This window comes from Astyanax mexicanus, chromosome 10 (assembly GCF_023375975.1).
Source record: "Astyanax mexicanus isolate ESR-SI-001 chromosome 10, AstMex3_surface, whole genome shotgun sequence".
Classification (NCBI taxonomy): Eukaryota; Metazoa; Chordata; class Actinopteri; order Characiformes; family Acestrorhamphidae; genus Astyanax; species Astyanax mexicanus.
In genome coordinates, this window is record NC_064417.1 from 11,992,187 (window position 1) to 12,123,487 (window position 131,301).

Here is a 131,301-nt window from a genome sequence, read left to right on the forward strand (position 1 = left end):
GGGGCCAAGTGTCACAGTCTGTGGCCGGTTGGTGAGAAAGTCCTTAATCAAAGCAGTCCTGTATTTTTGAGAGTTCGTATTCATGCCATGTTGTAACAGTCTTAATGGTGGGCCTGGCACTGCTGTGAATGATAGTGGAGTGTAGGCTGAGGAGAGAAAGAGAAAGATGGTCTGACTGGCCGAGGTGGGGGAGGGGTATGGCTCTCTACGCGTGCTTAATGTGGGATTAAACATGTTGATAAAATTTAGGGAGTATCAAATCAAATTTATTTGTATAGCGCTTTTTACAATTGGTGTTGGCACAAAGCAGCTTTACAGAAACATGATACATGACAAAGAATCAGGCAAAACATTAAACATAGAATATACATAATACAGAACCCCCAGTGAGCGCGGAGGCAAGGAAAAACTCCCTCAGAGCTGCAGGAGGAGGAAGAAACCTTGGGAGGACCAAGACTCACATTAAAGGGGGGACCATCCTACCACTGGTCAAATGGCTTTTAAATTAATTTTAAAAAGTCTTTCATACATCCACATAGGTTTTATATATTCAGGTGTATAGCAGCTCCACTAATGGCTTATAGAGTAAGATGGATGATGAGCAGCTGATCTGTGGTGGTGGATGGAGAAGAGCTGACTTCAGAAACTTCCAGTCTGGCCAGACAGAGGACATGAGAGCCTGAGGGTCCAACATCCCTCGGTATCGGGTCAGACAGGTGGGCAGTCAGTAACTCGGAGGAAGGCAGAGAGATGGAATTAGTTTTGACTGGATTTATGTAAAACAGAGAATATAAAACATTATCAGAGTGTGGCAAATGACTCCGGCAGATCTAAATAAAACAGCCTAACTAAAGGCAGAGAGCCAGAAGGTAACATAGACACGGAGGCTCCCTGAAACACTGGCATCCACCCACTCCACCGTCCACAAACCTGAGTGACCGTGTGCAGTGGGAGAACAGCAGCACCAGCATCTCAGTTTACCACAATTTCCTCTGTCCATGAACCCCTGAATCTGCAGCCTTATCTAAAGGGAAAAACATTAATTACCAAAAGCTAAACTAAACAAGTAAGTTTTCAGTCTAGACTTAAAGATTGAGACTGTGTCTGAGTCCCGAACATATTCGGGGAGATTATTCCAGAGTTGAGGCGCTTTATAAGAGAAAGCGCTTCCTCCTGCAGAGCTCCTCTGAATTTTAGGAACTACTAATAAACCAGCACCCTGAGATCTAAGTAATCGCGGTGGTTCATAACAGGAGATGAGGTCTTGTAAATACTCAGGAGCGAGCCCGTGTAGGGCTTTATACGTTAACAGGAGAATTTTATAGTCTATGCGGAATTTGACTGGAAGCCAGTGCAGTGCTGATAGTACTGGACTAATATGGTCAAATTTTCTAGTTTTAGTAAGGACCCTGGCTGCAGCATTTTGAACTAGCTGAAGTTTATTTAAGTTACTGCCGGAACATCCAGACAGTAGCGCATTACAATAATCTAGCCTTGAGGTAATAAAGGCATGTACTAATTTTTCTGCGTCATGCAGTGATAGGGCATTTCTTAGCTTGGCAATATTACGGAGGTGTAGAAAAGCTGTTCTAGTAACATTAGATATGTGTTTATCGAATGCTAGATCTGAATCTATGATAACTCCAAGGTTTTTAGCTGCTGAACCAGGGGTGGCTGAGAAGTCAGCCAGATTTAGCATTAAGTCTGATAATTTATTTCTAGCAGCTTTGGGGCCTAAAAAGAGAACTTCTGTTTTATCACTATTTAATAGGAGGAAGTTGTGCGACATCCATGATTTTACATCTTCTACACAATCCTCGATTTTCTTTAATCTCACTCTGTCATCAGGTTTGGCTGATATGAAGAGCTGCGTGTCATCCGCATAACAATGAAAATTCACATCATGTTTTCTAATAACTTTGCCCAGTGGGAGCATATATAATGTAAATAATAACGGTCCTAATATAGAGCCTTGTGGAATTCCGTATCTTACCTTGGTATAACTGGAAGACGTATCATTTAACCTCACAAACTGATAGCGATCGGTTAAGTACGATTTAAACCATGCTAAGGCAGTTCCGGTTACACCGACCATGTTCTCTAGTCTTTCTAAAAGGATAGTATGATCTATTGTATCAAAGGCTGCGCTCAGATCGAGAAGTACGAGTAGGGAAACACAGCCTTGGTCGGCGGCTATAAGTAGATCGTTTGTTATTTTAACTAAAGCTGTCTCAGTGCTATGATGAGGCCTAAATCCAGATTGAAATTTTTCATAGATCTGGTTTCTTTGCAGGTAGGAGCAAAGTTGTTGGGCTACAGCTTTTTCTAAAATCTTAGAAATAAAGGGTAAGTTTGAAATAGGTCTATAGTTAGACAGTACACTAGGGTCAAGATTTGGTTTCTTGATCAGAGGTTTAATTACAGCTGTTTTAAAGGCTTTGGGTACATGGCCCAGGGTGAGCGATGAGTTTACTATCATTAACAGAGGTTTAATTATATCTGGCAGTACCTGTTTTAGTAATTTTGTGGGAACAGCATCAAGTGTGCAGGTTGTGCTGTTTGAAGAGGAGATAATTTTCTCTAGTTCTAGCTGTGGAAGTGGGTTAAAGACTTCCAACCTAACTTCAGTAACAGGGTTTTGTTCTAGATCAGCCAGACCAGATGACAGAGAGGATGTAACATTTATCTGTTTAATTTTATCCCGAATGTTTTCAATTTTACTATTGAAGAAGTCCATAAAATCGTTGCTGGTGTGAGTACAGTCTTTAGATTGGCCTTAAAGTCTAAATTAAAGTCTCCTGTTATTATGGAAAATCCGTCAGGGTGAACACATTGCTGGTTGTTAATGGTGTTCAGCAGGAGAGAGAACGCTTTGTTTACATTTGCGTCTGGTGGAATAAACACAGCCGTAATGATCGCTACTGTTAGCTCTCTTGGTAGAAAAAAAGGTTGTCATCTTAACGCAGGGATGGGCAACTTCCATGATGGAGAGGGCCACATTTTTTTCAGCATGACCCTTGGAGGGCCACATGACCTTGCACTTCAAATAATTGAATATGAAAAACGCTACAAATTATTTTCAATAAGAACAAATTTTATATGAATTTATATCTGTATGTTTACAGCACCAACATTTATCAACAACTATTTTCTGCATTTTAATGCATTTTAATATGCATTATAAATATAAAATTATAAACTGCTCCATTTTACTGATTAAATATTATAGTGATCTGAAGCAGTAATGGTATTTTCTTTCTCCAAAGGACTGGAAACTTTATAATAATAAAAACTACTCATTTTATACTTTATTCTGCAGTATGAAGGTGTCTGAACTCGGCCCCTGATTGGCTGACAGTCCTCATTTGCATATCGTCACGTGCAGTAGGCTTGTCACCACACGTGCGTTAACACGTGCAGCCTCGAATACAGCGCGTTTAATAAGGAGTTAAAGTTTTTATTAATTTCTTTCTGCCTGAAATGATTTCCAGCACTGATTAGATATAAATGGGGATTATAGGAGACTGGATTGATGGATTATCTTAAATTTGGACGCGTTTTGAAGGTAAGAGTTTGGGGGACGCGCTGGTGGGGGTTGGGGGGGTGTGTGGTGTGTCCTGAGGTAACCCCAGGACAAAACCCGAGCAGGTTTTAACTGTAAACACGCGCTCCGACGCGCGCGTTCAGCTCTAATTTAGGAACCGTACATCCTACAGTAAAACGGAGCACAGTTCCGGAATCAGGAGAGCCAGACGGTTTGAATGGTGTATAACATGACCGCCCAAATATGGACGTGCGATAAACGCAAATATTAAAACAGTATTTAATATCTTTATGAAACTAGGCATATTTCGCCCTAAATACTTCTTTTCTGAAAGGAAATACTGCTAAATAGGCTAGATAACTGAAAAGCAGAGTTTCTAAGCTTTAAAATATATAGTATATTGTATATAAAGTATATTGTTTGTCTATATTGAGCCTATAACTGTTCATAACTATTCATAAACATAGCCAGATATTATTTTTCATAAATTTCTGGCCCGCCGGCGGGCCAGGGCGTGTATATGACTCACCTGATGGATAATGCAGTGCAGTATAGGGCAGTTTACTCCGCTCTGCCTGAGTAGCCCCGCGAAACCTCTGTGTTTTCCCTGCATCGCAGGTGCGCCATCCGTAACAACAGTTGACAGCTTTTCAAAGCCACCATATTCACCCACAGCACTGGTAACGGCGTTGAATATATCGCTGCCGTTAGTGGTGTCGTGCAGAGATGCCAATTTCAGTAACTCCTCGTGCACATCAAATGCGTTTTCCCTTGAATTCGGTGAAAAGGTACTCTTCTTCCCATTTTGTCTGAAAATGCGATTTTCTCGGTCAAGTTTTCTCTTTATGCCACTGCTAGTGGCCATGGCTGTTGACTTTCTTCCTCACTGTGCGCCCGTGCCTGCTATTATTTGGCAGCGCCCTCTAGCGGTCAAAAGTAGAATTATTATATTATAGAATTTTCTTTTTTTTTTTTTATGAAATTATGAAATTATTTTGATCTATTCGCGGGCCGCACTGAGTGATGACGAGGGCCGTGTGCGGCCCCCGGGCCGCCAGTTGCCCATCCCTGTCTTAACGACATGTACTCAAGATCCGGGGAGCATTGTTTATATATGATTGTTCTCATGCACGTACATGCATAACCCCCTCCTGTGCTCTTACCGGAGTTTTCAGTCTTGTCCCAGTGGAGCAGTGTGCGGGCTGGTAACTGCATGCTGGCATCGGGTATCCTGGGGTGAAGCCAGGTTTCAGGGATAATTAAAACACAGCAATCTCGAACATAGTGATTTCCAGCGAGTTGTAGTTCCAGGTCGTCCATTTTATGCACCAGGGATCTGGCATTGGAGAGAAACAGGCTCGGTAGAGGTGGCTTGTGAGGTTGTTTTCTTAGTTTTAGCATGATGCCAGACCTGCGGCCCCGCTTTTGCTTCCTATTCCTCCTCCATCTCTGCCTCCTCCTAGACAACCCAGGGAGAGCCCGGCGGTCTCGCTACATTGTCTGGGATGCTATGTGTGTAATGAAAGTCGCTCGAAACAGAAAATTGGTGCTGGCAGGTGTAACAGATGCTCGCAGAACCAAAAGTACATGAACAAGCAAGAAAGGAGTAAAAAACAAGCACTGAAAGAGAGAGCTGTGAGCCGCTGCAACCATGCGCACCGCCATCTTGGTCTTCAGAGAGACCAGAGTTCTTTTTAGAATACAGGTTGTTTGCATATAGTTTGTTTGGTGAACAATCAACTGTTTTCTTTTTTGTATTCTCTCTTCATATTTGTATTCTCACTTATACCTATTTCTAGAATATTATATTCTTAGCCTATGTCTAGATACATAACAAAGTTGTTCTATCAGTATAATTCTAATTTAACCAGGGTGAGGTATTGAAATGAAAAGTTTGAAGACACATGAACAAGTTTTATTTTTTTACCTAATACATCAATTTAGTCAGTATCATTACTGGTTTAAAAAATATGACTATTAACATGCCCACCCATTATGTTCTACTGCCCCTCAAGCAAAGCAGTCGAGAACCGGGGATGGTCATCAAGATATTTAAAAATAAAAAATTGAGGAGCCCTAATGTTCTTTTTGCTCAGCAGTGTTTTTTGTCTTGGCACTCTGCCATGCAGGTAATTTTTGCCCAGTCTCTTTTTTTATGGTGGACTCATAAAACACCTTAACTAAGGCATATGGAAGGGCGCCGAGTGGTCCAGCGGTCTAATGTGCTGCCACTATGAGCGGGAGGTTGCAGGTTCGAACCCCGGCTCATGTTGTTTTGCCATCATCTGCCGGCATTCAGCGGCTGGTGGTGCTTAAAGGCGTCTGTGAGCGGATGTATCGGATGTAACCTAGCCGCTGTGCTTTCCTCCGAGCGCACTAGCTGCTCAGGCAATGATTCATCAGCAGCAGCTAGAAAAAAGGGGTGACTGACTTCACATGTGTCGGAAGTCGCAGGTGCCACTGGTGATAGGGACGCACAAAGGGGTGGGACAATTAGAAAGCCAAATTGGGTGAAAATGGGGAAAAATCAGAAATAAAATTATAAAAAAAACTGAGGCATTTGGATGTTGTTGTGTGTTTTTTGTGGGTTACTTTTGGCTGTCCTACTAATTAGTTAATTACTTGATAACTCTCAGGTGCTCCTCCCTGTATATAAGGTCCTATGTTCCTCTCAGTTGTTGCAGAATATTCATCCATTTCGATTGCTTTGATACAATGCATTTCTCCTGTGCTCTTGATCCTACCACACAGATAATTTAATACACTCTCTCCTATTACATCCTGGTTTCTATTACACACAGAAAACAGCATGTTGTGTGCACCTGTGGGTTTATGTGTGTGTATTTAAATGTGAACCAAAGTATAACAATATTTCACTCCTAGGAAAGGTCTACCACTTTTGTGGATAATGGCTCTCACTATAGTTCCGTGAGGAACACTGGAGCCAGAATATGAGGAGACACGTGCTGATGAAAAACCAAGGGTTTATTTACAGAGTACTATGTACTATAACAAACAAAGGCAGGCAGAATGGTAAATAACAGGGCAGCATAAACAAGAAACATACCCAGGACATAGTAAGGGCCAGGCAGAAGATCTGTAACAGAGGATCCAAAAAATAACAAAAGGATTAGGCAAAGAGAAGATCAGCAACAGAAGGCAATAGTATAAGGGCTGTGCAAAGAGAGTACAGTAGTCGAGAAACAGAAGGTAGGTCAGAAAACAAGGATCAAGAGCACAGGAGAAATGCATTGTATCAGAGCAATCGAAATGAATGAATATTCAGCAACAACTAAGAGGAACATAGGACCTTTATATACAGGGGAGAGCACCTGAGAGTTATCAAGTAATTAACTAATTAGTAGGACGGCGAGGCAGAGGGCTACAGCGTCGCATGCTTTGCATCATCACTGTAGTACAGGGGCTGAGTATGCTGGGAGTTAGACTCTTCGGTGGTAGCAGAGACTAGAGCAGGCAGACTGACAGTGACAGTCTCAAAACTTTAGTAATGGCTTTATAACCTTTTCCAGACTGATAGATCTTAGTTATTCTTTCTCATTTGTTTTTTGAATTTCTTTGGATATTGGCATGATGGCCAACTTCACTTTGTCAGGCAGGTCCTGTTTAAGTGATTTCTTGATTGAGAACAGGTGTGGCAATAATCAGGCCTGGGTGTGGCTAGAGAAATGCAGCTGATACAGTTAGGTTATGTTTTAACAAGGGAGCAAACACTTATTCACACAGGACCATGTAGGTTTGGATTTTTTTCTCCTTTAATAATATAAACCTTCATTAAAATGTAAAAAAAAATGCATTTTGTGTTTACTTGTGTTGTCTTTGATTAATATTTAAATTAGTTTGATGATGTGGCAAAAAGTGGCAACAGACAGTGTACTACTGTTTGTGCTTCTTAGTAATAGTAATAATCAGATGTTTCCTCTTGATCAAGAAATGTATATAGTGTTTCTTAATGAGTTCTCTAAAAACATTTCAGCAAAGAAAATGGGGTGCAGTGCAAAATAGTGTTCTCTTACATGTAAAAAAAAAACATGATGAAGTGCCCTTCTACAATGTAGACATCATGTCCTTTTTACAACCTCCACCCTTGCTTTAACCTGTGTCCCCATCACTTTGTGTGTTTATGTTTTAAATAATAATTGCTTGATTACTTTTGAAATATTAATAAAAATATATAATAATAAATAACTTATCTGTCCCCTGTGGGTGGTGTTTGTAGGAAGCACAGAAGGTTTGTATTATATTAGCTTTATATTAAAAATCACACATCTGATCTTCCCCCTCTGTTTCACATTGTAGACTCTTTAAGATGAACTCAAAAGTACTGTCAAATAAATATCACACCTTTCTAAAACTGTCCTTCCACACAGATAATCTAATACACTCTCTCCTATTACACCCTGCTCTCTATTACACACAAAACACCAGCATGTTGTCTGCACCTGTGGGTTTGTGTGTGTGTATGTGTGTGTATTCAAATGTGAACCAAGAAACCAACGATATTTACCGTGTGTTTGTGTGTGTGTGTGTGTGTGTGTATGTGTGTTTCAGGACCATCCTAGAGCAGAGTACGAGTTTAAACTGATGCAGAAATCTCTTAAAAAAGAACTGAATGCACATAAGAGGGTATGTATACACACACAGCTCCACTTCGTCATACTTACACGTTTCACCCCCATGCTTAATGGTTGGATTGGTGTTCTTTTCATTAAAATTCTGTGCCCTCTTTTCTCTAAACATATCATTGCTTATTGCAGTCAAAGAGCTATAACCTCAGTCCACCAAACTTGTTTCCAAAATAGATCAGGCTTGTTCAGATGTTTTTTTGCAAATTTCTGACTTCATTTTTTTTAGTAAGCATGCAGAGGAGGTGTTTTTCTAATGATTTTTCCATAACATCCATTTTAGAATAATAATCCACAAGTCACGAGTCGGCTAATCGTCCAGTATTTTGCATGCCTACAGTCATTTAACTGCCAGGGCCGTAAAACAGTAGCAAGAACACTTTCATGTTTTAAATGTATATCTGTTTTTGTGCACTGAACCTAATGGAACATTATAAATGCGCATAACTAAACTGATGAGCACGGAGAGAGTAAAGGATAAGCTGTAAAGTTCCCACAGGGAACACTAATTTGTAGGCTAGGCTCAAAGGCAGAGCAATCAGGATGCTCTGGGTCACCCTCTTGTTACACCTGTCCCTCACTCATCTACTCACACACTCTGGCTTTAACATTGTATTATTTAGGGAGGCATTAATATGCAAAAGAGTCCATAAGATGTGGAATGTCTGTGTAGTATCATCCATCCCCGACCGGGAAATCTTTTGGTTCTCCTGATGGCCATTCCGGGCCTGGCAGTGGTGTGTGTGTTAGTGTGTCGATCAGAATGAGCAGTGCTTCTAGAGGTTTATACACCACATTGTCACTGTGACCAGTGTCCTGTGGGCAGGGTCCTGTGGCCAGCTTCCCGTGGCTAGTGACTTGTGAGCACTGATGAAAAACTAGAAGGTGACCAGCATAAACTGTGTAACAACAGATTCAGAGCTTCTGTCTCTGACTTTATGTACAAGGTGAAGCAGCTATAGGTAGGTAGGAGTGTCAAATAGAGTAAAGGACAGTAAGTGAACACAGTGTTTAAAAACTCTAGCTGCACTGCTGTATCTGATCCACTCATACTACAACACACAGTAACTGCTGAAAAGCAATGAAACATTTAATTTATTACAGAAATTAAACAATTTACTAACAATGAAAGAGTATTGTTGAAGAGTTTCTTTCTTGTTCAGAGAAGAGAAGAGTCAGGAGAGCAGAGCCGAGAGGAGAAGCTTCTTTATTGTAGTGATCACGTTGAGACTCAAAACTCTGTCTAAACATTCAGATCTCAAACCACAGCTTATATACAATTTTGTCCACACCCCTTAGAAACAGATGTTCCACACCCCTTCCGCACAAGAGTGGTTTGTGAACCTATAATTACCTCCACCACCTGTCACCTCTTGACCTTAGACCTTGTCACTGGAGACTTACTCCGTGACGGTATGTGGAGGATCTATGTGAGTTGAGAATAGAATAAGGGATGTGGTAGGATTTGTGTGAGTTGAGAATGAAAAATGTAAATTTACATCAGTATCAAGGAAGATTCTTTTCTGTGATTACTAATTCAAATTACAGCCCAAATATATACAGCTCCAGAGACAAAAATTGAGAACACTTTTTTAGTATTGTGGCAGGTAGGGGGCGCTAGACCAATAAAAGTAGGAGTCAAGACCAAAAAAATCAAGCAAAAGCCCACTTCAGGGGCACTTTATTTAGAATATTTTTCAAAAGAAAGTACACAGCCACAGGCTGGAGCAGTAGGGCGTTATCAGAACGTAATTGACAAGAAATTACTTAAGTAAAAAAAAAAGAAAATTAGATAGCGCCCTTTAGATAACAACTTGAACAGGGGCAAGTAGAGAGCTTGCCTCCTGTTTAGAGATATAAGGGGAAATAACCAAATAGTAGAGCTGGGCGGAGTTTAACGGCTCAAACGAAAACAAAAGGAGAGAGAGAAAAAATAAAGAAATAAAGAAATAAAATAATAATAATAAATAATAAAAGAAAACAAACGAGGAGGAGCTGGAGGGAGGAAAAGGGAGCAAGGAGCAGGATTTGTAGCCTCGGAGCTGGGCTTCAGTAGAGGCTTGTGGCTTCTTAAGCAACCTGGCGTAGCTTCGGCTCCCGGATTAATCTGCTGTAGAAAGGGCAGAGAGAGAGAGAGAGAGAGAGAGAGAGCGCGAGAGAGAAAAAAAGGGGAAAAAACACAGGGTTTAGTCAACTGGTGGGGTAGAACCAACCATCCCGAGTTCAGTTCATTTCCTCCTTATATGTTGGCGTCCTCGTGGCTGTGGACTCTGTTCAGCTGTGCGCTTCAGTGTCTGCCAGCCGTGCGTGATCAGAGCGCCCCGCCCCTTGGCCACGCGTTCTTGTTGACAGTTCAAAACAAAGGTGCTGAACCAACAGGAACGTTCAGCACCCCGGACAGCGGCGATCACCGGGTAGGGCTTACTTGGCTTGTCCGGCGTAACAGCGATGAGGCGCTCTGCGTCACAGTCCCCCCCCCTTAGAGACCTACCCGGGAGCCCGAAAAGCCTGAGTCCGACAAGGGCCGTCTAGAGAGGGCATCAGCATTGCCATTCAGTCGGCCAGCTTTCGCCATCCAGGTTAAAGGGGCATGATCAGTAATGAGAGTGAAGGGCCTACCTGTCAGATAATAGCGGAGCTCCTCCACAGCCCACTTGATGGCCAAAGATTCTCGTTCCACCACGGCATACTTGCCTTCGGCCGGGCTGAGCTTCCTGCTGATATAGAGGACCGGGTGTTCTTCCTGATCTGTCTCTTGTGCCAAGATTGCCCCTAGTCCCGTATTCGAGGCGTCAGTTTGTAGAATGAAGGGTTTTGTGAAGTCAGGATTTCGGAGGACCGGTTCGGTTGTAAGGTGACTTTTGAGACTTTCAAAGGCCTCTTGGGCCTCGGGGGACCACTGAACACGATCCGGCTGATGTTTTTTTATGAGGTCGCTAAGGGGAGAGGCAATCGTGGAAAAGTGGGGCACGAACCTGCGATAGTAACCCGCCAGTCCGAGGAAGCCCCGGACTTCGGTCTTGGTTCGGGGTCGGGGCCAGTGTCTGATGGCATGGACCTTGGTTTCTTGGGGCCGGAGTAACCCTCTTCCTATCCGGTACCCCAAGTACTGCGCTTCGGTCAGCCCCAAATGACACTTGGCAGGGTTCGCAGTGAGTCCCGCCTCCCGGAGGCTAGTGAGGACTTTGTTATGGTGGACTAGGTGGTCGGCCCAGGTTTCTGAGTACAAGATGACTAGATAAGCAGCTGCGAACGCATTGTGGGGTCTTAAGACGATGTCCATCAGGCGTTGGAAAGTGGCGGAGGCTCCATGGAGGCCGAAAGGGAAGAACTGTATACTGCCTGTGGCCAGAGGGGTAGAAAAGGCTGTTTTTTTCCCTGTTCTCTGCAGAAAGAGCGACCTGCCAGTAGACTTTTGTAAGGTCTAGGGTGGATACGAACCTGGCTTTCCCCAGCCGGTCGATTAGTTCATCCACTCTGGGAAGGGGATACGAGTCGAAGAGGGCCACCTCGTTCAGTTTCCGGAAGTCGTTGCAAAAACGCCAACTGCCATCTGGTTTGGGCACTAACACAATAGGGCTTGACCAGGCACTATAGGAGGGCTCAATGACTCCCAGTGCCAGCATCCGTTGGATCTCTTCCTCCACCACCTTTCTCCGGGCCTCGGGCAGTCGATAAGGTCGTTGTCTGATGATGGTGTGTGGAGGGGTGTTGATGTGGTGCTGTACGATGTGAGTTTTAAAGGGTTGGTCTGAAAACACATTCTTGAACTTTGTCACACATTCAGTGAGGTCCTGGCGTTGGTGGGGGCTTAGCTCGGGTCCGAAGGGCACAGGCGTCGCTGTCTCTGTGGGTTTAGACTGGGTAAACGCGGAGAGAAGAGGAACAGGTTCAATCCATTTTTTTAGGAGGTTAACATGATAGATTTGTTCCTTTTTTTTTCTTACCCGGCTGCGTCACCCGGTAGGTCACTTCTCCTACCTTTTCTTTTACAGTGAAGGGGCCCTGCCAGGAAGCCAGGAACTTACAGGTAGTGGTGGGAATTAGGACCATGACTCTTTCCCCTGGCTGGAACTCCCGGACTTGCGCTGGCCGGTTGTAGACACACTGCTGGGCACGTTGGGCTTCCTCCATGTTTTCACGGACAATGGGCCATACCTGGTCAAGGCGCTGTTGCATGTGCTGCACATAGTCGATGACTGACCGGTATGGTGAGGGTTGAGTCTCCCAGGCTTCCTTGACAACATCCAGAAGTCCTTGGGGCCGGCGCGTGTAGAGCAGCTCAAAAGGAGAGAACCCTGTGGAGGCCTGGGGAATTTCCCGCACTGCAAACAGAACATGGGGTAGGAGCAGGTCCCAGTCTCCATCCTGCTCGACCGTGCGTTCGTTTTAGTGTTTGGTTAAAACGCTCTACTAGGCCATCAGTCTGTGGATGCCAGACAGATGTACGTAGTTGTTAGATCTGGAGCACCTTACATATGTCCGCCATTAACTTGGACATGAAGGGGGTGCCCTGATCCGTGACTATGTCATGGGGAATACCAACCCGACTGATGAGGAGGACTAGTTCGCGGGCGATGGCACGTGAGGTGGCTTTCCGTAGGGCCACAGCCTCAGGGAATTTCGTGGTATAGTCTACAATTGTGAGTATATATTTGTGGCCCCGGGCAGATTTGGGTAGTGGACCTATTATGTCCATCCCAATTCTTTCAAATGGGACACCAATAATAGGTAGAGGAATTAAAGGGGCCGGAGGAGGTTTCTTTGGAGTAGTAATTTGGCAGCGTGGACATCGCTGGCAAAAGTTTTTTACTTCAGCGTGAATACCGGGCCAATAGAAACGGGGCAGGATGCGTCTCAGGGTGTTTGCACATGCTAAATGTCCACTAAGAGGATGGCGGTGAGCGAGGTGCATGACTGTATCTACCCGGGACTGGGGAACTAACAACTGTTCTATGGGTTCGCTTTGCAGGAGGGTGGCTTGGTAGAGGAGATTGTTTCTGACAAAGAAATAAGTGGGAGGAAGGGGTTGTGACCCATGGACTGCTCCGTTGACTACTTTTACATTATCCCAGGCATACTTTAGTCTGTCATCCTCTCTCTGTTCCCGCTGGAACTCACCCTCGGCTATGACCTGGTAATACAGGGAAGAGAGGGGATTAGAGTAGGCTGCATTCTCACCTTCAGAGCTGGCCTCCTCACTCTCACTAATAGCAGGGACCAACAGAGCTTGTCTCCTCCGTTCTCTGGGCTCCTTTTGCCGGGGGCGTAAGCTCAGATCATGGGATCGGGATGTGGCCTGTTGCAGTTCTCTGTCGAAGCCTGTGAAATCCCAACCTACCAAGAGGGGCACAGGAAGGTCATTAAGAAGACCCAGAAGGAGGTGGTGTTGGGACTTGGCGGACATCTCCATGGACGCAGGCCACTTCGAGGGATTGTCCCTCGGGCTTGAGCCAGGGGACGGCGGAGCGGCGTACAAGGCTGATGGTACTGCCGGAGTCTAGGGTGGCTTGTAGAGGGTGGCCATCAACGCGGAATGGTCGGGTCCGTCCCATGTGGGGTGAGAGAATGTGGTAACTGCATCCGACTAACCAGGTTTTTGCTGGAGCCCGTGGTGATTCCCGCTCTGTGGGTATGGGTTCATCGCGGGGGCTGGGCAGAAGGTGGTTGCTCCGTTTGGACATTTTTCGATCGTCTCGGAAAACAAAGTCGCCTCCAGCATGTTCTTCCCTTCGCGGACGGCTGTACTCACGTCTGGGAGCAGGGTTTTCCTTTTTTTCGTTTTGACTAAGCGAGAGTATAAAGTCTGCAGCCTCTGTGGCCTCTACCATCTCTTGGGCAGTACTCGGGTCTTTCAGGCCAACCGCCTTCTGCAACTCACCAGGTACAGCCCGGAGAAAGTGATCCATGGCGACGCTTTCAGTCACGACCTCAGCAGCCAGGTGATCAGGTTGCAGCCAGTGGCGGGTGACCATCAGAAGCTGGGACATTTGCATTCGGGGGGAACTGGAGTGTCTGAACTTCCAGCGATGGAACTCAGCAGCTGCGGCTCCGGAGCCGAGATGATGGCGCTGCAGGATTTCAGCCTTGAGTTGGTTATAGTCATGTGTGGCGAAGGGTGGGAGGGAGTAATAGGCCAATTGGGTCTCGCCTGTCAGAAAAGGGGCCAGGATGTTGGCCCATTCTTCTTTGTCCCATACCTCTCTTTTTAGCAATCGACTCAAACATTTACAGATAAGCCTCGATATCGTCGTCAGCCGTAATTTGGTGAGATACTGCTGGGCCACTCTCCTGTTGTCGGGTAGAGGGGAAAGACTCGGGGTCCGCCTTTGCGCCACCAGCTCTTCTGTGACTTCCTTTAGACCCCGCGTTAACTCTTGGGTGACCTCTTGTTGTCGCAGGTTGCATTCGAGCAGTTGTTGCAACAGTTGATCCATGGTTCTGGCCTCCAGAGGAAGCGGGAAGGCAAGAAAGAGGGACAGAAGTGACAGACAAGGGGGAGAAAGAGGGGGAGAAAGAATAAGAGAGAGAGAAAAAAAAAATTGTGTGGTGGTTGGTTCTACTTATCTAGGTTTACTCCATAAAGTTCTAGCACAGGTTCCTGCATTCTCCACCACTGTGGCAGGTAGGGGGCGCTAGACCAATAAAAGTAGGAGTCAAGACCAAAAAAATCAAGCAAAAGCCCACTTCAGGGGCACTTTATTTAGAATATTTTTCAAAAGAAAGTACACAGCCACAGGCTGGAGCAGTAGGGCGTTATCAGAACGTAATTGACAAGAAATTACTTAAGTAAAAAAAAAAGAAAATTAGATAGCGCCCTTTAGATAACAACTTGAACAGGGGCAAGTAGAGAGCTTGCCTCCTGTTTAGAGATATAAGGGGAAATAACCAAATAGTAGAGGTGGGCGGAGTTTAACGGCTCAAAGGAAAACAAAAGGAGAGAGAGAAAAAATTAATAAATAAAGATATAAAATAATAATAATAAATAATAAAAGAAAACAAACGAGAAGAAGCTGGAGGGAGGAAAAGGGAGCAAGGCGCAGGATTTGTAGCCTCGGAGCTGGGCTTCAGTAGAGGCTTGTGGCTTCTTAAGCAACCTGGCGTAGCTTCGGCTCCCGGATTAATCTGCTGTAGAAAGGGCAGAGAGAGAGAGAGAGAAAAAAAGGGGAAAAAACACAGGGTTTAGTCAACTGGTGGGGTAGAACCAACCACCCCGAGTTCAGTTCATTTCCTCCTTATATGTTGGCGTCCTCGTGGCTGTGGACGCCGTTCAGCTGTGCGATTCAGTGTCTGCCAGCCGTGCGTGATCAGAGCGCCCCGCCCCTTGGCCACGCGGACTTGTTGACAGTTCAAAACACAGGTGCTGAACCAACAGGAAAGTTCAGCACCCTGGACAGCGGCGATCACCGGGTAGGGCTTACTTGGCTTGTCCGACGTAACGGCGATGAGGCGCTCTGCGTCACAGTATTTCTAGGTATATGTTTGAGTACAATTAATATCGTTGTTTAATTCTAAGTACTACTGACAACATTTCTCCCAAATTGATCAACATAATGAAAATACACCCTGGTTTGTGATTTACTTATGATAATCATGCCATTGAGTAAAGTAAGGTAAGTCACTCCTCTTTTAAACAATACTGTAATTCTTATAGCATGCTCTCCACCAGTCTTTCATATTGCTTTTGCATGACCATATGCCACTTCTGGCATAAGTCATCCTCTATAAGTCAAGAGGAACATAAATGGTCACAAGCCATCAAACAAAACTGAAGTGCTTGAATTTTAACCAAAATCAGTGTGAAAGATTGGTGAATCTGATCTCTAATTTTTTATTCTTAATAGTGTGAGATGTAAGATCAGACTTTCTCTCTCTTACAGCTGGAGAAAGAGAAACTGACATGTAGAGACAGATGTCCAGCTTATTTGACTAATATTGTTATGATGCTTTTGATGGTAAGTAAATACCTCTTACTACACTCACATTCTCTCTATCTTACCCTTTCTCTCTCCCTCTAACTCTCACTCACATACACAATTTCACATTTTATTCCAATTTACAATGGGCAACAGATGAGTGATATCTGAAGTTGATATGTGATGAAATATTAGTGATCAGACGTGATCATTTTTTTACAGATCACCAGAAAATCTGTCTCCACATATTGTTTGAGTGATATTGCAGTAAAATATCTGCATTTTATGAATTTTACTGCATTTAGAACCTCTACTAATAACTCAGCATTTATTACTTTCCACTGATCCATTTTTTCTGTATCATATGAATAGGTATTTTTTAAATACTTGTGAATTATGTCAAAGTATTTTTGGTTTTGACTATGAAAATAATATCTTAAAATTATGTATGCATATGTATTCAAGTGTTCAATTCATTTCTTATGGTTGCTACAAGTTGTAATGATACAATGCAAAAAGAATACAGTTAGATTTACAAATAGCCTCTAAACAAGTTTTCCTGATTTGACCCCCTTCTTTTAGCCCCGCTAGACATTTCTAAGGACAGAGTGCTTTAAGATCAGAGATGAAGTTATACAGTAAGTTTATACAAGATAAGTATATACTTAAGCAGTTGAAGTTTAGTGGAGCTTCTCGTTTCTCTACTAATACCAGCAAAAGGTGCTATTCTACAAACCTGATTGCACTGTAAAAAATGTTGCCCTAGACCTACTAGATCTAACTGATTAAAGCAGTACTATTAAGTTAATATTTGGTAGGCTTCATTTTGAATCAAAATTAATTCATTAGAAAACTTTCATAAATGTAATGTACAAACTATAAATAGAACTAACAAAAATAAGTTGAATATGCATCACATATTTAGCAATGTTTACTCAATAAAATAATTGTCCAATTTCAACTGCAATTTTGAGCTCAACATTCCTAACTAATTCGATTAAATGTAGATGATGCACTTATTAAAGTAGAGTACAAATAATAGGAGAGGATAGATATCAAATATTAATAAAGCAATAGAGATAAAGCATATGAGAAATTTGAGACACTGCAACAAATAAAAGTACCTCAAGAATATCTGCTTCTCATCTGATTGCCTTTTAAGCTAGTGTAGCCAGCTAGTTAATACCTCAAGTTCTCAGAGTGTGAAACACTCTTAAAGCTATTACAGGGCAATGTTTTGTAACTTGCTTGTAACTTACTTGTCCTCGGCAGCATGTATGTACATGAACCATATTACCGTAATTTCTGGGCTATAAGCCACTACTTTTTTCACACGCTCTTAACACTGCGGACTAGATAACAGTGAGGGTAATATATGTTTTTTTCTCATTTTTTACGGGCTTACAAGTTACATAAGTGCTTTACTCCCCCAAATAAACTGTTTTCAGGAAAGATAAGTGTGTAGATTAACCCAGGGTTGTCAGGACAACAATGTATTTGCAGCCACTTAAATTGAATCGTGTAATTGGCGCTCCGAGCTGAGTGGAAGGCTTGGATGAAAAGTGGCAAGAAATAATTTACCAAAACTGTCTGCTTGCAAAGAGCAACTTTTGCTTAAGTCTGACAAGGGATCCTGACAGCAGGGAGCAGTAAAAAAAATCCAGTGCACTCTAAAAATAAAAATAGTTCAATTTGAGAATAAAGTCGTAATAATACAAAATTAAATTTGTGATATTTAAAGATTAAAGTCTTAATATTACGAGAATAAAGTTGTAATATTAAATTGGAAAAGAAGGCTAATTACTTGGGCTGCCAGTTAAGAAGCTTGGAGGAAAAGTAGCATTTTTCGCTAATGATCTGTTAAAGGGCTGCTGGGTTACATTAATAACCTGCTGCTTAGTAATGCTCTAGTGTTACAGTTAGATAATTCAGTGTGCAGCTTTTGCCATGAGGGTGTCGCTACTAGTAGCCTAGCCTTTAGCTTTCACCCTTCGAGACGTCACCTGGGTCAGCAGAGTGCATGGTACTTCATGGAGGTTCCGCTGTTATCTGTTGAGCTTTAATTTTCTTTGTAACTGTTTTTTAAAAAATTACATTTCCTCATTTTTACAGTGTACAGTTGGAGTTAGGTCAATAAACACAATTCCATATCATGCTTCACAGTATATTTGATTTTGATATGGTTTATATAACACAGAGACAATCCTGCAATCGATGTTCTATTGATACATTACTTATGTTTAGTAGATGTTCTATTGATACATTATTTGTGTTTAGTAGATGTTTTGTTGATACTATATTTAAATGAAACAGATATACTATAATGTTCCTGTTACATGCTCAGTATAAACAAATGAATTAAGTAAATTATCAACAGACTTTATTTAAACACAAGTTTATATGTTGTCATATAAACAAAATCAAACTCACGTATCAAATTTCTTTGATTAAAATGACAAAATAATAAAGGGGGTGTATGGGTGACTAAGTGTAATCGTGTGTGTGTGTGTGTGTGTGTGTAGTGCACAACAGGAACTTCAGTTTTCTGTGAGAAAACGTTTTCTTTTTCTGCTTCTATTCACCAAGTGTCTCTTGAATGTTGAGCCACTGTGAATCCCTCTGTTCACATCCTAATTAACCCTTCTGTTATGTTCATTTCTCAGTTCAATTTGATGTTTAATTTTATGTATAATTATCCAAAGGATGTCTGACAGGTAATGGTTCAGTTAGGATAATTCATCCGTTTTTCATAAAAAAATATATATTCAAACTTTTTTTGTTTCACTACTTTATTACTTTTAAAAGACCAACATATTACACATAATAGTTTTACATAACATTAAACACAACATTGTAATTTTGTTTTAGTTTTTGTGTTTGCAGGGGGTGGTTGCAAATATTAACCTTTTTCTTATATTATGTGTTGATTAAACTAATTAAGGCAAGCAGAAGAAGTTTCATACTGAAACAAATACTTTTAACTATTTTTCCTAGATCTTCAAACTTTAAAACAGGTCAATTTGACCCAGAACATAACAGGAGGGTTAACTGATCAAAAGGTGGTCGAATTTATTTTTACACAGCTGACCAGTATTAAAATAGAACATACTGTGTACACTGTTGTTAAAAAATATTAAAAATACAGATGACCACCTGGATTATTTAAAAGCACTGTAGCTACCGCTATCTATCTATCTATCTATCTATCTATCTATCTATCTATCTATCTATCTATCTATCTATCTATCTAGCTATCTAGCTAGCTAGCTAACTAGGTTAAATAAGGTAACTTTAGTAGGTTAGCAGGCATAGATAACCAAATGTATGCTTACATCTAACTAAATGTCATTTTTTCAAGCAATAAATATATTATTAATAGAAAATAGTGAATAACATTATTTTAATTTTGCTAACAGTAAAATAGGCACATTAAACGAACTTAACAAGTTAACTGGGTTCCCCATTCTTAGCTAACTAGGTCAATGTCACAAAACAAACAGTTCAACATAACCAGGTTAGCCAGTTTATCTAACCATAATTAGCCTAGTTAGCCAATTCATACAAATTAATTTACTAACCTTCAGCTAGCTAATTTACAACTAGCAGAGTCTGCATACAAGTGAACAATTTCTGCAACACACAGAAGGAAAATCGTAGTTAGTAGGGGTGTGACGAGACACTAATATCACGAGAACGAGACGAGATTTAAAAATAAAATTTTAAAGAAAACGTCAAAAATTAAAAATGGCTTGAAAACTATTTATATATTTTTTAACTAGTTTTATTTGACAAAATCATATAACGCACACTTAACAGACTGGTTTCTCTCACACATTGATTCTATAAGAAAAAGAAATAAGAATAAAATATAAAAAAAAAAACTTTTCTAGGTCTTATATAGTGCAAACAATAAGTGCAAACCACAACCAGTCATATTAAGACTATGGTTTGTGTTTTTTTCTCCTAAATATCTTGTAATTTAACTATGCATAACCATAACCAGTCATATTAAGACTATGCTTGAAGTGCAAACAGAGACAGAACATGTTTTTTAATACAGTACAGAGCTAAGGGATTAGTACACCTGCCTATGAAACAGTCACGTGTAGGATTTACTTACAGTATTTGCATATGGTTTGTCTTGTTGGTCACTCTGTTACCTTTTTTTTCCACTGGAGCCAAAATGCAGCAAAACATACAACTTAAAAGTAGCAGAAGCATCTTCTACGCAAATGCCTGAATTTTCCTCTTCTGCTGAGAGCTGCTCTCACTGCTCAGCCACCACGTGCTATTGCTATCGCTACTGGGTTGCCAGATCCCTCTTAAAAAGTCCACACTTAACTGACGAGAAATATCATCATGTTTTAATCTTGCGAGATCTCGTGCCACCCCTAGTAGTTAGCCTACACATTTTGTGTTTTTCAGTCACAACTATGACCTGATCAGCTAGTTAACCTACTCCTGACACCTGACAACATTACTATTAAAAAGATATTGCTTTAATTTAATAAAAGTGTGCCAAATATGCACACTTACCTTTAGTGTTGTCTGTCTTCACATTAATAGCACTTGCAATGGTTAATTCTTCTTTTATTAGACTCCAGGCTGTGTTTAAAACGTTAACAGTCTCCATATGCCCGTGGCTGTGTGTGCTTACGCGCGCTTCTGCTTGGCTTGCACCCTGTCAATCACAGTGGCTGCTGTTTCTGATTGGACAATCTGAAGTGTTTGCCCACACCCACAGTTCGTCATTCCAGTCCGCGCCAAAATCAAATCCCAGCAGCTCGAGTCGTCAGTGTGAACAGATATGACTAATTTTTAAAATAAACTGATTCAGAAGATGTACGTTAAGGAAACAAAGAAGACGTCCCTAAAGCTTATACAATGAATGCAGGGGGAACGTCTTTTGAAAAAGAAAAAGAAATGCAGTAAATGCAAGAAAAAATGAAGATGGTTTCGCATAACTGCACAGATGGATACAGATGGATGGATGTGGTAAGTTAACTTTCACTGAGTAAGTATGTTCTACATTAATTACATATTTCTTTTAGTTTAAATCAGTATTTTTTGTATTATTATATACTTTATTAGACACACCTGGAATGTTGGTATGGTAATACAATTTTATTTATTATTATAGCTCCTTTGATTTTTCTCACTTTTCAATCTAATTAGCAAAAGGCAGGTGAGCAAATGACTATGCCTTATGAGCATCACTGATTGAAATGAGCCTGTTTTACACTAAATATCTGAGATCAGCTGAGATCTAAAATTTGCAGATGTGCATTAACAAATCATTTTTAATGGGATGCTCTGTGTTGATGTAGCCACATCAGTTGCGCAAGCAAAATGGAAAGGCATTAGTAAGTCAAGTCAGGTAGTTTTATTGTCAATACTGCATATGTACAGGACACACAGAGAATTGAAATGATGTTACCCTCCTTCCCAAATTTTACAGCAGGTACAGATAATATATATATAATAAAAGAGAATAGGAGACACTATGTGTATAATACAGCAGGGACACAAATAGACATACATGAGACAGAAAACAAAGTAGGGGGTGAAATAAGATATAATATAAAAAAATGGGAGATGCTATATGTACAATACAACAAGGACACAATAGACATACAGAAGATGGAAGACAATAGTGCACTCAGGATGCTGAGTGAGGTGTGTGCTGGAGGCAGGATTTGCATTGGGGGTAGAGCAGGGAGAGAGTTCAGCATCCTCACAGCCTGATGGATGGGGCTGTCATTCAGTCTGCTGGTCCTCGCCCCGAGACTCCCCAGTCTCCTCCCTGATGGCAGCAAGCTGAATGCGCTGGAGGGTCCTGCGGCAGGAAGCTGTGCAGGACCAGTACCACATGGTGAAACAGCTGGTCAGGATGCTCTCGATGGCCCCTCTGTAGAAGGTGGTCATGATGGGGGTGGGGGCTCCATCTCTTCTCAGCTTGCGGTGAAAGTAGATGCTGATTTGCCTTCCTGTCCAGTGATGCTGAGTTGGTGCTCCAGGAGAGGTCCTCTGTGATGTAACTTGGTGCTGCTCACCCTCTCCACAGCAGTTCTGTTGATGGACAGAGGAGTGTGCTGTGTGTGAGATCTCCTGAAGTCAGTGTGTGAGATCTCCTGAAGACAGGCATACAAATTTTAAGGCCTTGCTAATCACCTGCTATACCTTGTGTCCCACACTAATGCAGGGTTAGGTAGCAGTCATTATAGAGGAACATTAACTGAACATCACATTACAGCAGTTACTGTACTTAAAGGTCATTAACATTACAAACATCCCAGTAACCAAACATAGTTATTAATTATAACATTACAGGATTAACTTTTTTTAGTGTTTAGTGTAGCCAAATATAAAACACATCCAGACCTATGTTCGAGGTAGAAATGAAATTGTATAACAAAACCAACTCATGTGAAATTAACTATGGATAATAATATATAAGGAAATTAACAAAATGCTGGAGAAATTTGCTCAAGACTGTACAAAGTACTGCCGATTTTTTTCCTTTATGCTCCGATAATTATTATAAACTAAAATATTTTTACTTATTTGACAAAGAGATTAAACTTGTTTCTCCCATAAAGTAGTATTTAAGTGGTATTTAAGGACTATAGTATATTTTTTTACAGTTTAACTAATTGTTTACAGTGTACTGATATGACATGAAGTGTCTTTAATAAATTTACAATTATTTTCCCTTTTTTAATCTAGTATGCCAGAGGTCGTATTGGAAACACATGGAGGCAGAAAACATGGGTTTTTGGAATCTTGGAGATCCGTGATGATTCCAGAAGACCGGTTTTGCGACTTGTAAAAAGAAGAAAAAAGCAGACCCTTCTTCCCATCATTAAACGGCATGTAAATATTGAAAGGGCATGGAGGACTTCGAGGTAACTAAAATAAAAAAATGCCTGAAAAATCATCTAAAGTTCATTGAATGGACCTATTGGCTGGGAAGGAAACACAGAAAAGGAGTCATTTGTCTGCTTTTGAAGGATATTCGTGTAGCATAAATTTTCTCGCATGTATTTTCTCTGTGTTAAGGCATATGTTTTTTAAAGCTCTGAATGTTTTATGTACTGTTTATAAAAAACATGTGAACCTTAACTTGTGTTTAAATAAAGTCTGTTGATAATTTACTTAATTCATTTGTTTTTCATTTTATTTGGAGTGGTCAAGTTAACATCTGTATGTTTATCTGAGAAAATACTGAACATGTTACAGCAACATTATAGTATATCTGTTTCATTTAAATAGAGTATCAACACAACATCTACTAAACATAAGTAATGTATCAATAGAACATCTACTGAACATAAGTAATGTATCAATAGAACATCTACTAAACATAAGTAATGTATCAATATAACATCTACTAAACATAAGTAATGTATCAATAGAACATCTACTAAACATAAGTAATGTATCAATATAACATCTACTGAACATAAGTAATGTATCAATAGAACATCTACTGAACATAAGTAATGTATCAATAGAACATCTACTAAACATAAGTAATGTATCAATAGAACATCTACTGAACATAAGTAATGTATCAATAGAACATCTACTAAACATAAGTAATGTATCAATATAACATCTACTAAACATAAGTAATGTATAAAACCACATATTAAGCATGTAATGTATCAATATAACATCTACTGAACATAAGTAATGTATCAACAGAACATCTACTAAAAATAATGTATCAATAAAAATATAATTGTCAGTAATGTCAAAAAAAACATCTACTCATTTAAAGTAGTGCTTCAATAACCCATCAGGAAGGTTATGATGACAGTTCATTTTATAGAAAGGATTGCTGTCCATTTACAACATTTAAACAGATGAATGTTTAGGTATGTCACTACTGCAGGTGTACAGATATGTTGTTGATTTTGTTATTGATAGTCTGTTGACAGTTTATTAATCATCTACAAAGGACCACTCAAAATAAAGTCTTAGCAAAACATTTAATTAGTGGGTGCGGCTTACATTCAGTGCATTCAATAGCCCGGAAATTATGGTATGTTTTGTAATTGAAACATAGTTCTAATATTGGTGCTAGGCTATGTTGTTATTCTATGTAAAATTCTGTCCCAATAGATTTTCACAGAATCAGAGCTACAAGGAAATTGAGTGTTGTGTTTGCAATGATTTTAAGAGATTGTGATGTGATTATAGGGTCTGTCCCAAAACCTAGGGAGCTCTCTATGTAGGCACTGACTACGTAGACAGCTGTTTAACTAGACAGCGTTCTAACCGCCATCCAGCCTTATAAGACACATTATTGGGACTCTCTAGTTAGGCAGCGACTGCGTCACGACTTGGCCCCGCCCACAGCACGCGCCCACTGTTTACTTACCTCAGCCGCGGGAACCACCTCATCACCCTACCGGCATTATGGACGAACCTCTTGCCGTTTTTATTGCATTTTTAATAGTTTTTGCGCTGGAGGAAGAGCGACAGAGACGTGAGAGCCGACGTGCTGCAGCCAGACACCGACATTTAAGAAGAAGAGCGCTGATTTCTGCACTTGAACAGGTAAGATCTGCTCAGATTTTCTCTGAGGTAAAAACTTTTCTCTCATACACTGAGGTAAAAACTTTTCTCTCATACACTGAGGTAAAAACTTTTCTCTCATACACTGAGGTAAAAACTTTTCTCTCATACACTGAGGTAAAAACTTTTCTCTCATACACTGAGGTAAAAACTTTTCTCTCATACACTGAGGTAAAAACTTTTCTCTCATACACTGAGGTAAAAACTTTTCTCTCATACACTGAGGTAAAAACTTTTCTCTCATACACTGAGGTAAAAACTTTTCTCTCATACACTGAGGTAAAAATTCAACTATTAAAGCTTCCCCCACCCCCCAATTATTTAACTGTAAAAGCTATAGTATTTTATGAACAATTAGCTAACTAAGCCATCATTATTATTATTATTATTATTATTATTATTATTAATAATAATTATTATAACAATATGTACATAACACTAAGAAGCATACCTACATTGTTTATTTAATACAATTATATTGATTAGATATAGTTATATAATCAAGTATATAATCAAGTATATAATATATAATCAAGCTGATACAGCATTCAATTAATTGAAAATTGTGGGGGAAAAAAGTTGATATGCAGACAGACAAATGCTGTCTTTTAAGCATGAAAGGTATGTTTAAAGGATAGCATTAATCTGTTTTTGCAAATACACGTTTTATTTTATGCTAACTTCAAAGTGATACAACTATACACATGCAGACAATTAATTTATTAACAATAAATAAATAGAACCTGTGTGAACAGTTAATTTACAAAACAGATGTGTTATTCTTTAAACACACACACACACACACACACACACACACACACACACACACACACACACACAGGTAAATAAATAAATAAATAAATAAATACACAAACAGCATATATATAATCAATTTTTCATTTCTTGCAGGGAGAAAGACCTTCAAGATACTGTTCTCTGAATACAAGTGTACCACTTTTGAGAATATTTCTGGACGACACCCAAGACACCAAGCCTGACTTTCGCCTGAGCCGTGAATCCCTGAAAGTGCTTTTTCAACTTATCAAGCACGAAGGCACCCATGGTTGGGGGGGGACCATTGAGGTGTTAGTTTTTCTTTTTTGGTTGGCCTGTGGCACATCATACCGCGTTGTTTCCCGTGCTTTTGCTATGCCCCGTTCTACAGTGCACCGTGTAATTCACAGAATGGCCAGTGAAATGCGGCAAATCCTACCCAAAGTTATCCGGCACCCAAAACCCGAAGAACTGCAGAGCATCTCTGATGGCTTCGTGAGGCTGGGAAACCATACAGCTTTTCACTCTGTAGTGGGTGCCATAGATGGGTGCCATGTGCGTATCAAAGCCCCTGGAGAACCTGATGCACAGTGCTACAGAAACCGGAAGCTCTACCCCTCTGTGCAATTTCAGGCTGTCTGTGACCACCAGGCAAAGTTTCTGGATGTTTTTATTGGCTTTCCTGGCTCAGTACATGATGCACGGGTGCTCCGTCACAGCACTCTGTATCGGCAGGCCACTTTCCCACCCAGGGGCTACATGATACTTGGTGATGGTGGGTACCCATGCATCTCTCAGCCCATAGCCCTCATCACTCCATTCAAGAAGCCTGTCAGAGGAGAAGAGAGGGTGGCCTTCAATAGGCATCATGCAAGGGCACGTTCTATAATTGAACGTGCTTTTGGGATGCTGAAGACCAGATGGAGGTCAATTTTCCTGCATGCCCAAGAGGTAAATCCAAGGTTTGTGCCAGAGGTGATTGCTGCCTGTGTCACTCTGCACAACATCTGCATGGGAGCGGGAGATGTTGTTCAGCCTGAGGAGGAAGCAGATGAAGATGAGGAAGCTGATGTGCAGGAAGAAGACATCACAGCTGTCAGTGGCCACCAATTACGAGAGCAACTTTGTGCCAACATTGCTGGTGTCCAGTAATTTTATCAAACTGGAAACAAATAGATCAGTTCGGTTTTCATTAACTGTTACATTTGCACTGTAAATATTTTTTATGTAAATATTGTATAAGCCTCAATCATTTTTGTTTAATGTTCTAGTTTAAAATGTCTTATTCCATTGTCTTATTTGTGCTACTTTAAACCAGTTCACTTGTTCTACTCACTGTTAATATTAGTCTTGTTCTGTTAGTGTGTTTAGAATAAAAAATGCACTTCAAGAGTATGAATTTCAGCAAGTGTTAATCTACAACGAACAACCCATTAAGTAAATTTCAGTATAGAATACCTGCAAGGCATGCATTAGTTTACCATGACTGCTTTAAAAAAAAAACACACACACACACAAATGACAGTTCTTAAAACAGCAACTTTAATTTTTGAATATGCATGAATAAATTAGTTAATTTTATTAACAAGCTTTTCTAAGAGATTATACAAGCGGTCTGACCGCTCCTGCTCTGCTCTCTCTTGCCTCTCTTCTCTCTCCCTCTCTCTCTCCATGTCCTCTCGCAGGAGGTCAAGAAGAGTTCCCTGCCGCTTCCTTCCTCTCTGCTCAGACAACGGGGATGCCACAACAGAAGATGGCCCTGGTTCCTCCTCATTAGATGAGGCTATTAGCAAAGGTGGTGTGACCGATGGTCGATTGCCAAGAGCCTCATCCATGAGGCTGAACCAGGGCCAAGTAGCTGCAGTGGCTTCCCCATTGTCTGTCCCACTCCCTGAAGGTGGACACTTCAGCTCCTAAAATAAAATTAAACCTGTAATCTAACCTCAATCTGCTATCCTCTCTAACTGAATTATACTTTAACATTAACAATTATTAACATATGTAAACTACACTCAAATCAGTACATAAAAATCTATAAAATACATTGTTCATTATTCTACACAATTTCAGGTTAATCTTTGAACTTACTTTGTACTTTTTTTTGAGATTGTCCCATTTTTTTCTGGCTTGTTGGGGCGTAACTTTGTCCGCAAGCCCCAATTCCAGAAGAATAGTCCTGTCAAAGAAGAAACAAAAACAAATTATGGCATTAAGATGCTTTATAGTTCAGGAAAATATTTTGCAATATCTACCTACATTTTTTTATTAGTTTAGAAAGATACCTAAATGCATGAATGTATAACTTAAGCAATTCTTAGCTTAATATTAGCTTAGTTATGCTGTAACTGACAATGCATTAGTTACGTATTAACTATTTAGTTTTCTAAAGCAGGCTTTCTGTCAACTTATTTGCCACAAACCTATAGTTTTATTACTGTAATCATAAGCAGTTAGCTAGCTGGTTGGATTAATTTATCAAAGTGTAACAGCTGCATCATTTAAGATGCAATAGAATAATAATATATTATCGTTAAATAACTAACTAGTTTAGCTAAAATAAGCCCTTACTTCCAAGCTGAGAGAGCGGAGTTTTTCTCCCCAGTGAAGAGCCTCTCCTTCTCTATGCGAGCCTTTATAAAGGCTTCTATTGCTGATCTGGTCCCTAAAAGAGTGAAAGTAATTTGTATATCTGAACACTGGCTATCACGTTAAACAGCCCACATACAGATCGTATAAACCCGACAGGTCTAACTAACTATAAAGAAAGGGTTAACTGAGTTAACTAATAAAATTTTACGGCGACTGATAAAAAAGCGCTGAATATCGCCAGTGAGGCTACTTAGCTATTGAGCTAACAGGCTAGTTAGCATCAGCCCATCTAAAACAATGCACTGGCGCTTCAGAACCCGCTAGCATAAATGCTAACACCTCGATATATAAAAAACTGGAAAACGGCCACCAACTAACCAAAACTACAAATAAAACGCTAATTTATGTTATTTTATGCCAAGAAAACTCCTGAAACACCACACTTACGCTATAAAAACTTAAATAACTTACATTTGAAAATGACTTCGCCGCAGGCCGATCCACTTCCGTCCGCCATTATGGAAGAAGTTGAGCTACGCGGTGCTGCCCCGCGCTGCATCATGGGATTGCCTTACCGGCTGAGGAAGGGTCTAATGCTCTCTTATTACAGGGTCAGAATAAGGTATCTTAGTAGACAGCATTTTAAGGTATCTAAGAATTGGGACAGCCTACTTCTCGGGAACGCGCATCCAATGACGTAAGATGCTGTCTATGTAGAGAGCTCCCTAGGTTTTGGGACAGACCCATAGTTTCATTTGTATGTATACATGTCTTTTAAAAAAAATGGCTAAAGATTATTTAGAGTTCAGTGAAGTAAATTATGGTCCTAAGGTCAGTTCCGATCACTGTTTCAGATTGGTGTGACATTTGCTATTGTGTTTGGGGTCATCCTGTACCGAATCTCTACTAAAGCAGCACTGCACATGAGCTCCAACCCCACCACCCGCTCCAACGTGCGGCTCACTGTCAAAACTACTGCCGCCATCATCAACCTGGTGGTTATCCTAATCCTAGACGAAGTGTATGGCACAGTGGCCCGCTGGCTCACTGTTCTGGGTGAGTTATTTTTATTCTTTTTTTTTTTTTACTTATAGGTTATTTATAGATTAATTTTGAAGCAGGAGGAAAGATTACTTTCTAATGAAGAGGTCTATAGTGGGGTGGTTTATAGTGAGCTGGGTGTGTTACAGCAGAAAACACTAAAACAAGTAGCACAGTGTAACTCCAGAACAAGGCTTTAAATGCTGGAACACGATTTGCCATTGTATATGGGACGAGTGCTGTTAGCATGCTCCAGAACCAGGATTGAGAACCACTGAGGAGCTAATGCTCACTTCTCTTCTATCTGTCTTATCTGTCACACAATCTCATAATTCGGAGCATACGGTGTTGTTAAGGTGAAAAATGTAATTAAACATACAGGCTTCTGAACATATGTATTTACCACAGCATGTGAGAGAGGCAGGTTTTTGAAAATCCTATTCTGGGCCATATAATAATTCAGCTTAGACACAGAATCACAAAAAGGGATTCAAGGATTCCAGGAGATTTTATTGTCATTCGTATCACATGTGGTACATGAGGTGGAATGAAATTGTGATCTCACGATCCAGTTCACACCCAAAAGCAATTGTTAAAACAGATAAATATAGATAAAAAAATAATATAAGAACACAATAAAATAGAATAGAACAAATAAGACATCAAGATAAATACAGAAAAATAGGGAGAGTAGGCAGGTGGCCAAGTCCAGAGAGCAAGTTTGCTAGCAGCATGAATTAGGAGCATGAAGTGTCTCAGTGCGGTTTAAAGTGACCTTGTAAAGTGTCGGTGCAGTGTGTTTTTTAGAAATATGGCCATAAACAACATGGGGTCAACTACAAAATGATGACATGGCTTCGGTGGTCTGTTGATTTTTCTTGTTCTGCTGAAAGTACCTTTAATAGGTAAGATTACTTATTTTACCCTTTCTTAATAAGATTAAATGAAAGGGCATAACTAAAACATATGAGCATTGTGCTTTTTCTGATTCTTTCAGCAGAAGTCCCTCATGGGACACAAACATGGAAATTATTGGAGCCATCACCTTGGCGCATGATTTTTAATAGGATTTTCTTAGGTCTTGTTTATACTTTTACTTTTACTTAGGCATCATAAGTAGTTACAAATGATGCCTAATTTCCCCAAAACTGAATTTCTTCAGGCAGTCCGAACAAATTAAAAATGTCACTTGCAAAACTAAAATTGAATGAATGAGCTCAAGAATAACACAAAACTGATTTAGGATGAACAAAAAGCACACCACAAATATATGTAAAAACACAAGATCACAACAACAAATTTAAAAATGTTATGAAATCAGATGATTTTGCAGATAAAAAAGCTATATAGATAAATGTTAGGCAATCAGTGTAGGCAATCAAAGCCATAACAAAAGACAAAAAAAACATTTTTAGCTACCTGCTGCTGCAAAAAACTAATTTTATATTTCTCCCTAAAGCAGGGCTGGACTGGTAATCGGGCATACCGGGCATTTTTCCGGTGGGCCGTCAGTCCTCAGGGGCCGATGCTGTTTCTTCCCTTTTTTTCCTAAGAGACTGGCCCACAATATAGAGGGGCGATGCCCATTGGCCCATTTTCAATATAGACAGTGGACTGAACCAATCAGGATATAGGACGAAAGCGGCCCCACCCTCTCTCTGCGTGGTCCACTGAACTCCCACTATAAGTTCAGTGTTGAGCGCGCATATTAAAGAAGAGGCAGCGCGGAGAAACAGACGCCGCAGAAAGTAAGTGCGGAGAAGTTACGCGCAAAGAAACTGAAATTTCTCACTGTAGATGAAACAAAAATTGTAAAAATCACAGACATATCCGCTGCTGTAGCCTCCGCGTCCTCTGTGAAGACAGGAGCAGCAGACAGACAGGGAGAGCAGCAGCCAGCGATGCAGGCTTGTGACAGAAAAAAGAGTGACCGACAGAGCGGGAAAGTGTAGTACGTAAGCAGGTAACACTGGGACTTTGAGGTGATGGGGTAACGATAATAATGGCCATTGATTAGTATAAATATTAATTGGTATTTACATACCATTACATAGCAAGGCTGAGAAGTGCTGGATTAGCAGCAAGTGTCTATGTTAGGCTGCATCATAGCATTTTAGATATTTAGGTTAAAGGAATGTTGAAAGGCTGCAGTTTGAATTCGTAGCCTCTATGCTGTGGTTCAACATGTTTTAAAAAGCACTCAGACAAGTGAAATAACATATTTTAAAACTGATAAATGTAAAAGCTTTGCAATTTAAGCATGACTAAAGTAAGTGTAAAATATACATATATAAGTAATCTTAGCAAAAGGTATGCCCACAGTAAATAAGAGAAAAACAGTGTCAAATGCTTTTAAAGCAGCCCTGTTTGTAGCCTGATACAAATGCATGTTGTAGCTGTTTAAAGGAGGAAGCACCTTTAACCTGAAGAATTAGAATTGAGCTGTTATATCAGAGAAATAAAAAAAATGCATATTAGAGATGATTTTAATAAAAAGGATAAACAAATCAATTGAACTACAGAGCAGACAAAAATGGTGGAGTTAACAATAAACACTAAAATTCTTATATTTGGTAGGTTGATGATACATTATGCTTCTCTGTACTTAAATTACAAGTCAGTTGTGCCCCGCTAATTATGAGGGGCCGGTCAAAACCAAAAATGCCAGGGCCGATTTTTTTGTCCCAGTCCAGCCCTGTTAAAGCACTTAGTCTTTCATTTTAACTCATCAGGAGAAAAGGAAGCAAAACTAACTGCCACTCACTCCCTACTTTCCCCCAAAGATATTAGAAAACTGCAACAAAATTAAAAAGCAAACAAAGTGTGCAATGGTTGGTTTTCCTGGTCATCAAGGGGAGGACACAGCTGCATGAGACAAACAAAGAAATATTACAGGTTCATAACAGGACACTTCACCCAGGGGTAATACAGCAGACTGGGATTGTTATGCTGTTACATCATTGGACGTATCAGGAACCGCCAGAGGTGGAAAGTAACGAATTACACTTACCCACGTTACTGTAATTAAGTAGATTTTATGAGTAATTTGTCATTTTTTAACTAGTTTTTAAAATAGGTAATTTTACTTTTACTCAAGTACATTTTGACACAAGTTATTTACTTCTCTACATTGGAAAACTCTCCGTTACTGAGTAAAAAAAAATGTTGGGAAAAAAACTGTCTTAACTTAAACAAATTGGCATAAAAAAATGATTAAATAAAATTTAAATAGCCTCGTTACTCATATTTCATTCCGGCAACATAAAAACAAACAAACAGATAAATCACGCCATCCGGAAAGCTTGTGGTTGGATAACAAGTATAAACATATACCATTCAGACCCTCTATTGGTTTGTATTTGATGCGTGACCTGCACATCACGTCAAACTCCAGAAGTGCGCCAGTGAGAAAGTTGGTAAGAAGACCCCAGTTTCAGTCATATGAAATAGTTTGGGCACCCCTATTAATTATTTTTAGTTCTAAATATTTGGGTGTTTGCAACAGCCATTTCAGTTTGATATATCTAATAACTGATGGACACAGTAATATTTCAGGATTGAAATGATGTTGCACAGAAAATGTGCAATATGCATTAAACCAAAATTTGACCGGTGCAAAAGTATGGGCACCTTTATAATTGTATTGATTGGAATACTCCTAACTACTTTTTACTGACTTACTGAGGCACAAAATTGGTTTGGTAACCTCATTGAGCTTTGAACTTCATAGCCAGGTGTATCCAATCATGAGAAAAGGTATTTAAGGTGGCCAATTGGAAGTTGTTCTCCTATTTGAAACTCCTCTGAAGAGTGGCATCATGGGCTCATCAAAACAACTCTCAAATGATCTAAAAACAAAGATTGTTCAACATAGTTGTTCAGGGGAAGGATACAAAAAGTTTAACCTGTCAGTTTCCACTGTGAGGAACATAGTAAGGAAATGGAAGGCCACAGGGACAGTTCTTGTTAAGCCCAGAAGTGGCAGAAAAATATCAGAAAGGCAGAGAAGAAGAATGGTGAGAACAGTCAAGGACAATCCACAGACCACCTCCAAAGAGCTGCAGCATCATCTTGCTGCAGATGGTGTCACTGTGCATCGGTCAACAATACAGCGCACTTTGCACAAGGAGAAGCTGTATGGGAAAGTGATGCGAAAGAAGCCATTTCTGCAAGCACACCACAAACACCTGAGGTGTGCTTTTGCTTTTGCATACCTCAGGCGACTCTGTTTGTGGCGTGCTTGCAGAAATGGCAGAAAAAGGAGTGCCCAAACTTTTTCATATGACTGTATGCCTCCTCAGCTGCAGCAAGGGACTTTCGGAATATTGGATGCAAAAACTATTTTTTTCGGATGCGATGCAGCTCAGCATCTAATTTGAAAAAGCATATTAAGGTAAACTAACAGAGTAAGCTCTTCCTGTCGGCAGCACGAGCAGTCGCAGCGGCTACTCCGGAAGCAAAACACGGTGCTTTTGTTTGTTTTTTTGTGTCAATAATCCGATCTGAACTTGCAATCATGCAAAAGTTTGCTATGGGAACAACTTACGACCGACAGACCCTGGTAGACCTGCAAAATCAACAAAAAACTGAACGCGCGCTAGGCCTGCTAAGATCCGCGGCGTTTCCTGAGCCTGCTAGCCGGAAGAGGGCTCCCCGCAAGCGGTGCGCGAGGAGCCGGAAGCGGGGTAAGAGAGCCGGAGTCCGCGTTAAGCTAATGGCTAACTCCAGCCGGCCAGCGGTTCCATCGCTCCTCCTTTCCAACGTTTGCTCCCTGCCGAACAAGATCGACTATCTCCGGCTCCAGTGGACAACCCAGCACGAGTTGCTGTAGTCAGAGCCAGGCCATTCTACCTGCCCAGAGAGCTTAGCAGCGTGTACATAATAGCTGTGTATGTAGCACCCAGTGCTAATGCTAATGCTCTGCAAGAACTGTACACAGCTATCTCCAAACTCCAGAACTCACACCCCGACGGACTGCTGGTGATTTCAATCACAGTAACTTGAAGGCTCTGCTGCCCAGCTTTCACCAGCATGTGGATTTTCCTATGCGTGGAGCTAACCTGCTCGATTGTGTGTACACTAACATTCCCGGTGCGTACAGAGCAGAGCCCTGCCCCCACTACGGCTACTCTGATCATATCTCTGTCATGCTCATCCCAGCATACAGACAGCTCATCAGACGTGCCAAATCAGAGAAGAAGCAAGTGACAACCTGGCCTCCAGGAGCCATCTCTGCTCTTCAGGACTGTTTTGAGCACACTGACTGGGACATGTTCAGAGAAGCATGGAGGAGTACACATCAACCTGGAGGAGTACACAGACTCAGTGACTGGCTACATCAGCAAGTGCATTGAGGATGTTACTGTCTCCAAAACCATCACATCCCGCCCCAACCAGAAGCCGTGGATGACTGCAGAGGTGCGTGTGCTGCCAAGAACCCGAGACAAGGCCTTTAAGTCAGGGGACAAGGCTGGCCTCAGAACAGCTAGAGCCAAGCTCTCCCGGGGGATCAGAGAGGCAAAGCGCACCTACGCAAAGAAAATCCACGCCCACTTCCAGGACACTACTGACACTCAGCGCATGTGGCAGGGCATCCAGACCATCACCAACTACAAGTCACCTCCACCTGCTTGTAACAGTGATGCCTCCCTTCCAGATGCACTGAACTCCTTCTACGCAAGGTTTGAAGCACAGAACTACACGACAGCAAGGAAGACCACACCTCCTCCAAACGACCAGGTACTGTGCCTGTCCTCAGCTGATGTGCGGAAAACTCTACTCAGAGTCAACCCACGGAAAGCCCCCGGACCAGACAGCATACCTGGCAGAGTGCTCAGAGGATGTGCAGAACAACTCATGGATGTTCTCACGGACATTTTCAACATCTCTTTGAGTACTGCAATCGTGCCGACGTGCTTCAAGACGACCACCATCGTCCCTGTGCCAAAGAAGTCTCAAGTGTCCTGCCTTAATGACTTCCGTCCCATTGCACTTACTCTATCAAAAACCAGCTCCCCTCCTCACTGGACCCTCTGCAGTTTGCTTATCGTCCAAACAGATCAACAGACGATGCCATCTCTACTGCGCTCCACCTGGCTCTCACCCACCTGGACAACAAAGACTGCTATGTTTGAATGCTGTTCATTGACTTTAGTTCAGCATTCAACACCATCATCCCTCAGCATCTGATTGGAAAACTGAGCTGCTGGGCCTGAACTCCTCCCTCTGTAACTGGGTCTTGGACTTCCTGACTGAGAGACCACAATCAGTCAGGATTGGAAACAACACCTCCGGCACCACCATACTGAGCACCAGCGCCCCCCAGGGCTGTGTGCTCAGCCCACTGCTGTTCACTCTGCTGACGCATGACTGTACTGCAAAGTACAGCTCAAACCACATCATCAAGTTCGCTGATGACACAACTGTGGTTGGCCTTATCAGCAAGAAAGATGAGTCAGCATACAGAGAGGAGGTGCAGTGGCTGACAGACTGGTGCAGAACCAACAACCTCTAAACGTGGATAAAACCAAGGAGATGGTTGTTGACTTCAGGAGAGCTCCAGGTGTCCACCACCCGCTGAACATCAACGGCTCTGCTGTGGAAATTGTAGAAAACACCAAGTTCCTCTGTGTTCACATTGCAGAGAACCTCACCTGGTCCCTCAACACCAGCTCCATAACCAAGAAAGCCCAGCAGCGCCTCTACTTCCTGCAGAAACTGAGGATAGCACATCTCCCACCTCCTATCCTCACCATGTTCTACAGAGCGACTGTAGAAAGCATCCTGAGCACCTGCATTACCGTCTGGTTTGGGAACTGCAACACTTCAGACCGCAAGACCCTACAGCGGATAGTGCGGATAGCTGAGAAGATCATCGGAGTCCCTCTTCCCTCCATCACCGAGATCTACACCACACGCTACATCCGCAAAGCAACCAGCATTGTGAATGACCCCCCAACCCTTACACGGACTCTTCGCTCTGATGCCGTCAGGCAGAAGATACAGGAGCATCCGAGCCTCCACTACCAGACTCTGCAACAGCTTCATCCACCAGGCAGTCAGACTCCTCAACACACAGAGACAGAGCTGAACCCCACCCCACCCACCACTCACCCAACACACTCACACAACACACTCACACAACACACTCACACAAAACTGAACTGAACACCCCACCCCCCCTTTACACACACAAAGACTGAACTTCACCCACACACACACCCACTCAGCACACAGAGACTGACATGACTTTATTCCTTCAGCAATATTTGCTGCACTCTTAAAAACTAAACTATCTACCTCAGTAACTGCTGTGATTATATACGTTCTATATGTTACAGTATGTTACACATCTCTGCACCTTATCCTCACTAAACACTCTATTATACCGTATCGGTACTGCACTGTCCTGTCTTAAATTGTCTCGTCTTTTGTATTTATTGTATTTATTGTTATTTAGTGTTATAATTTTATATTTTATGTTGCACTGTCGTCACTATCGCACTTTGTTGTCTATTGCTTGTTGTTCTATGTTGCACCATGGTTACGGAGGAACGTAATTTCATTACACTGTGTACCTGTACTCAGATGTAATAACAATAAAAGCCTCTTGACTTGACTAATTGCGTCCTACAGTTATATGTTGATAAGATATTGTAGTAACCTAGTGATGCACTAATGATTAATTTGTAATGTTTGTCATGGCTTGTACACGCCAAGACATGCCAAGGTTTGTTTGCTAGGTCTAGGCTACGATTCAGTGTTGTAAGTTCAGATTTTTAATTTCTGGACCTGGATTACCCACCTTTAGCTGAGTTCGGCTCATCCTTAAAGAACCATTCTAGGTTTCAAGCCCAGCTAAGAAAGTGTTGAGAGTAGGCAACACACATCAAAGCAAAAGCTTCTACTTTATCGTCTTAACGCGCCCTGGCCCACCCGCGGGCCAGAAACATGTCATAATTAATATCTGGCTGTGTTTATGAATAATTATAGGCTCAACACACAATATGCCACATATTGAAGCTTAGCATCTCTGGTTTTCTGTTATCTAGCATTAGAATTAGCTGTATTTCCTTTTAGAAAATAAACATTAACAGCGAAATATGCCTATTTATTAAAATATTACTTATAATTTGCATATTTGCTTTTTACGTACGTCCGTATTTGATATTTGATGTGGACATGTTATACATCATTCCAACCGCCTGACTCTCAGGATTACGGAACAGCAAACCATTTCACTGTACAGTTCCTAAATTACAGCCTAAAGAGTGCGTTAGACTGTTTTATACAGTTTTACAGCAGCTTGTGTAATTAATCCCCCTGGGTAACTAGAGGTCAACAGTCACACTTACCGCCCCCCTGCTGCTGCTTAAAAATCACTCCAAATAAGTAAATCCATCAGTCTATTCGCCAATGATCCTGGTTTTTGTCAAAGCAGTGCTTATAATATAGGTTTTCACGGCTTATTTAATAACAGGTTTGGCTGGGTTTACAGTTTACTAATGCACATGCACAGAATCCAGTCTTCTTGAAGAAAGACATGTGAATCGGCCAATCAGGTGCCGCGTTAGGCAGAGACAGAGCTGGGGAGGGGTCACTGTCACTGAGCACATATATATATATAAACACATTCTTTACTGCAAAATAAGTTATAAAATTAGTAGTTTTTGTTCTTATAAAGTTTTCAGTCCTTTGGAGAAAGAAAGGAATATCCCAGGAGCAGATCACTATAATATCTATCCAGTGAAAAAGAGCAGTTTATAATTTTACATGGTGAATGTAAACACCTTGTAGCTAAATAAAGAACTGTAAAACACTTATATAAACACACGTATACATTTTTCATTTTAAAATTAAAAATGAGAAAATCTAAAAATTACCTGTATTTTTTTCTTGTTTTACCATATTTTGCATATTACATGTTCAGTTGTATATTTTTAAGTGTTTTCAGTTAATTTTGTAATATTAATTGATCAAATTACAATTCTCTGAATAATTTAATATTAGTGTAGGTTTAAAATTTGGGCATTTATTTTCAGGCGGAAAGAGGTTATAAAAAAGGTTTGTTGACAGAACTGGTGTTCTTAAGTGCTTAAGTGGGAACATTAAACAATCTGCTTGAATGTTAATGTAAAAAGCAGTTAAAGCAAATCTTTAAAAATACAATTTATAGTCACCTATATGACCATAACTTTTTAACAGTAAAGAAAAAAAATGGATCATAGAAACCTATGCCACTTGTTCTTGAAAATGTTTTATGGGGTGGTCTGAACAAATACTGCCTGAAAGGTCCAAATTATTATGTGGAATAATAGTTCATTAAAAACAATTTGATTTTTGATTTGTTGTACTTTTTTATATCAAATAATTAAAAGTAACTATGTAACTTTTACTCAAAGTACATTTTAAATTGAGCACTTTTTACTCTTACTTAAGTAGAATTTTAGCAAAGTAAAGGTAATTTCACTCAATTAAAAATTTTCAGTACTTTTTTCACCTCTGGGAACTGCTCACTGGCTACAGTAGTTCTCCCTCAGCAGAGGAAAGACATTGGTCCTGTCCGACCAGCGATTTCTCCTATAGAACCGATGGAAAAATGAATGTGCAGAGATGGTCATCTTCTGAGAAGGTCATCGAATCAGAATAAAACTGTCGGCAAAACAAACTAATGAAACTAATGAAATACAGACAAAATACGCAGAGGACAAGCCCCCAATTATGTTATGACTGAACCTAGGGTCATGCCATTACAGAATATGAGAGTGGGCTCTCTCCACAGACCCTCTGCCAGAACAAACATTGGACAAATGTGGTAAGAGATTGGAGAAATGTGGTTTCAGGGATGAGTCTTAGATTCACATAGACTAACAGATGATCCCTTACGTTTTGGTTCATATAAGCCTCATCAGGTCTGGATACATGCTGCAAATGGAGATTTTCATCCACTACCCAACACCATTAAATACCGTTAATGCTGTAATGTGTGGAAAACTATGGCTTAAATTTTATGTTGTAGTGTGTGCGATGTTATTATTTTTGTGTTTAATTTCTGTTATGGTTCCAGAGGTACCAAAAACAGATAAGAGCTTTGAGGAGCGACTGATCTTCAAAACCTTCATCCTAAAGTTTGTGAATGCGTTCACCCCCATCATTTACATTGCCTTTTTCAGAGGCAGGTAAGTGTCTAGCATTTCTTAACCTGATTTCATTAAAATATTATATAATCTAATTACCTGAATCAGTACTGAAGTGTGTGTGTCTGTGTGTGCCCATACTGTAGGTTGGTGGGTCGTCCTGGCAGCTATCTTTATGTGTTTGAATCATATCGAATGGAGGAGGTAAACTCGGCTACAGTCTGAAACTCTGTTTTTGTTCATTTTGTTATCACAACACAAAAACCTGGATCAATATCAACTAAATCTCTTAAAACACAAACGCATGTTCTCTGTATAGAGCCAATGTCTATAAAATACATTTAAAGTTGTGGTTGTAAAGTGACAAAATGTAAAAAGGTCAAGGGGTATAATTACTTTTGCAAGCCACTGTATATTCAGTCAAAGTGCAACCGCTGTCAAACTGCTAACAGGTAATGACATTAAAGTAATAGCATTACTATTGCACTCTCCCAGCAAACAAACAAAACTCCTGACAAGTGTAAATACACTCTAAATACACTTTACACAACACCAACATGATACAACTCATGTTGGTGTTACACAATATGCATTTAATTAATATATTTCTAACGTTCTTACATTTTATTAACAAACCATATTAACCACTTGCACAATTCGGAAACTTTCTTATTTTATTTACTGTTGCTTGTCTACAGCATGCCAAAATTTGGTCTCTTAATGTACATAATCTACTGAATTCAGTACTGTAATAACTGAAATTTCCTGTTTTAATTCCTTTGCATTACTTAGACTTCTCTTTACTCAGACTTACCCTATGTCATCACATAGTATCTAGGCGATGTTGGTGGTTGTCTCTCTCATTGTTGAGCACTCGTTTCCTGATCTTTTTTTTTGCTGCATCATGTTGTCTCTTCTGTTCCTTCTGGGCAGAGAGAAAGGCATGTTGCATTCCACCTTGTCCCTTCACACAGAATGAGTGTACTCAGCCCTGTCTGCTGCTGCACAGACAACAGATCTGTAAGGCGGGGGGTGGGGGGTGGAGTGCTGTAAAAACAGCAGCTCCAACCACACAATTGGCAGACCCAGTCCCAGACCAGTAGATCTTAAAGCAGGTAAACCCAAGAAAAAGGGAAATAATAATAATAAACAATAATAAGTAAATAAGTATGTATATATATATATATATATATATATATATATACTGTATATATATATGTATATATATATATATATATATATATATATATATATATATATGTGTGTTTTTTTCTTTTTCTTTTTTAAATAGGATATATAATAATATTATATATTACAATTCTTATTATTGAACCCCAATCCACGCGGGGATCGAATGCCGGCCGTTGTGGTCACAGCCCAAAGCTCGTAGCACTGAAATGTGACTGGAGTGTGACTCAGCCGTGCAAATCGCCCTTAAAAGCAGCCGCCAAAAACGAGCGGAGCAACGAAAACGGTCGGAGAAATTAAAACGGTCGGAGAAATTAAAAAGAAATGAAAACTAGTCACGCTTAGCATGAGTGAGAGAGAGGGTGAAAACGGTAAACAAAGCATGCTGGGAAGCGCGGCTACCGCTTGATGAGATGAGATGAAGGTTTACCTAAACAAAGAGCTTCCAAACTGAACAGAGAAGTGAACTGAGGTGCTTCTGGATAAAACCCTGTTTCACCAGAGAGGAGAGGAACAGCAAGGGGAGAGAGAAGGTGAACAAAATCGCATGCCTCGAAGCTGCTTCACACACACAGACCTGAAAGAAAGATAGGGGGAATAGAGGGTGCCGAGTGGCTGGTTGACGTTGCTTATAAGTAGTTGGTAGCAGGTTTTAGTAATTAGCCAAATTAACCCTTGGCGCTGGCCTCCGATGACCCAGAGGATGCCTCAATCGGGCACCTGCCCTTACAGGAACCCCTCCCTCCCCCACCTCAAGGGGCGGCACCTGACTGTCCCAAACCCGCCGCACGGTCCCGCCGAATAGCCCTGACTAGGTCCAGGTCCAGGATGTGCCTAGCGGGCACCCAGGACCGCTCCTGCAACCCGTACCCCTCCTAGGCGGGGGCACCACCAAAGGAAATATATCAACAGGGGCGAACAACAGCAGAAGGAATACAACATACCAGAGTAGAGAACGGTCCAGAAGTCAAACACAGGCAGGCAATATCAAAGGGCAGGCAAAAATCAGAGTCGGTGAACAAAGCAAGGTCAAAAAATGAGAGATACAAAATAGGCAAAATATACGTGTTGTATGAGGAAAAATACCATCAATACTCGGCGGAGAACAGGTGCAAAATGAGTCCCTTTTATAGGCCATGAGGCCCAGTATTCTGGAGACCGACTTCCTGGTAGAAGCATTTGATGTGTCATGTGATCATGAGTCAGTGTAGTTTCAGTGTGAGGTGCATCATGGGCAATGGAGTCCGGAGGCTGCAGATTGCAGGTAGAGCTGATTGTGGGAGACACAGAAGCGCTAACAGTGCCAGGTGAGACAGCGCCCCGAGGAGACCGGAGCGGGACGGGAGCGAGGGCGTCCTTGGCGACACCCACCCGACGGACAGGGAGTACCAGTGGGAGCAGCAGAGGTGCCGGACAGGCGTGGGCTGAGAGAACGAGAACCCCTGCACACTGGAGTAGAGCCAGACAAAGATCGCCGGGGGCGACCTCGGGGCCTGGGAGCTGGCTTTCCAGGATGGTGAGCGTGAAAGTTTGCCAGGAGAACCGGGTCCAGCTCATCCTTGTCAGCCACCCAGCTACACTCCTCAGGGCCGAAGCCATCCCAATCGATAAGATACTGCAGCACCCCACCACGCCTGCAAAGTCCAGCACCTCACGGATCGCGTAGGTCGTAGAATCCTCCCCCTCCACTGCCGTGGGTGGTACATCAGCCGGAGGCCCCTCCGCGAGTGGTCCAGGAACAAGCGGCTTGAGGAGAGAAACATGAAAGGTATTATTAACCTTATATTGAGCAGGGAGCTCCAACTTGTAGGTCACTTCATTAACCTGCAACAACCGCCGAAAAGGAAGAAATAAACCTGGGTAGGAGCTTCCTGCAGCTCCCCTCAAACGTAAAGTCCCTGGTGGACAACCACACCCGGTTCCCTGGCTGATAACGAGGGGTGTCTTCCCGGCGTCTGTCAGCCTGCTCCTTGTACCGGTTCAGTGCCGCTGAAACCTGCTGGTGGGTCTCTTCCCACACCTGCTCACTGCGAGTCATCCACTCATCTACAGCCGGGACGTCCGTGGACACCGCTGTCCACAGAGCCAGAGGGGGTTGGAAGCCCAGGATGCACTGAAAAGGAGTGAGACCAGATGTGGTGTTAGTAAGAGAATTCTGGGCAATTTCTGCCCAGATGAGATATTGGGACCAGTCTGAGGGATGAGCATGACAATATAATCTTAGAAATTTGCCAAGTTCCTGATTTACACGCTCACACTGACTGGAAGTTGGATGGAGGATAGTGGTGAAACTGTCAGAAGGAGGCAAATCGGTGACAAAATCTACCACAATATGTGACCACGGACGTTCAGGTAGTGGTAAGGGCATGAGTTTGGCCGCAGGCAGAGACTTGGGTGTTTTACACTGAGCGCACACTGAAAAGGAAGAAACTATAGAGTGAATATCAGCCCTCATACTCTCCCACCAATAGCATGCAGATAGGAGCTGCAAGGTGCGAATTTCACCAGGATGCCCTGACGACAAGGCGGAATGTGCCCACATGATTAGGCGGTCTCTGAAATGTAACGTTTTATCAGAGGGGCAATCCACTGGAGGTGGATGACCTGTATTGACCTCAGCTATCTGGTCATCCAACTCCCAGCGGATTACAGCCACGGTGACAGACGGTGGAAGGATGCGTTTAGACCCATCATTGCCAGCAAGGATCTCGGAGGTACTAAAAACACGAGACAAAGCGTCAGCTTTAGTGCGATCACCTGGTCTGAAAGAAATAGAAAAATCAAATCGTGAGAAGAAAAGCGACCAGCGAGCCTGACAGGAATTTAGTCTTTTAGCTGTCTTGAGATACTCAAGATTCTTGTGATCGGTGTACACAATAAATGGATGTGCTGCCCCCTCCAACCAGCTCCCTATCCCCAATGCCATAGTAACACTCAACAGAAGATAGCTTGCGTGAAAAGAAAGCTATGGGAAACAACTTGGGATGTGAACCACTGCGCTGTGACAGCACAGCCCCTACACCTGATTCAGATGCTGATTCAGTCTTTAGAGAGTCGAAAGCTTGTTGGGCAGACGGAGACCACGTAAGGGTTTTAGCGGTGTGCTTAGTCAATGCAGTTTACGGGGAAGCTATGGTACTGAAGTTGCAGATGAATCGCCTGTAAAAATTTGCAAAGCCCAAAAAACGTTGGAGGTCCTTAATAGTTTGTGGTTCGGGCCAACTTGTGACTGCACTAACTTTTTCGTCATTCATGGTGACGCCCGTGGAACTGATAATGTAGCCAAAAATGCGATTCTCTGTGTATGGAACTCACATTTCTCAATTTTAGCAAACAATCTGTGTTCAAAGAGACGTTGGAGGACCAAGCGAACATGTTGAATGTGGGTAGGCATGTCAGGTGAGTATATTAGGATATCGTCTATAAAAACGATTACAAATTTGTCTAGCATGTCTCGAAAAATATCGTTCATGAATGATTGGAACACTGCTGGATCATTTGTGAGGCCATAGCTCATTACCAAATACTCATAGTGCCCTCTAGTAGTAGAGAATGCTGTTTTCCACTCATCCCCCTCCCTTATGCGGATTAGGTTGTAAGCACTACGTAGTTTTGAGAAATAGGATGCGCCCCGAAGTTGCTCAAGAGTGACTGGAATGAGAGGGAGCGGGTAGGCAAACTCTTTGGTAATGTCCTTTAACACCCGGTAATCTATACATGGCCTCAACCCACCATCTTTCTTTTTAACAAAAAAAAAAACAGAACCTACTGGTGACTTAGATGGCCTAGTGAAACCCTGAGCGAGCGCTTCATCTACATACTCCTCCATAGCTTTCTCTTCGTCACGAGTAAGTGAGTACACTCTGGCTTTAGGCTACTAGATCTATAGCACAGTCAGAAGGACGGTGCGGAGGCAGCTTAGTGGCATTGGTTTTACTAAATACCTCAGGGAAATCAGAGTATTTTGCAGGGATGTCAACACAAGGGACAGAATCAGGACTCTCCACAGAGGTGGAGTGTATGGCCAATTGATCTAGGGCGAGACAGTTATTGAAGCAATAAGAGGACCAGGCCACAATCTCTCCCTGACTCCAGGAGATGACAGGATCATGTGATTTCAACCAGGGAAGTCCAAGGATGAGAGGATGCTCAGTGCGGGGTAGCACAAACAGGGGCAGTTCTTCAGAATGGAGTGCGCTGGCCTGGAGTGTGAGAGGTAGTGTCTGATGACTGATGGAGTGTCCGTCAACAGTGTGGATAGAGATGGGGCGTTGGAGAGCTCGGACAGGAATGTTGTGTTCTTTAACCAGGTCAGCGCTGATGAAGTTTCCCTCAGAGCCAGAGTCTATTAGGGCTATTAGAGCCAGAGTCTATTAGGGCTAGCGAGTCCCAAACAGCGGTGGCCACTCCAGGGCTTTCCCAGACAATCGAGAGATCACAAAAGCAATACGGGCCTTATCAGTGGTTTCAGCGGAGTTGCTGAAAAACACAGAACATTGTAACAGAAACCCACTACATTTGTCTGGGTCGCCATCAAACAATTCAGGCTTACAGACAGGAAATGTGGTAGTGGGTAGAGTTGGGGTATAGGTGGCAGTTACTACTGGGTTAGGAACTACTGGGATTAGCCCCTTTAAGCTATCAAGAACCTGGGTTAGCTGCTGTTGTTGGCTACTTTGTTGGCGAGCTAGTTCGCCTATAGCGTGGGTCACATCAGCGAGCGTTTGCTGATGCTGACCAAGTAGCCGGCCCTGGTTAGCTAAACCAGACTTAAGCAGCTCTGCGTCAGCTATCTGATCAGTTTTTTCGGCCGAGTATTCTGCCAGAGTAGAGAACAGTCCAGAGGTCAAACACAGGCAGGCAATATCAGTGAACAAAGCAAGGTCAAAAAACGAGAGATACAAAATAGGCAAAAGAAACGTGTTGTATGAGGAAAAATACCATCAATACTCGGTGGAGCACAGGTGCGAAATGAGTCCCTTTTATAGGCCATGAGGCCTAGTATTCTGGAGACCGACTTCCTGGTAGAAGCATGTGATGTGTCACGTGATCATGAGTCAGTGTAGTTTCAGTGTGAGGTGCATCCTGGGCAATGGAGTCCGGAGGTTGCAGATTGCAGGTAGATCTGATTGTGGGAGAGACAGAAGCGCTTACAGCGCCAGGTGTGACAGTGTAGCTTCTTCTGAAAGCTTAGGAATTTGGAGGCAATCTAGCCCCTGAAGATTTCGCTTCATATAATGAATGATAGAAATTGGGAAAAACTTCATTCATTTCCAATGGGTCTGATGTTAAATTTCCCGAGGGTGTTAAAATATTATTAATGGCCTTCAGAGGTGTCAAGTAACGAAGTAGAAATACTTCATTACCTTAATTAAGTAGAAATTTTGGGTATCTATATTTTAGTGGAGTAATTATTTTATAGACGATTTTTTTACTTCTACTCCTTAGTACTCCTACTTTAACGCAGTTTTCGGTACTTTCTACTCATTATATATATATATATATATATATATATATATATATATATAACATATTTGCACTACTGTTATACAGGTTCTATTTATACTGTCATTCCATTTCAATCACCATCAATATTGCACTATTGTCGTCCGTATGTCTATTGTGTCCTTGTTGTATTGTACATACAGTGTCTCCCATTCTTTTATATTATATATCTTATTTCACCCCCACCATTACTGCACTTTGTTTTCTGTCTCATGTATGTCTATTTGTGTCCCTGCTGTATTATACACATAGTGTCTCCTATACCAGCTATGAAATTCATTGAATTGGATTAATTCATTAATTAATCAATTCAATAATAACACAAGACATCTCAGTGTGTGGCTTCTACAGGTAACAGAAATTCTCATAACCAAGTTATCCAGACAACACACTGAAATTACAGCTTTTGTAATATAAAAAGGATTTTAATAAATCCCACAGCTGTGAGGAAATAATTAAATAAAATATCATAAATGTAGCCATTAGATATCAAATCATAGTGTATATAGATAAATGATAATTAAGAGAGAAACACGTTATAATACTGGTATAGAAAAGTATATGTCATAATTGTCAGATTAATAGAACTATTAAGTGAGGATTTCTAAATAAAGAACTAAGTCATTTTAAGTCTACGAAGCCATTTCTTATTTCCAACCAAGCAACTCATAAGGAATTGTCTATACTAAAGGGAGATCTACGAAGGACTCAACCAAACCATGACCAACAGAAAACCAGTGGCCGAAAGAATAAACCCAGCTCTGCCTTACTCTGAGACGTTAAAGTGGGCCTGCATTGGTGACGTCCGTTTGACTTCCTGGTGTCAGCACGGAGCCCAATCAGAACCCACGGGAAAATCCCTTCACTCTCAGCTGGCTTGCTGGTTGCATCTGGACCGTAGTATCTGGGTTGGATCTGGCGGGTCTCTATTAAGCTGTACTTAGCTAAAATTGAAGCTAAAAATGCTAAGCTAACTAAAGGAGCTAAAGTCCAAACTTCTCAACAACCACTCAAGACTTAACTGCCCCATCCCTAATCCTGGACTTCACTCTCTTCTCTTACCACTCCATCCTTCACTGCTACTCTCTGTCTGTCTCCACTCTGTCTGACTAAAACTGTGAGTGTCTGTTTGGACCTGCTTTGGATCTGTGGGCTTTTGGGGGAGGAGCTACCTGTTTGTGTTTTCATTGTTTAGGAACAGTTTTAAAACTTGGTGGGAAGATGCTGTTTTACACAAATGGTCATAAAAGTACCCTAAATGTTTTACCATAGTGTGGCTAGTGAGAGATTTCCCATCTTAAACCTACAGCTCAAACCAAAAGTAAACTTAAACAGTGGATCAAAATACAATATTTAGCGTACCAGTTCATGAGAATAAATTCAAGGAAAACATTCTTACAATTAAATTAAAAATAAATGTAAGTTATATGTTTTACCTACAAATGGCTTATAACGTTCCTGGAATCATAAACAATGGATAGTACCTTGTCAAAAAGATATATATCAAGAGTCATGTTACTATTTAAACCCAATGAAATAATTGAAAAGATAATGCAAATAAGCTAAAATATCAAATGCTAGTTAAACCTTGTTGATTCAGACTTGACTGTGTAGGAAAATTTAATCAGGACAACGTCTAAACCCATATACCAGAAGTGGCATATTATTTAGTAAATATTCTGTTAAAGACCTTTTCATTTATTCACGGTATATTCTAATTTGTTCTTTGTAAGAAATTCTCTTCACTAGTAGAATGTTTTAGGTTGGCTGGCCATAAGCCTGTCGACCAGAATTTACGATGGAGGGGGAAGAGAGCCAGTCTTCAGCTTGCAATGCTGAGAATGGAATTTCAAGCATAGAACATTTCTTTTAACTAAATGAATCTTATTTCTCAGTGCTTTGCAGAAAAACCCAAGCATAAAGCTTTAAATTGTAACATTTAGGGCCCTATTTTAACGATCTATAGCGCACTAGGTAATTGCGCTTTGCATAGTTGGATTTAGGGGCGTGTCCTGTGTCTTTGGTATCTTGAAGGCGCGAAAAATACGCCTTGCGCAGCTCCAACGGCGCAAAGGGTGTGTTTTAATTCGCTTAATTATTCATGGGTTTGTTTTGGGCGTAACGTGAAATAAACCAATCAGTGTGTCTGTAGTCATTACCTTTAAGAGACAGGTGCGCCTGACTTCTGTTCCTTCCTATTTTAAGAGCGCACAGGAAACTGACTCTGACCAGCAGCTTAGGGAAGAGTAAAGTTATTTTATTCTTTATTCTGTTTATTGTTTATGTAAAAACTGGGTTTGCAACACTGAATATTAATCAAGCAATCGATTATTTACACTGGATAGGGACCCTCATTTACAGTTTAAAAGGGATTCAAATATAAAAAAATAGAATTAAAAACTGACATTTACTATAGACAAATAAAATCTACATAAAAAAGGAAGAATAGGACATTTTAAAAACATCATAAAAATTGACATAAAAGTAAAGAACATATCTTATGAATAAAATAATAATAACAGTGAAATTAAAGTAAAATTATAAGAATTATAAGAAATGATAAAATTTATACCAATAAACTAAGAACATGGGAATCGTGTTAACAATAAAAATAATTAAAATGAATAAAAAAATGAATAATATAAAATATAAACTCATTAAAAAAAAAACTAATTCAAAACAATCACAGGCTTTCTGATTGGAGAATAATAAAAGAGTGAGTGGAGAATAATAAAAGTTTCACTTTCAGTTAGTTTCAGTTTCAAATCTTTGAAACAGCTCATCAAAACCTCAACCTATCCTTTATATTTGACAATATTTGATTAACTTACAGGTCCTTACTTATTTTTATTTAACTGAACTGAGATTTATATTATTTCACGCTGAATTCAGCTCTTTCAAAGAGAGAAAGAGAAAGAGAGAAAGTCGCGGTGCATTTTGCCTGATTTCTCTTAATTAATTATCAGTAAATATGTGGCTTTAATAGTGAGTTTATAACATGCATTTTCTTTATTTATTACAACGTTTTTTTTAGAAGACAGAGGTTATTCTGCGCGCAATGCAAGCTTTGCTTTGCGTGCCTGACATTTTAGAGCGCTGGACCAGTGTAATGTTGGGGTACAAAATACAGACACTGGCGGAACCAGTTAAGGATTTTATTAAAAACCCACAGGGTACAAACAGAGAAAATAGTAGTGAGTAGATAACATCAGTAAACAGATACCTGAAGGCTAAGACCATTACAGGATAGTGAGGCAGGTCATACACAAAGCAAGCAATATCAGAGAGAATCCAAAAACAGAAACGATACACAGTCCAGGAATGGTGATACACGTGGCAGGCAGTATCAGAGGTGATCCAAAACAGAAACGATACACAGTCCAAAAATAGGCAAAGGCAAATATCAAGGTTGGAAAACAAAAGGCAAGGTCATGCACGAAAAAAACAAAAAATAAACGCTTTGTAATGTGGGCGAAATCAGGCAATACGCGGCGCAAGTGTCTGTGTGAGCAGTCCTTATATACTGCAGGGAATAATCAATATTCGGGACTTCCTGGCCGGGCAGGTGTGTGTGATGTCAGTGTGTGGTGCATTCTGGGTGTTGTAGTTGTCTAACTGAGAACCTCCGTTGGAGCTAAGTGTGGAAGGACAGGGAGTGCCTACAACACCAGACGTGACAACCAGATTTTAACTAGCTAAATTAATTAATTTAGCTAAATAAATAAATAGCTGAAATTAAATCTAAATAAATTAATTAATTTAATAACTTAATACATTTGCCCTGGTGAAAAAAAAAACAAATGCTAACATATAGCTTTACATTTCTGTATTTCAAATGTGAGCTGAAAGGGGGGTTTTCGCGTATGCGGAGTGTGCGCACGTGTTCTCGCGGGAGAATTTTTCAGCCTTCTTGTAGAAAGGGTTTCAACGCCATCCAGGAAAGTCTTCTGGCAATCGTCCTTCTGGCTTTTGGATCCAGAAAAGTTGTACACAGTTAAGAAAAGGGATCTGGCCGCTTTTCTTGTCTTTTCCGAGTTATGTATCTCGTGCAAGCTTGTCTTGAAGAACTAGCCGTGTGTAAACTTTGATCAGACGTTTCGCTAAAGTTATCTTGGAGGTGTAGGCCTAAAGCTGTTTATTTTGTTCTCTGGGTAGAACAAAGGAGAGGCCTTGTTGTCCTGTCTCTTTGTTGAGGCGTCTGCCTGTTGCTGGCAGAGCTCAGAGAGTCTTTGTTCTTGTCTCTTTGTTCAGATGTTTACCTGTCTATGGGCAAACTCAAAGAGGGGGATGTTCTCTCTGACCAGGGGTTTTGTTCCCTGTGAAGCCACACCCCTATTTCTTCTTCTGGTGTTGTCTTGCATTAGGGATTATTGGTGGTGCTGCCACCTACTGGCTGGCTAGGGTACCTACACCAGGATGACAATGCGCTTTATTTTTCAGACATAAAAGTGAATTTCCGTTAAATAATAGGAAGTGAAATAAAATAAATTTATGTTCAGTCAAAGAGCTTTTCTATTTTAATTTTTCATTTCAAAAAATCCAGCATTTGAGTGAGAATAAGTATCTGTTGAAATTCTTCAACAGCAGAATACATATATCTGCTATATTAATCTACAGTCATTAAGTCTGTGTACCAAACATAAATATAAATTCTTTTAACTGTCAGAAATAAATATGGCTAATAATAATTTATAGTTACTGTGCAGATTTTTAAGTATATATTATTTTTATAGTTGATTGCTGAAGGCTGTGGGTAAGGTGTATTGTTCTGTGGTAAGGAAGTGATAGTATGGGGTATTTTGGAGCGCAGGGCGCAGGGTGATCTGATTCAGCTCTGGGTGCGTGCCAGTGACTGTTGAATTTAGACGTCTTTTCAAGATAGAAGATAGAAACACGCAAGAAATTTACCTAAACACACCTCATTTCCAGACCACCACGCTCATCAGCATTAATATGTTCCAAAAGTCCATTGCTATTTTAGGGACGCATGCACAAGGCGTAAAAATAGACTTTTGACGGGGTGTACAATAGGGCCCTTGGTGAATTTACATTTTTTTAGGCATTCAGGGAATTAAGTTATAAAACCATCTTATATTCGCAGTCCTGTCTACGTCCTGGTGATGGCACTGTTGGTCCACCACAATTGGTTGGTCCACCACAACAGTTCCAGATGGTTAATCATTAAAGGTCTTAAATCCCAGGTTTCTGACTGAAAGAGGCTGAAGGAATGTCAAAAGATTGTTTACTCAAAACTTGCATTTAGGGCTCTTGAGAGAAGCTGAAGTTAAGAAATAGTCAGGAAATGTCATTTGAAATTAAGGGTTGTTTGGGAAAAGATTACTTAAAGGTCTTTTAGTGCACCCTGTAATGTGTGTGTGCGTGTGTATGTTCAGTTGGGGGAAGTTAGAAAATTCCTTTAGACTACAAAGTGGGGGGTAGTGTGGCTGTGTCCAAGCGATGAAGAAAACTTCCAGTTAATCCACTACAAAACAGAATAATTGCGACATCGGAAAGTTTTTGGTTGGATAACAAGTATACACATATCATTCAGACCCTCTATTGGTTTTTATTATATGTGTGGGGTTCAGCTCCGTCTCTGTCTGTTGAGGAGTCTGAGTGCCTGGTGGATGAAGCTGTTGCAGAGTCTGGTACTGGTGGCTTGGATGCTCCTGTATCTTCTGGTGGACGGCATCAGAACGAAGGGTCTGTGTGAGGGATGGGTGGAGTCGTCCACAATGCTGGTGGCTTTGCTGATGCAGCGTGTGGTGTAGATCTCTGTGATGGAGGGTAGAGAGACTCTGATGATCTTCTCAGCTGTCCTCATTATTCGCTGTAGAACCTTGTGATTCGAGGTGTTGCAGTTCCCAAACCAGACGGTAATGCAGGTGCTCAAAATGATTTCTACAGTCCCTCTATAGAACATGGTAAGGATGTGAGGTGAAAGATGTGCTTTCCTCAGTCTCCACAGGAAGGAGAGGTGCTGCTGGGCTTTCTTTGTTATTGAGGGACCAGGTGAGGTTCTCTGCAATGTGAACACAGAGGAACTTGGTGTTTTTCACAATTTCCACAGCAGAGCCGTTGATGTTTAGAGGGTGGTAGACACCTGTTGCTCTCCTGAAGTCGACAACCATCTCTTTGGTTTTATCCATGTTTAGAGATTGTTGGTTAGAGGTTATTGGTTCTGCACCAGTCCCTCAGCCACTGCACCTCCTCTCTGTATGCTGACTCGTCGTTCTTGCTAATGAGGCCAACTACAGTTGTGTCATCAGCGAACTTGATAGTGTGGTTTGAGCTGTACCTTTTGTGCTTCGAACCTTGCGTAGAAGATGTTCAGCGCATCTGGAGGTGGAGAAGCAGGTGGAGGCGTTTTGTAATTGGTGATGGCCTGGATGCCCTGCCACATGCGCCGAGAGCTTTGCCTCTCTGATGCCCTGGGAGAGCTTGGCTCTAGCAGTTCGGAGGCCAGCCTTGTCCCCTGACTTGAAGGCCTTGTCCCGGGTTCTCAGCAGCAGACGCACCTCTGCAGTCATCCACGGCTTCTGGTTGGGGCGGGTTGTGACGGTTTTGGAGACATAATCAATGCACTTGCTGATGCAGCCAGTAACTGATTCTGTGTACTCCTCCAGATTGATGTGTATTCCTCCATGCTTCTCTGAACATGTCCCAGTCAGTGTGCTCAAAACAGTCCTGAAGAGCAGAGATGACTCCTGGAGGCCAGGTTGTCACTTGCTTCTTCTCTGTTTTGGTACGTCTGATGAGCTGTCTGTATGCTGTATGCTGAGCCTCAGAGAGATGTGGTCCGAGTAGCCGAAGTGGGGGCAGGGTTCTGCTCTGAACGCGCCAGGAATGTTTGTGTAAACAAGATCCAGCACATTAGCCCCACACGTTGGAAAATCCACATGCTGGTGAAAGCTGGGCAGCAGAGCCTTCAGGTTACTGTGATTGAAATCACCAGCAACAATAAACAGTCTGTCGGGGTATGAGTTCTGGAGTTTGGAGACAGTGTACAGCTCGTGCCGAGCACCGTTAGCATTAGCATTAGCACTAGGTGCTACATAAACTGCTATTATGTGTTTATACAGTGCTTAGCTCTCTGGGCAAGTAGAATGGCCTGGCTCTGACTACAACAAACTCCAACAGCGACGAGCAGTAGCTGGTGAATTTGTAATGTTTACCATGGCTTGGTACATGCTAAGACATGCCAAGGTTTGCTTGATAGGTCTAGGTTGTAATTCAATGTTGCAAGTTTGTTTGGAATTTGTTTGGGTTTTGTTTTCCAATTGCCTGGCTGGATCTGGAGCTAACTGAACCAAATCCCTGGGATGGATTTTTAATTTCTGAACCTGTATTACCCACTTTTAGCTACGTGTAAGTTTGTGTCATCCTTAAGAGAGAGAGAGAGAGAGAGAGAGAGGGGCTTTTATTGTCATTACATCTGAGTACAGGTACACAGTGTGATGAAATTACGTTCCTCCGGAACCATGGTGCAACATAGAACAACAAGCAATAGACAACATAAAGTGCAGGAGTGACGACAGTGCAACATAAAATTATAAAATTATAACACTAAATAACAATAAATACAATAAATACGAGACAAAAGACGAGACAATTTAAAGACAGGACAGTGCAGTACCGATACGGTATAATAAAGTGTATAGTGGGGATAAGGTGCAGAGATGTGTGACATACTGTGACATATAGAACATATATAATCACAGCAGTTACTGAGGTAGAGTTTATAGTTTTTAAGAGTGCAGCAAATAGTCATGTCAGCCTCTGTGTGCTGACTGGGTGTGTGTGTGGGTGAAGTTCAGTTCTTTGTGAGTGTAAAGGGGGGGGGGGGGTGTACAGTTTAGTTTTTATGTAAGGGGGGGGGGGTGTACAGTTTAGTTTTGTGCGAGTGTGTTGGGTGAGTGGTGGGTGGGGTGGGGGTTCAGTTCTGTCTCTGTGCGTTGAGAAGTCTGACTGCCTGGTGGATGAAGCTGTTGCAGAGTCTAGTAGTGGAGGCTCGGATGCTCCTGTATCTTCTGCCGGACGGCATCAGAGCGAAGAGTCCGTGTGAGGGATGGGTGGAGTCGTCCACAATGCTGGTGGCTTTGCGGATGCAGCGTGTGGTGTAGATCTCAGTAATGGAGGGAAGAGAGACTCCGATGATTTTCTCAGCTGTCCGCACTATCCGCTGTAGGGTCTTGCGGTCTGAGGTGTTGCAATTCCCAAACCAGACGGTAATGCAGGTGCTCAGGATGCTTTCTACAGTGCCTCTGTAGAACATGGTGAGGATGGGGGGTGGGAGATGTGCTTTCCTCAGTCTCCGCAGGAAGTAGAGGCGCTGCTGGGCTTTCTTGGTTATGGAGCTGGTGTTGAGGGACCAGGTGAGGTTCTCTGCAATGTGAACACAGAGGAACTTGGTGTTATCCACAATTTCCACAGCAGAGCCGTTGATCTTCAGCGGGTGGTGGACACCTGGAGCTCTCCTGAAGTCAACAACCATCTCCTTGGTTTTATCCACGTTAAGAGATAGGTTGTTGGTTCTGCACCAGTCCGTCAGCCACTGCACCTCCTCTCTGTATGCTGACTCGTCGTTCTTGCTGATGAGGCCAACTACAGTTGTGTCATCAGCGAACTTGATGATGTGGTTTGAGCTGTACTTTGCAGTACAGTCATGAGTCAGCAGAGTGAACAGCAGTGGGCTGAGCACACAGCCCTGGGGGGCGCCGGTGCTCAGTATGGTGGTGCTGGAGGTGTTGTTTCCAATCCTGACTGATTGTGGTCTCTCAGTCAGGAAGTCTAAAACCCAGTTGCAGAGGGAGGAGTTCAGGCCCAGCAAGCTCATTTTTCCTTTCAGATGCTGAGGGATGATGGTGTTGAATGCTGAACTGAAGTCGATGAACAGCATTCGAACATAGCAGTCTTTGTTGTCCAGGTGGGTGAGAGCCAGGTGGAGCGCAGTAGAGATGGCATCGTCTGTTGATCTGTTTGGACGATACGCAAACTGCAGAGGGTCCAGTGAGGACGGGAGCTAGTTTTTGATGTGCCTCATGACCAGCTTCTCAAAGCACTTCATGATGATGGGAGTAAGTGCAATGGGACGGTAGTCATTAAGGCAGGACACTTGAGACTTCTTCGGCACAGGGACGATGGTGGTCGTCTTGAAGCACGTCGGCACGATTGCAGTACTCAGAGAGATGTTGAAAATGTCCGTGAGAACATCCGTAAAAAAGAAGCCTTCTAGGTTCCAAGCTGGCTAAGAAAACATTGACAACACTGGCATCAACGTAAAAGCTTCTACCTCATAAAACAATTTTTTTTTTTGTTCTCTGTTCTCTTTGTACTCTTTATATATGTAAATTTATATACCATAGATTTGATGCTTCAATAATATTAATCTGCAACAAATGTAGAAAAAATTAGAATTTAGTGTGTCCAAACTTTTGACTGGTACTGTATATTATTGCTGTATGTAATATTTTTGTAATGGTTATTGTGCCAAGCTACATTCTACATCTGGTTGGTATGTGGTAAGAACAGGTATTATGCTGTCTGTGTGAGTAAAATGTTTTCATAATATCTCGATTTCAGTACATCTAGTCATCTAGTCATCGGGGGTAGTGCACTATAGGCCCCTGTAGTGTGGCCTAGGCTTCTGTTTATAAAGTAATTTTCCCTTTTCATTACTTTTACTTTTATACTTTTAATTAAGTAGTTTTAAAATCAGTACTTTTATACTTGTATTTAAGTAAAATTTTGAGTTGTTACTTCAACGTCACATAAGTATTTTTAAATCCCATTATCTATACTTCTACTGGAGTCATGAATGTGAATACTTTTGACACCTTTGATGGCCTTGCTAGACTATAGCTTTTTAATTTGCCAGGCCAACAATTTGTCTGATTTTTCTTCTTCAATAAATGTTTGTTTTAGACAAATTAAACTATTTTCTCCTTTTGCAAGTGATGATTCATTATATTGCGCTCCTGTTGACAGAGCTCTGTTTATTTTATTTTCATATTTTTTTTCCTCTAGTTTCCTAATTCTGTCGATAAACAATCAAACAACCTTTATTTTGACCCTCATTTTCAATGTAGCCAAGCATTTACAAATACGGGGATTGACATGACAAAGCAAATAATAACTAGATTTAATCATTTTAAAATAACAGTAAATAAAAGTAAAAACAGATAAAAACACATTTAGAATAAAAATAGTTATAATAATTATAATAAAACTTGGTTAATTTGATAAGAAATTACGATCAAAAGAAGATAAGATTAATACAACAAAAAAAAACTGTTAAAATTAAGCTAAAACTAACTTTTACATAATACAATAGGAAATTCAAATAAATAAATGAACTAAAACATAAAAAACAAATAAAAATAATAATAGTAATAATAATAAAAGAGCCCTTTGCCCTTTGTCTCATGTTTTTTTGCATAAATGTTGAAAAGTGTTGTATAAGAGTTTGAGTTTCAGGATCTGGGCTTTTGCTGAGAGCTCCTTCTAACATGTCCTACTTGCTTGCCGCCATTTTGGATCTCTCTAGTAGCATTTATCAGAAGTACGTAGGTGATCCTCCGCCATTTATCGGTGGTTGACCCCCTGGTATAGGCGGCTCACTTCTCCAATTTGTTGTGTTGGTGCAGAAAGGAGGATAAATTTTACTCTGTCTGTTACCAGCAGCTCCTATAATGAACTTTATCACATCACACAGCTCTCATTCTCTTTCCCCATTGTTTACTCTTACAGTCTCCTAGTGCCCTCTAGTGGAGAAGAGGAGGAATATTAAACAGTGCATTGTATTAGGATATTTTCAACAGCATAGTAATGTAAGAACACGATACAAATTTTTTATATAAAGTTGCAACCCAGTAGCAGCGAGTGTGAGAGCAGCTCTCAGCAGAAGAGGAAAATTCGGGCATTTGTATAGAACAGAGGTCACTAATGGGCGGACCGCGGTCCGGACGCAAACGTTGTCCAATGCGGACCCAAACCGATAAACTACTGAGAAGGATTTAATTGTGCGGCCCAGTAAACTCACAGACCAATCATGTGTGGGGTAAGATCACCAAACGCTCTCTTCAGTCAATCAGATCTGTGCAGACGTGGTAAGGAAAAAAATAAATAAAATAAACACACCGCTCCTCCTGCGGGATCGAAACCGCCTTTATAAGGAGAAAGAGAGAACGGGAAACTAGTCACGCCGAGCGCGACAGAGAGACGGGATAAATGTAAACAAAATCTGTCCAGAGACGCATTTCTTCTTCTTCTTCTTCTTCTTCTTCTTCTTCTTCTTCTATATTTTTACATCATTCAGTTCAAACAACCGTACAGGATATAGCACTTAATTATTTAATATACTTAAATACCCCTGATATAGAAGATGCTTCTGCTACTTTGAAGTTGTATGTCTGGCTGCATTTTGGCTCCAGTGAAAACAATAAACAGTAACAGAGTGACCAACAAGACACAAACCATATGCAAATACTGTAAGTAAATACTACACGTGACTGTTTCATAGGCAGGTGTACTAATCCCTTAGCTCTGTACTGTATTAAAAAAAAAATCTGTCTCTGTTTGCACTTCAAGCATAGGCTCAATATGACTGGTTATGGTTATGCATAGTTAAATTACAAGAGATTTAGGAGAAAAAAAACACAAACTATAGTCTTAATATGACTGGTTGTGGTTTGCACTTATTGTTTGCTCTATATAAGACCTAGAAAAGTTTTATTTTTATTTATTATTCTTATTTCTATTCTTTATAGAATCAATGTGTGAGAGAAACCAGTCTGTTAAGTTTGCGGTATATGATTTTGTCCAAAAAAAAAAAATAGTTTTCTTTAAAATTTAATTTTTAAATCTCATCTTGTCTCGTTATCGTGAACCCTATATCATGTCTCGTCTCGTCTCGTGGTATTAGTGTCTCGTCACACCCCTATTAATAATAAATAAAAAGCTATGGCAAGCCAACCACAGCTGATTCTGATCTTAGCATAGGAAATAACCTGGTGCTAGTGGTCTGAATACATAAAAAAGGAAATGTGTGAATGTAAGTGTGGGACTGAGTGTGGTCAGTGTAACTATGTGTATCTATGAGCAATTATGTCTAAATAAAGAAAAAGCAATAGCTAGTCCAGGACTAGGAAATGGGAAATTAATTGTTGGGTCAGGATAAGTGAGAGGAACAGTTGTGCCAGGAAAAGGAAAAATAATAGTTGTGCCAGGGTAAGGGAAATCAATAGTTGTGCCAGGGTAAGGGAAATCAATAGTTGTGCCAGGGTAAGGGAAAGTATTAGTTAGTCTAGTATGAGTGAGAGGAATAGTTGGGTCAGGATAAGGAAAAATAATATTTGGGCCAGGATAACGCAAAGGAATAGTTATGCCAGGATACTGGAAAGGAATACAAAGGCTAAAGAAATTTCTAATAAAAAGTTAGAAGAGTTAGGTGATAATATATTTATTTCTTTTCTCAATGTAACTGCCACAGACTCTCCCTTATACTGACCCAGCTATTTCTCAGCTATATCCTGGCACAAAAATTCCTTCCCCTTATTCTGACCCAATTATTCCTTCCCTTTATTCTAGCCCAACTATTCCTCTCACGTAATCCTTGGCTCCCGTCTCTTAGCAGGTCAAGGCTTAATACTTGGTGGCAAAAACCTTGTTGGCAAGCACAGCAGTTAGGCGTTTTTATGTAGTTGATGATAAGGTTTTCCCCAGAGGGAATTTTGGTCCACTCCTTTTTGTAGATCATCTCTAAATCGTTAAGGTTTCGAGGCTGTCACTTGGCAACTCAGAGCTTTCAGCAGAGTGTTCTATGGTATTAAGGTCTGGAGACTAGCTAGGCTATTCTATGACTTTAATGTGCTTCTTTTGGAGCCATTCCTTTTTTTTTTTTTTTTTTGTTCTTTTGCCCGCTACACCCCCTTATATAATAACATAAGCAAAATAACGGGCAAAAATAAGTGGGGAGAGAGATAGGGAAAAATAAATAAATACACAAAACAAAACAAAAAAACTGAGCAACAAAATATAGCAAGAAAATGCAAGACAAATATTAAGGAACAACAACAAAGAGAGCAAAATAGCAGGTACAAAAAACAACAGACAAATATATTGTGTTTGTTTTTATGTGGTGTATAGGAATAAAACTTAAGCTTTACTTTTTTTTGCGAACTTTTAATGAAGCAATTTCAGCCAGCAACAGCATACACTCAACTCAGTTTGTTTATCTCTCCCCTCTGGATGCCCGTGCTCCCCCTACCGTAATTAGCGCTAATATATGCACAAGCACATTTAACTACCATAAATGACATGTTGAGGAAAGAAAGAAAAAGGATAGAAAAAGAGGTTAAGAAAGATAAGTATATGCCCAATCTAAGTGTGTATGTGCGTGTGTGTGTATAGGAACCAGAGATGTTCAATAAAATCTTATCGAAAAACTCAGCAGAAGAGTAAAACAATAATGTAATATTTTAAAAAACGCAAATATGGAGAAATTAGCAAAGCTATGCACTTTCTCAACGTTTTGTTCTGCTGAACCGAGTGTTGGCATCAGAAAGAGTTCTGCATACTAGAGTTAAGATTGTCTGCCTGAACGTGAGCCTAAACCCTAGCCTGAACCCGAGCCTAAACCCAAGTCTGAATTCGAGCCTAAACCCAAGTCTGAATGCGAGCCTAAACCCAAGTCTGAATGCGAGCCTAAACCCAAGTCTGAATGCGAGCCTGAACCCTAGCCTGAACCCGAGCCTAAACCCAAGTCTGAACCCGAACCTAAACCCAAGTCTGAATGCGAGCCTGAACTCTAGCCTGAACCCGAGCCTAAACCCAAGTCTGAATGCGAGCCTGAACCCTTTCCTGAACGCGAGCCTGAACCCGAGCCTAAACCCAAGTCTGAATGCGAGCCTGAACCCAAGTCTGAATGCGAGCCTGAACGCGAGCCTGAACCCGAGCCTAAATCCAAGCCTGAACCCGAGCCTGAACGCGAGCCTGCAACAAGCTAGAAGCTAATAAGCTAATAACAACATTTAACAATAACAGACAAATAGGTATGAAATTGGAAAATAACCTACTAAAGTAAGCTCAAAATGCTAAAAGAAATATAGTCTAACAAATTCAAAAAGATACAAACGAAATAGTCAACACAGAAGTACAAAAACATAGTAATATTACAAAAAAACACAAATATCCCAAAGTAAATTACCGATAGAAAAGAACTAAGGGAAAAATAAATATGAAATTGGAAAATAACTAACTAATCTAAGCTCAAAATGCTAAAAATTCCAAAATATAAAATCGTAATATGCACTAGTACTACAGCAGTACTAAAACAAAAAAATAATATTACAAAATAACCCCGCAAATATCCCAAAGTTAATAAACTGCGTCTGGGCGACTAAACCATACAAAGAAATAACAAAAAAAAGGAATGAACAAAAACAACTTCAAGCAGCAGCTTAACAGCCAGAATATGCAGCAAAGACCAGCGCTATGAGACACAACACCTATAGAACAGAAGGACCTTATAGACCATGGAAGCTAGTCCCACATTTTAAAGTTTCTGCAGGATTCTTGCGGCAGTCTCAAAACACGAGTCCGAGTCAAGTCTGAAGTCTCTGTGTCTGCGACTTAAGTGCGAGTCGCAAACTCGAGTCCCCATCTCTGATAGGAACATTCGTGCTGGATGTATGTGATGGTTGCTGGAATAATGGTTGTGTTAGTGGTGTGTTGATCTGTGAGAGCTGATGACGTCACTGATGTAAAAGGTTGTTTAGAGCTGACCATGTTTTTGTGTGTTCTTGCATTCTGATTTTGGTAGATGTTTTTTTTTTCCATTAGGTGATGGGAATGGGGAGGTGGGCTGCTTCAGTAGTGGAGTTAAGTGGTTTGTGACCCTTTGCCAGAAGTGTTTGATGGGTGGACAGTACAATAACGCATGTATGTAGTTGTCTGGGGTGTTTAATGAACAGTGTGTGCAGATTTCTGCTACTAATCCCATTTTATATAGTTTGTGTCTGGTGTAGTGTACTCTGTGAATTACTTTTTATTGTATAAGGTGGATGTTCGTATTATTAATCGTGTTAAATATGTTTTTGAGAATGTTGGTACAGAAATCGGCAGTGGGAGAGATCTTCTTCCCATTTCTTTGTTTGTAGAGAGACTGTTATAGATGGAGTTTTGTCAGATGAGGAGATATTGAGAAATTCTGAAATTGTTGGAGCTAATTCTAGCTTTGTTTTATCCTTACATTTTGAGTTTATTTTTGATCTAAGTTGTAGATATTCCAAAAATTGGTTGCTCTCAATGCCATATTTTTTGTTTTGGGTGTGACATTGTTACCAGGTCATTGTTCAGTATGATATTATGTAGATGTTTAATACCATTTTCTTTCCATTTGTGCGATGGGTGAGTATTTATTGAATGTGAGAGTGGTGTTTGTGCTCTTGTGCAGTTTCCACCAAGATGTCAAAGTTAAAGCTCTCATTAGGTTTTTGAAACTGGGGTGGCGTTTAAGTGTTGTACTAATAAACGACAAGTCGAAAATTTGTATTTTTTTCTTAATGATTATTCCACCTCTTTCCATATTTCATCCGTTTGATTTGGTTTTATCCATTTAATGATATACTGTAATTGATTTGCAGAGAGGTATTGTTGAAAATTAGGTGCTTCGAGTCCTCCCTGAGTTCTCTGTATTTGTTATGTAGTAGTTTGATTCTAGGTGGTTTGTTTTTCCAGTAAAATTTGGAGATGATTGAATCTAAGGTTTTAAACCAGTTGGGAGGGGGTTGGATGGGGATCATTGAGAAGAAGTTGGTAATACTGTAATTTTGATAGTGGATATTCTGCTAGAAAGGCATGATGGGAGCTTTATCCAGCACTGGAAATCATTGTTTACAGTTGTGAGAAATGGTTTGAAGTGCGTGGAGCTCGGACAGCTGGGTGGAAATCTTTAGCCTCTTAACATGCCGGCGGGCAAGAAAAATTTAATATTTAATATCTGGCTGTGTTTATGAATAATTATATGTTCAATATAGACACCCAATATGCCATTTTAAAGCTTAGAATCTCCGTTTTACTGTATGATGTACAGTTCCTGAATTAGAGCCAAAAGAGCGTGTTACAGTGTGTGTGTGCAGTTCACATCTGCTTTCGCTGCAGGACACTCGAGACACATTCATGACACACACCCAACCCCCTCGAGCGCTTCCCCCACACTCTTACCTTCAAAATGAAGGTAAGAAAACTTAAGAAAATCCATCAATCTAGTCGCTAGTAACCCTCATTTATATCCAACCAGTGCCTGAACCAGAGGCAGAAAAAAAAATAAAATAATAACGATTTATTAAAAGCGTATTATTGGCCGCTCCACCAAATGAGCTCTGTCAGCCAACCAGGTGCCGAGTTCTGCCAGCTGAAAGGGAAGGTGGGGGCTGGTCGGCCACAGACTCTGACTGCCAGAGAGTTCCCACTGGGCAGACAGAGCTCTGTTCAAGAGACACCGCGATTTTCTGTTTCTATAGAAGTAAAACATACAAAAACACCCTCTTTACTGCAAAATGAGTTATAAAAGTGGTAGTTTTTATTCTTATAAAGTTTCCAGTCCTTTGGAGAAAGAAAGGACCATACCAGGTTCAGAGCTCTACAGTATGAAACCAGTAAACGGGAGCAGTTAATGATTTTATATGATGATTGTAAACAAATTATAGCAAAATGTAGAGCTGACAAAACACTTCTTCCATATAAATAGTTCATTTTATGTGTCTGAAAATAAAAATTAAAAAATAAAAATAGAAAATCTGAAAAGCGCCAAAAAAATGTCCTGGTATTTTGGCCATTACATGTTCAACTGAATAATAAGTGTCTTAAATTAATTGTGTAAAGGCTTCTAAGTAATATTAATTAATAAAATTACCTGTGAATTATTTATTAATAAAATGTGAGTATGTAATTTCAGGCGAAAATTGGTAAAAATAGGCTTGGAGCCTGTCCAGGTGTGTGATGTGTTGGGTGCACATAGGGGTTGGGAGGTTACTGTATTGAATTGTATTGTATATTGTATTGTATACTGTATTGCAGGCGGGCGGACAGACAGATAGGGTTCACTTTCTGGGCTGAAGAGCTACTAGTCTGTAGCGCTCCATCCCATTACACTTCATTTTTAAAAACAAAATTGTTTTTTGTGACAATATTGTCCCTCATGCTTTGTGCTTGTAAGTCCAGATTTTTTTCATTTATAAATGGCGTTCAGAACGGATGATAGCTGGGTTGTGAGCTGGGTGACGGAGTGCTGCAGTTTTTTGTTTTCTTTAGTGAACATTAGGATTTGTTCTTGTCTGAATTCCAGGCTTTCACGGAGTGATTGGAACTCTTTATGAAGAATTTCGTCTAGTGAGATTTCTGGTGTCGAGTGCAAAAAGTTTGTTATTAATAGAGAGCAGGATAGGACTGACCCCAGCGCAGCAGGGTGGTGATAAATGGTGGTTCCTCTGTGTCTCCAGGTGAGCTGGGTGGTGGTGGTCATTTGCCGGTGGGGGTTTGGAGCTGTTTACATTTAGCTTTTTTTTGTCCTTGTTCATGATGACAACATTATTGTAGTATTGACAATGAATTCTTTAAGGGATTCCAGGGCGTTAAATGGGTAATTCCAGATGAGAGTATATTGTATATTGTAGTTTGGGAGGAGAAGCAGATTTTGTATTGGGTAGTAGTCACACAAGGTTTTACATGTCTGCATCCATTCTCCCATTTATGCGGTGAAGTAAGTGCCCATAGCAGAGAAATACCTCCAAAACATAATGTTTTCACCTTCATGCTTGACAGTAGAGGCGGTGTTCTTTGGGTCATAGTCAGTATTTCTCTTCCTCCAAACACGGCGAGTTGAGTTAATGCCAAAGAGCTCATTTTTTGTCTCATCTGACCACAGCACCTTTTCCCGATCACTTTTAGAATCATCCAGGTGGCCGGCACATATGCCTTCTTAAGCAGGGGGACCTTGCGGGCACTGCAGGATTTTAATCCATTACAGCGTAATGTATTACCAATGGTTTTCTTGGTGACTGTGGTTCCAGCTGCCTTGAGATTATTAACAAGTCCCCCCCTTGTAGTTTAGGCTGATCTCTTGCCTTACTCACATCAATGATACCCCACGAGATAAGATTTTGCATGGAGCCCCAGATCGATGTTGATTGTCAGTCATTTTGTATTTTTTCTATTAACAGTCTCCTTTTCACTCAGCATCTTACTTATGGTTTTGTAGCCCGATTAATTGAGTCTGTGGACAGGAGTCTTTTATACAGGGGGCAATTTAAGACAGCTGGTAACGAGTTATACTGAATGACTGCCACAGACTCTTTTGGCTTGCTCTATGGTTCTACAGGGGTTGGACAATGAAACTGAAACACCTGGTTTTAGACCACAATAATTTAATGTCCCGACGGACAGTTCTGGCTGAAACAAGAGGGTTGAGGTACACATTCATGGTCGTGGTAGAGGGGGGAAAAGTGGACCTGACTACCCAGGGCCCGAGTAGGAAGCAGGGCCCATGAAAATCCACGTTCTTTGCGTGCTGGCATGGATAGAGGTCCATTGACATTGAGAGTGTACAGGGCCCAAATTTTGCTGCTACACCCCTGCACACATTGAATTCTACAGTGGCTCTTGATACATCACAAAGACTTGCTGTCTTGGTCATAGACGTGCCAGCAAGAAGTGCACCAACAATTTGTCCTCTTTTGAACTCTTTTCGCGACTGAGCGAGCACGTCAGAGCAAGCAACCGAGAGACCGCGTTAGCTAGCTTAGCCAAACACGAGTCTGACTACCCCATTGACTTTTAACTACATTTGTTTATTTTTATTTTATTAAACCTATTTACTTAATTTTATTTTATTTTAATTAAGCTATTAACTTAATTTTATTTTATTCATATTTTTTATTTCTTTATTTCATTATTATTATTTTTTAACTGCCTGACTATCTGATATGGCCCCACTCAGCTCTTCAACCGGTTATGGCAGCTGTCTGTGGCTGAGCCAGAAGGTCTCTGAACTGGAGGGAAGAATCTCTGTGCTCCACCAGATTAGAGAAGATGAGGATCTCCTTGACTCCATGCTGGCGACATCTCAGGCAATCAGCGTGGGTTTAGACAGAAGTTTACCTCGAACGGCTGCTTCGGCTGCGAGGGAGGAGGAGCACTGGCCTCGGCTCAGAGCTGAGCCCAAGACCGCGAAGGTGTACTGCTCCAGAAGCAGAAGTGTGGCTTAGCTCCGAAGGACTCCCCCGCCTACAGAAGACCACCCGGCCAAGCTCCCTCCCGGACCCACGCCCTGAACGATCAGCCTGCACGCCTCTCTCCCCCGCGAGAAACTGCCGATCAAGCACCGCTGATCACCGAACCACGACCTCATCGTCTACCCCCGCGACAGAACCGCAGACCTCAACCAACCACCCTCGTGCTTGGAGTCATGGAATCATCACTTTTAAATCTTCTTGGCTTTTATAGACAATTTTAATCTCTTTTGGAATCGCCCCTCTTTCTATAGATTTGATGGGGTTCATCCCAATAGGCTGGGTGCGCAGATTTTAGGACACAATATGTTTTACTCTGTTTTTAATTTTAAATGATTTTCCAAGACCTACAATGTTCAATAAGTTCAATTATACCAGTAGTCATTAGTAGTAGAAGACCCAAGACCAGCATTTTTACAAGAAATCCCACTAATCTACAAAAGTTTAATGTTTTAAGTAATTGTAATAATCTTATACACATTAAGCCATCTCATATTACTGTAAACCAAAAGGAAAACTGTACAGATAATCCAAAGAGTAATCTTGAAAGTTTAAAAAAAAGAAAAGGTTTAGGCATAATCCATTTAAATATTAGAAGGCTACTACAGAAAGATAGAATGGATCATCTTAAAATCCTGGTTGCACAATCTGATCCTGATATAATAGTTTTAACAGAGACCTGGCTTAGTCATAGAACCAATGATGAAGTTGTAGTTTTAAATAACTTTATCCTCCATAGAAAAGATAGAATTTCAAGGGGAGGTAAATATACAGACTACGGTTTTATGTGCAATATCTAAAGGAAATTTTTCTGAGTTTTTAGCCCTTAAGGTTTCACTTGGGAAAAATAACTCTTTTGTTTTAATTGGGATATACAGGCCTCGGATTTCTGATCTTTTATCTAGTTTATTAGTTCTGAATTGCTGGTCCTAGATGATTTTACCCTCAACTGGCTTTCCTTTTTTTATTTTTTATTTTATTGGAGATGTCCATCAAAGAGAAACAGATAATACAAAAACTTTCATTATGCTTTCATTGTCCATGCATCTCGAACAATTGACAATGTTGTACAAAATAAAATAACAATGGTAATACAATTTAACAGTGTAATCTGACTTCCCTAGGATGTAAATCACCATTTTTTATCTATTTATTTATTTATTTTAAGGCAAATAACTATTTACAATAAAAGTGGGAAAGTTTCAGTACAAAGAAAAGAAAGATCCAAGTCAGAGGTCATAGGGTCTACAAAAAATCAGGCTGTTGGGGTCTTATATAAACTAGCCATTTAGACCAGATCCGATTGAATTGATCAATTGGGTTCTTAATGAATAAGTTAGTTTTTTCCATTATAAAAATTTCATAAACAACATCATACCACTCTTAAATTTGAGGAGGCTTAGTAGATAACCACTTTCGAGTGGATACTCAGTAATTTTTTTTTATCATTTGAACACATGTCCAAAGAGAGATGCCCCAGGTAAATCAAAGCAAAATCAAAGGGTATATTTAACTAATATAGTACAGACAGCCTGATAAATAGCACTCCAATATCAAGACAATACAGTACAATCCCAAAAAATATGAAAATGACCTGCACCGTCTGTGCCACATAATCTCCAGCAACTAGTCCCAGAACCCTGATATCTTTTCTGCACAGGAGTTACAAAAAATCTAAGGATGTTTTTCAGCAGAATTCTCTCCAGGTTAAGGAACTTGTTGTTGCCCACTGCATTTGACATATTTTTCTCCAATCCTCCTCTGACAGCGACTTCCCCCCTCTTTTTCCCATTTTTCCTTAATGTAAAGTGTTTTGTCATCCCTAAGAGAGTTGAATTCTTTACAAAGCCTAGAGATGAGCCCAGGACAGACACCTGATGTAATAGTTGACCAAATAAACTTCAAATTTCCTTTCTCATGCGCTTGTGGGTCGGCCTGTTTAATTAATTTATTAAAATAGGTTTGTACTTGAAGATATCTATAGAAATCCTTCTGTTCCAATCCATATTTTTCTTTTAAAGACTAAAATGATTGAAATACTCCCTTTTGTAAAAAAAGTAATGTATGTTGTTAGACCCCTCTTAGCCCACATTTTAAAGACACTGTTCACTTTATTGGGGGAGAAGTCACTGTCATGGGCACACCATCTCAACAAAGAACCATATGTATCACTTAGAGTAATTATCCTTTCCCAAATCTTCAAAGTTAAGCCAATCCAGGGATTCTCTGTATCCAAAAGTTGTTTCAGCAATACTCTATCGGCTATCATAGCTTCCAGTGGAAAATTGGGTGCCATTGCATTTTCAATTTCTTTCCATCTTGCTGCATAATATTTATCGCACCAACATATTAAAGGCCTTAGCTGAGAAGCATAAAAATAATCTCTTCTTATTAATCTTCTCTTTTCCCAGCTGTAATGTGGTATATTTAATTTGATGTTTCCTTCCCTGCCAAACAAATCGAGAAATCCATTTATCCCACTCTCTAAATTGTTGATCTGATATTTCTATTGGTAGGCTATGGAAAAGATAAAGCATTCGAGGTAGTATATTCATTTTGACTGTCTCTACTCTCTTAATTAGTAGGCATAGAGTAAGGCATGGAATTAAATTCCATCTTTGAAAAATCTGCTTTTATTTTGCAAGGGACCGTAATTTGCTTGAAGCAGCTCAGACAAATCCTTTGGTAAAACAATTCCTAAATACCTTATATTATTTGCCTGCCATTTAAATGGATATGTGTCACATAGTTTTTGGGTTTCTAATTTTGTAAATAGTGTTATCTGCTTGCTGTTTTCACAGTCTATAAGCCAGGAGTTTATAGACTTCATAATATCTTTATATCTTTGTTTTAAGAACAGAAGTTTTTGCTGTATTTCCAAATTATATATCTCATTTATTTCATGTTTTAATGTATTAATTTCCTGCTTCAGTTTTGTCTGGGATGTTTTGTAATTTGTTTTGTAAAATGTTTTGTGTCTGCATTTGTTCTAATTTCTGAGACCTTATTTTTTTCTTAATAGAAGTCATCTTTATGATTTTTTCCCCTCATTTGGTGCTAGGTACTCTTTTAAGCCTCTTTAACCCTGAACTGTCTGAGGATTATTTAAAATAGATGAGTTCAGCTTCCATAATGTTGATCTACGTTTCCTATCCAAGATAAATGATAAATAAACCGGGGCATGATCAGACAAATCTATTGTACCAATCTCTCAATCCCTCACCTTGTACTTATCCTGACTAAACAGAAGAAAATAGTCTATTCTTGAGTATGTTGAGTGTGGTGAAGAATAATGTGTATAATCTCTACTAGATGGATATGTTTCTCTCCATATATCTATTAATCCTTCTTTCATTATCATATTTATTTTTTACATGTAGAGTTTTGTTGATTGCTTACTCCAGAAGAATCTAGATTTGGATTCAGACGAATATTTAAACCCCCCCCCCACAAATCAGTGTACCCTGGGAACTAGCCATCAAATCAAATAACCTTTTGAAAAAGCTCCAATCACTTCCTGAAGGAGCGTACACATTTAAAAGGGTTATTACTGATCCATCTATTTTGCCTGCAACCATTACAAACCGCCCATCCTCATCTGTAACATCTGATATATGTTCATTTGACAGTGCATTTGACACCAGAATTATCTGGTGTCAGAACACTCTTCTATGTTCTGCCTTATATGAGGAAAAATACAAATGTTTAAAACATTGACTTCAGCTTAACATGCTCTGCTTTGTTTAGATGCGTTTCCTGAAGTAACGCAATGCGTGCTTTATCTTTTTTCAATTTCAATTCTTAACTGGATTTAGGACCCCACTGACATTGAAAGAAAAGAAATTTATATCATTGTTGGTTTGCATTCCCCTTTGTATCGAAAATAAACAAATACAGATAAATGTACATACATAGACCGACCTCCTCCAGTTTCCTCTGTAACATAGTTAGAAAATCCCTATCGCAATAAGAACAATTGCAAATTACAAATGAAAATGACTTTGGTGGTTCAGAGAATGAGGTCTTAATGCAGACCTTGTAAAAGTCAACAGATCTAGAGGGATAACTGCTGAGAGATCACAGTTACAGGTAGTCCCCGCTTTGCTATGTCTCGTGTCGCCTCCTCCACTGACTCGTAGATTACTGTCCCTTCGTCGAAGAATACCTTCAGCTTTGCAGGATACAGAGTCCGAAACTTTTTGTTTTTATTTTTCAGAGCTCGTTGTGCTTCTGCAAATTCTCATCGTTTGATGAGAATTCGGGATGCATAGTCTTGATCCAGACTTATTTTGCTGTTGTTCCACACAAAGCCTCTCCTTTGCCATGCCAGTTCTAGGATGTTTTCCTTCGTTCTGTAGCTAAGAAATATGGCAACCAGTGATCTCGGCAGTGCTCCCGCGGGGGTCGCGGACACAGAGCGTGGTGAGCTCGCTCAAGCTGAATATCGGTGGAGGGTGGTATTTCGAGGTTCTCTCTGAGCAACTTTTTAACAAAAGTAATCACAGAGTCTGCCTCCCCGTCTGCTCCTTCTGGAACGCCATATATCCTCACGTTTTCACGTCTTGAATGGCTCTCTTGGTCCATTAGCCTCCCCTGAAGCTGCACCTAAAGTTTTAGCATCTCAGCCAGGACATCTTCCGTGACTTGTATTCTTTCTTCGTTCTGTAAGATGCGTGTTTCTGCCTCATTCATCCTAGAATTCACTTTTGAAATCTCTCCTTTAATGGATTCGAGCTGGGATCTGCAGTCTTGTCGAAAATCCCGTATTCGTCCTCGTGTTTTTCTGAATATTTGGTCGATTTTTGCTCTTGTGCCTAGTCGCCATTCCTGCCCCGTCTTCTATGCAAAGATAATATCCACTTTTTAATAGTAACTTTCAAGTTCAGGGGTGTTTTCTTCACTCTTTTATTCGGGAGACAAGTTCTTATGCTGCCATCTAGCTGGTGACGTAACTGGAACCCCCCTTAACTGGAAATATGTGGCAATCTTACCCTAACACAATTAATCAATGAACCAATTTGCCCAAATCTAAAAGAACCTACCAATACTTGACTATTGTAAGTCGCTTTGGACAAAAGCGTCTGCCAAATGTAATGTAATGTAAAAAGTCAACCCTGGTAGATCTAATACTGTCCAAAAAAGCTGACAAAATTACTGCTTCAGGAGTCTTTGAACTTGGCATAAGTGATCATTGTCCCATTGGATGTATTAGAGGCAGTTGTACAAACAAAACAGGCTCTCGATTGGTGGTTAGAAGAAATTTTAATAATTTTAACGAGCAAGATTTCCTTTCTGACTTGGCAATGAGTGAAATCTACCTTACTTCAGAAATCCCTGATGTTACCATTTCAGTAAAACGTTCCTAATAGTGGTAAACAAACATGCCCCTTTCAAAAAGTCAAGAATAAGAGACAGGTCAAGCCCCTGGTTCACGGGTGAAATCTCCTCATTGTTTAAGGCCAGAAATAAAGCTTGGTCAACTGCTAGACGCTCAGGGGAGAGAGACCATTGTCTTACTTTTAGACAGCTGAGAAACAAATGTACTTCTGTTGTTAGAAAAGCTAAATCAGAATATTACCTCAACTTAATCACCAGCTCTAGAAACCCTCAAAACTTCTGGAAAATAGTAAATTCCCTCAAAAATAATTCCCCTCCTTTTCCAACCAGTGTTTTAGTTAATGATAAGCTAATTTCTGACCAGAAGGAAATGTGTCAAGCTTTTACCTCCCATTTTGCTGCAGCTGGACACATCTTTGATATAAATAGCACAAACATATTGAATAAAACAGATCCCAACTCTACTGTTTCTAAAACACATGGTCTCTTCTAACTTCAGCCATTTTCTCCATATTTAGTTGCTAATGCCCTGGCTCAAATTAATCCACGAAAAGATACATTTTAAAATACATTTTATATATTTTTAATCTCTCAGTTTCATCTTGCAGAATTCCCAGGATCTGGAAAACAGCTCATGTAATTCCTCTGCATAAAGGTGGTGAGACAACAGAGTTAAATAATTATCTCAACTGTCGTGTTTAGCAAAGATGTAAGAATCTCTAGTGAACCAACGATTAAAATAATTTATTCGCAAAAATTCTATTTGAACTAAATATCAGTCTGGTTTTAGAGAAGGACACAGCACTATCTCTGCTACAACATTGGTTTAAATGATGTCTATTCAGAAATGGACAAGAAGAAACATTGTGCAGCAATTTTTATTGACTTAACTAAAGCTTTCGACACTCTCTTGATCACTCTCTTTTTTAAGGAATTTAGCTTTGTTGAATCTGCTCTGGAATGGACACAACCTGACTGACAAAAAACAATGCAAGTTAAAAAGCTTCGAACGACAGTAGGTGAGCTTCATGGTACAGTTTAAAAAGCTCCGCGGAACAGTTTAAAAAGCTCCGCGGCACAGTTAAAAATGCTCTGCGGCAGTTTAAAAAGCTCCGCGGCACAGTTTAAAAAGCTCCGCGGCAGTTTAAAAAGCTCCGCGGCACAGTTTAAAAAGCTCCGCGGTACAGTTAAAAAAGCTCCGCGGTACAGTTTAAAAAGCTCCGCGGTACAGTTAAAAAAGCTCCGCGGTACAGTTAAAAAAGCGCCGCGGTACAGTTAAAAAAACGCCGCGGTACAGTTTACAAAGCTCCGCCGTAGCTCCGCAGTACAGTATAAAAAGCTCCGTGGTACAGTTTAAAAAGCTCCGCGGCACTGTCTAAAAAGCTCCGCGGTACAGTTAAAAAAGCTCCGCGGTACAGTTTAAAAAGCTCTGCAGCACTGTTTAAAAAGCTCAGCGGCACTGTTTAAAAAGCTCCGCAGTACAGTTAAAAAAGCTCCGCAGTACAGTTAAAAAAGCTCCGCGGTACAGTTTAAAAAGCTCCGCGGTAGCTCCGCGGTACAGTTTAAAAAGCTCCGCGGTACAGTTTAAAAAGCTCCGCGGTACAGTTTAAAAAGCTCCGTGGCACTGTTTAAAAAGCTCCACGGTACAGTTTAAAAAGCTCCGCGGTACAGTTTAAAAAGCTCCGCGGTACAGTTTAAAAACCTCCGCCGTAGCTCCGCGGAACAGTTTAAAATCTTCGTGGTAGCTCCGCGGTACAGTTTTAAAAGCTTCGCCGTAGCTCCGCGGTACAGCTTAAAAAGCTCCGCGGTACAGTTAAAAAAGCTCCGCGGCACAGTTTAAAAAGCTCCGCAGTACAGTTAAAAAAGCTCCGCGGTACAGTTTAAAAAGCTCCGCGGTACAGTTTAAGAAGCTCCGCGGCACTGTTTAAAAAGCTCCGCCGTAGCTCCGCGGTACAGCTTAAAAAGCTCCGCGGTACAGTTTAAAAAGCTCCGCGGTACAATTTAAAAAGCACCGCGGCACTGTTTAAAAAGCTCCGCGGTACAGTTTAAAAAGCTCCGCGGTACAGTTTAAAAAGCTCCGCGGTACAGTTTAAAAGCTCCGCGGTACAGTATAAAAGCTCCACGGTACAGTTTAAAAAGCTCCGCGGAACAGTTTAAAAGCTCTGCGGTACAGTTTAAAAAGCTCCGCCGTAGCTCCACGGTACAATTTAAAAAGCACCGCGGTACAGTTTAAAAAGCTCCGCGGTACAGTTTAAAAGCTCCGCGGTACAGTTTAAAAAGCTCCGCGGTACAGTTTAAAAGCTCCGTGGTACAGTTTAAAAATCTCCGCGGTTCTGTTTTAAAAGCTCCTCGGTACAATTTAAAAAGCTCCGCGGTACAGTTTAAAAAGCTCCGCGGTACAGTATAAAAGCTCCACGGTACAGTTTAAAAAGCTCCGCGGTACAGTTTAGAAGCTCCGTGGTACTGTTTAAAAATCTCAGCGGTTCTGTTTTAAAAGCTCCACGGTACAATTTAAAAAGCACCGCGATACAATTTGAAAAGCTCTGAAGCAAAGTTTAAAAAGCTCCGCGGTACAGTTTAAAAAGCTCTGCGGTACAGTTTAAAAAGCTCCGCGGCACTGTTTAAAAAGCTCCGCCGTAGCTCCGCGGTACAGCTTAAAAAGCTGCGCGGTACAGTTTAAAAAGCTCCGCGGTACAATTTAAAAAGCACCGCGGCACTGTTTAAAAAGCTCCGCGGTACAGTTTAAAAAGCTCCGAGGTACAGTTTAAAAAGCTCCGCGGTACAGTTTAAAATGCTCCGCGGTACAGTTTAAAAGCTCCGCGGTACAGTTTAAAAAGCTCCGCGGTACAGTTTAAAAGCTCCGTGGTACAGTTTAAAAAGCTCCGCGGTACAGTTTAAAAAGCTCCGCGGTACAGTTTAAAAGCTCCGTGGTACTGTTTAAAAATCTCAGCGGTTTTGTTTTAAAAGCTCCACGGTACAATTTAAAAAGCTCTGAAGCAAAGTTTAAAAAGCTTCGCGGTACAATTTAAAAAGCTCCGCGGTTCTGTTTTAAAAGCTCCGCGGTACAGTTTAAAAAGCTCCGCTGTTCTGTTTCAAAAGCTCCGCGGCACTGTTTAAAAAGCTCCGCAGTACAGTTTAAAAAGCTCCGCAGCACTGTTTAAAAAGCTCCGTCGTAGCTCCGCGGTACAGTTTAAAAAGCACCGCGGCACTGTTTAAAAAGCTCCGCCGTAGCTCCGCGGTACAGTTTAAAAAGCTCCGCGGTACAGTTTAAAAAGCTCCGCGGCACTGTTTAAAAATCTCCGCGGTACAGTTTAAAAAGCTCCGCAGTACAGTTTAAAAAACTCCGCGGTACAGTTAAAAAAGCGCCGCGGTACAGTTTAAAATGCTCTGCCGTAGTTCCGCGGTACAGTTTAAAAAGGCTCCGCGGCACAGTTTAAAAAGCACCGCGGCACTGTTTAAAAAGCTCCGCGGTACAGTTTAAAAAGCTCCGTGGTACAGTTTAAAAAGCGCCACGGTACAGTTTAAAAAGCTCTGCGGTAGAGGTTAAAAAGCTCCGCTGTACAGTTTAAAAAGCTCCGCGGTACAGTTTAAAAAGCTCCGCGGTACAGTTTAAAAGCTCCGCGGTACAGTTTAAAAAGCTCCGCGGTACAGTTTAAAAGCTCCGCGGTACAGTTTAAAAAGCTCCGCGGTTCTGTTTTAAAAGCTCCACGGTACAGTTTAAAAAGCTCCGCTGTTCTGTTTCAAAAGCTCCGCGGCACTGTTTTAAAAGCTCCGCGGTACAGTTTAAAAAGCTCCGCGGTACAGTTTAAAAAGCGCCGCGGTACAGTTTAAAAAGCTCCGTGGTACAGTTTAAAAAGCTCCACGGTACAGTTAAAAAAGCTCAGCGGAACAGTTTAAAGAGCGCCGCGGTACAGTTTAAAAAGCCCCGCGTTACAGTTTAAAAAGCTCTGCGGCACTGTTTAAAAAGCTCCGCCGTAGCTCCGCGGTACAGTTAAAAAAGCTCCGTGGTACAGTTTAAAAAGCTCCGCGGCACTGTTTAAAAAGCCCAGCGGCACTGTTTAAAAAGCTCCGTGGTACAGTAAAAAAAGCTCCGCGGTACAGTTTAAAAAGCTCCGCCGTAGCTCCGCGGTACAGTTTAAAAAGCTCCGCGGTACAGTTTAAAAAGCTCCGTGGCACTGTTTAAAAAGCTCTGCGGTACAGTTTAAAAAGCTCGGCGGTACAGTTTAAAAAGCTCTGCCGTAGCTCCACGGTACAGTTTAAAAAGCTCCGCGGTACAGTTGAAAAAGCTCCGCGGTACAGTTTAAAAACCTCTGCGGTACAGTTTAAAAAGCTCCGCGGTACAGTTTAAAAAGCTCCGCCGTAGCTCCGCGGTACAGTTTAAAAAGCTCCGCGGTACAGTTTAAAAAGCTCCGCCGTAGCTCCGCGGTACAGTTTAAAAAGCTCCGCGGTACAGTTTAAAAAGCTCCGCGGTACAGTTTAAAAAGCTCCGCGGTACAGTTTAAAAAGCTCCGCGGTACAGTTTAAAAAGCTCCGCGGTACAGTTTAAAAAGCTCCGCCGTAGCTCCGCGGTACAGTTTAAAAAGCTCCGCGGTACAGTTTAAAAAGCTCCGCCGTAGCTCCGCGGTACAGTTTAAAAAGCTCCGCGGTACAGTTTAAAAAGCTCCGCGGCACTGTTTAAAAAGCTCCGCGGTACAGTTTAAAAAGCTCCGCAGTACAGTTTAAAAAACTCCGCGGTACAGTTAAAAAAGCGCCGCGGTACAGTTTAAAATGCTCTGCCGTAGTTCCGCGGTACAGTTTAAAAAGGCTCCGCGGCACAGTTTAAAAAGCTCCGCGGTACAGTTTAAAAAGCTCCGCGGTACAGTTTAAAAAGCTCCGCGGTACAGTTTAAGAAGCTCCGCGGTACAGTTTAAAAAGCTCCGCGGTACAGTTTAAAAAGCTCCGCGGTACAATTTAAAAAGCACCACGGCACTGTTTAAAAAGCTCCGCAGTACAGTTTAAAAATCTCCGCGGTACAGTTTAAAAAGCTCCGCGGTACAGTTTAAAAAGCTCCGCGGTACAGTTTAAAAGCTCTGCGGTACAGTTTAAAAAGCTCCGCGGTACAGTTTAAAAGCTCCGTGGTACAGTTTAAAAATCTCCGCGGTTCTGTTTTAAAAGCTCCTTGGTACAGTTTAAAAAGCTCCGCGGTACAGTTTAAAAAGCTCCGCGGTACAGTTTAAAAGCTCCGTGGTACTGTTTAAAAATCTCAGCGGTTTTGTTTTAAAAGCTCCACGGTACAATTTAAAAAGCACCGCGGTACAATTTGAAAAGCTCTGAAGCAAAGTTTAAAAAGCTTCGCGGTACAGTTTAAAAAGCTCCACGGTTCTGTTTTAAAAGCTCCGCGGTACAGTTTAAAAAGCTCCGCTGTTCTGTTTCAAAAGCTCCGCGGCACTGTTTAAAAAGCTCCGCGGTACAGTTTAAAAAGCTCCGCAGCACTGTTTAAAAAGCTCCGCCGTAGCTCCGCGGTACAGTTTAAAAAGCTCCGCGGCACTGTTTAAAAAGCTCCGCCGTAGCTCCGCGGTACAGTTTAAAAAGGCTCCGCGGCACAGTTTAAAAAGCTCCGCGGTACAGTTTAAAAAGCTCCGCGGTACAGTTTAAGAAGCTCCGCGGTACAGTTTAAGAAGCTCCGCGGTACAGTTTAAAAAGCTCCGCGGTACAGTTTAAAAAGCTCCGCGGTACAATTTAAAAAGCACCACGGCACTGTTTAAAAAGCTCCGCAGTACAGTTTAAAAATCTCCGCGGTACAGTTTAAAAAGCTCCGCGGTACAGTTTAAAAAGCTCCGCGGTACAGTTTAAAAGCTCTGCGGTACAGTTTAAAAAGCTCCGCGGTACAGTTTAAAAGCTCCGTGGTACAGTTTAAAAATCTCCGCGGTTCTGTTTTAAAAGCTCCTTGGTACAGTTTAAAAAGCTCCGCGGTACAGTTTAAAAAGCTCCGCGGTACAGTTTAAAAGCTCCGTGGTACTGTTTAAAAATCTCAGCGGTTTTGTTTTAAAAGCTCCACGGTACAATTTAAAAAGCACCGCGGTACAATTTGAAAAGCTCTGAAGCAAAGTTTAAAAAGCTTCGCGGTACAGTTTAAAAAGCTCCGCGGTTCTGTTTTAAAAGCTCCGCGGTACAGTTTAAAAAGCTCCGCTGTTCTGTTTCAAAAGCTCCGCGGCACTGTTTAAAAAGCTCCGCGGTACAGTTTAAAAAGCTCCGCAGCACTGTTTAAAAAGCTCCGTCGTAGCTCCGCGGTACAGTTTAAAAAGCTCCGCGGCACTGTTTAAAAAGCTCCGCCGTAGCTCCGCGGTACAGTTTAAAAAGCTACGCGGTACAGTTTAAAAAGCTCCGCGGCACTGTTTAAAAAGCTCCGCAGTACAGTTTAAAAAGGTCCTCAGTACAGTTTAAAAAACTCCGCGGCACAGTTTAAAAAGCTCCGCGACACAGTTAAAAAAGCTCCGCAGTACAGTTTAAAAAGCGCTGCGGTACAGTTTAAAAAGCTCCGCGGCACAGTTTAAAAAGCTCCACGGTACAGTTTAAAAAGCTCCGCAGTACAGTTTAAAAAGGTCCTCAGTACAGTTTAAAAAACTCTGCGGTACAGTTTAAAAAGCTCAGCGGTACAGTTTAAAAAGCTCAGCAGCACTGTTTAAAAAGCGCTGCGGTACAGTTTAAAAAGCTCCGCGGCACAGTTTAAAAAGCTCCACGGTACAGTTTAAAAAGCTCCTCGGTACAGTTTAAAAAGCTCAGCGGTACAGTTTAAAAAGCTCAGCAGCACTGTTTAAAAAGCGCTGCGGTACAGTTTAAAAAGCTCCGCGGCACAGTTTAAAAAGCTCCGCGGTACAGTTTAAATAGCTCAGCGGTACAGTTTAAAAAGCTCAGCAGCACTGTTTAAAAAGCGCTGCGGTACAGTTTAAAAAGCTCCGCGGTAGAGGTTAAAAAGCTCCGCTGTACAGTTTAAAAAGCTCCGCGGTACAGTTTAAAAAGCTCCGCGGTACAGTTTAAAAGCTCCGCGGTACAGTTTAAAAAGCTCCGCGGTACAGTTTAAAAGCTCCGCGGTACAGTTTAAAAAGCTCCGCGGTTCTGTTTTAAAAGCTCCACGGTACAGTTTAAAAAGCTCCGCTGTTCTGTTTCAAAAGTTCCGCGGCACTGTTTTAAAAGCTCCGCGGTACAGTTTAAAAAGCTCCGCGGTACAGTTTAAAAAGCGCCGCGGTACAGTTTAAAAAGCTCCACGGTACAGTTAAAAAAGCTCAGCGGAACAGTTTAAAGAGCGCCGCGGTACAGTTTAAAAAGCCCCGCGTTACAGTTTAAAAAGCTCTGCGGCACTGTTTAAAAAGCTCCGCCGTAGCTCCGCGGTACAGTTAAAAAAGCTCCGTGGTACAGTTTAAAAAGCTCCGCGGCACTGTTTAAAAAGCCCAGCGGCACTGTTTAAAAAGCTCCGTGGTACAGTAAAAAAAGCTCCGCGGTACAGTTTAAAAAGCTCCGCCGTAGCTCCGCGGTACAGTTTAAAAAGCTCCGCGGTACAGTTTAAAAAGCTCCGTGGCACTGTTTAAAAAGCTCTGCGGTACAGTTTAAAAAGCTCGGCGGTACAGTTTAAAAAGCTCTGCCGTAGCTCCACGGTACAGTTTAAAAGCTCTGCGGTACAGTTTAAAAAGCTCCGCGGTACAGTTTAAAAGCTCCGTGGTACAGTTTAAAAATCTCCGCGGTTCTGTTTTAAAAGCTCCTTGGTACAGTTTAAAAAGCTCCGCGGTACAGTTTAAAAAGCTCCGCGGTACAGTTTAAAAGCTCCGTGGTACTGTTTAAAAATCTCAGCGGTTTTGTTTTAAAAGCTCCACGGTACAATTTAAAAAGCACCGCGGTACAATTTGAAAAGCTCTGAAGCAAAGTTTAAAAAGCTTCGCGGTACAGTTTAAAAAGCTCCGCGGTTCTGTTTTAAAAGCTCCGCGGTACAGTTTAAAAAGCTCCGCTGTTCTGTTTCAAAAGCTCCGCGGCACTGTTTAAAAAGCTCCGCGGTACAGTTTAAAAAGCTCCGCAGCACTGTTTAAAAAGCTCCGCCGTAGCTCCGCGGTACAGTTTAAAAAGCTCCGCGGCACTGTTTAAAAAGCTCCGCCGTAGCTCCGCGGTACAGTTTAAAAAGGCTCCGCGGCACAGTTTAAAAAGCTCCGCGGTACAGTTTAAAAAGCTCCGCGGTACAGTTTAAAAAGCTCCGCGGTACAGTTTAAGTAGCTCCGCGGTACAGTTTAAAAAGCTCCGCGGTACAGTTTAAAAAGCTCCGCGGTACAATTTAAAAAGCACCACGGCACTGTTTAAAAAGCTCCGCAGTACAGTTTAAAAATCTCCGCGGTACAGTTTAAAAAGCTCCGCGGTACAGTTTAAAAAGCTCCGCGGTACAGTTTAAAAGCTCTGCGGTACAGTTTAAAAAGCTCCGCGGTACAGTTTAAAAGCTCCGTGGTACAGTTTAAAAATCTCCGCGGTTCTGTTTTAAAAGCTCCTTGGTACAGTTTAAAAAGCTCCGCGGTACAGTTTAAAAAGCTCCGCGGTACAGTTTAAAAGCTCCGTGGTACTGTTTAAAAATCTCAGCGGTTTTGTTTTAAAAGCTCCACGGTACAATTTAAAAAGCACCGCGGTACAATTTGAAATGCTCTGAAGCAAAGTTTAAAAAGCTTCGCGGTACAGTTTAAAAAGCTCCGCGGTTCTGTTTTAAAAGCTCCGCGGTACAGTTTAAAAAGCTCCGCTGTTCTGTTTCAAAAGCTCCGCGGCACTGTTTAAAAAGCTCCGCGGTACAGTTTAAAAAGCTCCGCAGCACTGTTTAAAAAGCTCCGCCGTAGCTCCGCGGTACAGTTTAAAAAGCTCCGCGGCACTGTTTAAAAAGCTCCGCCGTAGCTCCGCGGTACAGTTTAAAAAGCTCCGCGGTACAGTTTAAAAAGGTCCTCAGTACAGTTTAAAAAACTCCGCGGCACAGTTTAAAAAGCTCCGCGACACAGTTAAAAAAGCTCCGCAGTACAGTTTAAAAAGCTCTGCGGTACAAGTTAAAAAGCTCCGCGGTACAGTTTAAAAAGCTCCGCAGTACAGTTTAAAAAGCTCCGCGGTACAGTTTAAAAAGCTCCACGGTACTGTTTAAAAACCTCCACGGTACAGTTAAAAAAGCGCCGCGGTACAGTTTAAAATGCTCTGCCGTAGTTCCGCGGTACAGTTTAAAAAGCTCCGCGGTACAGTTAAAAAGGCTACGCGGCACAGTTTAAAAAGCACCGCGGCACTGTTTAAAAAGCTCCGCGGTACAGTTTAAAAAGCTCCGCGGTACAGTTTAAAAAGCGCCACGGTACAGTTTAAAAAGCTCTGCGGTAGAGGTTAAAAAGCTCCGCTGTACAGTTTAAAAAGCTCCGCGGTACAGTTTAAAAGCTCCGTGGTACTGTTTAAAAATCTCCGTGGTTCTGTTTTAAAAGCTCCGCGGTACAATTTAAAAAGCACCGCGGTACAATTTTAAAAGCTCTGCAGCAAAGTTTAAAAAGCTCCGCGGTACAGTTTAAAAAGCTCCGCGTTTCTGTTTTAAAAGCTCCGCGGTACAGTTTAAAAAGCTCCGCTGTTCTGTTTCAAAAGCTCCGCGGCACTGTTTTAAAAGCTCCGCGGTACAGTTTAAAAAGCGCCGCGGTACAGTTTAAAAAGCTCCGTGGTACAGTTTAAAAAGCTCCACGGTACAGTTAAAAAGCTCCGCGGGCACTGTTTAAAAAGCTCAGCAGCACTGTTTAAAAAGCGCTGCGGTACAGTTTATAAAGCCCCGCGGTACAGTTTAAAAAGCTCCGCGGCACTGTTTTAAAAGCTCCGCGGTACAGTTTAAAAAGCTCCGCGGTACTGTTTAAAATGTCCGCGGTACAGTTTAAAAAGATCCGCGGTACAGTTTAAAAAGTTCCGCGGCACTGTTTAAAAAGCTCCGTGGCACTGTTTTAAAAGCTCCGCGGTACAGTCTAAAAAGCTCCGCGGTACAGTTTAAAAAGCTCAGCGGTACAGTTTAAAAAGCTCAGCAGCACTGTTTAAAAAGCGCTGCGGTACAGTTTAAAAAGCTCCGCGGCACAGTTTAAAAAGCTCCACGGTACAGTTTAAAAAGCTCCTCGGTACAGTTTAAAAAGCTCAGCGGTACAGTTTAAAAAGCTCAGCAGCACTGTTTAAAAAGCGCTGCGGTACAGTTTAAAAAGCTCCGCGGCACAGTTTAAAAAGCTCCGCGGTACAGTTTAAATAGCTCAGCGGTACAGTTTAAAAAGCTCAGCAGCACTGTTTAAAAAGCGCTGCGGTACAGTTTAAAAAGCTCCGCGGCACAGTTTAAAAAGCTCCTCGGTACAGTTTAAAAAGCTCCGCCGTAGCTCCGCGGTACAGTTTACAGTTAAAAAAGCTCCTCGGTACAGTTTAAAAAGCCCAGTGGCACAGTTTAAAAAGCTCCGCGGTACAGTTTAAAAAGCTCCGTGGTACAGTTTAAAAAGCTCCGCGGTACAGTTTAAAAAGCTCCGCGGCACTGTTTAAAAAGCTCCACGGTACAGTTTAAAAAGCTCCACGGTACAGTTTAAAAAGCTCCGCGGTACAGTTTAAAAACCTCTGCGGTACAGTTTAAAAAGCTCTGCGGTACAGTTTAAAAAGCTCCGCCGTAGCTCCGCGGTACAGTTTAAAAAGCTCCGTGGTACAGTTTAAAAAGCTCCGCCGTAGCTCCGCGGTACAGTTTACAATCTTCATGGTAGCTCCGCGGTACAGTTTAAAAAGCTCCGCCGTAGCTCCGCGGTACAGTTTACAATCCGCGGTACAGTTTAAAAAGCTCCACGGTACAGTTTAAAAAGCTCCGCGTACACTTTAAAAAGCTCCGCGGCTCTGTTTAAAAAACTCCGCGGTACAGTTTAAAAAGCTCCGCGGCACTTTTTAAAAAGCTCCGTGACACTGTTTTAAAAGCTCCGCGGTACAGTTTAAAAAGCTCCGCGGTACAGTTTAAAAAGCTCCGCGGTACAGTTTAAAAAGCGCCGCGGTACAGTTTAAAAAGCTCCGCGGCACAGTTTAAAAAGCTCCGCGGTACAGTTTAAAAAGCTCCGCGGTACAGTTTAAAAAGCGCCGCGGTACAGTTAAAAAGCTCCGCGGGCACTGTTTTAAAAGCTCCGCGTTACAGTTTAAAAAGCTCCGCGGTACACTTTAAAAAGCTGCGCGGCACTGTTTTAAAAGCTCCGCGGTACAGTTTAAAAAGCCCCGCGGTACTGTTTAAAAAACTCCGCGGTACAGTTTAAAAAGCTCCGCGGCACTGTTTAAAAAGCTCCGTGGCACTGTTTTAAAAGCTCCGCGGTACAGTTTAAAAAGCTCCACGGTACAGTTTAAAAAGCGCCGCGGTACAGTTTAAAAAGCTCCGCGGTACAGTTTAAAAAGCTCCGCGGTACAGTTTAAAAAGCTCCGCGGTACAGTTTAAAAAGCTCCGCGGCACAGTTTAAAAAGCCCAGCGACACAGTTTAAAAAGCTCCGTGGCACAGTTTAAAAAGCTCCGTGGTACAGTTTAAAAAGCTCCGCCGTACAGTTTAAAAAGCTCCGCGGCACTGTTTAAAAAGCTCCACGGTACAGTTTAAAAAGCTCCACGGTACAGTTTAAAAAGCTCCGTGGTACAGTTTAAAAACCTCTGCGGTACAGTTTAAAAAGCTCTGCGGTACAGTTTAAAAAGCTCCGCCGTAGCTCCGCGGTACAGTTTAAAAAGCTCTGTGGTACAGTTTAAAAAGCTCCGCCGTAGCTCCGCGGTACAGTTTACAATCTTCGTGGTAGCTCCGCGGTACAGTTTAAAAAGCTCCGCCGTAGCTCCGCGGTACAGTTTACAGTTAAAAAAGCTCCTCGGTACAGTTTAAAAAGCCCAGTGGCACAGTTTAAAAAGCTCCGCGGTACAGTTTAAAAAGCTCCGTGGTACAGTTTAAAAAGCTCCGCGGTACAGTTTAAAAAGCTCCGCGGCACTGTTTAAAAAGCTCCACGGTACAGTTTAAAAAGCTCCACGGTACAGTTTAAAAAGCTCCGCGGTACAGTTTAAAAACCTCTGCGGTACAGTTTAAAAAGCTCTGCGGTACAGTTTAAAAAGCTCCGCCGTAGCTCCGCGGTACAGTTTACAATCTTCATGGTAGCTCCGCGGTACAGTTTAAAAAGCTCCGCCGTAGCTCCGCGGTACAGTTTACAATCCGCGGTACAGTTTAAAAAGCTCCACGGTACAGTTAAAAAGCTCCGCAGGCACTATTTTAAAAGCTCCGCGGTACAGTTTAAAAAGCTCCGCGGTACACTTTAAAAAGCTCCGCGGCTCTGTTTAAAAAACTCCGCGGTACAGTTTAAAAAGCTCCGCGGCACTGTTTAAAAAGCTCCGTGACACTGTTTTAAAAGCTCCGCGGTACAGTTTAAAAAGCTCCGCGGTACAGTTTAAAAAGCTCCGCGGTACAGTTTAAAAAGCGCCGCGGTACAGTTTAAAAAGCTCCGCGGCACAGTTTAAAAAGCTCCGCGGTACAGTTTAAAAAGCTCCGCGGTACAGTTTAAAAAGCTCAGCAGTACAGTTTAAAAAGCGCCGCGGTACAGTTTAAAAAGCTCCGCGGTACAGTTTAAAAAGCTCCGCGGTACAGTTTAAAAAGCTCCACGGTACAGTTAAAAAGCTCTGCGGCACTGTTTTAAAAGCTCCGCGGTACAGTTTAAAAAGCTCCGCGGTACACTTTAAAAAGCTGCGCGGCACTGTTTTAAAAGCTCCGCGGTACAGTTTAAAAAGCCCCGCGGTACAGTTTAAAAAACTCCGCGGTACAGTTTAAAAAGCTCCGCGGCACAGTTTAAAAAGCCCAGCGACACAGTTTAAAAAGCTCCGTGGCACAGTTTAAAAAGCTCCGTGGTACAGTTTAAAAAGCTCCGCCGTACAGTTTAAAAAGCTCCGCGGCACTGTTTAAAAAGCTCCACGGTACAGTTTAAAAAGCTCCGTGGTACAGTTTAAAAACCTCTGCGGTACAGTTTAAAAAGCTCTGCGGTACAGTTTAAAAAGCTCCGCCGTAGCTCCGCGGTACAGTTTAAAAAGCTCCGTGGTACAGTTTAAAAAGCTCCGCCGTAGCTCCGCGGTACAGTTTACAATCTTCGTGGTAGCTCCGCGGTACAGTTTAAAAAGCTCCGCCGTAGCTCCGCGGTACAGTTTACAGTTAAAAAAGCTCCTCGGTACAGTTTAAAAAGCCCAGTGGCACAGTTTAAAAAGCTCCGCGGTACAGTTTAAAAAGCTCCGTGGTACAGTTTAAAAAGCTCCGCGGTACAGTTTAAAAAGCTCCGCGGCACTGTTTAAAAAGCTCCACGGTACAGTTTAAAAAGCTCCACGGTACAGTTTAAAAAGCTCCGCGGTACAGTTTAAAAACCTCCGCGGTACAGTTTACAATCCGCGGTACAGTTTAAAAAGCTCCACGGTACAGTTAAAAAGCTCCGCAGGCACTATTTTAAAAGCTCCGCGGTACAGTTTAAAAAGCTCCGCGGTACACTTTAAAAAGCTCCGCGGCTCTGTTTAAAAAACTCCGCGGTACAGTTTAAAAAGCTCCGCGGCACTGTTTAAAAAGCTCCGTGACACTGTTTTAAAAGCTCCGCGGTACAGTTTAAAAAGCTCCGCGGTACAGTTTAAAAAGCTCCGCGGTACAGTTTAAAAAGCGCCGCGGTACAGTTTAAAAAGCTCCGCGGCACAGTTTAAAAAGCTCCGCGGCACAGTTTAAAAAGCTCCGCGGTACAGTTTAAAAAGCTCCGCGGTACAGTTTAAAAAGCTCAGCGGTACAGTTTAAAAAGCGCCGCGGTACAGTTTAAAAAGCTCCGCGGTACAGTTTAAAAAGCTCCGCGGTACAGTTTAAAAAGCTCCACGGTACAGTTAAAAAGCTCCGCGGCACTGTTTTAAAAGCTCCGCGGTACAGTTTAAAAAGCTCCGCGGTACACTTTAAAAAGCTGCGCGGCACTGTTTTAAAAGCTCCGCGGTACAGTTTAAAAAGCCCCGCGGTACAGTTTAAAAAGCTCCGCGGCACTGTTTAAAAAGCTCCGTGGCACTGTTTTAAAAGCTCCACGGTACAGTTTAAAAAGCGCCGCGGTACAGTTTAAAAAGCTCCACGGTACAGTTTAAAAAGCTCCACGGTACAGTTTAAAAAGCTCCGCGGTACAGTTTAAAAACCTCTGCGGTACAGTTTAAAAAGCTCTGCGGTACAGTTTAAAAAGCTCCGCCGTAGCTCCGCGGTACAGTTTAAAAAGCTCCGTGGCACAGTTTAAAAAGCTCCGCGGTACAGTTTAAAAAGCTCTGTGGTACAGTTTAAAAAGCTCCGCGGTACAGTTTAAAAAGCTCCACGGTACAGTTAAAAAGCTCCGCGGGCACTGTTTTAAAAGCTCCGCGGTACAGTTTAAAAAGCTCCGCGGTACACTTTAAAAAGCTGCGCGGCACTGTTTTAAAAGCTCCGCGGTACAGTTTAAAAAGCCCCGCGGTACAGTTTAAAAAACTCCGCGGTACAGTTTAAAAAGCTCCGCGGCACTGTTTAAAAAGCTCCGTGGCACTGTTTTAAAAGCTCCGCGGTACAGTTTAAAAAGCTCCACGGTACAGTTTAAAAAGCGCCGCGGTACAGTTTAAAAAGCTCCGCGGTACAGTTTAAAAAGCTCCGCGGTACAGTTTAAAAAGCTCCGCGGTACAGTTTAAAAAGCTCCATGGTACAGTTAAAAAGCTCAGCAGCACTGTTTAAAAAGCCCCGCGGTACAGTTTAAAAAGCTCCGCGGCACAGTTTAAAAAGCTCTGCGGTACAGTTTAAAAAGCTCAGCGGTACAGTTTAAAAAGCGCCGCGGTACAGTTTAAAAAGCTCCACGGTACAGTTAAAAAGCTCCGCGGCACTGTTTTAAAAGCTCCGCGGTACAGTTTAAAAAGCTCCGCGGTACAGTTTAAAAAGCTCCGCGGTACAGTTTAAAAAGCTCCACGGAGCTCCACGGTACAGTTTAAAAAGCTCCACGGCTTTCAGAAAATCGTTTCTGAATCGAATCGTGACCCCAAAAATCGGAATCGAATCGAATCTGCTTTTAGCTACAGTGCACCAGTGAGCTGGACACTCTAAAAACTTCAGACAGCCTGTACCTGTTTTACTTAATCCTATTTATTCTTAACTTTTATTTTTTATTTTAGTCCTTCTTTTATTTTTTATTTCCTTTTTTATTTGTTTCCTTATTTTTATTTTATTATATATATATATATATAGTTTTGTATTATTGCTTTTTAACTTATTTTTTTTATTATTATTATTACTATTATTTTTATTATTATTATTGCTTTTATTTATTTTTTTCATTCATTTATTTGTATTTTTATTGTATAATGTAAAAGTTAGTTTAGGCTAATTTTAACTAATTCATGTTGTATTAGTCTTATTTTCTTTTGATCTTAATTTTTTATCAATTAAACCATAATTTATTATAATCATTAATTTAATGTTTTTCAAGTTTATTCTAATTCTATTTTTATTTTTTATCTATTTTACTTTAATTCTATTTTTATTTTTTTAAATCTATTTTTATATTTTATTTACTGCTATTTTACAATAATTAAATTGATTTATTATTATCTCTGTCATGTCAATCCCTGTGTTTGTAAATGCTCAGCTACATTGAAAATGAGGGCTGCCCTCAATATACAGCCGAGTCAAAATAAAGTTTGATTGATTGATTGATTGATTGATTGATTGATTGATTGATTGATTGTCACCCATAATGGTGTGTGCATTGCAATATTTTGAGCAGAACTGTGCTCTTACCCTGCTAATTGAACCTTCACACTCTGCTCTTACTGGTGCAATGTGCAATTAATGAAGATTGGCAACCAGGCTGCTCCAATTTAGCCATGAAACCTCCCACACTAAAATGACAGGTGTTTCATTTTCATTGTCCAACCTCTGTATATAATAAACATCACTCAGTCACTCAATCAGAAAATAAGTTGCTTAAATGGCACATATTTGACACTTAAGAAAATATTACCCTAGCTTTTATTAATTTGACAGTGTTTGCACTTTGATTGAATATATGTAGCGCTGGAACACAGAACATTTATTTGTGGTTTGAGAACAAAATGAGCTTTTGAGCAGGAAAGAAACTATTTGTTCAACTGAATTAAGTAGGTGTGTTTAAAAACAATAAAAACTGTTTAAAAAAGTAATATAAATCATACATAATACAGTGTAAGTTAGTGGTGTACAATGCAGTATCTTACAAAATAATATCGCCAACATTTTTGAACATTGGTAACAATATTTTACCTTGAAAGTATTAGGGTACTACTTTTTTGCAGTTTTTAGCAAAAGACAAAATTCACACAGATTATATCTTTCCACTATCATTTTACTTCAGTCCTGGATATATGAAGATATATGGAGTGCATTATTAGTATCATGGCATTCTGGATCATTGACTTCTGTTACAAATCTGAGAAAAAAACTTGTATTTTTTAATATCTCAGGTAAGTTGTGACATATCATATCGTATGCAATAATAAAATGTAATTTTCATTTAGTTGCAGTAGTATATATGACAAAAAAAAACAATATTTTGTCCCATTTCCAAGAGTATTGTTACTATTACTTTAGGCCCATATCGCCCATCCCTAGTATAAGTAATCAACTATAATATACTTGATGTCTATCACTATACTATATTTATAATATAATTGATGTCATCACTATACTATATCTATAATATAATTAATGTCATCACTATACTATATCTATAATATAATTAATGTCATCACTATACTGTAACTATAATATAATTGATGTCATCACTATACTATAACTATAATATACTTGATGTCATCACTATACTATATAATATAATTGATGTCATCACTATACTGTAACTATAATAAAATTGATGTCTAAACTGTGAAGTAGACTCACTGTGTCCATTAATCACCAGCTGTGTGTGTGTGTGTGTGTGTGTGTGTGTTTCCACAGTGTGCACATGGTGGCTGCCTGATGGAGCTGTGTATTCAGCTTAGCATCACCATGCTGGGAAAACAACTCATCCAGAACAACCTATTTGAGATTGGCATACCGTAAATACCCCCCCCCCCCCCCCCCCCCCGTTAACTGTAAAGTTTGTGTGTTTAATGTAAAGGTTGTTCTATGTGTGTTTGATGTTGATTTGGTTATCGTTTGTGTGTTTGTTGTTGATATGGTTGCTGGTGTTTGTCCGTTTGTTGTTAATATGATTGTTATTTAAGGTGCTGTTGTGATGGTTGTTTGCTTCTTTGTGGGTAGGGTTGCAACGGTATGAGATTTTCACGGTATGATAACCGTCTCAGAAAATACCGCGGTATCACGGTTATCACGGTATCACAGTTTGTTACATATATATTAAACTGACCCTTAAAGAATTTACAACAAAGGTTTTTTGTTCAATTAACTATTTATTGTAGAAACCTGGAACAATTATAATTTTAATGTCTCCTTAAAAAAAATTAGCTGTACACCATCAGGTGAAGGAAACCAGGTTTTCCCACTACTCTTAAGGGCATTAAGAGTGTATTTATATATATATATATATACACATACATTATACACATTACATGTCCTCTAAGAAGTAAAGATCCTGTATTTAAAATATTCAGTACAGTTATTTAAGTTTAAATTATTTAATATCTGATAAACTGAGCCTGGGTCAGTGTCTGATCAACAACTGCTGTAAACGTCCGTTTTACTGCCAAGTTGGTATATAACCAGATACTGCAGAAAGAGGGGATTTATTTCTGACATGATCCTCACAATAGAGATTTCTATTTTAAGGCTTTCACACCGAGTCTGGTTTTAGCACATGAAAAATTTGAAATTGAACGCATGTAAATGAATGGCGTCTTTCACATCCAGTCCGGCCAGTACCTTTACACGGACACGTGAATCCATCGTAGCACGCACTTCACGCCTGTACCTGCGTGCCCAAATTTCGGATAACTCAGCGCTTTTGCTTTTGCGCTTACCGCATGGGTTGTGCACGACTACAAAGAGGTTTTATTTATGTTCAGATTAAAATTATAAACTAAACACATACTTTCCGCTGCACAGTGGGGTGGTGTTCTCGGAGATGGGAGAACAGGTTTGACGTATGTCCACCTTTAGCTGTGACTTTACGGCCACATTGATTAGAAATCGGATAACCATCCTCGGATGCGTTCGGCTGGTATCTGAAATAGTCCCACACTGCTGATTTTAGTTTAGCCTTTTTGTAGGCGGACGGAGATTTGTTTAGTCTGATGCTCTTTCTGCTGTTCTCACCGCTGTGTGCTGAGTAGCTGAAGCAGAGCAGAGTTGCGCATGCGCGGGTGAGTTTCTCCGCTGGCTTGCGTTTTACCGGTAATAAGCAAACACACACGGTATGATAACCGTGCATTTTAATACCATGGTATACCGTGAAACCGGTTACCGCTGCAACCCTATTTGTGGGGTTATCATTGTTTGAGGCTTCTTTTAACGGTTGTTTGGATGTTGGAGTAATGGTTGTAATTTGCATGTTTTTTGGTGTTTTGACTGTTTGTGTGTTTGTAATAAGCCTAAAGTTGCAATTGCATTGGTTGTTGCATTGAGTGTATTTTAATGGTAATTGTGTGTGTGGTTGTTGTAATGGCCAGAGTTTTGTCATGTTAAATGGCTTTTGCCTGAGTGTGTTTCCTGTTGTAGCTGCTGTTTTGCTGTTTATTATGGTTGTTTTTGTTTACAGTAAGTTGAAGAAGCTGATTCGCTACATAAAGTCGAAGCGAAACGCGTTTCAGGAGGAAGAGCGTGAGAAAAAACTGCAACGCTACGAGACTGATTACTTCCTGGAACCCTTTGCCGGTCTCACCCCTGAGTACATGGAGATGAGTGAGTGTATTGTGTATCTATCTACCACCCAATGTATACTGATTACACACGTAGTAGGGCTGCACAATATATTGTGAAAGCATCAGCATCCCAATAGTCACATCGAAGGAACTATTTTCTTACATAACACAAGTCATACACTTTTGGACAAAGCAAGCACTTAATTTAAACATCTGTAAACTCTTTCTAGAATACTATTTTTGCATCCAAAGACAACTAGCTTGTGTTTCTTGAGTGTTCATAGTTTAGGGCAGAGCAGCCTGTTTTAAAAAAAAGTTTGTCATAGTAATTCTGTGTATTATTAGAGTGTAATTCTTGTTGGTTTTACGTTGAAGATGATTTATTGCAGATTTAGAGTTAATAATAGCTTAATATTCATTAATACACAAAGATGTGTACCATATTATAAATTGATGTTCTTTTCATCATCAATTATTCACCAAAAAGCACAAAATAACCAGTCAATTTCCAACACTATTTAGTTAACAATTCTAATATGAGGTTTAATTTATCACTCATTAGATATTTCAATTTGTGTATATGACCTACCATGCATGATGTAAAAAATGTTACCATCAGTCTACTCAAAAAAATTAAGGCAACAGATCACAAACAATATTAATAGATAAATATTGCTAGGCTTAAATCAGAAGGTTTTTAGAATACCTAGAAGGTATGTTTTAGGAAGCTGGCATAACTGAGCTTTACTGTGTAGATAAAGACAGACAGCAAAACATAAGCTGTGGCAAAATCTTTCGGTCCTGTAATGATATGCACCCCTCAGTTACAATCCCATGTTTGCCACAACCACTGCCATTAAGAGCAGGTTCACTTTTAAAAATTCAAGCTTTAGAAATTAGAGCAACCAGTTAGCAACACCTTAGCAACCATGTGGAATATGTTAGCAACTGCTTAGCAACCACTTAGCAACCACCTGGAATATGTTGGCAACTGCCTAGCAACAGCTTAGCAACCACTTAAGTAATGATCGCAACTGCCTAGCAAATACTTAGCAACACCTTAGCAACCACTTGAAATATGTTAGCAACTGCTTAGCAACAGCTTAGCAACCACCTATAAAACGTTAGCAACTGCCTAGCAACCACTTGGAAAACGTTCTATTGAAAATGAATGGGGAGAATTTTGTCACAATTTTTGAGGTACGAAGACAAAGTTGCCCCATAGGAATGAGGAATGGGGCCTATCGAAGGAAGGCAGCTAGATCTTCAGTACTGTGAGTGTATGGAACAGCTATTGGATAAAACAGCATTAGGTCAAAGGTTTGGATACCCTGGCACCCCAGCCAGAGCACCAGTATTGTAAAAGTATGGAGCTACTGGTCAAAAGTTTGGATACCCCAGAGCTCCAGTACTGTGTTGTGCCCACTGAAGTTGTGTCGTCATTTTGTAGTCGGCGCCATGTTGTTTATGCCCATATTTGGGGTTCCGTGTCTAAGCGGTTTAAGTAAATAGGGAATTTGAATGGGCTTTTCAAAAACTGGCTCCTATCACATTCTGTGGTAAATAAATATGTTTAGAACCCTGTATGTTTTATTCTGTGCACATTTTACTCTATATAACTGGATCCTCTGAATTTCGAGATCGTTTAAGGGTAGTAATTAGAAAAATGCTAACTTTAAGCTAATGCTTAACTGACATCACAGCACAGTGGCTGGAAATGACCCCGGACTGGATTCTGCATAACAACAGTGAACTCCGGTCAGATCGCGTTTTGGATTATTATGCTTCTTCACAGAGGTCCCTAAAGCATTTAAACAGGTGAAAACTCTTTCAGTAATTGTTACGTTCCCAATTAAAAGTTGTTGTGGTCTAGGGTAAATTAGGAAGTAAACAAACATAAAAATTGATGGAATAAAGGGACTGGAAGCAGAGAATTAGATGAAAAAAGAAACCAGGGATTTTGCTGGTTGTTTTACAAAATTTTACAAAAGTGTACAATAAACAAATAACAAGTGAAAGATACAAAATATAACAAAATTACTAATAAGCTGTTTCTTCAAACTAAAATGCCTAAGGTGGACTGTGGACGGTGCCAAAGGAAAGAAAATAATAAAAGTGTGCTAACCTACCTAACCCAAAAACTAAACTAAACCAAAAATACAGCAGTGGCACCCGCACTTTACCTGGTGTGTCTAGACATTGTGTTACCTATGTGATGAATAATGTGAAGGGCCCAACTTATCTGTCCACCAAAGTGCAACAGAGTGGAGTGGTGAGGGAGGGGGGAGGACACTCAGACAAACACCTCACTCTCACAGAAACAAACTACATACTCCACATTCATCCAAACATTCACTACTCACAACTATTCACAGGAAACACAGAAACAGACAGAAACAGCCTAAACAGTCACAGAATCTCTTAACACTTTCCTCTTTCCCCTCAGCTCTCATCTCCCGACTGACGCGACTGAGCTGCGTCATATTTGAAAATGCCTGCCCCATCCGGTCAGAGCACGCAGGTCATTGGTAGGTGTAGATCCAGCAGGGCGGCAAGGCTACGCTCCTCCTACTGGGTCCTCCCACCAAACCTAATCAGCCAATTTTTTGGGGCGGCAGGCGACGCTCCCCCTACCGGGTCCTCCCACCAAACCTAATCAGCCAATCAGAGACAGGGAAAGAGCGAGAGACAGACAGAGCGAGAAAAACGGGGAGAAAGACAGAAAAACATGTTCTACATGCAGATGCACGTAACACGCCCCCCCTAAAAAGAACAACACAGTTTGCGATCAGTTACATCACAAGAATAAAAAAGTGTTTTTCGTCAGTACTTCATTTAAAAAAAAAAAACAGGAGAGTGTAAAAAAAACTATGATGCATGAGAAAGTGCATCAGCCACAACATTATCTACTCCTTTCTTGTGTCAAATCTCCAGCTGGTAATCCTGTAGTAAAAAAACTTTAAAATGCTGTACTGCTAGAATCAGGGCTAGTGCCTCTTTCTCTATGGTGGAATAATTGCGTTAGTGCTTGCTAAATTTGTGAGAATAATAACAAGTGGGATGAAGAAAACCATCTGGATCTTCTTGAAGAAGAACTGCCCCAGCGCCAACATCACTAGCATCTACCTCCAGCAAAAATGGCTTACTAAAATCAGGAGCCAAAAGTATAGGGGCTTCTGTTAACAAAACCCTTCACACTAGTGAGAGCGTGTTCACAAGCAGGAGACCAAACAAAATCCACTTTAGGGCTCAAGAGCTTAGTGAGAGGTTCTGTGTGAGCGACATTTCTACAAAAACGTCTGTTTGGGACATCACCTACTAAAACAGTGTTAATTAGCTAAAACGTAGCCGGAGCGTTTTTGAAACCCCATTACAGTGTACTGTAGAAAATTACCAGGTGTAACGAACGCGGTTATCTCTGATGCTTCTGAGGACAAAGGAACCTGCCAATACCCTTTCAGTAAGTCAAGCTTTGTCACAAATTTAGCAGAACCAATATTATCTATACAGTCATCCATTCGTGGCAATGGATAGGAATCTGGGACTGTAACAGCATTGACCTTTCTGTAGTCGGTACAGAACCTGAACGTACCGTCAGGTTTAGGGACAACTAAACATGGCGAACTCCATGGGCTCACACTAGGTTTTGCAAAGCCATGTTCCAACAAATACTCTACCTCAGTTTTCATCAGTTCTCTTTTTTTTTTGCATTAGCACGATATGGGTGCTGCTTGATCGGGCGTTCAGAGGTCACCTTTATATCGTGACACAACACAGATGTTTGTGAAGGGACATCATTAAACAGCTCAGGGAACTTCTTAACTAAAGAGAGAATGTCTTCTCTTTGACTCTGAGGTAGGTGGCTTAAAGTCGTGGGTAGCTCACTTACTGTTTGAGAGTTAGGGACGTGAGCAGTAACAACGCTGAAGGAATGCAACTGCGTCGATTCACGTCTACTGTAGCAGCAACCAAAACCGGCTTCGTGGCATCAGTTGTACTTTCCCTGGTGAGATACAGCTTCAGCATGGTAACATGGCAAACACGAGAACTTTTCCTTCTATCAGGCGTATTAATGAGATTTGTTTGTGTCACCTTTGTCATGGACTTTTTACATTTTTTTCTGCGATGACTGTAAAGTCTCCCTTGCTATTTCCCAAGCCTTGTGCAACCTCTCACGGAATGAACTTACGTAATCTAGAACTGATTTGGGCTGAACAGCATTACTGTGTTCCATCAGTGATTCCTGCATTACCTTTAAGGGACCACGCAACGTGTGAGCAAACACCAGCAGGGCTAAACATTATAGACTCCTGCACAGCTTCCCACAAAGCGAACAACATCATTGGAACACCCTTGTCCCACTGTTTACCAGTTTCTAAACAAAACTTTCTCAAAGCTGCTTTGAGCGACTGGTGAAAGGGCTCAAGAGCCCCTTGCGACTCAGGACGATAGGGAGAGGAAACAACGTGCTGCACGTTTAGAGTTTTCATGACCTGCCTAAAAACCTTAGACATGAAATTTGTCCCTTAATCTGTTTGAATAATTTTCGGGAGCCCAAAGGTAGAGAAAAAGTTGATCATGGCACAAATAATCACTGGCGCTGTCATTTTTCTGAAGGGAATCGCCTCAGGAAAGCCCGTAGCTGTGCACATAACTGTTAAAAGAAGCTTCTTACCCATTTTAGACTTTGGCAACGGACCAACACAATCTACCAGCACCCTCTGAAAAGGCTCTGTCATGACGGGAATTGGACAAAGAGGGGCTGAGGGAACCACCTGATTAGGTTTCCTGGTGCACTGACACACATGACAAGTACGGCAATATTCAACAACATCTTGCTTAAGTGATGGCCAAAAAAAATACTTCAGAACACGGTTGTACATTTTGGTAACACCTAAGTGCCCCGACCACGGTGCATCGTGAGCTAGGCTTAATATGTGACTTCTAAAAGCCAAGGGGACAATAATCTGGCAGTATGTGTGGAGCTCTGGGTTTTTGTGCGTGCTCCATTTACGCATCAAAAGTCCGTTGTCAAGGTAACACACAACAATCCTGTCTGAATCACTGTTATCCTCAACAGCCTTCTCAAAATACTTTCTTAAAGACAGATCGTCTTTCTGAGCTTTCATAAGTGACTCCCGACTAAGACCACAATCCAGTAACTCACTTAGCTCAACTTTCTGTTTCGCAGGGAAACCCTCAGCTAAGAGTGCATCAGCGACCTCATCCTTTACATCACGAGCTAAAAAAGTATCAGAAAGCTCAACATCATTTTCAAATCTGCGCGCCTGGGCGCGAGTAACGACACAAGCAGGGAAAACATTAGGTGCTTCTTTTTCGCACACATCAGAACTACATAAAACGGGCAAATCTAAAATCTCTAAAATTGGGAACACTTTCCCACCAGCGAGATCATTGCCCAGAATTACGGTAATGCCATCCACAGATAACGGATCACATACAGCAAACCTGAACAGTCCAGTAAGCAGATCAGAAGACAGCCATACAGTGTTCAACGGCAATTTCACATACTCATTGCCCAAGCCTTTACAGACAGCATATGACCCACAAAAAGAATCCACTCCAAACAGCAAAGTTTCAGCTAAAATAAGGGACTGCGCAGCACCAGTATCTCTCAAGATGTTACCTTGGTCTATTTCTCAGTTCCCTCGATCTATTTCAATGTTCGATTTACTTTATCGTTCATTCTATATAATTGTTTCCCTTTGCTCATTGTTACCTCAATCTATTTCTCAGTTCCCTCGATCTATTTCTCTGTTCGATTTAATTTATTGTTCCCTCTAATTCATTGTTCCCTCGATTTACTCATTGTTCCCTCAAATTATTCATTGTTCCATCTATTTACTCATCATTCCCTCGTTCTATCCCTCAATTTAATTTAGTTTCCTCGATTCTTCTGTTACCTCGATCCCAGCCGGCGAGGCAGACCCCTACGCCTGGCATTACTACGTACATTTACAATGAAGGGCTGCGACGGCTCCTTTCTGTTTCCTACATTCTTTTCTGTTACCTCTATCACTGCCAGCTGCCATTTATTATTAAGGGAACATGACGGCTTTTTTCTGCCCTCTATTCTTTTATCTGTTTCCTCCATTTTTTTCTGTTACCTCTATCACTGCCAGCGAGGCGGACCCCTACGCTCGGCTTTACTAACGTACATTTCCTGTTAAGGGCCGCGATGACTCCTTTCTGTTCCCTCAATTCTTTTCCCTGTTACCTCAAACACTGCCAGTGAGGCGGACCCAGGGGCGTAGCAGCAAATTCTGGGCCCTGTTTACTCGCAATGTCAGTGGGCCCCTATCAATGCCAGTACATAAAGGACCAAAAAAAATAAAAAAGCAGTATTTACCTAAAATAAAAAGCATTAATAAAGTTTTAAGCTACAATCTCTGGCAAAACGTATGGCAAAAACCATGATCACAATTATTTTTGATTAATATTGAGATCAGTTATTTAACAATTAACAGTTATCCACTGTTTGTTTCTAAACTGGTTAATGTTGATATCTTATGTTAGGAGGCTCATAATTGTCTTTTACCTGTTTGGCAACTGGCTAAGCTAATGTGAGCATAAAATATCAGCAGCAGATGTCTGGAGTGGACTACATTTACTTTAATTGGACTTTTACATTACAAGCTAACTCGGTTCACCTTTGGTAAAGAAAGCCACCAACAGCTGCCTCCCCTCTTTCTGCCTTCTTTCTTTTTCCTTCCTTTCTTTCTTTCTTTTGATAACCTGATTTCTTGCTTTGGGCAGCATGATGTCTCTAGCCCCCAGGTCTTTAAATCTGGGCTCACTGATGGTACACCTGTAGCCGGTAGCTGTCGGGCAATAAACAATAAACAATAAACAGAATAGATAATGAAATAACTTTATTCTTCTCTAAGCTGCTGGTGTATCTTCATAGCGTGATGGCGTAGTTTACTATGCACTCTTAAAATATGAACCAACAGAGGTCAGCGTGCACCTGTCTCTTAAAGGTAATGACTACAGACACACTGATTGGTTTATTTCACGTTACGCCCAAAACACACCCATGAATAATTAAAGGAATTAAAACACACCCTTTGCGCTGTTGGAGCTGCGCAAGGCGTATTTTTCGCGCCCTCAAGATACCAAAGACACAGGACACGCCCCTAAATCCAACTGCACAAAAAGCAATTACCTAGTGCGCTATAGATCGTTAAAATAGGGCTCCCAGTGATAAACATTTTCTTTCTGACCTGAATTATTTCATGTAATGTTATTGAACAGTCTGCTATAAAATGTGAAAAAAAACGTTCTTAATCACCTTAAATTAGTACAATTAACTGTTACATTTTGCCTCAATGTTTTAACTAAGAAAAAATACTGCACATTTGCATTAGGTTTAATTTTACAATGTTTGACCACTATTGGGCATCAGTATTCCAACTCATATTTACTGGTTTAAACTGAGGTCTCCTGAGGTCTTATTTATAAATAAATGTTCATATGTAGAGCCATCCACAATGCAAACTCATTCTAATAAAATTATTCTCTCTTATTATCAGGGCCAGACAAGGAGGAGACTTGTGCAGATACGATAAAAATCTTTTATTAAAAGATTCAGCAGGGGTAGTCAAAACAAGCCAGGTCAATACTAGAGAAACATTGAGCAGGAAAACCATACCATAAACAGGAGACAGTCCAGAGTTCATACACGAGCAGGGAGTATCACAGAGAAGGCAGAAATCCAAATGAGTAACAGTCCAGGTCATACACAAAATATCCAATACACGGGCAAGGCAAAAATTACTCGGCGAGGAGTGAGCGTGAGCGTGGTCTATTTATACTGAGGGGTAATCAATACTCAGGACTTCCTGGAGGTGTAATGTGGTGTACCATGTGATCGGGAGTGTGTGTGATGTCATGGTGAGGTGTGTTCTGGGTATTGTAGTTGGAAGCTTGGAAATCGCAGGTAGAGCTGAGTGAGGGGAACACAGGTGTGCTTTCAGCACCAGACATGACACTCATGTAATTTTTCCTTTCATCTCCTTTACCTTTTTAAGTTTGTTCATTTTCTAATTATTTAAAACACTTCTCTAATGAAGTTTTTATTTATCTAATATTTATCGTATGCACTTTCATCTGCCGCTATAAACGAAAAGTACTGAGTTTTTAAACATTCTTTTTACAAAAAACCTCTTAAAGACAAAGGACACTTAAAAGGGGGACCAGCCCCTCCCTAAAGACATCCACACACACATAAAGACTGCCAATCTAAATCTTAATATGTGTTATTTATTCATTTTAAAACAATTAATTTATTATTTTCTTTAATAATAATTTTGTCCCATCAAGCATTGTGAATGTATTTCTATAATACTTATCTTGGAACTAATTGTCTTAATTCATCTTACTTGGCTTTTTTTTTTTTAACAATTTGTACTAAACATAAGCACAAAGAGATTTTTGGTTAAGCTAATTCTTTCTTCACTGATTTGTGACTTACTTATTAACTTACTGATTACGTATTTTAAGAATCTTACTAAAAAGAATTTACTCCCCTCCCTTTGGCAGAGGATTCATCTTTCATGTTTTAAATTTTTCTTGATTTTTTTTTTTTGTCATAATTTTTTTATTTCTTTAATATGAGCAATCAACAGTTAAGCCCTCATCCCACCCCCCCTCCCCCGGCAAAATTTTTCTTGATTTTCAATTGAAATTTTTAGTGCTGACACAAGGACACAGACAAAAGACAATGCAGACAAAATACATTTAAGTTGACCCTTTTCACAGTTGTAGCATACTGAATGCTAACTCTTTTAGTGGTACCTTATTTTAGAAGGCGTTCGCATCTGCTTATTATATCTATTTATTTTTGTCTTTTAACAGTGTTCACTCCTCTATAATACTTATTATTTAACAGCAGTGTATCTGAAACGTAGTACAGACACCTACTGAGTAATATTTGCACATTTAATATATGTTTTATATTGTAGCCTAGTGAAATCTTATGAATTAGTTTATATATATAATGGAATCTAACTTCTTAGACAAAGGTCAAACATCCTCTCTAACCAGGCAACTCAAGACCTTCAATCCTTACCTCAGATAAACCCCCCAAAAAATCATCTAACACTTCATGGGGATAAATGAGGCGATAGCAGAATAACAAATGCATAATATTGTCTCAAAACCAGCCTGCTCTCTCCCCCAGGTAAACACAACTGTCCACCCGGTCATGTAACAGTATGTGATTAAATGGGACAGTGTGCGGTGAGCAGGAGATTGGAATTGACTCAAACCCAGGCAGCTATACCTCAGCCTAAACAACCCATCACGTTCACCCGGTCCAGCACTGGAGTTTGGGTAACAATGATACAATTGAATAGGGTGGTTAAAAAAAGAGACAGCAAAGGAATTAGGGCAGACAGGATGAAATCAACAGGGCTGGTGTCAGAATAGAATGGCATATGGTCTTTTGAAGAGGTTGGGTCATGAAAATTGAACTAGGTACCCATCTCCTTGGAGGCAAACAGTGACCGCAGGCCCGATTCGCTGTAAGCCTAGTTTTCCACCGTATATCGGTACAGGGGCCCTTAGATCGTCTTTCCCATTCTACCCTATCACATGGTATACAAAAATTATTACTTGCTTTTGATAATGTTTTCTACTATTCTACTATTTTCTACTATTTTAGTATTTAATATGAACTAATTAGACAATTAAACTAGTTAGTCATAGATGACCTGTATACTTATGTTAGGCACTATTTTAGTATTATCGAAATCAGTTGTTCAACTTATCAAAGTCAAAATATATTTTTACCCCTCTCTGGTGTTTACGGGGTTTTATTTTTGGCCAAGCTCCATTTTTTACGTCCTCTTTCTGTCCAGAGCTCATCATACCTCTCTCTGGACTAATCAAAGGCTCATTTAGTGGCCCATGGTGCAAATTACTAATACAGTTAACTAGACCTATTGCTTTAACATAGGCTCATTGAGGTTTTACCACCATAATGCGCACTATTGTACTGCACAATTAACATAGAGGGTCACACCAGAGAAGAATACCCACCTTTGTTACCCTTGTTAAACCATTCCTCATCATTATGATTTATTTATTTACTTAATACATACAAACTTTAATTGAACAAAAGTCACATCCCTAGGTCGTTAGGTCATAAACCAGTCTTTTTTCCCCAGGATGTGCCAGGCACCCAAGCACTAATTGTTGTCACACTATTGCTGTCACACTTCCTGGTTTAATGTAATGCGAGTATGTGTGGGAAATCTGCTTTTTACTAGGCCTGAAATTCTAATTATCCATTATGGATAAACTAATAAGTATCAAAACTTCCAACAGTAGCGCATAACAATAGTCTAGCCTTGAGGTAATGAAGGCATGTACTAATTTTTCTGCGTCATGCAGTGATAGGGCATTTCTTAGCTTGGAAATGTAACGAAGGTGTAGAATAGCTGTTTGAGTAACATTAGATATGTGTTTATCGAATGCTAGATCTGAATCAATGATAACGCCAAATTTTTTAGCTGCTAATCCAGGGGTGACGGAGTAGTCGGCCAGATTTAGCATTAAGTCTGATCATTTATTTCTAGCAGCTTTGGGATCTAAAAGAAGAAGTTATTCCTCTTTTATCACTGTTTAGTTGGTTGTGTGGCATCCATGATTTCACATCTTTTACGCAATCCTCAATTTACTTTATACTCAATTTATCAGGTTTGGCTGATATGAATACCTTTCTTATCATCTGCATAACAATGAACTTTAATTAAATAAAATAAATAAAAAATAAATTAGAAGTATCATTTAAAGTATCATTTACCCTCACAAACTGATAACGATCGTTTAAGTATGATTTAAACAATGATAAGGCAGTTCCAGTTACACCGGCAATGTTCTCTACTCTTTCTAGAAGGATCATATGATCTATTGTATCAAAGGCTGCGCTCAGATCCAGAAATGCCAGTGCAGAAACAGCAGATCATTTGTTATTTTAACTAAAGCTATCTCAGTGCTATGATAGACCTAAATCCAAATTGAAATTTTTTATAGATCTGGTTTGTTTGCCGGTAAGAGCAAAGTTGTTGGGCCCCAACTTTTTCTAAAATCTTAGAGACAATTGGTAGGTTTGAAATAGGTATGTTGTTAGACAGTACACTAGGATCAAGATTTGGTTTCTTGATAAAATGTTTAGTTACAGCTATTTTAAAGGCTGATGAGTTTACTATCATTAACAGTGGTTTATTTAGATCGGTTGTCCCTGTTTTAGTAATTCGTGGGAACTGCATCAAGTATGCCAGTTGTGGATCGGAATCCTTTGCCACTGAAGATACCAGCAGTTTGACTTGAAAGGAACTGCTCAACATGTCTGCCAAGCTTAGTTGTCCAATTGCTGAGTTACTAACGCCGTTACTTTTTTCAGTAACGAGTAATCTAACTAATTACTCTGACTGTAACTATAACGCCGTTACCATTTCCGACACCCCGTTACTGCACGTTACTTTAGCCGCTCAATGAACTTTTTTTTGTTTTAACTTCACTTTGCCCTGGTTAACGCCTCCTGTTTCCCACTGTGCCTGTAGGTTTACGTGGTTTGGCGTGGTGAAGTGAGGCAGAATTATGACGATTTGCGTGCTCTAATCAATTCAGTGATTGCCGTGGACAGTGTTGTGCCAGTTCACAGCTTTTCTGAACTAGTTCAAGTTCAGTTCATACATGCTCAAAGTGAACAGTTCACGTTCAAAATTCACAATTTTAATTTTAAGTTCAGTTCATTTTACTTTTTTCGTGAGATATTCAAATAAATAGTTGTTTTCACACTACAAGCTAGAAATCACTATACGTTCTTTGAAACTGCTCATTGTAGACATTTGCTCATGACACTGTGGGTTTCTTACCAGGTGATGAAAATGTTCATAAGGAGAATCGATGTCTGTCTCCGTGCCATCACTTCCACTAGCATTTTTTTTTTCATTGCAGCGCTTTCTCGCACACTTCTCTCTCTCTCTCTGTATCTCTCTCTCTCTCTCTCTCTCGCCCTCTCCGCGTCGTTGCTCCTCTCTCTCTCTCTATCTCTCTCTCGCGCGCGCTCTCCGCGTCCTTGCTCCTCTGTCTCTCTCTATATCTCTCGCGCGCTCTCCGCGTCGTTGCTCCTCTCTCTCTCTATCGCTCTCTCGCGCGCGCTCTTCGCGTCGTTGCTCCCCTCTCTCTCTCTATCTCTCTCTCGCCCTCGCGCTCTCTGCGTCGTTGCGCCGCGCTCTCCGTGTTGTTGCCAGTATGTTATTAACTAGCCAACGTTCATGTACAGGGATGTCTGCCGTTCATGACACATACTGTGAACTAATTCATGTTCACGTTCTTTATTAAAAATGTGTTGCGTTCAGTTCAACGTTCACGAAAAAATTTACGTGTTCAATATACGCGTGCTTTTGTATGGAAGCCCATTCCCGCCACCTAAAAAATAAAAATACTCCAGCAATTTTTTTTTATTATTATTAAGTAAATTGCTATCTCAATATTTTGAGATACTAAGTCAATATTTTGAGATACTAAGTCAATATTTTGAGATACTATCTCAATATTTTGAGATACTAAGTCAATATTTTGAGATACTAAGTCAATATTTTGAGATACCTTAAATGCTGGCTGAATATACATGCGGCCACCTGTAGATAATGACCTGGGAATTAGGCCAAAAGTGAGAGCAATAACGTTTTAATTCGTATTTAATTTTATTTACATTATATTTCACTCAGAGTTAAACTCTGTCCCTCGCATTGTGTTCTCCCCTTTATTCAGAGCGTTTGCACAGCACTTTGCTTACATGCTGTTTTTTACTGTTAAAATGCGACATCTACAGGCGGCCGCATGAATGTTCAGCCAGCATTTAAGGTGGAACGGAAATCTGAATAAGACACTGGCGAATAAGAAGCTAACTTCAGCCTCGTCCAAGATCCGGAGGCTTATTTTGATATTGTGTGATTCCTCTAAAAGTTCCATTATTTCATGATTTGTGAATCCACGTCTGAAGTAGTCCTCAATGATGGTATCCATTTTGCATCTTTGTCTCACCTGCTTCTGTCTCTGTACAGCCTACTAGTATCTCAAAATATTGAGATAGTATCTCAAAATATTGACTTAGTATCTCAAAATATTGAGATAGTATCTCAAAATATTGACTTAGTATCTCAAAATATTGACTTAGTATCTCAAAATATTGAGATAGTATCTCAAAATATTGACTTAGTATCTCAAAATATTGAGATAGTATCTCAAAATATTGACTTAGTATCTCAAAATATTGAGATACTATCTCAAAATATTGAGATAGTATCTCAAAATATTGACTTAGTATCTCAAAATATTGAGATAGTATCTCAAAATATTGACTTAGTATCTCAAAATATTGAGATAGCAGTTTACTTAATAATAATAAAAAAACATTTTGCTGGATTATTTATTTTTTTTTAGGTGGCGGGAATGGGCTTCCATACTTTTGAACTTGGCCGTGGACAGGCCAAGTTCCGATTTAAGGACTTTAAGCTCTTTTTTAGCTGCTCCGGTTTTTGGGGTGCTGTTGCTTTCTCTTTTGGTAAAGCTGTTTGATCCAGCTGTTATATTAATACCATTTTAACGGTCATTCGATTGTTGTTTTTGTCCATTCTTTTGTTTTGTTTATATATACATTTTTTCCTTTGTGTGTGATTTGGTTTGTTTAATTTCATCCCCAAACGCGTTTTTTCGTTTTTTTTATGTTTTTTTTTTCAGTATTACAAGTTTAAGTAATTTTCTTTGGTTGTGTGGAGAATTTCATTTCTTTTTTTTTTTTTTTAATTCGCTAGATTAAATTTTTGTCAACATTTTTATTTCCGTATGTTATTTTTCTAATAATAGTAGTAAATACATAATTGCTTTTTTTTTTACGGGCAAATAACAAAAGTAACGCGATAGTTACTTTTACTGGTAACTAGTTACTTTTATAGTGGAGTAACTCCATTAGTAACTTTTTTGGAGAAGTAATGAGTAACTATAACTAATTACTTTTTCAAAGTAACTTGCCCAGCACTGTTAACAACATAACAGCAGCACCAAAGTCTCTTGTGTGGGAGAAAGGGGAAACTGTCTCTACTCCCTACTAACCTATTTAAAGATATTGGTGTGTGTTTACTATGTGTTTCTCTCACCGTACCTTTATTCAGATCATTAATTAATTAATTAATTAATTAATTAACAGCCTACATTTATTTTTTAGAACTAGAGTATCAACACTTTTTTTAAAGAAGATTTGATCAGTATTTTTGGTGTTAACACACCACCTAGTAATATGTCACAAACTTTATTTACCTTTATTTCAGGGATCTGGTACAACATTCTGAGAGGTGTGGCAAAAATAGCAGTTATAGTGAATGTAAGTATATGTTGTGTTAACAACAGAATAGCAGCACCAAAGTCTCTTTTGTGGGAGAGAGGGTAGACTGCCTCTACTCCCTACTAAACCTAGAGTATTATTCTGGCCCTATTTTTGAGATATGGCACCGTTTCTTTTTTTTTCTGCCACTGAAGCAGGTTGACTTAAAAGCAACTGCTCAAATGTCTTTGCCAAACTTGGTTGTCCTGGATGCCAGACTTGTATGACATAGGTCCAGTGTTTTGGAGAACAACTTCAGGAACCTATTTCTCTTTTGTGCAGTGGTTGACGTGTGTTTTGGTAGGTGTGGGCCTCAGCAAATCAAGTTGTGTGAAGCTGTTGTTTCATGAGGAGACATGCAGGAGTTCCAGGGGATGTGTGAGGGGTGTTGCGATACTTCAGTAGAAATGTACTTAAGAGGAGATTCATGCTTTGACGTTTTCAGTGCGTATTTTATGGTCGGGATCATTCTCTCAGCTAGCCAGTTCGTGGATGGATGGTAAGGACTAGACAGGATGTGTTTGATGTCATTATTCTGTAGAAACTCCTCCATCTCTCTACACAAGAATGATGGGCCATTAAATGTAACAATCTGCTCTGGTAGCCCAGACCACTTAGTATGTGGTCCATGGCCTATTGAAATAGTGCTTGTGCCGAAGTAATACAAATCGGTAACCTGAGGTATCTGAACAATCCTATATGAATGGTGAGATACTTCTGAGAGCTTTCTTCCACATGCAATGACAGAGATACATGTAGTTAAATTTCTTGCCACCAGCCAGCCAGGTAATTAGATCTTTAATTACCAGCATTTCAGTGTTCAGTTACAAGCACTAGATGAACAATAACCATAAAATCTCCACACAAGCGAACTGAACCATCTTGTTAAGGACTGAACCCAGGGGTGGCCCAGTCACTGTGGGAGATGGGTACAAACACGGCTTCTTCCAAATGGTCAATATTAGAATCTACCTTTGGCTTGAAATCATATGGAACACTTAATGCTTCAAGAAACCTTGGCTGATGATCTGGATTTACCTGGAGCCTTACCTTGATAACTTTCATGCTCCGCCATTCTTCTCTGAACACAGAGCCTCTTTAGCGCTGTTGTCAAGCTAGATTCTGCAGCTGATATTGATTTTAACCAGTCTAATCACAGTTTCTGCAGCCATGGTCTCCCTAAAAGTGCTATATTGTCCCCTTTGACCACATAGAGCAACAGACTGGCTTCCTGTCCATTTAGCTCTACTTGAACTTGTGCTTTGCCAAGAGCATTCTAACTGGCCTTCCTTCATGCTTAGTTGATAAATGAGATTACTGTGTGGGTGGAGCTTTGCAGGTTGGTTTGATCCAGCACAAAAAGAGAGAGTAGGACAGAAAGGTTCACACAGTGTGATAGTAATATGGCAGAATGTCCATTAAAAGAAAATATAAAACACATATATAAAATACATATTTGAATAAAATAATTTAATTCTTTAGCTAAACAGTCAAAATATACATATTTTTTTGGGCTTGAGCATAGAGGGTTGAAAAAAGTATGGGGCTGTCTTCATGAAAGTTTTTTTGCAAGGTAGGATGTCTGTTATTGTTATAATAATAATAATAATAATAATAATAATAATAATAATAATTATTATTATTATTATTATTATTATTAATATTATTTTTATTTGGTGTACACCGCCATTTGTCTGAAGTTGTGTGTGTCTAACATTTGTGACTGCAGTTATCCAGTTTGGCTTTGTGACGCTGTTTGTGGCCTCATTTCCACTGGCGCCACTGTTTGCCCTCCTTAACAACATCATTGAGATCCGCTTGGATGGCAAGAAGTTTGTGACGGAACTCAGGAGGCCGGTCGCGGCTCGGGCCAAAGATATTGGTGTGTGTTTAGTATGTGTTTCTCTCACCCTACCTTTATTCAGATTACAACTCGAAATTAACAGCCTACATTTTTTTAGAACTAGAGTATCAACACTTTTTTGAAGAAGATTTGATCAGTCATTTTTGGTGTTAACACATCACCTAGTAATATGTCACAAACAGATCCTGTATAGATTATTAAAATTCAACCTTTTAAAAACTTAATTTACCTTCATTTCAGGGATCTGGTACAACATCCTGAGAGGTGTGGCAAAAATAGCAGTTATAGTGAATGTAAGTATATGTTGTGTTTCTAAAATCTAGTGTGTTCATTACAAACTCTTATTATGAACCCCCTATGCTCTGTGTAGGGTTGTTTTCAGGCTGAGATATAACATTGGGGGAGAATAGCCAGGAGCTACTAGCAGTTCTGCAGAGCTTAAATGACAAACTCTGGTGTAAAATTGACTTAAGGTATAGTAAAACATGATCAAGTGTACTGACCTTTATTGAACAGCCCACCTCTGCAGCTTTTCAAGATCCAGTAATTTTATGCTTTTTGCCCAGCACTCTGTACAATGGCCAATTCAGGCCATATTTTGCTGCTGATAAATAACTTTTTACACCGTTATCCAGGCTCAAAGTAGCTCCACACTTCATTGGTAGAATCTAGAGAGCTCTGAGTATTTTTAAACAAGGCATTAATAACTGCACAAGAAGCTTATTTAAAACCACTGTTTACATCCCATAGTGCAGGTAAATCTCTGGGCACCGCCATCACTGTACTGATCGTATAATAGACATAAACTCACAGACGTCGCATACCCTGCCTTCTGGTGTATTAGCTGGCCACTACAACCATGCGCCCCCAGTGCATTAATTTGTACTGAGTAAGGTGTATTATACACCTGTAATAATCACAAGTCTACCAATTTATTTTGTTACAAATATGTGCTTTCATGCTAAAATACTTTGTATTATGCACTTTAATAAAGACAGACATATGGTATGACATAATAAGTGTATAAATTAATTCATTTTATATAAATATATGTACACACACACACACTCACATATACGCATATATATATATATATATATATAATAACTGAAAACATGTTTTATATTCTAGTTTCTTCCAAAATAGCCACCCTTTGCTCTGATTACTGCTTTGCACACTTTTGACATTCCCTAAATGAGCTTTCAGGTGGTCACCTGAAATGGTTTTCCAACAGTCTTGAAGGAGTTCCCAGGGGTGTTTAGCACTTGTTGCCCCTTTGCCTTCACTCTGTGCTCCAGCTCACCCCAAACCATCTCGATTGGGTTCAGGTCCGGTGACTGTGGAGGCCAGGTGATCTGCTGCAGCACTCCATCACTCCCCTTCTTGGTCAAATAGCCCTTACACAGCCTGGAGGTTAGAGCTTAGATTTTCTGCCCGAACCCGACCTGACCCGAGGACAGTATGGGCTTAAGAAAAGAGTCCGAGGTGTAGGCATCTGTTTTTTTTTATAATATGTTTATTTTATATAAAGCTCTGGTGTGATAATTACAATGTTGCTAAGTAACCAATTATTCTTTTTTACGAAAACGAACGAAATAACGAAAACTGAAAGTGAAAATACATTTTTGTTAACTGAATCTAATAAAAATGATAATTAAAAGAAAAAAACCTAACTAACTGGAACTGTATTGTGTGTTTATAAAACTAACTAAAACAAACTGAAATTATTGATAGAATACCCTCATTTTTCGTGTTTCGTGCTGTTTTCACTCCCGGAGTTGTACAGCGGGCGGTGTTGTGCCGATTCTGTTTGTGAAGCGAAGTCGGATTCGGCACAGCAGCGGCAGCATTGCATTAAATTAAAACATACTGAACTGTAGGAGAGAAAATAAAAACAAAATAAAATGAAACTATAATGAAAAATGAAAAATGTTATAATCATGTAGATCTGGGAGCACGTGAACGCCTCCGCGTTTGACTTGCAGCACTTTGTGTAGCTGTACTTAAAATAATTTTAATTAAATAATAGTTTTATTCTATGTTACAGTGTTAATTAACATAATTCTGATCATATTTCGCTCATTCAAACAGCCCGAAAACAGCCAGTTTATGGGGCGGGTCGGACTCGGGCTCATAATGATAGTTTATGGTTCGGGTTGGGTCAGGCTCGGGCAGAATGTTCACGGGCTCGGGCTGGGTCAGGTCAGATTTTTTGGGCCCGATCTAAGCTCTACTGGAGGTGTGTTTGGGGTCATTGTCCTGTTGAAAAATAAATGATCGTCCAACCAAACGCAAACCAGATGGGATGGCATGTTGCTGCAGGATGCTGTGGTAGCCATGCTGGTTCAGCGTGCCTTCAATTTTTAATAAATCCCCAACAGTGTCACCAGCTAAACATCCCTATACCATCACAGCTCCTCCACCATGCTTCACAGTGGAAACCAGGCATGTGGAATCCATCCGTTCACCTTTTCTGCGTCTCACAAAGACACGGCGGTTGGAACCAAACTGTTAAGAATTTTAACAGTTGTCCAATAGGACTGTTGGCTGTGTAGTAACCTGACTTCTGCACAACACAACTGATGGTCCCAACCCCATTGATAAAGCAAGAAATTCTACTAAATAACCCTGATAAGGCACACCTAAAAACCATTTCAGGTGACTACCTCTTGGTACAGTTAAAAAGCTCCGCGCGACAGGAGGTGAGCTCTGCAGTACAGTTAAAAAGCTCCGCGCGACAGGAGGTGAGCTCCGCAGTACAGTTAAAAAGCTCCGCGCGACAGGAGGTGAGCTCCGCAGTACAGTTAAAAAGCTCAGCGCGACAGTAGGTGAGCTACGCAGTACAGTTAAAAAGCTCCTCGTGACAGGAGGTGAGCTCCGCAGTACAGTTAAAAAGCTCAGCGCGACAGTAGGTGAGCTACACAGTACAGTTAAAAAGCTCCGCGCGACAGGAGGTGAGCGCCGCAGTACAGTTAAAAAGCTCCGCGCGACAGGAGGTGAGCTCCGCAGTACAGTTAAAAAGCTCCGCGCAACAGGAGGTGAGCGCCGCAGTACAGTTAAAAAGCTCCGCGCGACAGTAGGTGAGCTACACAGTACAGTTAAAAAGCTCCGCGCGACAGGAGGTGAGCGCCGCAGTACAGTTAAAAAGCTCCGCGCGACAGGAGGTGAGCTCCGCAGTACAGTTAAAAAGCTCCGCGCAACAGGAGGTGAGCGCCGCAGTACAGTTAAAAAGCTCCGCGCGACAGGAGGTGAGCGCCGCAGTACAGTTAAAAAGCTCCGCGCGACAGGAGGTGAGCGCCGCAGTACAGTTAAAAAGCTCCTCGTGACAGGAGGTGAGCTCCGCAGTACAGTTAAAAAGCTCCGCGCGACAGGAGGTGAGCTCCGCAGTACAGTTAAAAAGCTCCGCGCGACAGTAGGTGAGCTACACAGTACAGTTAAAAAGCTCCGCGCGACAGGAGGTGAGCGCCGCAGTACAGTTAAAAAGCTCCGCGCGACAGGAGGTGAGCTCCGCAGTACAGTTAAAAAGCTCCGCGCAACAGGAGGTGAGCGCCGCAGTACAGTTAAAAAGCTCCGCGCGACAGGAGGTGAGCTACACAGTACAGTTAAAAAGCTCCGCGCGACAGGAGGTGAGCGCCGCAGTACAGTTAAAAAGCTCCGCGCGACAGTAGGTGAGCTACACAGTACAGTTAAAAAGCTCCGCGCAACAGGAGGTGAGCTCCGCAGTACAGTTAAAAAGCTCCGTGCGACAGTAGGTGAGCTACACGAGCTCCGCTTGTTAGTGCTCTTAATGTCCCAAAGATTCACAGCCCTAGTAAATACTGTAAGTAATTCGTACACGTGACTGTTTCATAGGCAGGTGTACTAATCCCTTAGCTCTGTACTGTATTTAAAAAAAATGTTCTTGCAATCAGCTGCCGGTGCTTAGAGGGAGCAAAATTGGCTCTGCTCCCTCTGGGGTGGTAGATGGCGCTCTCTCCCCATCAGACTTAAGGTGGCGCTGGGCGGCACGAGGCGTCTGTGAGCGGATGAATCGGAACCGAGCCGCTGTGCTTTCCTCCGAGCGCGCTAGCTGCTCAGGCAGTGATTCATCAGCAGCAACTCGAAAGAAGGGGTGACTGACTTGACACGTGTCGGAGGAGGCATGTGCTCGTCCGCATCCTCCAAGGGTCATGGGCGTCACCGGTGATGGGGACGCACAAAGGGGTGGGACAATTGGATATCCAAAATTGGTAGAAAATGGTGAAAAATCAGAAAAAAAATAATAAAAAAATAAATAAATAAAAAAAATGTTCTGTCTCGGTTTGCACTTCAAGCATAGTCTAAATATGACTGGTTATGGTTATGCATAGTTAAATTACAAGATATTTAGGAGTAAAAAAACATAGGCTTAATATGACTGGTTGTGGTTTGCACTTATTGTTTGCACTATATAAGACCCAGAAAAGTTTTACTTTTATTTTTTATTCTTATTTCTATTTCTTATAGAATCAATGTGTGAGAGAAACCAGTCTTTTAAGTTTGCGTTGAATGATTTTGTCAAATAAAACTCGTCACAGCATCCTGTATCAATACCACATCTGCCGTTTGTAACAAAAGAGTTACAAGAGGTAGAGTTGTCAGGGGCAAAATATGCCCTGAGTGGCCTGTTGTACAAAGTGCTGGGCAAAAAGCACAAAATTACTGTATCTCGGAAAGCTATGGGAGAGCAGAGGTGGGCTATTCAACAAAGGATAGGAATTTGTATACGTTTTTTTTATATGACTCTTTTTTTGAGTTTTAACACCCCTGCTATAGACACCAGATACTGTATACTGTTGATCAGATCACAGAAATTAGATAAGCTGGAAACTAAGCCTTCTCTAATCTCAATCCAATCAATTTTTTTTTATTATTGTTAGTAGTAATAGTAGTAGCCAGGCCCAGAGCGGCTAACTGGGAGATTCGGGAGGATTCCTGATGGGCCGGCTCATGTCAATCTTGAGTTTGGGCCGGTTGGACGGAAAAAAATATTTTGACACTTATCTGTCACGTATCTAATCTTATTCTTGCATTCATTTCCATTCAACTACGTATTCATTCTCTATTCATGTGACAGCACAGCCCCTACTTCACAGTAGATTAGATGGGTTTAACTATCTGAGGGAATTCTCCCCTCCCAAATGTTTCGCCTACGAGTGGTCTTTTCTGGAGCGATAAAAGTAAATACAGCAACAGACTAGCATGAAGCGTCACTCGGCTGTGATGGAGGGTAAAAATACTTTCCATAATTTCCATATTTGCGTTTTTTTGTACATATTATATGTGATCCAATGGGCTAAACAACCGGATTACGAAACAGTAAACCTTTTTACTGTAGGATGTACGGTTCCTGAATTATAGCCGAAAGAGTGCTTATACTTTTTAGCGCAGCTTTAAAAACAGGCTCTTTGATCAGCGGGGTCACTTTAGGACACACGCTTACACGCCCAGCCCCCACCCCACGCTCACCTTAGACTCCTGTCTTAAACACCACTCCACAAACCAGCAGATCCACCAAACCAGTCTCCAGTAATCCTCATTTATCTCCCAATAATGCTTGAAGAAATTTGAGCCATAAAAAAAAGAATGTCTATTTTAATCCACTGTATCACAACTTTCCTTTAAGCTACCCGTATAGTTCATATGGACGGAAAGCTTAAAGTCTCCTCTGATCAAATATGTGTCGGCCGACTCTGACAGCCAATCAGGTGGCGAGTTCTGCAGGGGGAGATGGCATTTGGGGTTTGTTACCCGACACTCAGAGAGAGCAGAGCTGTCTGCTGGAGGGAAGGAGGGGCCTTTTAAAAAAACACTGCACAATATCTCTTCTTTAGGAGTAGAATATACAAAAACACCTTATTTACTGCAAAATAAGTTATAAAATTAGTAGTTTTTATTCTTATAAAGTTTCCAGTCCTTTGGAGAAAGAAAGTACCATTCCAAGTTTAAATCTCTATAATATCTAACCAGTGATAGAGAGCAGTTCATAATTTTATATAGTGATTTTAAACACTTTAAAGCAAAATATAGAGCTGCAAAACCACTTCATCCATATAAATATTTCAATTTATGGATCAGAAAATAAAAAAAAATAAATAGAAAATCTGAACAGTGCCTAAAAAATGTCCTGTTTTTTACCATATTTTGAACATGTTCAATTAAATCATTTTAAGTATTTTCAATTAATTTTGTAAAGGCTTCTAAGTAATAATAATTCATAAAATTAAAATTGTTTACCTTTTAAATCTTTATCTGATTTAAATTTGAATGAAACATGTTTAAGTGAAGGGTGTTCTGTTAACTTACAAACATATACTTGATCTTATACACAATAAAAAGTCTTTGGTAAGAGGTAGCTGCTGTTTGATTTATTCAAATTCCTGCTAAATGGAAAAAGTGGGCCGGATTTGGGCATGAAACTCCCGGGCTGAAAAAGGGGCCCACTCTGGCCCTGGTAGTAGCATTAGTAGTAGTAGTAGAATATATATATATTCAGCTAAAATGGAACAACATATGGTTACATTAGCATTGGATTTATTTTTATTTGTCTCGTGTTTGTTGAACATGTTACAATGGTCCATAAGAACAGTAAATATATTTTCTAAATAGTTTAAATAATGTAGTTTTGTTTTACACCATAATGTAAAGACACTTAGGTCTATTAAATGACTACTTTAAATTTCATTTTCTGGCTTCCATTAATTGAAAAACGTTGGGGAGTAATGTTGGGGAATGTCAGTGTTTTGCAAACGACATGAAATCAATTGATATTTCTTGAAAACTGAAAAGAGATAACTGAATTGTGAAAATATATGTGAGTGACAGACAGTGGCGTGCAGTGAATATAGTGGGTACCCCTTCTGCAACCACCCACCCTGACCCCCCACATATCCCCCGCCCGACCGACACATTGATAAATACTACAATAACTACATATTCTCTGTCTTGACTGAGTAATATGAACTTAAAACACATTAACAGCCCAAAAATACAGCTACAAACCACGAAAGTATATAATAGACCCAACAATCAATGCTTAATGTTCCTACAAGTACAGGCGTTCAACAAAGATCACATTTGTATGCCTAAAGGACGCCAGAGCAGCCAAAACATTAGGTACACATAAAACTCACCTGTCAGGCAGCCTTTTACTTAGTTCCACGTTTAGTTTCAGGGCAGCCTTTAAAAATGCTTTTTAATATAATATGACACAATATCTGTCTTATTCACACGATAGTTAGCTAAATATTTAATTAATCCAGCATGCACGTTTTACGAGTAATCAATGCATGTAGCGTAACCCCTTCATCCGAGCACAGAGAAGGGGTTAGACAGCCATGACACCGCCCCCGCTGTGAAAACCATGAATCTGGTTAGACTTGCTTTGACTTTGCTAATAGATTCATTACTACACCCTTCTCAAAATCAGGAGAAGGGGCAGCAGACACGTGAGCAGAAGCCATTTTAAAAAGCTTTGATTGGTCAGTATCGCTGTCAGTCAGATAAGAGTCCTGTAGCAACTGAAAAACTAATGCTTTGAATTAGTTGCTGTTTTTATATTTTAGTTAATTTCTAAAATAAATGCTTACACTTACAATAATTATATTATATACTTCCTAATAAAAAAATGATGTAATTATTTACATGCACTTTTGTCACCCCTTCTCTGGAGGGTTAGAAGGGCCTCACTGCACACCACTGATGACAGACAAATACAATCAGATAAAGGCTGCTTTAGAAAAGTTTTTGACAGACAAATTCATTGTATTAAAAGGACAACAATAAAACTCTACTGTCTAGCAGCAAACAGGTATTTGCAGCTGCTGGTGTATCTGGATTTTTAAGAATATCTCAATCTTGCGTTTTGCTGACCCCTAACCAAACCTTACATAGAGAAGTGTTTGAAAATCAGCTATTTCTGGCAAACAGCTGACAGCGTTGACAACACTAATGCAGACATTCCATAGTAACTCTGCAGTACTTAAATATCCTAATTTTTAGGACTAATACATTTAATCAAAGTGTAAAATATGGAATCATAATGTAATAAAATAATATTAAATACAATGATGTGTATATGCAAGTTAGTGTATAAGTTTAATGCAAGTATGATCTAAGTGTAATGTAAATGTCTTTGTGATCTCTGAATAACAGGCCTTTGTCATCTCCTTCACCTCGGATTTTGTCCCCAGGCTGGTTTATCAGTACATGTATAGTTCTGACGGTTCTATGCATGGCTTCGTAAACCACACTCTATCCTACTTTAATGTCAGCCATTTCCAGAATGGAACAGCCCCCATGGAGCCGGATCACCTTGGCTTTCATGTGGACATGTGCAGGTAAATTGTCTCTCTCTTTACTCATGAGTCTGTGATATTTTCATTGGGTTCTGAGCTTGGATTTGTTGTTCTGCAGATATAAGGACTACAGAGAACCCCCATGGTCTCCAATGGCGTACACAGTGTCTAAAGAGTTCTGGTCAGTTCTGGCTGCTAGACTGGCCTTTGTCATCGTCTTTCAGGTGACACACACACACATTCTTACCCCATCTCATCGCAGCACATACACTATCACCCCATTAAACACACACACACACGCTAACCCGAGCATCTTACCCCAATCTTACCCCAGCATATAGACACATGCTCACAATATGTACACACATAAAATATGTTCACCGCCAAAACATCTCTCTCTCTTTCTTCATGTCTGTGTCCCTCACTGTCTGTGCAGAATATAGTGATGTTAATGAGTGATGTTGTGGACTGGCTTATTCCTGACATCCCAAAAGACATCAGCCTGCAGATCCACAAAGAGAAAATCCTGATGGTGGATCTCTTCATGAAGGAGGAACAGGGGAAGTTGCATGACCTCGATAACATGGTGGCTGGTGGAGAGAAAAACAACTTTGCCCACGGTCCACAGCTCCACCCACGAGCCATCTCACATACACAGAGCAACAGCTTTTAGTATATAGCAAGTGTGTGTGTGTGTGTGTGTTTGTAATAACATTCCTCTGACTCACAGCCATGCCTGAAGACTGAGAGCAGGGCTTAGGACCAGACTCACAACTTAACTGAGTGCTGTTTTCCTCCCACAGTCCAAAAACATGGAGATCGAATGAATTAGTTACTTAGTTATAAATTGCCCTGGTGTGTCAAAATAAGAGTGTATGCCACCTGCCCCATAAAATACAGAATCGTCTTTTATTTGGCAATCAAACATTGGTTCCATATGGGACGCAGTTTGTTCCATATTTCCATAAATATCTAATCCGCATGTCTGTTACACACAGATCAGCATTAAAGGTCACCTTCCGCGAAAATCCGATTTTTCTTGTTTTTTTGTGGAATACAGTAGGTCTCTCCGAGTTGAATGTGTACACCTGCACATTAAACTGTTTTGCAGCCCCCATTGTCTGCAGGAGCTAAGCAAAGAAATCCCCCCTCCCCCCCTCCGAAAAACGGGTGAATTTTGAATTATCTTTCTGCCTACGTAGGCAGAAACTCACAGACCAGCCCACCTTGGCTCGAGAAACTCCCAGAGGTGGAGCTGAAGCGACGCAACATCACCGCTCATCAGTTAGGAGGTGGGAGGCAGTGAGCGGCAGAGCGGTGGAGGGGCGTCGCAGTGCTCCTAGCCAATCAGAGGAGAGATATTTGCATGCTGTTTGCATGTATGAATATTCATGAGCAAAGCTGGAATCCGGTCATTTAGGACACACCCCTAAAACAGTCCATTAAAAAAGAGCTATACAGAGACACCTGAGCACTTTTTTTTTACAAAAACGGCTCACATGTCATTCATTCATACTAGAGACCACAACTAGACATTTTAAAATGAAAGAAAAAACGACGGAAGGTGACCTTTAAATCTCTCCTACCTTCGCTCCGCTCCTCTGTGTGCTGCTTCACCGGTTACCTACAGACTCCACCCCCCCCACACACCGGCGGTACTATATATATATATAGGTGTTGGGCCAGTGGTGGACATGGCTCAGATGGACATCCCTTATTTTAAATTCTGAAAGGTGGCAACCTTACCTCCAGGTAAACGGTGGTGAGAAATTGTAACTTCTTACCAGTGTGTGTTGTGCTAACTGTCCCTCGCTGGCTCTTGCTGTGTATCTCTTGCTCTCTCTCATTAGCAGTGTCTCTCTCTCTCTCTCCAGCTCATTTGCGCATTCTCTCTCTCTCTCTCTGCTCACTCTTGCCTAAAATATTATAAAAACAGTAAAAAAGTATTTAGTCTGTCAGACCTATACCACATTACACTTTTATTACTGCCACCTCACAATATTACAATTTTTTTAAGTGACCACTAATATAAATATTATTTAATTTTGCCAATTTAATTCGTTTTAAAGAACTCTTTAAAACGAAATGCATCCAGCAGTATGCTTAGGAAAAATATTTGTGGGTTAAGCAGTTAAAGTAAGGCTGTTACTATGTCGGCCATACTTTAAACATGCCATTCAAGTTTTATCATGATTGGAGAATTTTACTGAAATATGATTGGCTGATGGTGTTCAGAAATAAAGTAAATATATTACAACGTTTCAGCTTGATCTGATGCATGGTTGCTAAGAAACAGTAATTTGGCACTTTTGACATCAAACTTTATAGCCCTTCTCAGAGTCATACCCTGAATAAGCTGTTGAAGAAAATTTGATCCAGGATTTATTTGCATATGATATATGCCATATATTTGTTTTACATTCTTTTTAAATAATAATAATTTAAATAATTATTTACCTGCAATTTCTCCTCTGTACAAATAGAATAAAGGGGTGAGGAAACGGGCTAAGAATCCAGGGTGAGTTTGGGAAATAAAAACTATTAAACAATGATGAAAAAAACAATGCAATTAATAACACTAGTATTCACAAATTTGTGATACTGTACTGAACATGACTGCTCAATTATTATGTCAAAGTAGATAGATGCATAAAAAACAGTTGCTCTGTTACAGCATTAACAACACATCATATAAGGCACAGTCATTATAAAGAGGAGAGAAAAGGGAAGGGGTGGATACATATGCACACAGATACGTATAGATACACAATTTACTCGCGTTACCTCACACACACCTTGGATAATTATGGATTAGGCTCCTGGTTCAGTTTAAGGATTGACTGGAGCACAAAAGATCACTTCAGTGTACTCTTACTAAACCGTGGAACACTGTATCGTCGTCAAGATGGGAAGTACATATTTGCTGTTCAGAACATGATTAACATCAGAAAGAATATTTTTAGCAATATTTTGGCTAACATTGTGTTATAAGCAGTCTCATACAGACCCTCTAGATCAGAGGTCATCAATAGGCGGACTGCGGTCCGGGTGCGGATCCAGACCTAGACATTGTCCAATGCGGACCCAAACAGATTAACTACTGAGAAGGATTTAAAATTTGGACAGTGTTCATTTAAAGTGGCGGAGCTTTATGGTATACGTGCTTTGCAGCGCAGTAAACTCACAGACCAATCATGTGTACTGTAAGATCACCAAATGCTCTCCTTTGCCAATCAGATGCGGTAGCACGCAGCACACACAGGCGAACCAGGCAGTAAAAAGAGACAATAGTGCAAAATATTCCACTTTACTTCACCTGCTCAGAACTCCTCAGCAAGAAAAAAAAACTCCCGCACTCGCAGGCGCCCTCTCTCTACTCCCAAAACAACCCTATCTCAAAACTAAGGCAGCCCACAGGGGACAAAAAGCATAGGCAACTCCCCCTATCAGTTTTTCCCACAACATAATAAAGTCTGCTACAGGATTGATATTAAATTAAATAAAACTGTTTCTAAACAAAACTGATATTCTGGCCAGGTTCAGCAAACATTTCTCCATATATTGTATGATTTGTCATTCATGTTATTATTATGACAGGCAGGCACAAATCTAATATAAATAAAATCAAATAGAATAAATATAGCATTTTGAAACAAAGTTGACATACAGATTCACATTAATAGACTCAATAAGTTAAATTATTGAGGGTGTTTCCATTAATTGTATGATAAGTTGATAATGTAATTATTGTGACAGGCCTATTTAAAACAATAAAAATTGTTGATATATACTTAATAGTATTTGTAATAGTATTTGACAGAACTGACACTGACAGAGGCTTCTTAAGTATACAGGTTATAATACTGAATCATAACACAAGTTAAAAATGACGACAGTCCGGACCTTGTCCTGATAAAATTTTCTCTAACTGGACCGAACTGAATTCTAATTCTGACCCACAATTTTTGAAGAGACTTTGATCGTGTTTCAGTCCAGACTTCACAAATTAATACTGTACCACACAGCATTACAGTACTCAGAATAACAGCAGTATAGAACAGTAGGAGTATCTGCTAAGTAGCTCCAAAAGATCAAAGACGGCAGAGAAAATAAATTCCCTGTTTATTTTTAATAGCTGTAGTCCACGTGCTGTTTCCATGATAAGGTGGCATCAGTCATTACACCAAGATATTTATATGGCTGCACCTGTTAACTATAAATTTGGGGTTTATAGTTAATTATTTTATACTAAACATGATTTCTTCTGTTCTTTGTGTTTATTTCCAGAGCATTGTTTTTGCTCTATATAACCATTTTGTTAACCCCTTGTTGGTGTATGGGAGGTAAATCCTCACAAAAATAAAACTGAAATGAAAACACAAATGAAAATGCAAATACCGTTTTGAAATTTCTTTTTCCAAACAGGTGTGAAAATATTATTACAAAATTAAAAACAAAATTAAATAATTTCATTTGCAATTAAAATTTTCACTAAAGCACAGGTCATATGTGAGAAAAATAAAATTTTAATAAAAAGGCTTTTTCCATTTCATTTTCATTACCATCAAATCTAAAATTCATTACAGTCAAATCTAAAATTAAAAAGCTAATTATGAAAAGAAAAATAAAAGCTTCACTTTGGTCGTGCTTTTTATTTTATGAACTGCATAATAAATGTCGAAAAGAAAACCAAAATGAAATTATAACATTTTTATATATTAGTCCTTACAATGGGCTGCATGTCTGACAGAATTAAAATGAAAACACAAAATGGAAAATCAATAGTAAAGTGACAGCTTGTAATTCAGTGTTTGGTGAGGAGGGCGCTTTAAGTGCCAAAATTAAAATGCAAACGCAAAGGAAGATTAGCGCTCTCTGCTGGTGATTTACTTTTCTGTTTCCACTTTGCTTTTTAATTTTTCACTTATAATTATTTTCAACCTCACCAGCATGCAAATACATGTAAATTAACAGTAGGCGGGGCTACAACTACTGATCCTCCCGCAAGCAAGAGCAAAAGATAAACCCTGTCAGCACAGCCCCTACTTCGCAGTAGATTAGATGGGTTCAACCATCTGAGGGAATTCTCCCCTCCCAAATGTTTGAGTTGGTTGCACCCACGAGTGGTCTTTTCTGGAGCGATAAAACTAAATACAGCAACAGAATAGCACGAAGCGCCAGTCGACTGTGATGGAGGGTAAAAAGAGGCCAGGTGGAGCCGAAAAACCCAGATAAAAAAAAAAAGAAAGTATATGGAAGAAGAAGCTGCCAAATGTGCAAAATTAACAAACTTGTTTGTTCCGGCGGGACAGAAATATGTCATAATTAATATCTGGCTGTGTTTATGAATAATTATAGACACCTAATATGGCATTTTAAAGCTTAGAATCTCTGCTTTTCAGTTATCTAGTCTATTTAGCTGTATATCCTGTCAGAAAATAAACATTTAGGGCAAAATATGCCTTGTTTATTAAAATTATTATTCATAATTTCCATATTTGCGTTTTTTGTACATATTATATGTGATCCAATGCGGACATGTCATACATAAGTCGAACCACTGGATTACGAAACAGTAAACCTTTTTACTGTAGGATGTACGGTTCCTGAATTATAGCCGAAAGAGTGCTTATAATTTTTAGCGCAGCTTTAAAAACAGGCTCTTTGATCAGCGGGGTCACTTTAGGACACACGCTTACACGCCCAGCCCCCACCCCACGCTCACCTTAGACTCCTGTCTTAAACACCACTCCACAAACCAGCAGATCCACCAAACCAGTCTCCAGTAATCCTCATTTATCTCCCAATAATGCTTGAAGAAATTTGAGCCATAAAAAAAAGAATGTCTATTTTAATCCACTGTATCACAACTTTCCTTTAAGCTACCCGTATAGTTCATATGGACGGAAAGCTTAAAGTCTCCTCTGATCAAATATGTGTCGGCCGACTCTGACAGCCAATCAGGTGGCGAGTTCTGCAGGGGGAGATGGCATTTGGGGTTTGTTACCCGACACTCAGAGAGAGCAGAGCTGTCTGCTGGAGGGAAGGAGGGGCCTTTTAAAAAAACACTGCACAATATCTCTTCTTTAGGAGTAGAATATACAAAAACACCTTATTTACTGCAAAATAAGTTATAAAATTAGTAGTTTTTATTCTTATAAAGTTTCCAGTCCTTTGGAGAAAGAAAGTACCATTCCAAGTTTAAATCTCTATAATATCTAACCAGTGATAGAGAGCAGTTCATAATTTTATATAGTGATTTTAAACACTTTAAAGCAAAATATAGAGCTGCAAAACCACTTCATCCATATAAATATTTCAATTTATGGATCAGAAAATAAAAATATTTAAATAGAAAATCTGAAAAGTACCTAGGAAAATCCTGTTTTTTACCATATTTTGAACATGTTCAATTAAATCATTTTAAGTGTTTTCAATTAATTTTGTAAAGGCTTACAAGTAATATTATTTCATAAAACTCCCGGGCTGAAAATGGGGCCCACTCCGGCCCTGCTGGTCAGTATGTGTTATATCGGGGATGAAAACAAGGCTGATTGCAAAATACTTTGCCATTTTTATCAGACTGATGATTTCACTGAGCACTCGCTGACCCATTAGTTCAATGAATTCTGTACATGTCATGGCTGAGAGGTATGAAAGAGTTCCCCTGCCAGCATTGCCATACTTTTGTAAGTGTGCCTTCAAAAAGGGATCAAACTGTTCGCTGTCTTTTTAGTTCAGAATCAATTGAACCGCTATCAAAGGATGGCATAACATATGCAACCGTTGCCTTTCTATGGCTCACGGAATTTTCATGCTCACCCAAGCGTGTGGAGGCATTTTTCTAGTGTTTCCACTGTAGCCTACTGTAAATGCAGAAACACTGCCTTCAAACAATTTACAAGCAAAACAAAACACAGTACCTTTAAGTGGAGAATATACCATCCACTCTCTTGATACATACTCGCCATCTGCGAGTTTTCTTTTGAATAGAGCTTTATAGAAGTTCCTTTTCTGGTGTCTGTGTTATCTCTCTGACTGTGCAACATTTGCATCTTTGTTCTGGCGGAGTTCCGGGCCTATTTAAGTCCAATGCACCCTTATCTGTTCATCAATTTTAGTCCAGTGTGCTGGGCCCGAGCTGTAGGAAGGGTGCAACACGGCTACTACCAATGGCTTCTGCACCGGCTCTTTTGTTAGCATCGCTAAATTTGAGGTTGAAGAGGTTGGTGGTGGTGGTGGTGGTGAAGTTTCAGGTGGCGGTTCAGTCCATATATAATTTTTTGCTTGGTTTGAATCAGCAGCAGGACCTGGTTCTATATAATCACACAGTGCATTCTGAAATAAGGGATAGCTTCAGCTAACACCTCTAACATTTTCTGTTGTACTGAAAAAAAAAACTTCAGCAGCATGAGCTAGCGTTGGGTCAGACTCGGCACGAGTGAATGGGGATCCTGTTGTAAAATACCTGGTCAACTTGGGGATCTTTTTAAGCAGTTCCTGTTCATGTTGTTCCTTAAGTTGACTTGCTTTTCTTTTTTGAGCGCCACTACTGTACTTTTTATCACACCAGCCAGGGGGGATCGAAGGGTTTGTTCAACCCCCCCAACCCCCCTGTTGCTCCTAAGGCCATAGATAAAATACAGTATACACTGTAAACCCGGACAAGTTGATTGAACTTAAAGAGTTTGAGGCAAGTGATTGCCTTAATTTTTTTAAGTAATGCATACTACAGAAAATCAATTTATTTAAGTAAGTTCAACTTAAATGCCTAATGAACTGAAAGTAACCTTTTGAATTGAATAAACTAAAATCTAAATAATAATACTTAAAATATGCTGTAGTGTAACCTTTTCTAACTAATTATTTCAACTGAACATTTTAAGTTTTTCCTTAAGATTTCTTCCAACAACCCTGTTAAACTCCAAATAAACCTGAAAAATACAAAAAGAAGCCAAGATTTGTTATGTAGGCATAGACAGTCATAACAGCATTGCCCACCATTATCAAAAAAAAAAATCAGAGAAAAGTTACACAAACCTGGCTTTTTGTGAAGAGAGCTGGCCAATGTTTAACCATCTGGCTAATGCCAGGCTTATTCTTTACCTCCTTTCTTCTAATGGCAAATGTGATGTCCATCTCTTTTAATGAGACTGTCCTTTGTTTTTTTCTTCATCATTTCTTGGACCATGACCTCTCGAGCTGCTTCAAGGCTTGGAGCATCCATTCAGTAAAGAAAAGGGTGCCTCAACTGCAGATCTTCTCAGAACCGAAAATAATGTCCACTGTGGAAAAAGCTTCTAGCACCTTCCACAGAACAAGCCCAGACAAGTCTTGATTGTACTGACCAATAAGAATCTGCTGGGGCGTGTTCTGAACTAAAAAGTAATATTTTAAGTTTGTTCAACTTAAAAATGCTAGTGTTCTCAGTGATTCTCTCAAAATAGGAGAATATACTAAAAGTGTTTAAGTAATGCAAAAAAGACTTGTTTTTTTTAAAGTAATCTTTACTTAAACTGTTTGCACAGAAACAAATTACAGGTTAACAGAGGTGTAAAAAAGGGGTTAAATATGGAAATATTTTTTAATGTATTATTTTGCTGTATTTATTCAGTGGGTCAGCATTTGGAGGGTGAGCTATCAACAGCTAGTAGCAGTGAAACAGCCTTGGCAGGTAACAGTGCAGTGAAAGACCATAGAGATGCAGCAGCTACTGAAGTGGCTGAGGATGTGAGAGTGAGACAGGCAGCAGAATGTGAGGTAGCCAAATGAAGTCCACTTATGGGGGAGAAAGATCCCCCACATCACAATGCTGGCTACGGGCCTGCTTTGTGAAGTAAATCACAGGTGTCACAGGCCTCTCTGGCACGCAGCAGCAACTGCACAGTGAAATATTCCTTTAATGAACTTTCCCAAAATCAACCAATCCTGAACTCACAAAGTCTTTATCATTTCGTAAAAGACCATTCAGAGTAGGTGGCTTGTTAGAAAGTTAGTTAGCTAAGCTACGATTTACAGCTGCGATTCACTGCTGTAAACCATCTCCTTGCACCAGAGGTTCACAGTCAGGTCATCCGCGCTGTAAATTTAGATGCTTATTTATGCGCGATATTACCGTAAACATACACGCAGACTGATAGCACGCTAAAATAGCCCAGAGAAGAGGAGACCAACACGTTTCAATCGCTTATATTAATTCACACTTTTTTATGCATATATAATGAAATATAATATAATTAAATATAATATATACAGTGTACAAGCAGCAATCCTAGGCTATCACCCCTGCAAGTGTGGGCAAATTTCACTGCATTGTTCACTGCATAATCAGATCGTATGTTCAGTTTTTTATTTTTCCAATATGCCAAAACAAGGCCACTGCAATGTAAGAGAGGCAGTCCTATCAGTTCCTGAGGTTATCAGTACTGTAGAAAATGCTGTGGAATTAAATAAATTAAATAACAATCTTTTAAACACTGGTTTTGTTATGGCATTATATCAAATAGATAATGTACTGCACAAAATCTACAGTGAGGTGAGCGAGTTTAATCCGTTTCCTTCTCGTTTCTGGGCGTAATGTATGTGTGAGAATTAATATATGCCATTGAAATGTGTCAGTCTCCCCTTCTCTGGGCTATTTTAGCATGTTGTCAGCCTGTGTTTCTGTTTACAGTACTATCGCACGTATGTCCGAAGCCCGGATACTTGACTCTGGTGCAAGGAGCTGGTTTAAGCAGTGAACCGCACCCACAGTCGCTTCCGTGGCAAGAGAGACCTTTCATAGTAGATCGCCTGTTAGTTAGCCAGAGCTAGCTTAGCTTACTAACTAACAAACAAGCCACCTACTCTGGAGTCCTTTTCCCAAAAGCGTAATTGCTAAGTAAATTAGCAACTTACATAGTCTGGACGATGCAGCTGCGACGGAGGTGTTTCCCAAAAGCATAGTTGGAACTATGGAGGTAACAGGGCTCTCAAGTTTTGAAGTTTGGTGGGCGTGTGTTACACGCTCAAAGCGTGAGACTTGAGAACACTCGAGGTAACCACGTTAGTAACTTACATAGTGCGACCCTTAGTTAAGCTACTCAGGTGTTTCCCAAAACCAAAAAGCTTAGTTCCTGGTGATTAGTGCAGACGATGGACGGTAGGATTCAGAAAGCTGATAAATCACATTAATATTGCTGCCCGAGGATTTAAGATGTCAAGTGTTTTGAACATGTACCTAATATTTTTTTTAATGTTTGTGTTTATTACATTTATTAAGCCACTTTGCTTTTACCCATGTGCTCCCAGGGAAAATAATCTAATTCAGTACATTTTAGTGTATTTCTTTAACATTTAGCTTTATTTGGCAAACATGAATTCAGTGTAGTGAAAAAGTGCACAGAAGTGCTCTTTAGCTAAAATGTGAAACAAATGTTCCCACACAGTAGGCAAGAATGTGTCTTTTAATAATATATTCATAACAAGAAAAAACTAAGCAAAAAGTGTCTTAAAATGAGAGACGTAATAAGCAGGTGTTTTAAATTACCTAATTAGTCCTCTGTAATTGATTTTGAGGGAGTTTACAGCTTTCCAGAAATCTTGCGGATTAGAGGAGCTAGTAATTAAGATGAAGAAATAATTTGATTTGGCATTTTTAATTGTCTGAATGTAAGCCATTTTTTACATTTCCTTGTGCAACTAGCAATTGACCAGGCTTTATTTCTTGACTTTAAATAAATTAAATCCATTTAGCTAACTAGTTTGCAAGAAGCTGGATGTAGAGGATAGCTAGAATTGAGTAAAACACTGGGTAATGTTGGTAGTTTAAAGCAGTTTCGTAACCCTGGTCACTGAACTAAAATTCTGTTTGTAGCCTGATACAAATACATGTTGTAGCTGTTTAAAGGAGGACCTGAAGAATTAGAATTGAGCTGTTATTTCAGAGAAATACAGAAAATACATGTAAGAGATGATTTCAATAAAAAGGATAAAGAAAAAATTGAACTACACAGAGCAGACAAAAACAGGGGAGTTAACAATATACAATGAACTTCTTATATTTAATATGTAGATGATACATTATGCTTCTCTGTAACCCCACATACATAAATTACAAGTCCGACCGGTTGTGCGGAGGGCCCGGTTTAAATCAAAAATAGTTTTAGAAATGAGTAGCTGTATTTCAGTGTTAGAAAAGAGAGAGAGAGAGAGAGATTTGCATGCAGAGAAAAGATCTAAGTTTGTAGGTATTGTACACAGATTTCAGTTTAGAGTCTAATCAGTTGTTTTTGTTGATTTCTTTAATAAAAATACATTAACAATGCAGTAAGTTTAAAGATAAAATGTTCTTTATCTAAACAATGCCCAGGTGTTTTAAAGTTCAGTCTTACGCAATGGGTATGTTAGAAAATATCCATAGTTTCCGTCCTCACTGGATTGAGGGAATTTTCAGTCTTCTTGTAGAACGACGTCCAGGTAACTCTTCTGGGAAAGGTTCGTCCTTCTGGCTTTTGGATCCAGGAAAAGTTGTACACAGTTAAGTACACAGTTAAGTTGGCCGCTTTCCTTGTTTTCCTGGCTGGCAGAGGTGGAAAGTAACGAATTACATTTACTCACGTTACTGTAATTGAGAAATAGGTACTGTAATTGTAAAATAGGTAATTTTACTTTACTCAACTACATTTTGACACAAGTGATTTCCTTCGCTACATTGAAAAACTCCCCGTTAGCTAATGGCGTTCAAACTTTCACCATCTAATTAAAAAAGCATATTAAGGTAAACTAATTGTTTCCTACAGTTATATGTTGATAAGATATTGTAGTAACCTAATGATGCACTAATGGTGAATCTGTAATGTTTGTCATGGCTTGTACACGCCAAGACATGCCGAGGTTTGTTTGCGAGGTCTAGGCTATGATTCAGGGTTGTAAGTTCGTTTGGAGAGCGTGTGTGAGCTTTTAATTTTATGAGTTTAGGTGTAGAGGTGGGTAATCTAGGTTCAAAAAGTAAAAATCTATCCCAGGATTTCGCTCCCATTGCCTGGCTGGCTCTGGAGCTAACTTAGTTCAACCTAATACATGAGATGGATTTTTAATTTCTGGACCTGGATTACCCACCTTTAGCTGAGTTCGGCTCATCCTTAAAGAACCATTCTAGGTTTCAAGCCGAGCTAAGAAAGTGTAGAGAGTAGGCAACACACATCAAAGCAAAAGCTTCTACTTTATCGTCTTAACGCGCCCTGGCCCACCCGCGGGCCAGAAACATGTCATAATTAATATCTGGCTGTGTTTATGAATAATTATAGGCTCAACACACAATATGCCACATATTGAAGCTTAGCATCTCTGGTTTTCTGTTATCTAGCATTAGAATTAGCTGTATTTCCTTTTAGAAAATAAACATTAACAGCGAAATATGCCTATTTATTAAAATATTACTTATAATTTGCATATTTGCTTTTTACGTATATTTGATTCAATGTTTGATTCAATATTTGATTCAATGCCTTATTTTATAAGGTTTACAGCTTACTAATGCACATGCGCAGAATCAACAGTTTTTTCTGAAGAAAGACGTGAATCAGCTCTGTCGGCCAATCAGGTGCCGCGTTAGGCAGAGACAGAGCTGGGGAGGGGTCTGTAACCAGACACTGTCACTGAGCAGATATATAGAATACAGAAACACATTCTTTACTGCAAAATAAGTTATAAAATTAGTAGTTTTTGTTCTTATAAAGTTTCCAAACCTTTGGAGAAAGAAAGGAATATCCCAGGAGCAGATCACTATAATATCTATCCAGTGAAAGAGAGCAGTTTATAAGTTTCCATGGTGAATGTAAACACCTTGTAGCTGAATAAAGAACACTTATATAAACACACGTATAAATATTCCATTTTATAGTTAAAAAGTAGAAAATCTGAAAAGCACCTGTATTTTTTTCTTGTTTTTACCATATTTTGAATATTACATGTTCAATTGTATATTTTTAAGTGTTTTCAATTAATTTTGTAATATTACTTGATAAAATTAAAATTCTCTGAATAATTTAATATTAGTGTAAAAAGCTTTAAAATCCCTTTTAGACATTAAACAACACTGAACTAAACTGGAGACATATCAAACTGCCTAGGTTAGCTAACAAGTGAGAAATAATTATGAACTGTAAAACTATAAAAATATGGTTTATAGTCACCTATAAGAATTAAAAGTAACTATGTAACTTTTACTCAAAGTACATTTTAAATTGAGTACTTTTTAGTCTTACTTCAGTAGATTTTTAGATGGGTACTTTTACTTTTACTTGAGTAGAATTTTAGCAAAGTAAAAGTAAATTTTACTCAATTACAATTTTTCAGTACTTTTTCCACCTCTGCTGGCTTGGCTGAGAATATAATATCCAAATGTGGAAAAGGAACAAGTGAGAATACCAATATGTTTAACAAACAAACTATATACAAACAACCTGTATTATTAAAAGAACTGAGAACAAAGAAAACAAGGAAAAGCTTCTTTATAGTCCTAAAGATTCTAACACAAGGTTCTGTATTTAGCTGCCAAGTTTAAAGGCATTACCAACACTTTTTTAATACATAAGGTGCACCAGATTATATGAAAGATTAATAAACTAAACTTAAAATTAATTAACTAAACTAAACAAAACCCACAACACTAACAAAAATAAAATCTAATGAATTTCAAAAGATAAAAACTAAAAAGTCAACACAACAGTGGAAAACATTAAACTACTATTACAAAAAAAATAAAACGCAAATATCCGAAGTAGGGTCATAACTCCACATTAGTTTCACTTTCAAATCATGGAAACAGCAGACCAAAACCTCAACCTCTCCTTTATCTTTGACAATATTTGATTAACTTCTATCTTAAGTTTATTTTACTGAACTGAGTTTTATATGGTTATCTATGTTTGAACTGTTCTGCACGCTGCAAAACAAATGAGACGCAATGCTGCCTGCTCTGCCACGCGCTCCACTGTGCTCAGCTGCATTTTACAGCACTGGACAAAACTAATAATGAATTGATATATTGTACTGTTTCTTAAAATCTGACCTGGTGATGAGAAACGAGCGCTAACGTAGCTTTATAGATCTGAGTATTTCATTGCTGCTGATGTTTTTCCAATATAAATAATCTAAAAATGAATTTTAGTTAATAGAAAAGTAAAATAAAATAAATTCATGTTCAGTCAAAGTGCTTTTCTCTTTTTTTTCGGTTCAGGTTACTAAGCACAGCCAGAATTCATCTCCTCCCAAAGCTTTGATGTAGAAACACTAAATTTTACAGGATTGTCAAACCTATACCTGATTAGGTTGCTTGTGCTTTTTGGAGCGATATATTGTATGGTTTTTAAATAGACAAAATTTTTAGGCTTGGACATTTCCCCATAGGAATCTGTATCTGCCAACTTTTTCAAAATATTCAAACGGCTCTACAGGTCACAATTTAACCAAAAGTTCTTAGCAACCTCATGGAATATGTTAGAAACTGCCCAGCAACACAATGGCAACCACCACAAATATGATATCAACCACTTAACAACACCTTTGCAACCACCTGCTACATCTTAGCAACTACCTAGAAACAGCGTAGTAACCACTTTCAAAATTTTTAGTAACTGCCTAGCTAAACCTTAGCAACCTCTTGGAATATGTTAGCAAATGTAGCGAGCCCAGCAGTTTAATACTTGGTGCTAATTGAGATGTAGAAATATTTTTATTTGGGCGCCAGTTATTAAATTAATCGAATTAGATTAATTAATAAATTATTTAATCAATTAATTAATAACACAAGGGTGTGGCTTCTACAGGTAATAGGAATTCTTATAACCAAGTTATCCAGAAAACACACTGAAATTACAGCTTTTGTAATATAAAAAGTATTTTATTAAATCACACAGATATAAGTAAATAATTCACTTAAATGTAATAAATGTAGCCATTAGATATCAAATCATAGTGTATATAGATAAATGAGAATTAAAAGAAAAAACGTTATAATACTGGTATAGAACTTGTCCAAGTGAGGATTTCTAAATAAAGAACTAAGTCATTTTAAGTCTACGAAGCCAGTTCTTATTTCCAACCAAGCAACTCATAAGGAATTGTCTATACTAAAGGGAGATCTACGAAGGACTCGACCAAACCATGACCATCTGGACCGTAGGCTTCTGGGTTGGATCTGGCGGGTCTCTATTAAGCTGTACTTAGCTAAGTTTGGTAAGCATAATGCATGGCTTTGTAGATCGTAACATAGCTTTAGATTTAGGAATAGCATTCATGGAATTACGTTATAAATACCATCTCATATTCGCAGTCCTGTCTTCGTCCAAGTGATATGCCATTGTTGGTCCACCACTATTGTGCACAGTTCCAGATAGTTATCATTAAAGGTCTTAAATCCCAGGTTTATGACTGAAAGAGGCTGGAGGAATGCCAAAAGATTGTTTACCCAAAACTTGCATTTAGGGCTCTTGAGAGAAGCTGAAGTGAAGAAATAGTCAGGAAATGTCATTTGAAATTAAGGGTTGTTTGGGGAAAAATTAGTGCATCCTGGAGGGGATTGTGAAGTTAGAAAATTCCTTTAGACCATAAAGTGAGGGGTAATGTGTGTGTGTCCAAGTGATGAAGAAAACCTCCAGTTAATCCACTAAACAAATGTCTAGCAACACCTTTGCCACCATCGAATATATGATAGCAACCACCTAGCAAGCGATTAACAACACCTTAGCAACCACCTAGAACACCTTAGCAACTGCCTAGCAACACCTCAACAACCACCAGTAATAACATTGCAACTTAGCAATCATCACAGATATGACAGCAACCACCTAACAACACCTTAGCAACAACCTGGAACATTTTAGCAACCACATGGAATATGATAGCAACTGCTTAGCAACATAATAGCACCCACCTAGCAATCATTTAACAACAACTTAGCAACTACCTAGAAACACCTTAGCTACCACTTTGAGTATGATAACTTGCAAAATCATAGCAACTGCCTACAACATACAACCTGCCTAGCAACAACTTAACAACACTTTAGCAATCACCTGGAAAACTTTTGCAACTTCCTAGCAACATCTTAGTAACCACTTCAGAAATGTTAGCAACTGCTTAGCAACCTATAAGCTACACCTTAGCTTATAGCTAAGGTGTAGCTTATAGCTAAGGTGTAGCAACCTATAAGCTACACCTTGTAATACCTTACCGAGTGCCTAGCAACAATTTACCAACCACCACATATATGATAGCAACCACCTTAGCAATCACATGGAATATGCCTAGCAAAACATTAGCAACCACCACAGATATGATAGCAACCATTTAACAAGAAATAAGCAACCACATTAGATATGATGGCAACTGCTTAGCAACCAATTAGCAACACCTTAGCAACCTCTTGAAATACCTTAGCAGCTGCCTAGCAACACCTTAGAGACCCCCTAAAATTTGGTAGTAAATGCCTAGCAACACCTTAGCAATGACCACAGATAGGATAGCAAAAGTGGGATATTTTGACATATCAACTGTGTTTTACACTGTGTGTCTAGGTTTACTCACACATTTGTAAATACAAGTTATTGTTAAAAAATGTCTTCGAACTTGTCTTGATGACCTTAAATTGGGTCTTGTTGCAGACAGAGTTTGAAGGTAAATAATTACCAAATGCTGACATCTTAAACAGTATGGATGCCTACACAGGAAATTTGGCAGTGTTAAATCAACACTGTTAGTGTTAAATCCACACTTATTAGTGTTAAACTTTACACTCTCAGTGTTGATTTAACACTAACAGTGTTAATTTAACACTGCCAAATTTCCTGTGTAATAATCCTTCTGTGTCAGAGACAATTTTACTTCTGTAGCTATAACCTTTAAAGGCTTAGGCGGATTTAAAGAAAGTTTGAGCCAGTCTTTAAATAGCCACTAAACCCTAATTCATATTTTAGGGTTCATGTGTTCCGTTGAAGTAATAAAACATACCAGACCTGCTTAAACATTTTTTAAACCTTTCATTTTTTAAATTTAAATTAAATCTTAAATTAAAAAAAAAAAAAAAAATTTATAACGGTACAGTACAGCCTTGGTATTTCACCTGGTGAATCTCACTGTTCCTATAAGCTGTGGCCGTACTTAGTTTTTCCAAAAAGACAGCGGGGATACCTGCCCGCACCTGCTGCCGGAAATGAATGAGAGTGGGTGAGTGAGTGAGAGGTAATTTTCTGTGACACATTTACTGCTTTATTTCTTAGCATTCATATCTGAAGTATAATCCTATCTTTATCCAGTGTGAGTTATCCATGTGTGTGTGTTTATATAT

The 131,301-nt window shown here is 40.2% G+C and overlaps 2 protein-coding genes across 2 annotated transcripts; both read left to right on the plus strand.

The window, feature by feature from the left end:
• Positions 1 to 24,296: 24,296 nt before the first annotated feature.
• LOC111195765 (putative nuclease HARBI1) lies at positions 24,297 to 27,554 on the plus strand. Its single transcript, XM_022683917.2, has 2 exons — positions 24,297 to 24,668; positions 25,596 to 27,554. The coding sequence occupies exons 1-2, from the start codon at positions 24,528 to 24,530 to the stop codon at positions 26,610 to 26,612; spliced, it is 1,158 nt and encodes a 385-aa protein (XP_022539638.1). The 5' UTR covers positions 24,297 to 24,527; the 3' UTR covers positions 26,613 to 27,554.
• Positions 27,555 to 69,575: 42,021 nt separating this feature from the next.
• On the plus strand, positions 69,576 to 118,437 carry LOC103031696 (anoctamin-1-like). The gene is made up of 8 exons (XM_049484006.1): positions 69,576 to 69,630; positions 87,481 to 87,619; positions 89,278 to 89,420; positions 105,523 to 105,675; positions 105,898 to 105,950; positions 113,830 to 114,014; positions 114,091 to 114,196; positions 114,409 to 118,437. Exons 1-8 carry the CDS (start codon positions 69,576 to 69,578, stop codon positions 114,643 to 114,645), a joined length of 1,071 nt encoding a protein of 356 aa, XP_049339963.1. The 3' UTR covers positions 114,646 to 118,437.
• The last annotated feature ends 12,864 nt before the right edge of the window (positions 118,438 to 131,301 follow it).

Bases quoted from the DNA above. Each gene is read 5' to 3' on its own strand.
- LOC111195765 (XM_022683917.2), top strand. From the start codon at position 24,528: ATGGACGAACCTCTTGCCGTTTTTATTGCATTTTTAATAGTTTTTGCG. The intron at 24,669-25,595 runs GTAAGATCTGCT...CATTTCTTGCAG, and splicing joins TGATTTCTGCACTTGAACAG to GGAGAAAGACCTTCAAGATA.
- LOC103031696 (XM_049484006.1), top strand. From the start codon at position 69,576: ATGGCAACCAGTGATCTCGGCAGTGCTCCCGCGGGGGTCGCGGACACA. The intron at 69,631-87,480 runs GTGAGCTCGCTC...ATTAATCACCAG, and splicing joins GGTCGCGGACACAGAGCGTG to CTGTGTGTGTGTGTGTGTGT. The intron at 105,676-105,897 runs GTGTGTGTTTAG...CCTTCATTTCAG, and splicing joins GGCTCGGGCCAAAGATATTG to GGATCTGGTACAACATCCTG.